The sequence below is a fragment of the Protopterus annectens genome, chromosome 2.part1 (assembly GCF_019279795.1).
Source record: "Protopterus annectens isolate FY-2018-M chromosome 2.part1, PAN1.0, whole genome shotgun sequence".
Lineage (NCBI taxonomy): Eukaryota > Metazoa > Chordata > Ceratodontiformes > Protopteridae > Protopterus > Protopterus annectens.
Window position 1 is genome coordinate 1,268,158,433 of NC_056729.1, and position 144,179 is coordinate 1,268,302,611.

A 144,179-nucleotide genomic window follows, 5' to 3' on the forward strand; every position below is an offset into this window, starting at 1 on the left:
TCAAACACAATTTCCCTCAAGAGCACACAGGAACATGCTCCAGACCTGGGACTGGACTCTGTGTCAGATCCCAAACAAGACTTACTTTGGAGCACTGTGTTACAGTTCCAAGTAGCTGACACACCCGCACCTGCACATTTGATTTTCATACATATATACTTCTGTGAAAGGCTGGTACAGATTTACTACACTGCACTCCTTCTGTCCAGACTATAAGGTAACTGCACTGCCACCAGTCAGCCACTCTAAGGAACTTACAAGGGTATCCAATTATACTGAGTAAAATCAGTATTAATATAAATGGTAGAGAGTAATCAAAGCAGCAAGGCTTTTCGGAGTGGCCATGGCATCACTGAAATAAGCACAAGTACTCTCAAGATTTTAAAAGTATTTTCTAAAAGACCAGCCACAATGAAAGGTATAAAAATATTTAATAATAAATAATAAAATATAAAACATGAGAATACTAAATATCTAAGTACAATAAACATCAGAGCTTCAGTCACAGGAGAAATAAAAATAACACAGTCAGACAGATTCAAACAGATGCAGAAAAGCAATACTCAACTAATCTCATTGTATTTGCTGACTATCTGAAGAATAACTGTTCCCTAACTAGCTTAATTAATACAGCAAGGCAAGATGAAATGGTAAGATGCTTACTTCCACAAGGCAAGGTGATGAGCTTCTAACAGACTGAACTAAACTAATTAAATGACTGTGATAACTATCATAGATATTTATATCAGGTTCCAAACAAAACAAAACAAGCTGCTGTGTGAGTTCAATCCTCTCAGTGCTGGTTATAGAATGACATCACATTTGATCACCTGACTCTGGTACAGTACACACTCAGAGCTTTTCTAAAATCTGTTACAGTATCTGAAAGCTATAGAATATTTTCAAAAAAATCTACTATTCCCTTCCAAAATTCTTTGTTTAAACATAAACATTAAATCAGTTATAATACCACTGTTGATACATTTTTAACACAAGCACCAGTACAAGTCAGTGTGATAGTCAAATGACACAACATTATTTACAAAACTCCAGCTAACTATGCTGGCATACATAACACATGCATTGCCCTATTCTCCCTATTACAGATGGCAATAACTCACATCATCACAGACATAATAGTAATATTCTCCTTAAGGGTTTGAATGAAAATTGGATTCTACCACCCTACTAGATAATATCTGGGGCATTTTTTTTTCAGCTTAATGGAGAACCATGGTAAGATATTCCTTCAAGATAGAAATATCACAGTGAGCCTTTCAAGATAAAGTTTGCTTCTTAGTCCCCTAGACTAGTTTACATCAAATTGGTAAACTCTCATATTATAGCAAAAATAAGTAAAACTGTCAGTAATAAACCAGAATTTACATTGCAAAACTAATGTTTTTCCAAGATCTTCTTATGGAATGTAAATTAGCAAGAAGAAAAATGTTGCCTTTTTTTATAATCTATGATTAAAAAGATGACTCATTTTCATATGGTATTTTCAGCTAAAATGAGTTTTCACTGAAGCAGTTGAAAATATCAAATAGCTCATTAGCAAGAAACAAATGTTAGTTTTGACAAGATTTTTTAATTCAGACTGGAGAAAACGGTTTACAAAAGCAAGTGTCTATTCTATTAGTAAAGCTGGTTGGGTATTCTCCATTTGCTCTCTCTCTCTCTCTCTCTCTCTCTATATATATATATATATATATATATATATATATATATACATATATTTGATGTTATTAAGCTTTTCATCAATTTATTTAAATTTCTTAATGATGTGACTTCCATCAACATGTCCTCTAAGTATGCTAACAGATTTAAATAACTATATTTTCCTCTTGCTGATGTTATTGAATGTTTTATAGAAGTCTTTCTTTATTTTATATCATTATTCTAGTATAGTAGTTAGAATAATTGTCTTGTTCTTTTTCTAGCTTGCCAGGCTATATTAATTTGTTGGAAGCAGTGCCTACAGGTTTGCATGTGCTGCATGTGTTTAACTATCAATTAACATGCATTCAATATTAGGACTGCTGTTTTCTTTTATACTTTTTTTTCTAAGTTCTCTATTTTAATGCTGCCTTTCCTGTTGGTTCTTTTTAGCACTGACAAAGTATAGGGTAAATGCTATTTTTTTTTACTTTTTGCAAATAAGCAGCTGTTTTGTTGCAAATTCATTTTATTTTGCTCTGTTCTTGCCCAAATGTTATTTTGTAAACTTTTTTTTGTGAATAGGTTACTTAGTTGCAAATTAATTTTATTTTCATCTCTCTTCTTCTCCAAATCCTATTTTGTAAACTCTTGTCTAAATAGGCTGTTTTATTGTAATTCCATTTGTCTTTGGTATCTCTTATTGTCTGAAATCTGTCTTAGTAGTTGCACATATATAGGTGCCTGCTACTCGCTTCACCAGTGTATCTGAATGTCACATGTGCACTAGGCATTGGATGAAACACACTTACTTCACTTTCAGAGTAATTAGAATAAGCAGAAAATAAGATTTATCAAAAATGCAGTGTACAATTTACTTATTTTATTTAGTCCTTTTTGACTGGAGTAGTGCCACTAGGCCAGTATCCTCTTTTCAGGTGAGACCTGAAGTGGTATTCATTTATGTATTATTTAATTGTACATTTTTGGTGTCTTGCATAATTAAAAGGTTTTAGCCTTATAATATTAAAGTAATGGCTTTTACTTCAGGTTAAATATGAAGCTGATATTTTTTGCGACACTGTTGAATTGGGAAATGTCTTGCAAGTTCTCTTTTAGCTTTTGTTTAAAAATAAATTAATCAGCATTCTTGCAATGTAAAGTATACACTCTTGTTTTGCATTGCTGTTTAATTAATCCAACCTGTTTTTCGCATTCTCTTTGTTTCACTAAGTGTAATTTTAAGCATACACTCCTTACAAGTTTTTATTTAGCATATTTATGCCTTTATTGTTTTGGTCTTGGCTACTTTTTAACTAAAACATTTTTTTATATTTCATCTCTATTTCTGTGCAGTTTCTGGTTCATGCAGATTTTCTTTGGTTCACTCTAACTGCTGTTAGTATAGTTCAGTTTCAGTTTACTCTGCTGCTTTGTAATCTGTGAATTATAATTTATGGTATAAAATGGCAACATCTCAGTTTTTCCTTCTATAAAGGATCATAAAGAAAGTCTGCACTCATATATATATATATTCTCTCTTTACAGTAATAACTACAAGAAAAAACATACCAAGCTAGAGTTTTCACTATATGATATCTTACTCCTCATGTAATAGGTATATGCAAATGAACTCTGAAGGATATCATGTGTTTCAGCTATATGGTTTATGAACATCAAATACTTTTTCGTTTTTAAGTCTTTATGCACACTTTCAGGTCAATAAAACCACACTCAATAGCTATAAACATGCATCTTTCATTCTTCTTATGACCTAGTCAGTACAGAATAAGTGGACGGTTTCTCTATATTTTAAAAATGCAGTGCCTTTATACCCAGCTGATGTCCATAACCATTAAGGTGTCTACAAAAATATCCCAACTAACAATTAAATCAAAGAATAGAAAGGTCACACAGGCAAACCAATTAGTAAAAAACCACAATAAAAACCTAGCCAAGCTAGAGTTTTCTCTAGTGATACCTTGAACCTCCTGTAACAGAGGCCCATAGGATATATGCAAATGACCCCATAAGGACATCAAGTGTTTCAACTAAATGGCTTCTGAATGTTCATTACTTTTTCCTTTTTCTATTTTAACTCTTTATGGACACATTCAGGGTTGGGAGGGTGGCCTAATGGTTAAGGTGTTTGCCTTACAAACACAAGGTGCAGGGTTTGAATCTCACAGGGGATAACTGGCTAGGCTTAAAATGGCTCACAAGGGCAGTTAGCCTAGTACTAACCTATGAACCTATTAATAAAGCCAAACCCCAGTAGCTGTGGACATGCATGTTTCGGCTTTCTTATAACCTTGTCAGCACAGCATAATTGGACTGTGTGTCTATACTCTAGAAACACAGGGTCTTTATACCCAGCTAATGTCCATAACAGAGTTCCTATAGTGGTACTAGAGATATTTCTTTCTTATTTTTTGCTGTTAATCTGCTTTAATTTTTATTATGTCTGTCTGAGTACAGCAGGCAATAAGGATAAACACTGTTTTAGAACAACCAACGTCACAAATTGAATGACAAATTCATACCTATTCGACATAATTCAGAAGATGCTACTTTATACTACTTCCTCTTCTGCCTCTTCTTTAAACTCTCCCTCATCTTCAGCTGTAGCATATTGATACTTTTAATACTGTAAAATTAGATTGTATATGTTACATTCTGCTTCAGTGAACTAGTTTACTGCATACATGGAATATAGGTGTAAATTGTTCCAAAATGCATTTGAGCAGCTACTAAATAGCTACACTATTGCAAGTGAACATAGCAGAAATTTTCAAGTTATGATATGGGTTATCACATATAGCCGTTTTCCATTTGTTTAGAGTCCATTGTACAAAGCAGCTGCTGTTTTTGTTTTGTTCATTGAATATCTGATCATTCACCTCTTTCATGGACATAGACCCCTAAAAATAGCAGCTACAGTGAGATAGAGGCCTCCATCATTTTCTTTGCATCAAACATTTATTGCGTAAGGTCAGGCACAGTTAGTACGCTGTTCTGCCAGCTGCCACAGCTTGTTGGGGGCCAAACCCAGGGAAGAAAAAATGTAATGAGGGAATGGAACCATATTTAATGATAATTTAAGCAGGTTAGCTTTCAGACATCTCACACTACCCCTCATTGCAGATAATAGATAGTTTAAGTTACCATATATAGGCACTGTCACTTTCAAGGTTTTAAAGCAAATATCATACAAAGCTTCATTACCTGTGAAATCGATCTTTTCAGTCTTTTCTAAAGTTGTTTACTGAACTCTGTAAAACTGAATAAAGCAGAGGAATATTAAAACAAAAAAGGCACAAACGGAAAAAGCCATGGAAGACTAAATTATGCAATGTAAGGAACTTTTGAATATGGTTTATTGTGTTGATCAGTAATGATCTGTAGACAAATTTGTTAGTACTGAACTATGAACCCCTGGACCTATGCCTTCTGTGATCCTACTTACATAATTTTGCTATTTATTATTTTTCTTTTCATTTTTTACTCCTTTGAATTTTTATTTTACATATTAGCATAGGTCTCTGAGTCACACAAAGTTTGTCTTCTTGCTTGACAAATTTTATTTATTTATCTGTTTTTGTTGACTGGGAAAAGTCTGAGTGGGCAAAACTCATTTTCAGTGGATGCCTGGGGAAAAAAGCTCCATATTTAAATTACACATGATCAAAAATAAATAAATAAATAAAACCTAAGCACTGAATACACAATAAATCCAAAAAAAAAACAGAATCCAGCAGTCAGTTCCAACACAAGGGCTCCAAAATTCCACGTTTATTTCCATTCAGTGTTATGTTGAATAGTTTATTTTTTTGAAAGTTTTACAAAATTCCACGTTTATTTCCATTCAATGTTATGTTAAATAGTTAAAACAAACTATTCAACATAAAACTGAACAGAAATAAACGTGGAATTTTGGAGCCTCTGTGTTGGAACTGACTGCTGGATTCTGTTTTTTCTTAAATTACACATGATGTACATTTATATTTGCAGGGTAAAGGCATCTTTAATGAGATTATATACACAATTTTTCATATTTTAAATATTTCTTACATGAGCATAACATTTTAACACACACACACACACACACACACACACACACACACACACACACACAGAAAAATTAACATACATTTGCCAATTATTAAAAAGAGAAATAACATAAGTAACAATTAATGAATTAATAGTATGATAGCTGCAAGGAAAAGATCAAACTGGGATGTTTTTCAGTTTAGTAATAATTTTTAGACAGACAAGTAGAATTTAGCTTAAAAATGATAAAATAAATGAAAGCAGAACTTATGGAAATGAGCAGGAACTTAAATGGACAGAGGAAGAGCAATAGTTAGTGGTGGGGTGTGACAGACGGAGGAAAAGTGAATGTTTGGCAATTAAATGCAATATGAGGAGGAGTGATAAAGTACACAAAACTGGAAAGCAAATTGGCTTTAAGAGATGGAGAAAAGTAATACGAGCACAGCTAGCCAGGTGAGCAGGAAGAATAGAGCCATCTTTGGCATAGATCCTGTTTAAGCAAAGTTTTGAAACTATTTAAGTTTTCTATATGCTTTAACTTTGTGGGGATTTTATTCTACAGTTGTGACACATAATGAGAGTAAAGCATGTCTCTAGCAGACTTCAATGACTTACTGATTCACAGTAAAGGCTCATTGCTCAAGATAAGGTCTGTAGTTGATGAATAGTACAGTAAATTATTTTGGAATGCTAGGCAATTGTCTGGAGAGTACAACAGATTATGGGCAATGATCAGTTGTGAGTATGTCAGCTGATTTGGGAGTTCAAGACAGTTTAATTGTTTTAATGCAAGGCAGTTGTGTGTTTTATAAGGTTGGCTGGTTGGTTGCAAATTTATCTATTTTGTAGTAGCAGGAGGGTAGTTTAGTTTTATACACTGTGTTGACATTTTAAAGAATAGGGGAAGCATCTAATAGAGAAGGAAGGAGGTATGCTGCTGCTCAGGTAATCCTTGCTTGATGTGTCAGGTAGTGTTGAGCCTTATAAAGGGATTTGAGTTTTTGGTGAGGTTTCTTGATGGAATGAAGTATATGATGATCACATTTCAGGTTGCCATCTATTATGACTCAGAGTAGTTTAATTTGGTTTATGGTTTCTATTTCTGTGTTATTACTTGAGATAATAAGAAATGTGTGCTCCTAGTTAAGGTTTCATTTTGGAATAAATACAATTTTATCTGCCCCTTTGACACACCTCACAGTACTGTGCACTTTTTCATGTGGATCACATTATCCATGTATACCTTACCATTATGGTAACTTGGGTACATAACAATTTTTCCTACCGTTTCTGAATACCACTCTGAACTACTTCCTCCATCTAGTTTATTCTCAGACTGAATGGCTCCTGCAGGATTAGAAAGTCTGACCTGTTTATACTGCTCTGCCCCCATCCACACACAGAAAGAAACTGTCTGACCTGTTTCATACAGCTCCACCCCCATCCCCGCCTCTCTATCCCACACCCAGTTTCATAGCTTCTAATCATTCAAATTCACCCTCTACCTCCAAATTAAGCATTTTATATATCTATCACACAATTCATGATGACTTTTTGCACACCTGCTTCCAAACAAATTTAGTCTTTGCTCCACTTTCTAGAAAACATACCTATATGCTTCACCTCCTTTCTGTTACCACTTATTCTGCATCAATTTACCTTCATCTAGAATTATAAGTGTACAGACTATAGTTGTACAATTAAATGAGGTCCCTCATCACTCTATGTCTCTGGCTTTTCAACCTGTTTACACTTTTACCATTTCTGTAGTTCTAATAATCCTGTTTATTCATTTACAATAAATAACCATGTTCTAAATCACTATAGAATGATGCCACAATACAGTGATAAGATGATCAGCTTTAATAATTGGCTTAAATTCTGGTGTCATTCAAAGGGGATCCAATGTCTGTCTGCCTGGAATGACATGCTGGACAAGCCACGCTGCTTCGCAAGGGACGGCTTGCACCTGTCACCCCTAGGCTTCCGGATATTGGCAAAGGCTCTTACCACCCCCATAGTGCCTTTTTTAGGCAAGGCTCAAATTCTAAACCTACCACCCTAGAACACAAAAAAGTAAAAAAACTAAGGGTAATGCTGCTCAATGCCAGAAGTCTCAATCTCAAGATGCACGCACTCAAGGCCCTTCTCAGTATGGAGAACATCGATGTCTGTGCTGTGACTGAAACCTGGTTCAAGGCTCCTCAGAGCACCCCAGCACTATCAGGTTTCACCTCATATCATGTGTTCCAGCCCAAAAATACGGACAACACCAAGAAAGGAGGGGGGTGTCCATATTCATAAAGGACACCCACACCTCAAGGTTGGTGGCAATGCACGATGCATCGGAGACCATTCAGGTGCAATTAACCATAGGCAAGACTGCTCTGCAATTTGTAGCATGTTACAGGCCACCCTCTCAAACTCAGGAACCTCACATGGCCTTCCTGAAAACAATGGAGGGGATAAATGTATCTCCAAACACCATCATACTAGGTGACTTCAACTACCCTAATATAGACTGGGAACACTACTCAAGCCCAAACACTCTAGCCCAAAGGTTCCTGGAGTTCATAAACTCAAATGCCATGGAACAACTAGTCACCATCCCACAAGAGGAGAAAACATACTTGATCTCATCATCACGAACATGGGATCACAATGTTCAACACTGGAAGTATACCCCTCACTGGTGAGATCAGATCATAAACTAATCTCGCTGGAGGTCCTCATCCTGCCCCCACCTGAAATAAAAAGACCACAGTGAAAAACTTCTCAAAAGCCGACTTCACACTTCTAAAACTAGTGTGTTCTCCTTTAAGGCCCCTGAGCCAGTGGTAAACATTACTCAAACCGCTGAATCACTTACAAATGCCTTCTACCAGCACCTACAGGACTGCATGGATCAGGCAATCCCAAACAAAACTAAGACTCTTTGTACCAAAGGCAAGCATCCAGTCTGGTGGACCCCAGCCATAAACAAGCTCTACAACAAAAGGAGGAAGCTACTACAAGATAGAGCAAAATCCTTGAAAGGTAAGACACCTTTGGTCATTATAAGTAAAAACTAAGAGCTCTCATAAAATCATCCAAGGCAAATTTTGAGAGAAAAATCGCCAAGGACTCAAAAGACAATCATAAGGCCTTCTTTAGCTATGTTAGAAACCTAGGAGGAAACTCCCAGATATGCTCAGAATTAGTTCAAAATGATGTGAAGATTACTGAACCTACACACATTGCCAACATACTGGCTGACAGGTTCAGTGCAAACTTCTCCACCCCAAAAGGAGAGATATCTATACCAGAGGATTGTAGCCCCCCAAACAACTCCAACGCCCAGGTGAGAACTGCTCTCTCCAAAGCAAAAAACACAGCATCCATGGAACCGGATGGTGTTCCCGGCTGTGTGCTCCACGAACTCAATGAGGAATTAAACCCGCAGTTAGGACAGCTGTTTAATCTTAGCCTCACCTCAGGATACGTACCCAAGGAGTGGCGCACGGCGACTGTGGTCCCACTTCACAAGGGCGGTGCCTCCACCGACCCTGGAAATTACCATCCCATTAGCTTGACAAGCCTTATCTGCAAAGCCATGGAGAGGATCATAATGGAACTCATAAATAAAGACATAGGGAACTTGCAGACTTTGGATCCAACCCAGTTTGGCTTTGTCAAAGGCAGATCATGCCTTTTAAACTTGGTTGAGCTTTTCGAGACAGTCACCAAGGCCATTGATGAGGGAAAGGCAGTTCATACAGCCTACCTTGACCTGGCAAAGGCCTTCGACACAATACCCCACTCAGGTATCATTGAAAAACTCATCAGCTTGAATGTAAACCCATACATCACAAGATGGGTTGCAAACTGGCTAAGTGACAGAACCCACAGGGTCAGAGTTGCTGGAGCCATGTCAGACTCAAAGCCTGTCACAAGTGGTGTCCCACAGGGCTCAGTCCTGGGTCCACTCTTGTTCGGCATCTACTTTTCTGAAGTACAAGCAAACACAGGAGGGTTATGGCTGACAAAGTTTGCAGATGACTGCAAACTGGGCCATAGTCGAAAACACATCTGACACAGATATCCTTCAGAAGGGCCTCACAGAAATGGATAACTGGTGCCAGAGCCATGGCCTAAAGTTAAATGCCAAGAAATGCATAGTCATACCCTTCGGGAAAAACAAGGTTACCCCTAGCTACCATATAGGTGGCAATCCACTGAGCACAGAAGAAGTCATCAGGGATCTGGGGACCCAGGTTGACAGTAGCCTTCGTTTGACACTCATGTTGCTAAAGTAGTTAGGAAAACCTTCTACATTGCCCACCTGATCATGAAGGGATTCACATCTAGATCAAGGGAGGTCATCGTCCCCCTGTACTCATCACTCATTAGACCTATGATTGAGTACAATGCCCCATTCGGAATGTATCTGACCCAACACCTGCAGCAGCTGGAAAGGCCCCAAAAGTTCCTCACCAAAAGGATAAAGGGTCTCAAAAATATGTCTTATGCTGCCCGACTGAAAGAACTCCAGCTCTATTCAGTCTCATACCGCTTGCTCAGAGGTGACCTGTGCCTGACATATAAGGCCATGTCAAACCCTGATTTGATGAATATGCTTCACCTCAAAGAATCTAGATCCCTCAGAACCACACGGGCGCGAGACTTAAACCTTGACACGGTTATTAATAGAACGTGCTGGAGGGACAGATTCATCACCCAGAGACTCCCTATGCTGTGGAACAAAATCCCGGTACATGTGAGGCAGAGCACCTCGCTGGCCTTGTTCAAGAGGAATCTTGACCAATGGATGGGGGATCGCAGATATACCCCAGGAATTACTTCAGTGTCACTGCTTGACAGAGGCACAGTAAAATAATAGGCATAGTTTTATTCAAACTAAAGGGGTGGCGAAAGCCAAATAACTATGGGCTAGGCTTATAAATGCCCTTGGGCAGATAGCCTAGTATGAACCTATGAACCTATGAACCTATAGTTATATTCTTCAGACTGCACACATCCTGGTTCCTAGTCCAGTAACTTCTTCCTATACAGCTGTATCCATTATCTACATAGGTTGCTATTTTAATATCATATTATTCTCTGAGGCAACATAGTAAAGTGTCCACACTCTGCATGTTAAACCTTAGCTATGCAATTCCAGATTTCAATCACAGTAATTTCTCTTGGATGATTGGCAGCCAACAACTGCTTTACTCTCACACACCATGTAATGTTCACATGAACACTCTGTTCCACCGAAAACCTTTCACAGTCAAACCAGTTAATACAGTATCATACTTTGTGCATTTTTACCTGCCACTAATGTAAAACAAATATATTATCACATTATCCCAACTTAGATTTACTAGATTTTTAGTTAGGCAAACTCCCATACTCTCATTACAAAGTCTCCAAGCCCATCTCTTCCAAAGACTTTAGACCCATCTCAAACATATGCAGGAAAACTGCTAGAAAAGTTAATGTACTCTCAGTTCAATAAATAAATTCAGAAGTACAGCCTTTTATCAAACCATCAGTATGGTTATGAACAGTAAAAAGATTTACCTTATTGATGCCGTCATTTTCATTATTTTAATAGAGCACTTGTTTTATTTAGTTACGACTTCTTTTTGTCTTGATATCTGCAGAGTTAAAATCAGGTCCACATTTTCTGACACTTCTCGTATGAAGTGAGGAATCCCACAAGGCTCCATTTTGTCCCACCACCTTTCCTCCATCTTCATAAATAAAATTCCTAAGTTCAGGCCACCCTCATATCCTTGTCATTCAGTATTCTGACAGCAGAGTTATTTGCAGATCTAACCTCTTTGTAATTAAAAAATATTTTAAAACAACTTGAAAATTGTCTCCTATAATTCTTCAAGTGACTAAATAATAGGCGTGTATTTTTGAACACACACACACACACACACACACACACACACACACACACACACACACACACACACACACACACACACACACACACACACACACACACACACACACACACACACACACACACACACACACACCAAAAACATTCCTGTATACCCAGTGCCTGACAAATAAGTCCTTTACAATTAATAACTCATTTAGGACTTTGATTAATTGAGAACTTTACATCCGTATGGTATTAACAGACCAGAATAAAAGTCAATGGACTCCACTTTGCCAAAAGTTTTCACACTCTGAGAGAATACTAGGGTGCTCAGCCAAGATGGCTGCATAAGCCCAATGGTCAGGGCAGGATAAGAATAATATTCCCAGGGAGAAAAAAAACGGGTCTATATTAGAACATCGAATTCAGTGTTCTAATACTGACCCCTATTCAGCGAAAGCTGAAAACATCGAACACAGACACCTAAAATCTTACACCTAACCCTACACTAAACTATACACACACACCACCAACTATCCACTTACTTTAACCCAAACCCTAACCCTAAGGTCCGTCACTATTGCACACTCACCTCACCCACGCCCTAACCCTAACTCACCTACCCTGCCCTAACCATCACATCCACACAATCACACACTTACCTGACCTGCGCCCTAATCCTAACTCACCTAACCCACCCTAACCCTCACATCCACACAATCGCACATATACCTAACCCGCGCCCTAACCCTAACTCACCTAACCCACCCTAACCTTCATGTCCACACAATCGCACACATACCTAACCTGCACCCTAACCCTAACTAACCTAACCCACACTCAGTCGCACACTTACCTGAACCTGACCTGTAACTTTCCACTACAGGGCTGAAAATACAGAAGCAACAGAAACGGACAACCAAATTCTTTCCCTAGGAAAAATTCGGTTTTCTGTTGCTTTGATATTTTCAGCTTTCGCTGAATAGGGGTCGATATTAGAACATTCAAAGTTTTGAAACTTCGATGTTCTAATATAGACCCGAAAAAACAACCCAGAAGGATCGATGAGTGAGTAGGAACAAGGAGGAACAGATGGCTGCCTTTAAAGCTGCAAATAAAGAGGAGTCACTGTGTATTTTGTTTGAAAAGGTTATAAAAGCCTGACAATATGTGAATTCCATGACAAAGGCAATAGGACAGTGACAAACAAAAGTGGAAAGGTCAGAAGGGAAGTTGAATGATCTGGAAGAAGACAAAACAGCAATTAAAGCTGATTTGCAGGAGAAGATTCACAGAATATAGGAACTAAAAGATATAGCAAAAAGATAAGCTGAAAGTGAATGACCTTTGAAATTTCTCAAAATGGAATAACATCAGTATATTTGGAATACAGGACAGAGTAAGAAATGGTGAACTGGAGAAATTTCTAATGCAACTATTTCATGAGAGATTTATGATACCAGAAAATCAAAAAAAAAATAATAATAGAGAGGATACATAGAGTAGGACAGCAGCATCAACTGTATCGGAAAGCAGAACCAGGCATGTTTTAGATGTTTCCAATCCTTTGCCATGAAAAATGAAATAATAAAGCAAGCAAAGTGACTTACAGGGGGATTCAGTAAAGCTTACATGATAATTTTTACAGTGTGTGCATTGCAGAGCAAGGTGCACATGGGCACAAAAACTTTTAGATTCATCACCCACAAGTGATACCGCTCCATCAGCTGCCAAGTCATGTATAATGCCCAGGGAATTATCTTGAATGTGTGTGCTGGCAACCCTGGTATCATGACTCCCGCATCTGGCACACATCACAACTGTACCAAATCTTTGCTAAGGGGAACATCCCACAGGGCCATTTACTGGGGATGCTGGCTATGCCCTGGAACCATGGCTGATGACACCCATCAAAAGTGCACACACACCAACTGAAGAACACCGTAATGAGGCACATGCTCATACTAGAAACATCATAGAGAACATGTTTGGGTTTCTGAAGTCATGGTTCCAGTGCCTAGATATATCTGGTGGAGCCCTGCAGTATAATCCATGCACATGTACACAAATATTCACAGTATGTGCTATACTCTACAATCTGATCCTGCAGAAACAGTTACAGCAATATCAGCAAGGGGAAGGGACACACATCCCCCTACCAGCACCTAGGTCACCATGGCCACAGTCAGAGGAGGACTCAGAGGAGGAACTGACAGGTGGTATCCATTTGGCAGATGTAGACATGCTCAGTATGCCCTTGCCTTGGTTAAGTGACAAGGCATAGCACATTCACTGACCACCTAGGGACCTAATACCTTTCTCCTACTCACATACATATAGTAAAATTGGTGCTAGGCATCTCACACAACCTATACCTTCCTATGCATTGGTTGTGTACTGCTTGATTCAGAGTCAGTCCTGAACTAAAGGTGTATCACCTGCTGCATTTGCATGGTAAATCCTGAACCTAGAATGTATTCTTTAATAATATTATGACACATCTTTGTATTTCCTAACTTGGTACAGTAAGCAAGTAAGTAGTGGGGGATTTGTACAGAAAGTACTGTAAAATGTGATCCCAGACACTTCTATTACTTCTATTTCACTATTAGTAATTAGTAGGCCTCAGACATGAAAAATTCACAGTCATACCTCTGAAGAATTCTGATGTTCCCTGCATGGCCTCAGTTTAACACAATACCTTTGTACTTCTAAATCACTGAAGACAGAAGTTAGAAAGTGATGATACACATTGCAATTTCAGACTTCAGACTTGTTTGTGTCATAACACTAACTGAGCTTTGTTTCTTCCCAAAAGAGGAGTGTACTCTTGTTCCTGCCGTAACAGTAACTCAGCTATGCTACCCTCAAAAGAACAGTATATGTGCATTTGTGTCATCCGACCTGGAATTCATTGGTTGGCTAATACATATCGTATTATTCCCAGTTAATATCCTCTCATGTGTTACGGCCAGTGATATAGAATGGCTTACACACTGCATGTGTTAAATAACTGATAAATAATCAAGAAATACAGAAAGGTAACACAGAGCTGTATATTTGGAAGCATAATTATAGCAGGTTGTATGATCGCTATCTGCTCTATGTCCAAATATAGTAAAGAGAATTAAATGTACAAATCGCAGCTGATGGTTTGATAACAGTGTACTGTCTGATGCAGTTGGTTGTGTGGAGAATGACTTTCCATTTTGTTGATGAAAAGCTGTTTGTGTGGCCAAAAGGACTAAGGTATCCTCTTGTTTTATGAAGCTGTATTGGTGTGAGGGTTCAAATCTTGACATATGTAGAAATTTGTGGTGTGTACTATCAAGTTTTACTGTGTTCTTACAGATTGTCCATATGTGCTCCTTAATTTTAATACCTTTTCCTATTTGTCTTCTTTTAATTCCAGTTTTGCATGATGCACCGCAGCCCAAAATAAACATTTGGCTAAATTTATCTTGTTTGCACTATGTGCAACACTGCAGAAACAGGGGAAAACCAGATTTCCTAGAAAGCAGTCACCCAAAAATAGAAAACTGATACATTGAATTAATGCTCCTAGCCATCAGGAAAAGCCAGCCTGGAGTACAGATGGGACCGGAGTATAGTTGCAAGCATTAGCAAAGCACCTTGGGTATAATATAACATAATATAATATAATATAATATAATATAATATAATATAATATAATATAATATAATATAATGTACTATAATAAAATATAATATAATAATAATTGCCCCAAAATACAAAAAAACACATCATACCATCTGAAACTCACATAGTTGTTTACTTGCCCTGGGATAAAGTACATTGTTCGGGATTCTCAGTTTCGTTATTGTCATCTCGTTTAAATAATGTTTGTCATTATGGGCTTTTGGTATATCAAAGCAGACCCATATAGATATATATATATATATATATATATATATATATATATATATATATATATATATATATATATACATATATTATGATGATAATAATAATATATTTTATTTATAGTACATTAATTTGTTTCCCACTCTCCCAACCACCCCAAACAAGCAATACAACCCTGAGGTCTCATTATCTTTTCCACACGTATATCAACCACAATACAAAGTGTTATACATAATGTTGTGTGCTTACTCATGAACAGGGCCACTTGGTGGTGCTCACAGCTTTGCTCTGCAAAACTCTAACATCCAAATATGTGCAGCAAGTGTACTTTTGTTGTTACACAACTAGGCTTCCAAACAGCCTACTACTATTAGGCTACTAGTCTCAGATGACACTATGCAGGCCTTCCAACCTCTTGTCTCAGACATGGCCTGTAGATGTCATATTTTATACTTTCACCTGCAATTCTAACAACATCAGATTTGTGTTGTTGTGTGTCTGATAATTACTGTGTTCTGTAGCATGTGTCCTTAGACAGGTAGGAGTTCTATTCTTACTGCAATAAAGTGTGTGTGTGTGTGTGTGTGTGTGTGTGTGTGTGTGTGTGTGTGTGTGTGTGTGTGTGTGTGTGTGTGTGTGTGTGTGTGTGTGTGTGTGTGTGTGTCTATACAGAACAGCATAAATGTATATTCCGTGGTTACTCAAGAATGGCATGGCTTGTCAGTTTATTGATACTTGCACAAGACTACACATCCATTTCATGCAGTTCTCCCAACCAGAGTAACCTGCAAATGGTTCATCTCCCATGCCCATGCTTACACTTATCAAGGGTATCCAGAACTCGTCAGAGATTTGGGATGTATGGCTAGGCTTTAAATGGCCCTTGTGGTAGTTAGCCTAGTAAACACCTATGAACCTATCCTTTCTTCCACATTGCCTGCCAGTGTCATCTAATTTAAGTTCACCTCCAGTCCAGACAAAATCCAACTTGTGCTGTGCTGTACCTGATAAATACTGTGTTCTGTAGTCTGTGTACCTAGATAGGTAGGGGTAAACTGTGTGTGTGTGTGTGTGTGTGTGTGTGTGTGTGTGTGTGTGTGTGTGTGTGTGTGTGTGTGTGTGTGTGTAAAACAGAAGAGAAGAAGTATGTATCCCACAGTTTCCTCTCCAATGGCATAGCTTACCAGCTTTTTGAGACATGTACAAGGCTACACATACATTTCATGTAGGCCTCCCAACCTCTTCTCTTCCACATGGCCTACCAGTGTCATCAACTATAAGTTCACCTGCAGTGCTGCTAAAATCAAATTTGTGCCATGGCACGTGTTATAAGTACTGTGTACTTATGTAGGTAGATGTTCTATTCTCACTGCAGTCAAACTGGGGGGGGGGTGGTTTGTGTATGTGATGTGTTGCTGGACTTTACAGTAAGATTTTACAGCAGCCTGCAGAACACTATCTTGTCCTCAGCGGACACTGATGGTATCATCATCTAAAAAGTGTTGTCTGACACACTCCAAGTCAGACTTGAGCCATGGTGCTAGTATTAAGTACTATGTGCTGTAGGGTGTGCACTTAAATAGGTAGGGATTCTATTCTCACTAGAGTCAAAAGGGGGGACTGGTTTGTGTGTCTGAGGTGTTGCTGGACATTACAGCATGCCTTTTACAGCAGCCTGTGGGACACTGTTACTTTGTCCTACACACACACATCTGCCATTACTAGGTTATAAAGTAAGCAAAAGTAGCTGCTGTCTACAAATACAAAAGTGAAAACCCAGAACTGGAAGAATGACCTCTTCAGTCTAAACAAGCAAATAATACAACTTGTGCAATCTCTAACCCCGACTCTTATTTTTTCTTTTGTTTTTTTTTTTTATTTTTGTTTTTGTTTTTTTTTTTCTTTACCCCACAGCACAGCAGGGTAAGCCTGGCCCATGGAATCCACCTGTCCACTCCACTGGCTATGGCATGAAGGCTCAGCCCATCTGAGTCACAACCTGGTAGCACCCGTTGAGCTGTATCTACACTACCTGGCCCCTCAAGTACTTCTGCCCTGGAAGACAGGCCTGTGTTTCCTTCCAGGAGGAGTGGCAGAGTGGGTGATTTTATCACCCAAAAACAACTGCCGGGGATGTTGCATAGGATTGTGTGCTGCACTGTGGCTACACACCTATGCCAGATGGAGACACTGCTCTTCATAACTGTACTGAATAACACAAGGAGATGCAAATGCCAGATACTGCAGCCATCAGTGCAGTGAAGTGACAGTGATGACATTCCAGTGGGTGAGGTCTCAATTTTCACTGTCTCCAAACTTGACATTCATGTGTTTGCAAGTTCCACACCTTTACCCCAACCATGGTGTTCACCCACCTCTTGTGTTCTTCACCATCCCTGTCTCTTGTCTTGTATGTCCTGTCTGCAAACAATTGATTTCTCACCTTGCCAAATTACCTGCTTCAGACATACCTGTGTCCCTTCCCAATATTTCTCTGTCTCTTCAAAAAAAAAAAAAATAGGGCACTTGCCCCCCCCCAAAAAAAAACATAGCTATCCATGTCACACACATGTCTACATGACATACTTGATTTGTTCCAATTGGCTATACACCATGATTACATTCTTGTCACTTTTCTTTCTCTCTGGAGGTGACAGTCCAAATTCAGATAATCTTCTGTACATATGATCAGTTTTTCAGGGCCCATTCTCAGTATACATCATATATTCACAGTACATGCACATGCTGTTCACCCCACCTAAACAATAAAACCCTGGAGGTTCAGTATTTTTTGCACACATATATCAAACATACTACAAAGTGTAAAAAATAGTGTTGTGTGCTCCCTCATGGATAGGGCCAGTCAGTGGTGCTGCTAACCTTGCTCTGTTAAACTCAAACATCCAATTATGCTCAATAAGGGTACTTATGTTTTTACACAGCTAGGCTTCTACACTCCTAGGACACACTGTACAGTTAGGCTACTGGCATCATATGAACCTATGAATCTTTGTGCCTATGCAGGCCTTATAACCTGTTGTCCCCCACATGGTCTATTTATATCATCTACCATAAGTTCACCTGCAGCCATGTAAAAGTCAGACTTGTGATGTAGTACTTGCATAATGTACTGAGTCTTACAGTCTGTATACTTAGTCAGGAGTTCTGTTCTTACTATAGTCCACTGTGTGTGTGTGTGTGTGTGTGTGTGTGTGTGTGTGTGTGTGTGTGTGTGTGTGTGTGTGTGTGTGTGCACGTGTGTGTGTCTCAAATCAGCAGTTAGAGTAACTACAGTTACTTCTCCAATGGCATGGCTTGCTAGCCTTTTCATACTTGCAGAAGCCTACACATCCATTTCATGCAGACCTCCTAACCTTTTGTCTCCCACATGGCCTGCTGATATCATCCACTAAGTTTACTTGCAGACATATAAAAGTCAGATATGTGTCTTAGCACTTCTGTATAGTATTGTGCTCTGTAGTCTCTGTACCTTAGATAGCTAGGGGTTATTTTCTCAGTGCAGTCAACTGTGTATGTGTGATAGATGTTACTTAACATTACAGAGATCCTTATATACCAATATGCAGGATACTGTTATCAAGATATGCTCAACAGACAATGCTGATGAAATCAGCTATATCAGCTTATTGCATATCCAACCATCCCACCAGGCCAGGATCAGACATTGGCCTGGAGTGCAGCCAGATGCCACCTTAGGTTCATAGGAAGTTAGTAGGTAGAGAACTGGTGACAGGTATGCTTTGGAGTATGTCTGGTGGGGATGGGGGGTGATGTTTTCCCCAAACTGTCTAGTAGCAGGTTGGTGATGTCCTCAAGGTCAGAATGAGGGGTACCATCCACTACTAGTTGATCATAAAGCTAGGCCTTCACTTTTAGATATCTGATGTATCTAAAGAATGCCTCCTGATTATCTTTAGTTAGGGATACTACTTTAGGTTTGTATGTGGCTTTAAAAGACTTTTCACGATAGCTAATGGATGGTGTCTTTCTCTGCTGATTCAGTTCCCTCTTGTTCTTAGACAGTACTTTCTTCCACTTATTGTATAACCTATGTATGCTTTATGCCCACTAGTATGGCTTGTTTCCTGTGAGGAACTTGTTTTGATCCATTCATGTTCAGCCAACTCTATACATTGGTAAAGCTGTTTACACAGGCCATTTGTGTGCACCTCTGTATAGCAGTCATTGTTGACAGTGATACCAGGGGGTTTCCAACTCTTTATGGCATTGGTTAGGAGCCTATCATTTGATTTGGATAAATGTTTCATCTTTTCTGCTCTTCAGGGGGTGTCAGGTATGGTTGTGAATGTGAACTGGACTGAATTGTGATCTGACAAGACCAGAGGGGCTAACACACAGGGGTTAGTGCAGAGAACCACTATGTTCTTCAGTACTAAGTCTAAGGCATTCAAGCCCTTTGTGGGGGTGCAGACTATCTGTTACACAGCATGTGTATTAATAAAGTCCAGGAACCCTAGGATGAGTGTGTGCATATATACAACTCCAAATTGATGGAAGGATAGTTGAAATCAAACATGACCAAGGTGCTTGGCTGACTACTGAGTGACTTGATTAGGTCGAAGTAGGCAGAGTGGTCCTTGAGGTTCAGGGTGGGGTACCTGTACCTATCAATGATACAGAAGGGGGTTTACCTACAGTTAGTTGGACTTGGAGTAGTGCTACAGAGCTGTACTCTTTGACTGGTCTTGTGGTGTATTTGTCTTTAGTGAAGATGTATACACCTTCACCTTTGATTCTTTCATGCTCATTTTGATGTGTGAATGTCTGGAAGGCATTGCGCCCCTGCATGGCCAGGGTGATCTTTGCAGCCTTAAACCATTCGGTGTGACTGCACAGACATGAGCATCTTCCAAGATAAGTAGTTCTTTCAGTGAGTGCAGTTTCTGATTTATACTCCATGCATTAAGCAGCATAAGCTGCAGTTTGTCTGTGGTGGAGTCTTTTACATTGGGACTTTATTTCTGATATTGCCTAAAAAGGACACTATGGGGAAAGCAAGCATGCTCATATGGTACAGTGAAGCATGTCTCCAGTCATTCAATGCAACATGGACAATGACAGAGTCATAACAGTGCTTGTTTTTGAGAGACTTGAGTAAGTGCATGATCTGATGGACCTTGGCACCTATCAGGCAGCAGACTGAGACCTTTTCCTTGACAACCTGATGTGGGGGATATTTGTGTATCTCACTATGGAGTCATTTATGAGCAAGACATTTGGTTTTGAGGTGTTTTACCTGAGGGACTTATTGGCTGAGACACTTGTCTGTGCATTATTATGTGTAGTGAATTCTGTTGTGTCTGCACTGTGTGCAGTAGGCTTGCACCTGAGAGGTCTCCAAAGTTTAGTTAGGTTTTTAGTGAGTACCTCCGTGTATATTGGTTTATTTGTTGCGAGCTTATATACAACAGGTGAATTGTGTGTGCTGACAACATGTTTGGTATCTGGTTTGTTCTTATATGAGAGAATTGATTCCAAATTCATAATACAGATAGTGCACTCACATGTTATATTAGTTTGTTTTAGCAGTAATTGGTTATCAGTATACATGAGACAATTGTTCAGATGTCTTCGGATGACCATGTCCATCAGGCTGCCTGGAGGCATGGTGGAAAACTGTCCATACATTATGGAAGGTATATACTATAGTAACTGGTGGGAGTGGGCTAGATGGATCAGATTTTGGTGTAAGACTAACAAAATGTGTCTATCCTATGGAGGGCTTGGGTTGCAAATATGTGTCAACATTTCACAATGCACATCTCAGTTGCTCACAGAGCAGCAGTGCAAAACACAATGCCAGAAAACAAGGAAAGTTAAAATATTTTAAACAAGTAAAATAAGGGAAAGGCCAGCAGTGAGCCTTATTCCACCAATCCCAAGTCAGATGGGTTCTTGGCTGTGCAGTTCTGCCACAAGGGTGCAGGGGGCCTTTTAATATAAGAGGGCTGGTTTTAGTGCTACAAGGATGCCAAACAGTCTAGATTCACCAAGCCTAAATTCAGCCTATGCTATAAATGCAGAAGTCCTAGAAATCTAAAGTGCAGAAAATCACACTCACAACAGAAGAACAAATATTTTAAATAAAGCAGCAATCTAGTAGAGTACTCCAACAAGAATGTAGACAACAAACCTTCCTAGTGTGAAATAAGTGGCCAAGAACACAAGTGCTTAAACCAGAACAAAGATACTTTCAGAATAACAGACACAATAAACCTTCAACCAGCAATCCCCAGCTTAGAAGGGTTTAGGCTGTCCTCCCCTGCCACAAGAGTCTACACCACAAACTTTCCTAATATAAAATAACTGGTTTGGTGACCAAGTGCTTAAACCATAACAAAGAGATTTAGGAACAACAGCCACAATAAGCATTCAACCAGCAAACCCCAGCTCAGTTGGGCAGAGGCTACCTACTATTCCCACCTACAAACCTTCATAATAAAAGGCAACTGGCCTGAGGCCCAAGTACTTAACTCATTACATCTGAGTGATGTCTCCAGGTGTATCTACAGTTAACTCCGATTGACGCTTCTAGGCGTCAAATACTGTTTGTTCATATTTGCATCAATAATTCTAAGACCATGCTATGTACGTGGTTTTAAAAGATTTCATCTTAAAGCTTATACAATGGCAAACTCAACTACATTAATGTTTGTCCTCTGTTTAATGTAGGTAAAGAGATATTAAATGTTGTTTTTATTATATTAATTTACTAAGTTTAATTTTCACATTTTTCTAAATATAGTAAACACAGATAGAGTTAAGCTCATGTGAAAGCTCTCAGCTAGGTGAATAAAATGCTGCTGACAGTATGTGTGTAACTTGAGTGGTTGCTGAGATATTGAAAGTTGTTTTCAAAGTATTACAAATGTAATAGTATGTTTACTGCGTATTATAAAATTCAGTTTAAGACCTAGAAACTAACGAATCCTACCACTATAAAAATAGTTTGTGTTGAAGGATTTGCCATATAAACTTCTTTCATAACCTGTATGGTTCCAGATATATGAACATTTGTTTGAAATGTGAGGACATAATTCATTTCAGTCAAAAGGCTTAGACTCCGCCCATTGGAACTTACAGTGCCAATTTCCAGAGCTCCAATGGAGTTAATGAGTTAAACGAAAAGTAATATGCTTAGAATCACAGTTGCAATGTAATGTCATACCAGACAGATGACAGTGACATGTCTGTTAATCTACTCACATACATCATGTCATGGTTAGTAGGCCCTGTGTTATCTTAATGAGAAAGTTTTGTGGTCTGTCCAGGTGCTGCATGTGTCTGGTCAGGTTCCTGCAAAAGAGAACATTACACTGTATTATGGTTCTGATGAGTTTGACTACAGTGCTGTCATACAATTCTGAGATCTGCATGTGATGGTGTGTCTTATGATGTGCACTATACATATGTACTGGAAAACAATAAAGAGAAAGGTTATAAAGTAATGACACACATTGCAGTTTCTGACTTCACACCCCTTACAAGAGAATACACTAGAAATTACTGTCATGATGATGCTATCCACTGTAACATTTGGCAAGTCAAATATAACTGACAAGTGCAATTATCAGTTCAGCAACACAAACACAAATATAATAGGCACTAATGTAGCTATGCACCCTGTGCATCAGACACAAAGCTTTTGTACCCTGACTCCAAAAGTGAGAAAACATGAATAGGGTGCAGTTATCATCACTTGCACAGGGTGCTGGTGGAAGGGCGTGAAGCAGACAGCCTGTGTGTGTGTGTGTCTGTAGGGGGCCCTCCATGTGAAAGTGGTGTGTGAGAGTCTGCATGAGCACAGCCAAGCTCAGTGCTAGCTTTACTGCTTGGTATGTTGGACAGGTGTGAGCCATGCATGGTAGAGGTGGCAGTTCATTGTTGTCACCCCCTGACCATGACAACTGACTATGCCAGGAGATGCACTGGCACTCCATACCCAAGGCCAGATGGAGTGCTGCTACCTGTGCATGACTGATGTCTGCTGCACATGCTGCCTTCATGGGAATGCCCAGGACCATAATCCCATAGCCTGCAATGTCTGAGTGTGGACAGCACACTTCCCGATGGATCAGAGGAAGTACTCCCTCTACAGGATCATGATCAAGAATGGCCAGGTTGGCTCTAAGCTAATGTTGTGGCTGCCCTACACTAATGAGAATGTCATTCCTCTCCCAGCAAATGTTCCATTACAGGCACTGCTGGTTCCATGACAGACACCCCTTGGTCCATCACAGATACCCCTCATTCCAATGTGGCTTTCATCCAATCCTGGAAATCGGCAATATAGTGGAGGCAGTCACGCATGTCAGATTGTGCCATATCTACAACCCTGAGGATTTGTCTGGAGTGCCTTTCTGAACATGCCTGTGCCTCCATGATGGCCCTAAATATATGTTGAGTGACACAGGAAGAGAAAACTGCAGCAGGTGGAAGAGAAACCTGCAGCAGGTGGAAGAGGAACAGCAGGCTCATCTCCAAGCACCCCTATGAACCTTCTTGTTTGGCACCTCACCAACAGTTTGGCTATGGCCAGACTCAACAGGCACTAAAGCTGCAGTAGCCACACTTTCCTGCTGAATGTCATCACCCTCCATTTGTGCTATATCTGTGGGCTCATTGGACTGGGTAGGCATAGGCCTACTTCTGTGTCTGGGGAAACAGAAGGTGGTGGCTGGATGTCAACCTCTGTGTCAGATTAAACCTGTGCACCCTATGACTCTGCCTCAGTTTCATCACTATCATCATCAGGGTCTGATGAGACACTGACATCAGGTGGCACAGGCTCCACATTCTCACTGTCATGTTTACCTGTGATAGAAATGGAGAAACACAAGCATACAATATCACCTGCATTATTATCATACAATATATGCTAAACAACTAACAATCCTACAACTATTACAGACAGTACAGCAATATACACAACAGGTGCAAAATGACACATTAGATTACTAGAAATTGATCTGCAGTACTGAAATAATCTGATCTGGCTTACCACCTGTAGGAGGTCTATGGTGCTGGATGCTTGATGGGCATGAAATAAGTTAGCAGCAAGTTAGGCCAACATCATCACATTTAACAGGGAGTGAAAGGTGATTCTGTAGCAGGTCCACCCCCAGTTACCCTCTGGTCTCTGGCAACAGCAGTTACATGCCTCCGTGCAGATGTGAGCTTGTCAGTGGGCCTGTGGCACAACTGCTCATAAGTATGACCATGGTTGCCCATTGCATTTATGTTATCAACAATTTGCTGCCATATCCTCAATCTCTCTGGCATATTGGATGACCCCTTCCCAGAAGGAAAGTGCAATGTTGACGTAGCGCTTCCACTGTTATGGTGTTTTCTGCCTCACTGAAGGGAGGTCTGTACCTCAATGACATTTTTGGTCCTAAAACACAACAGAATGAAAATGCACATAACTATCACAGAACTACAAAGCAACTGTTACCAGATAAAACAATTAAGGTAGACAGTCAGTAGTACATATGTGAAGTACTAACAACAGGCAGGATGCCAAACAAGGAAAGTAGCAAGGGCAACATATCCTTGTATGTGCCATAGCAGTAAGTTCATAGGTTCATAGGTTGGTACTAGGCTATCAGCCCTAGGGCCTATACAAGCCTAGCCATAACAATTCCCTGGCTATTTCTTCCCACACTATTTACTTCCCTGGACCCCTGTCTACTGTGTCACCCCCCCCAAAAGAACAGTCCATTCTAGTTTGTAGCATAACAGTAACTTGTCTTTGTTTCCCCCACCCACTAAAGAACAGGCACATGAACCATTTTGCTAATAAAACAATTGGAAATGCTAAACATGCATTCAAAGGACCTTGCCCTGAAACATTTGTATATGTACCACACAGCTTACTATTTTCATGTATTGTCAATCATTTGTACCTCTGAAATGACTTAACAAACACGGGCATCCCATTAGTACACTTCTAACTAATGCATATAGATAGTGTAAAAGGCTTTGCTTCACATTATTCATTAATATATTCTAGCATATGCATTATGTATGTAAAAAAATTACAGTATACCCACTGGAATTCAATACTCCTCTGTAAAGATAGCTTGAAAATAGTTTGCTTTGCTGAACATGTAGCAATCATTCTTACCATCAGTTTGGCTAGCTATACTTTTGCCTTTTTATAATGCAGTAGATTATGAATGAACTGTATCTCTCTAGGCTGTGTTTCAGAGTTTCTTATTACAGCATAAGCAGCCGAATTGCATGCTTATCAACCAATCTGGTGGAGCTATTCACAAAGTTCTAAAGCAAACATTTAGACTCCATGCTGTTTTTCCCTGTGGATTTCAGAATTAGTGGAGTACAGATATAGAAAGCCTACACAGGCAATGCTGCTGCTTCCAATAGGCCTAGGACAAGACAGAGAAGAGTTTTCATGCCACATTTAACTTATCACAACATACATGGCATGGACATTGTAGAGTGCTACAGAGTGGACAGGGACACAGTACAGGAACCCTGTGACCTCTGCTGTTCTCAACTCAGAGCCACAGACTTTACTTCCCCCTGTATTGGCTGTGTACTACTTGCATCACAGTCAGCTCTGAACTAACACTGTGTCAACTGCTGCATTTACAAGGTAAGTCCTGAACATGTACTGCATTGTATAACAATATTATTGATGTCTTGTATTTCATCACTTCGTACAATAAGCAACTACAAAATGGGAGATTTGTACAGAAATTGATGTCACATGTGACAACAGAGAGTTATTTGACTTGAATGTGTCCATTAGCAAGTAGTAGGTCTCAGGCCTCAAAAATTCATACAGTGATACCTCCCCAAAGTAATTATGATCACTGTATGCCCTCAGATTAGCAACATACACTTGCAATAGGAAATTATAACAGAGAAAGTTGAAAGTAATGAGACACATAGCAGTTTCCAGTTTCATCACCCTCACAAGATCAAACTGGCAGGATACAAAACAAGGAGAGTAACAAGAGCAACATAGCCTTGTTTGTGCCGTACATTGGCTCAGTCTGGCTCCACCTCCTTGAAAGAACATTATACCCTTTGTTCCATGACAAGAACCAACCTTTGCCCCTACCCCAAAAACAGCATTCTGGGCTTGTTTGTAACATTCATCCTTCCATTAATTTATTTGATGGCAACTGCATATCATATTGTCTGCAGAGAATATCCTCACACATTTTAAGGTAAATTATATAAGCTGGCTTACACACTGCACATCTCTGACTGAGTATTGGTCAGATAACTGATGAATGACCAAAAGACACAGAAAGATAGGACACAACTGTATAATTGCAAGGAATAATCATAGCAGGTTGTGTGACCAGTAAGTGCACCACATTCAGTTATATTACATAAAATACATTTACAAATATCAGGTCATGTCTTGATATCAGTGTACATTCAGTTGAACTTGGTTGTGTGAGGAATTATGTCATGTATTTGCTGCAAAGGTTTTTGTGGGGCAAAGATAGATAAGTTCCCCCCTCCTGTTTTGTGACAGTGCATTCCAGTGAGAGTTGAGATCCAGACCTATGCAGTCATATCTCAAGAGTACTAACAGTATTGACTATGTATTACATGGATTGAATTTCAGCATTTCAACTAATTCTCCATTTTTTTATCCTTGTTTTGTTTTTTTTGGGCCACTGTTTGTTTGATGTGCCGCTTAGCACAAATGGCTTTGGCTATGCATATTTTTTTATTTCGTTTATGTGTAGAGCGGCAGGGCACAAACTGGAGAAATAGGCCACCCACATAGCAGGCAGGACCCAGACAGCCACACACATACACCAAATGCATTCATTAAATACTAATGGCCATTGTGCAAACACATTTCTCGCCGGCTTGCACTGTCGCACAACATGTTTGCGCAATGGTAAGCAATGTGCTGCACTTTCCAATGTTGCAAATCTAGTAAGCACAATACCTGTAACTGGTGGGAAAACATCATTCTACATTGGTCTTGAATTGTGATAGGCATGGCTGGCATTCCTGGAGAGTTTTTGAGATTCTGTGCTCAAAGATGGGGTGTCCAGGAGTCCAAAGTGTTTGTTGGACCCCTACTTAATGAACATGGCCCCATGCTGTCGCAAGGGGACTACTGTGGCTTGGATTATAAGGTAGAGGCATGGACTAGTCTTACCCAGGCTCTGACCAGTGCAACTGGTATTCGCCACACTGGCTTGCAATATAGAAACTACTACAGAGAAATCAGAATGAGGAAAAGGGATACATTTGACCACTGGATTGAAGAATGTAGGACTGAGGGCACCCCACATATGTGTAAGTATCACTTTTAGAGACTACTTGTCAGAGTTAAAAGGTGGATACAGTCAGGATTGATATTCTTAATGGTATTCTGTTTTGTTCTGATTTTTCCACAGCTGTCACAGACCGGGCACTGAATGTGCAAACCCAGGCCACTAGACTGGCATGGATGTGAGATGCATGTGGTATGTATGCATCCCAACAGTGGTGTTATTTTAGCATTAACATTTATGACACATTTATTTGTTACTTATACAGTTGTATCAGATTGAACATTCATTTCTTAACTGTAATAGGGAAATATACATGCATTACTTTGAAGGGCAAAACAACAGTTCATTATTACAAGGTAGTCATAGGTTGTGGCTTCAAAAGCCGCACTTTCCAAATATATTATATATATATATATATATATATATATATATATATATATATATATATATATATATATATATATATATATATATATATATATATATATATATATATATATATATATGTTAAAGTTTCATCAATATTGCAATGTAACATCAGAGCTGTAAAGCAGTGTCACCACTGGCTTACTGTGAACTGTAATCAGTATATTTGGACCCCGCATGTGTGCAATGTATGAACACATCAAAGATTGCTTACCGCAGTCTTTAGTATATTGTGCATCTGTTAGAAGCTGGTTAGTGTGAACAGTAAACAATGGTACTTGTTTGGAGTTTGTAGTGTTAAAGGTAAAGGTAACAGACTAGTGTAAAATAATTGTATCAATGCTTTATATATCACATATGAAGTTACTATTGCTCTCCCTTTTTTCTCTCACCCCAAACCGTTTCTCTCTTTTTTCTCTTTTTTTTTGGTGGGGGGGGGGGTTAGTATTATTTTTTTGCATTTATTTTTTGTTTTTCCCACAGCTCAGCTGGGTAGGATTCTCCCACAGGATCCACCTGCCCCCACTCCATGGCTACAGCATCATTGCCAGCATGTCTGGTGCAGTACACAGTAGTATCCTATCTGCTACCTCTGCAGTACCCAGCCCCTCAGGTTGTTCTGCCTTGGAGGATAGGCCTATGGCTCACTACAGGTGCAGTGACAGAGGGGGTGAATTTATTACCCATGATAAAATGTCACGGATGGTGCACAAAATTGTGTGCCGCATTGTTGGTGCATGCCTACACTGGCTGAAAACACTACTTTCCATCATTGTATTAAATAACACAAGAATATACGGAGTCAGACACTGCAGCCTTTGGGACAGTGAGATGACAGTGATGACAGTCCAATGGGTGAGGGCTTGATTCCCACTGTCATCCAACTTGACGTCCATGGGTTCACTATATCTCCACCCTCACCCCATCCATGGTATTCACCCACCTCATTTTTCTTTCACCATCCTTGTCTCTTGTCTTGTCTGTCTGCAACTGCTTCCTTACCTGACAAACTTACCTCACCCAGACATTCCTACAGCTCTTCCCAACATTCCTCTTTCTCTCAAAAAAAAAAAAAAAAAAAATTGTCACTTGCCCCCCCCCCCCCAAAAAAAAAAAAAAAAAAATCTTCCCATACATAGGTCTCCATTTCACACACATCTTCATGAGACACATGATTCTGTCCAACTCTCTAAAAAACAGATTTTTGTTGTGGTCATCCCTCTTTCTGGAGGTGAAAGTAAATTCCGCCAAATTTATATGTTTTATTTTGGAAGAAATGGAAAGCTATGGTTCTTCCCTACATACTTCATGGACATTCCTGCCTTGTTTTCAGTTTGTGCATTCCCCTGCTTGCCCGCAGCACTTTCCTGTCTTCCCCATTTCTTTTCTTTAAAGAAATATTGCATAATGGTGTGTATTGTGCATTAATGTGCAGCTACATCAAAACCAGTTCTAAGTACTATGTAGTTTGATTGGAAACCAGTACCATCTAGCCATATTTTAGAAACTCCATAACAACTATCACACTTCATAATTTGGAATTACATGTGTAAAATTATGTGACACTGTTAACATACACCTGTATTCTAACCAAGTACCATCTAAATGAAAAAATATATGTATCATTGCATTAACAGGTGGCGCTACAGACTCAGTTGATTAGTAGTTGTATTTTAGAGACTGTAGAGCAAATGGCAGACTTAACTGCTGTTGTATTTACCTGCTAGTTAACTGAATCACTGGCTTAAAGAGTTAATTCACTTAATGCAGTGATAAGTTCTTTTTTGGGGCAAATGGTTTAGCTATAGGTAATGCATTATAGCATTTTGTTAGCAGCATTGCTTATCGATACTGTGCAATGAGCAGCATCAGGCAACATTGCACACTACTGCTGTACAAGACTAAAAGAGTATCATGCAATAATGCTTTATAAAACATAACAGGGGATCATGCAATGCTGCTACACAGAAATTTAATGAAGAAGATATGACATTAGTGATATGGGAGTTAGAACGGGGAAGTACAAAGGGAAATCTTTCCTAAACTGTGTCACTTACTATTGAATGAATGAAATACATCTGCTGTCTAGCTGACTCTGTCTTAGCAAGTGTTAATGCACTGTTGGAGGCAGATGATACTGGGTTCAAATAAAGGTTGAAGTAATAATTTTACAAGCAGGTATATTACTTTAAATATATTTACTTATACTGCTACCTTTTACCTTTGCTGTTGGTTCACATTGCATACCATAGTGCAATATTTCCTTAAAGAAAAAAAATGGGGAAAACAGAAAAGTGGTGAAATGGGCAGCAAGCAGGGGAATGCACAAAGTGAAAGCATGGCAGGAATGTGCAGGAAGGGTGTAGGAAAGATCATGGCTATTCATTTCTTTCTTAATAAAACATATACATTTGGTTGAATTTGGATGGTTGCCCCCAGAGAGAGGCTGCCCATTTTTTTTTTTTTTTTGCAAGAGAGAGGAATGTTGAGGAAGGGCTGTAGGAATGTCTGGTTGAGGTAAATTGGGCAGGTGAGGAAGCAATTGCAGACAGACAAGACAGACAAGACAGGAGATAGGGATGGAGAAGGACACATGAGGTGGGTGTACACCATGGATGGGGAGAGGGATGGGAAATCTCCATCACATGCATGTGATGACAGTGGGCTGTCACCTCACTGTGCCATTGGCTGCAGTTCCCAATGCCTAATTCTCCTATGGGTGCTCCGCACTAGGATGGAGAGCAGGTGCTTCATCCAGTGTAGGTGCACACCAACAGTGCAGTGCACAATCCTATGCACCATACCTGGCAGTTTGGCACAGGTGATAAACCCACTCCCTCTGCCACTGTGCCTCTAAGGGAGCAACAGGCCTGTCCTTTAAGGCAGAAGTACCTGAGGGCCCAGGTGTTACAGGGGTGGCAGAGGGGTTGCTATCAGTTACTGCACCAAATGTACTGGGCAGCGATGCTGTAACCGGTGGACTTTCGGGAGATGGATCCTGTGGGACAGTCCTACCCTGCTGTGCTGTATGAAAAACACAAAATAAAAAAGTAAACACAAAAAAAAGAAAACAATAAACACTGAAAGAGAGAGAGAGAGAGACAGACAGAAAGAGAGAAAATGGCCGGGTGAGAGAAAAAATGGGAGAACACTAGTAACTTCATATGTAACATACAAATCATTTATTTATTTGTTTACCGGGAAAGTCCAACTGAACATAAGTCCTTTTTCAGTGGAAGCCTTGGGAGATAAGCTCCAGAAAAAGTACAAATGTTAAATACAAGTATAAATATACATATAATTAGAAATGCATAAGTACAGTACCGAATAGAACTACATAAGCATGAAAGAACGAAGCAGAAAATTTTACATCAACATGTATGGAAGAAGCAACTTTGAAGATAAAGATTTTAATGAGATAAACAGAACTGTAGTATGTCAAAATATATATTAGTAAATTAGTAATACATGAGTGTATCTAGTTAGAAACTTTCACATGAGGATACAAGAAGCATACATCTTCTATGGTAAGGTACAGATTAGTGAAACTAAAGGTAGACAATTATTTTACTATATTCTGTTACCTTTACTTTTAACATTACAAACATCTCTAATAAGTTTCTTCCTTACTTTTAAGACTACTCAGTTTATAACAGAAGCACACTATAGCACAGATTGTTCCACCGATCCTTGATGTGTGCATATGTTGCAGATGTGCATGTTCCAATTATACTGATTACAGATTGCAGAACATCATTTGTGCCACTGGTAAAGAGGTATGAAGTTGCATTCCAATAACGATGAAAACATAACAGTATTGTTTATTTGGGAAGTGTAGTTTTTGAACCTACAACCGATGACTACTTTAAAATAGTGTACTGTTTTTTTTGTCCTACAGATTACTGCATGCATACTTTTCCTTTTGCAGTTTAGAGATACATGTCTACTGTTATTTGAGAATATGGCACCATTGCTTTGTACTGCAGCCTACGGCATGCATAGTTTCTTTTACTGTTGGACTATGCATGCTCAATTAAATAAAACTCTGTATTAAATACCAAATAAGCAGTCCCTAACTTTAAATGCTACAAAATTACTATACAAATTATTATTATTAAAATACTATTTAGACAGTACTGTTCTGATGCATACATACCACATGCTTCTCACATCCTTACCAGATGTGTGGCATGTGATCGAACATTAGAGACTGTCCTCAACAGTTGTGGAGAAAACAGAACAGAACACCATTATGAATACCAGTTTTGAATATATTCAGCTTTTAACTCTTACAATTATTCACTGAAATTGATACTTATTCATCTGTGGGGTGTTCCCTGCCTGACATTCCCCTATCCAAAGCATGAGGGTATCCTGCTTCCTCCTTCAGAAGTGATCAAAAATTATGTCTGCATTGCTTACCTGTGCAGGGGATACCTGTCACACTTGTTAAGGCCACGGGAACAGTATTCCAGGCTTCCAATCTATATTCTAAGCCAGAAAAGTCCTACTGCAGCAGACTAGGCCCATGCTTTTTAACTAGGAGTCCAACAAAAATCTTATACTCCTGGACACCTCAACATTGTGCCTGAAAGTGCACACCCTCTCCACCAACTCCAGACATGCATGCCATAGTTAAAGTTCAATGTCTAGTGAGCATTTCCTGCCAATTGCAGTATGGTGCTGTTTACCACCTATTCCACATCTCATTTTGGATTTGCAACATTTGAAAACATTGCATATCACTAACCATCACGCAAACATGGTAGGCGAGGGTGCACACTGCAGGGCACCATATTTGTTCGATAGTAAGAGATGTGCAGCAGTGGGGAACAATTTGATTTGTAGCTGATTAGGTGCCACTTGTATAAATGAGCTAGTCATATTTATCATATATATGGTTCTCCTACACCTGCAGCTATTACAAAAAAGAAGATTGAAAAACAATGTATCTTGTACTATTGCTATAATCTGCAATCTCACAACAATAAAACAAAACGTGCACACCCTATACCAGAACCTCCTACCATCTGCACTCCACCCCTACACTTAACACCTGCAGCCTTGAGATTAGTGAGATAGATGGCTTCTGTCTTAGTAGTTATTGTAAGGCTCTTGCTGTTAACTGTAATTCAACTCTGTTTAATGTGGTTGTGAGATGCACAGTATTATTAATTGAATGCATCAGGTTCATATGTGTGGCTGCTGGGGACCTGTCTACACCCTGGGTGGCCCATTTCTGCAGTTTGTGTGCTGATGCCCTTCGTGCAAACCAACTGAGCATAGCTAAACATGTTTATGCCAAGCTGTGTATCACGCATACACTGGCAATAAATAAATAAATAAATAAAATTTAAAAAAATGATAAAACAAATTAATTAAAATACAAAAGGTAGACTGTCCACAGTTTTGCAGAATGTCCAGATATTTGCATCATTTATTTGGTCTGTTCCTTGTAAATGGGTGGTTTATTGTGAAATCACTGAACACAGCAGTCAATGTATGATGGCATGTACATTTCTGTTCTGTACTTCATATCTTTCAGACTGCGGTGGTGGTGCTGCGGTAGCGTTGTCACTTCACGGTAAGACGTTGACCTGTTTGATTATCAGCTAGAGCATCTTCTGTGTGGAGACATGCGTGAATGGGTGTACCTTCATTGAAGGTTGTGCGTCAGGGCCGGCAACTTGGTACGTAAAAATCTACTGCCAATCATTAGCGGACCAGAGTTCCACTGTGGCGACCCCTAACTGGGAAAAGCTGAAAGACACAACAACTTCATATCTTTCAGAAAATGCATATTTGCCCTTTGCCCTCAAATGGTCCACATTCACTATATAGGTTTCATGGCCAGAAACGATGGGGCAAGCTGAAAAACCCTCCCTATGTGCGGCTCACATATTTAATATTCATGGTGTGAGATTGCTTGATGCCAAGTGATGCGCAGTATCGCATACATAAATACACTCCATGTAGGCTCTGTGCAGAACCTTCATGGAGTTTATTGAATCTCAGGGTTAGAGTTTCCCATTTGCAGCAATGCTCATACATCCTGCCAAAGATTACTTGGAAGATGTCTATAAGAGAAGGAAGGCTATGCCAGAGGTATTAAATGAGTTAAGATTGAATGGAAACAGCTGGATGGTTGAAATACCTGCAATTCTGAAAGTACAGTAGGTAGGGGATGGTTTAGGCTGCACAATATGTAGGATGCTCAAAAATATAAAAAAGTTATGAAAGACAGCCTAGTAGCTCAAGAAATTGAGATCTGAATCATTTACAGGCATGCATTGGGATGGCAATTTTAATCATAGCAGAGCTGACTCAGGGACACTGGAAGGACATGTAATTTCACATACTAGAATCCCAGAGAGAAGAAGGCAAGAACAGGAAACACAGATGGGTTACATGCCAGTAAATGAGATGAGCAGGAAGTAAATCACAACCACAACCACTATGAGATGAGAAAAGAGACAAACAGGGAAAGAGAATCAGATGGAATAGATATACCAAAGAGACAGAAGAACAAAAAGCCTTTCCCAATGGAGATTTAGGCACAAAAGCAGAGAAGGAAGCAGCAGAAGAGACAGACAAAAAAAACAAAAGCTGTAAGCAGATGGTAGGTTGGTTTGTTGGATGCTCCATATGACTCAAACGTGAATTGCTGAAGCAACAAATATCTAAACAAGCTTGATAGAAACATTTATTTATTATGGATGGCAGAGATGAACAGATGGAAGACAGGACTACAGAAAGGCTGAAAGTGGAGACAGAAAGAAAGAAAAAAACAATAAAATCTAAGGCTTGGACATCAAAAGCCAGGTGACTGTGGACTATTCAGGAAGGTTACATTAAAGTAAACAGATCCCTACCTTGAAAAACACACCCTAGGGAACACAACATGAAAACTTTACAAACAATCAAACTCATAAGAATCCATTTCTATTAGACCTGTATCTGTTATCCAACATGCACCTCAGAGTATAAACTAGAATTGCTAAAACTGGATAGCACAAAGAAATAATCTCCATGGCGAGCCTTGCTGCAAAACTTCCTTCAGGAGGAATAACAAGTGTATTTAGTTTCACAAATTATTTATTTTATTCTCCAATGGATGGACATCATTGTTTTACAAACAATGGAATGAAATGAACCGAATCCGAGGACACGATGGGTAATGCAGTCAAGGGGGACTGGGGCAAAATGGCAAACTTGAAAGTTAAGTAGTATTTTTTCATAACTACTTTACGAAGCACAATAAATGGAAGTAAACATAAGATTAATGGCTTAAGTGTTAGACAGAAATAAGTAATAATGGCTGATGCAACAAATCAGCAACTTGAAAAGGAATGTATGGGTGAAACAAAAAAATAAGAACCCAGAGGCAAATATGCAATAAAGGAACAATGTTGTATAACTAGCATAGAAAACAGCTGTAAAAGTACAGAAAATGCTGAAATATAACATAACTGAGGCTGGCACACCAGACTGCTGAGCAACAGTGGGGAAGTGAGACAAATAAATCGAAATGCTGTAATGTAAAAAGAGTGCAACATCAATAGTGGGTTAGCATGCAAAATATTAGTTTCAGGGAAACTAGAAGAGAGTAAAAGAATGTATTTAAAATCATGTGTCAATGGCATAGCCTTGCATAAGAGTGGTGGGGTTCAAGCATAGGCAGATGCCAAAGAACACAATGTCCAGCTTAAAGGATAGCCCCAGAGAAAGGACTAGACCAGATGGCACCAACTAGGAAAGCAGGGACAGGTGGGTAAAAACAACAAGGAAAACATAGTTAATTATGTAGAACACTGGAGGTTTGTCTTATCCTATCAGAAGAAGGAGAACACAGAAAAAGTTAAAAAGTATGAAGTAAGGCATTGTTCTATTACAAGAAATGAAACAAGACTGAAAATCAGAGGTGGAGAGAAGATACTGTGCTATGACTACACAAAGGGAGAAATGACAGCAACACAGGAGGACAAAAAAGTAGCAACTGTATTTTAAAGAGGGCTTCAGACAACACAGTGTAAGTGATGAAAATTGGGATAGGTAAATGGAACGTCTGGCAAGGAAGAGAAGAAGGTACACACTGGACAGTAGGAAACATATATGCACCAACCAGGAATAAAGATGAATTCTATGTGAAGTGTTTTGAAAACTGGGCACAGACCAGAAGAGATGGAATAAAAATAATTGGGGGGAGGCTCCAATGTCCACATAAAACCAGAAAAAGACATGCTGCATGGAAGGAGTGAATAAAAACAGGATATAAGAACTAGCCCAAGGAATGAAAGAGGAAGGGTTGCTGCACCTACAGTGATAAAGGCATCCAAATGAGAGGGAATTCACTTCAACAAGAAACATTTTGATAAGGGCAAGTTGGCTAGATGGTTCATAAGGAAGGAAAACCTAATGGACATAATGGAAGTGACCCAAATACAAGAGAGACACATATCAGATCATGCAGCAGTGAGACTTAAGAAAAGTGTGCAGGAAACGAAAACCGGGTGTGAAGGTGGGCTAGTTATAAATGGAAGGAGAGAGAGAGAGCACAAAGAAACACCTCAAGGACTGATAAAGGAGTTACTACACTAGTGTGATGTGATCAAGGAAACTGTCTGGAGAAAACTGAAGAGTGCAGATGAAATGAGGAAAACAGAAAAAAAGAAGAAAGGGTGATTGAGGTGCTGAAGAGAGAGAGATTGAGAGCACTAGCTGTAATACCGAAGGAAGCTGAAAGAAATGAAGTACTACAGATCAGGAAAAAAGCAATAACAACAGAATTACAGTCAAATTATTACAAAGTGTGAAATTCACAGTGAAGATTGGGGTAGGATAGAGGGAAATAACTAGCCAATAAATATAAGAAAAGGAAGAGAGAGATAAAGACATAGGGGAGCGGTACAGAGGATAAGGGAAGGAGATGGAGAATATTTAGAAAATAGACTCCCTCACCACGAAAGCAGAGTACCTCATTAAACTTTTTTAAGTCAACCTGCATATCTGGATGGGGAACAGAAAACACCCCTGGGATTCCACCTATGTCCTGTTTGACAGTGACATAGGGTACTGACTTGTTGGAACATGGGCTAAATTTTTGTCTAGGCTTGAAAGGGCCTCAGGGCCAATAGCCTAGTAACTTCCAATGATCCTATGAAAACCATGTGCTAATCATGGGAAAGATGCAATTGATATTGCAGGGAGATTTATAAACAATAGGAAGGGAATCTCAGAATGGAACTGGGGAAACAATTTACAGGGATGTGTACTGGAGAATGAACAAGGAGACAAACTAAATGCAGAGGTGATGAGGGATGAATAAAGGAAAGTCGTGTTCAAATTGAAAAAAGAGAAAGCTAAAGAGTCAGATTGGTTCTCCAAAAGTTCTACAAAAGGGGATGGAAGAAAATGTGGAAGGTGTTAGAGTGAAATGCAAAGGAATGCATGACACAAGCAAAATATGCAAAAGTATGAAGAGGACCAGGATAACCATAATACCAGAAGGAGGAGGAGAAAGGGAAGAAGCTGAAAATTATAGGCATATCTCTTTGATTAATCTCTTTGATTAATGTATATATCAAAAATATGGCAAAGGTATTTACTAGAAGCTTGGATGAAGTATTGCCAAAAACAATACAAGCAGGATAAAATGGCTTCATGAAGGGAAGGATGACAGAGAAAAGCTGGTGGGATGCACTGAACATTATGCACAGGGAGTAAATGAAACAGGAAAGAAAAGGTGGGACTATGCTCTTTGACCTGCAGAATGCCTTTGATATGGTGAGGTGGGAATTCCTATAGTCGGCACTGCAGCAAAAGGAGGTGGGAGAAAGGTTCATACATTGCCTACAGGCCATATACCAAGACCAAGGCACTGAAATGCTCATTAAAGGTGGAGTATCTGAGGAGACAGGGATAGACAAGGTGACCAGACAGCAGTGCCCATTCACCTCCAGGCCTATTAATGCTTGTGACTGAGGAGCTAGCAGTGAAAGTCAGACACAATTGAGTAATACTCGAAGAAAAGAAGGGGATAAAATATCAGTTTGTGCTATATGCAGATGACAGCATATTAATATCTAAGGATGTGGCTGCAGTAATGAGAACTTAAGAGACACACTCAAGATGCTCAAGGTAGTGGAAAGACTCCAGTACAACAATATAAACATAGTAGTAGTAAGATAAGGAAAAGAGAAGGGGAAAGGAAGAATAGATTAGATAAAAGAGCCAGAGTTTCCCAAGGGCTCTATGTTGGGAATATAGGTTTATAGGTTGGTACTAGGCTATCAGCCCTAGGGCCTATACAAGCATAGCCATAACAATTCCCTGGCTATTTCTTCCCACAGTATTTACTTCTCTGGACCCCTATCTAGCAGGGCAACTGACGTGATCCCCAGGGTGAATTTCCTATCTCCCATCCAATCATCAAGGTTCCTTTTGAAGAGGGCCAAAGAGACACTCTTCTTGACATGTATGGGCAGTCTATTCCAGAATCTGGAGAGTTTCTGGGTCAGGAACCTATCCTTCCAGCATGTTTTGTTCATTGTAATGACAAGGTTTAGATCCCTGGAGCATAATGAGAGAGACAATATTGCAAAACCCAGAAGACATTAAAAAAAGGGATATTCTCATGGTTGGGGGTAGAAGACTTATACATTGCTTGGGAGACTTAATTCAGCAAGGATTATAATACTACCTACCCCACAATATAAAAAAAGGCTACATAAAATTAAAAAAAAAAAGACTTATAAGACTGGGTCATTGAAGATAGTGGAAAAGCAGGGCAAAAATGCGAATGAATAGGGAAAGGGTGGGCTGGGGCCTTCTGCATATTCCAACATATGCACTGACATGTAACATCATTCGCTGGATAGAAAGTGATGAGAAGGAGGTTATAGCCAAAGAGAGTGCAGGAAAGGGAGACATGGAGAAGCTCTCTAAAGGAGATGAATGAAGGAGCACTAAAATAACTGGAATACATGATATGAGGTAAAAGGAACCTCAAACAACTATGGGGACAGTAGGGGAACACAGAGGGAAGAAAATGAAGAAATCCTGAGGAGAACTGTAATAGCTCAAGAAGAAGATTTTTTTATTCAGAGAAAATGATAGCGGAGAAAGATTTAAAACAATGCAGGAGTTAATACAGAAATGCAGAATACCAGGGACCCAGCAGTGGAACAATTTGGTACTCAGGGACACCTAGAAAAAGAATACAGAGAAAGAAAAAGGTGAAAGGAAAAGGCGGGAAAGGAGGGCAAAAGGAAGCGAGGATGATACCCTGGGAGAAACTGAAGAGGGTAGTGAGGACTAAGTTGAAGCATTAAGGGAAAGAAGTGACAAGGTCAGAGAAGAGAGAAAATGAGAAAGAACTGTGGACAGAATGAGGAATGGAAAGGAGTTGCAAGATACTGTCAGAGAAAAATTGTGCCAGTGAGGCACATGCAGAAAGTTCACAGAGCAGGAGATCTAAGCCTGATGCTACTGCACAGATGTTATCTAACCCCATGAGACTGGTAAAGGAAGGTAGAAAGGATGATAATAGATGCTGGTGGTGTCAGGAGGAGGAGAAAGGAAATAGCTACATAGTTTAGTACTGTGGGCGGGCACAAGACATCAAGAAGTAATCACAGAAGATTTGAGGAGACATATTTCAAAAGGGAACAGAGCATACTTGGGGAATCTGCATATGGGACATAAAGAAAGAGGACAGCATCTGTTAAGAAATAAGCATTATCAAACTGCTGAGTACCGACGCCAAAGCCTTCATCACTTAAAAGCTCTTTTCCATATGGGTTACTTCTAATTCTTTGCAATAAAAAGCTTTCATCAGCTTCCTAGGACCATGTATGCAGTGTTCGAGCCTTTGGTGAGAGGAGGAGTTTCCACATGACAGCTGCTTGTGCTTGGATTCAAGTGCAGGATTGAAGTGCTTGATTTTATTTGGCCAGTTTCCATGGGGGCCATTGGCTGCATTTTGATCTACATCCATTGAGTTTGACTACCCATTGCATTGTTCATTGTTTTTACTGGCTAGGTAAAAAACACATTAGTCTATTGAGTAAAGCTATTTGGTTACATTTGCCACTGTTACCTATTCCTTATTGATCCTACACAGTCTGTCACTTTTACATTTGGTTTTTGACTTGCAACTACTACAGTAGTCACAGCACACTCTTATAGCCTGTAGCAATATCGTAGTCTATCACCGTTTTGAAGATCATTCAGTCATTCTGTTCTGTATTATACCAGTTGTAAGTTATTAACATATTCTATACTCATGCATTTTCACTGGCCAGTGGTAAATCACAGTCATCTGTTTTCCCTTTTACAGCCAGACTAATAGTACTAAATATTTTTAGACAGTGTAGTAATTCCCTCATGCTTACCAAAAACTCTTTATTGTTACCGCACAGTGATTCAGTATGTGAGAGATGTAAGTATTTACTTAACTTGGAGGCAACCTTCTCACCTCCAAACACATTTAGTAAGCACAACACATATACTCATAAAGCACAGAGCATTGCCACTAAATCAATTTATACTGAGGTTGTTAAAATTACAATGCTTATGCCTCCCAAGCTACAGACTCAGAAACCTCAGACATTTCTTCACACAGCAACATAAAAACCTTCACACCCACACAGATAATGTGTACTGGTAAGAGTCAAAAGGGTGCAGACTCCAAGCCCTTATGGCCCACTGAGTCTGCATCAAACCATGCCTACTCAGAGGTGATATCTGCCTGACATACAAAATCATGTTCAACCCAGAATTGATGGACATGCTCCACCTAAAGAAAACCATATCCCCTCGAGCCACACGTTCCAGGGATCTAAACCTCACCACAACAATAAATAGGATGTGCTGGTGGGTTCGATTCCTGTCCCAGAGACTTCCCATACTCCGGAACAAGATTCCAATCTACATTAGGCAGAGCTCCTCACTAACCCTCTTCAAGAGAAACCTTGACGGGTGGATGGGAAACAGAAAGTTTACCCCAGGGATCACTTCAATGGATCTGCTGGACAGAGGCACAAGGAACTAATCTAAGGGGGCGGCGAAAGTCAACACATTCCGGCTAGGCTTATAAATGCCTTCGGGCAGATAGCCTAGTACCTACCTATGAACCTATGAACCTATGGTAATGTTTTAGAAATAGATGGCACTCTGTTGTAAGGCATATGGGACTACCTTCACCAGAATTGACAAGAAGAGGGTGGCGGTTAGATGGCTTTCTAAACCCAGGATCTGGAGTGTAGCAAGAGCAATTAGATCTCTCCATTTTGACAAATATGATTATGACCTAATATTGGCAGCATCCATTTTCTGAAGGGTATGAAGTCTGAAACTGAAATGTATTCATTATTTAATTAATTCAATCCTCAGTGGATTGCCAGAAAAACTAAATTTTCTGAGGAAAAATGAAAAATATGAAGCAAAAACATGAACATTCAGTGAAAATCTGGCTGTTGCTAGGCATAATACAGAAGTATATCACTGTTTGTTATACATGTCTCTGAGACATGTAAGGCACTGGTTTGAGTGGTATTTTGCCTTCACCCAGAATGATATTGAGATTCCAGCAACAGGTAATTGGCCTTAATAACTGGCAATCTAGTTGATGTCATTCTAGGGGGATCCAGTATGTGTCAACTTAGGATGAGATGCCTGACAAGCCTCCCTGCCTTGTCAGGGATGGTCTGCACCAATCCTATTAAGACATTCACATACTGGCTAAAGCCTTTGCTGACCCCATGGTGCCTTTTTAGGCAGAGTCTATCTGACTGGCATTCCAACCTAGTAATTAATGATAATCTACTCAATGGAAGAAGTCTTAACAAATCACCCACTCATTCAAGTTTATAGTCATCTCTATTGTAAAAGAAACATCGAGAGGAGGTGACTTGCAGAATAGACAAGAGGTAGAAGAATTCAGATGGATAATAGACTTAAGTGCAGATTGACATCCAGGCTTGAATGGAATGGTACAGTTGAAACCAATTCTGAAAGAACATGGTCTAAATGGGAGGAGGTAGTAGCAGCTACAACACCATTGACCCAAAATAAGGGAGTGTTCATTTGAGTGACAGCTGCTATGAGGAATGCTTCATAGCTACTATGAGGAAGTGATGTAAACTGAAGGAGTGGTCCTTTGAGAGACAATTACAGCATGAGGAAGTGATTGGTCTATCCAAGTTTTTAAACATTCAGTTTTAGGCCCAGTAAATAGGATCTGAAGAAGGCTATGGCCGAAAGCGCTTGTCCTGCTTGCTTATTTTATTGGAGTTGTTGCAATAAAGGTTTTATGTGAAATCTGTGCTCTGTTAATGGTGGTAAGTTCAACTGTCTGTTTTTCCTTTAAAACTGGTTTCTGCTTCCCCTGTAAATACCTATGTGCTTAGGAACTTCTCAAAATGCAAACCTTCATCAGTTGCTTAATGACTAAAATAAATTCTGTTGTAAAAGGCCTTTAAAGCATCATATTGCTACCTATGCCTCTCACTTTGATTCCCACTTAAATATCTGAAAAGATAAGGCAGCCCTTATCTGCACCAATGATAATGAGAAATTAAAACACTAACCCCTCTGATGGAATGCCCATATAAATAAATTATATAATACAAGAAAGAAACTGCTTAATGATTATAAGAGGTCTCATTCTACATACCCTAACAGCACACTTAAGCAAATTAAAAAAGAGCTTAAGGGCAGCATTAGGAAACTGAAAGCTGAATACAAACTTAAAATAGCAACTAAAAACTAACATTTCTGCAAACTTTTCTTTTAGCTATGTTGAGAAGTTAAGAACACCCAATAATGTTGGAAGCTTGTCCACAATAATACTAAAGTCTCTGATCCAAAGGAAATTGCTAATCCATCCATTTTTACACATGGGGTTGGGGTGTCACTTCAACAGTGACAATCACCTAGAGCAAAGGTTAACACCGCTGGACAGCTAGCCATGCCACGCCTATTTTTCCATATCACATATGCACATGCACAATCACATCTATGGTCAGTTTAGAACATCCAACCCACTTGCTGCATTGTCTTTGAAATGTGGGAGAAAACGAGAGCAAGAAGACAAACTGATGAAATAAACAACTGAATCAAATTACTTGCCAAAGAACCAGACTGAGTACTTCCTAAAAACTTTAATATGAAGCACTTTTCGTCTTACCTTTTAGCAAGACTTCTTCAGATAACAGATACTTTCAATACTACAAGTTATATACAGATTAAATTAGTCACATGACCAAATTAAAAGCAATAAAGCACACACCTTTTCACTACAATCCTCCCATAAAATTCCATCTGACATTTAACCCCTCAGCTCCCATTATACAAACTTTTTTACTCTCTACATGCAATGTAAAAAATTGTTATGATTTATATACGCATACTTATACTAGTTTATAACAAACTTACTTTCACACTTAATATACTTCATAATAAAATTATTTATAAATTAGCACAAATGAAACTTCATCTATTTAGGCTTCTCAACTTTAAAATACAGAAAATGGAACCCATTTTGTTCATACCAGGGTAATGATATGCATCAGTACGAAATTGCCACAACAGTTCCAGTCATTCTAGCAACAATGTTTCTGTGCCACCCCTTCCATCTGGTATGATGCAATCTATTGTTCAACATTTAAAATTATGTTGTGGGTGTTCTTTTATATGCCTTGCTAAGGCATTCTCCAGTTTTAATTTACAAATAGCATATTGATGTTTGAGGACTCGTTCTCTCAGTCTGTAGTGTATGCAGCACAAAGCTGCATACACTACTAGCTTAGATTGGCAATCTAGCTTGTGTTTTGTCGTATAATGTTGCCCCCTGATGTTAAATTCTGCCCTATATCTATATGTTTACAAAATTACACAAAAGGCATTTAGACATTCCTATCCTATGTGTAAGGAGATTTGCTTTCCTCTCCAAGATACTTTTCAGGTTGGGACCTCGCTTGAAGGTAATATGAGAGTGCTCTTGTAGTTTTTGTCTCACCATACAGTTATTTTGAACTATATCCCAATTTTTAATCAGGATAGAATACATTTCTTGGGCATTCATGCTATGCATCGTGACTAGATTGTGTATACCATGGAATGACCTTACTGAATTATTCATAGATTCAGTCAAATCACTATTAGGTGGAACCAATATTTCCCTCTGTGATAGAATGGGTTGATAGAAACCTGTCATTCTTTTATGTTGTACCTCCCACATCACTTCTGATACTAAATTCTGGGGGTATCCTCTTTTAGTAAATATGACATGTCAATTTTTACATTTATAATCAAAGTCAACCTCTAAAGATGTCATGTGTGCTGCCCTTACAAATTGACCCTTAATTACTGACTTTTTCTGGTGAAGTGGGTGACAGCTACTGAAATGTAGTAATGAGTTAGAGTAAGTTTTTTTCCTGAAGTTCTTAGCTATAAAGCATTTATTAATACTGTCTTTACTCAAATACGCCTCTACATAGGCAATCCTGTTGGCATCAAAATTGTAAGTAAATGTCATAAACTGGGTAGTAGAGTTAAAGTAAGTCATTAACTCTTCCGCTATAGATATATCACCTTTGAATAGAATAAAAATGTCATCCAAATATCGAGTATAATGACATATTTTTTCTTTTATTCCGGATATTTTAAGGCTAAATTCCTGCTCCCAATAAGCCATAACTAGATTGGCGAAGCTGGCCACACAAGAGGAGTCCATAGCCACGCCAATTTTTTTGCAGGAAAAATCTGTTGTTAACGGCATTGTAGTTACTGGACAAAATTAAGTCCAATAACTCTTCTACAAGATTCACCTCAGTTCTTGGGACCCCTCTATTCCATAGTAAACAACTTACCCACTCAATCCCCTCTAAATGAGGGATAGAACAGTACAAACCTTTGATGTCTACTGTCATAAAATTAAGATCGTTCTCATATGTCAAGTTGTTAATAACTTTCAGAAAGGACCACTAGTCTTTAGAAATATGTTTTTCCATCACTACATACTTTTGTAAAAATTGGGTCAACAACCTTAGCACAAGCATATGTAATGCTGTTCCTTGCATAAACAGGTGGCCTCATCGATGGATCAAAAACACATTTATGTATTTTAGCTTGGCCAAACAAAATAGAAATCTTGGAAGGAGGCATGGTTAAAAAAATTAAATAACTGTATATCGATTTTTGCTTCTACAAATAAAACATTAAACAATATTTTAGTTCTAGAATATGCTATGTTCAGTTAATTTCTTGAAACTTCCACATATGTATTACTATCTAAGATCACATTCATTCTTCTGATACAGTCCACAGTATACAAAATCACAAGGCCTCCCCCTTTATCGGGTTGCATGATTCTCACATTTGCTTGTTTTAGGAACTCAAGTGCTTGTCTTTCACTGTTAGTTATGTTAGAGATAATCCATTATTCTTTTTTGTAAATGACGGGCAGTTTCATATATCTAACTCACAAACTTATTCAAACTATAATAGTGTCAGATGTAGTAGAGGGTCATATGTGCTAGCACTTCTAAAAGTATGCATAGGAAGTTCATTTTGTCCCAACAGCACTTGTAAATTTAACTTCCTTACAAACAACTTTACGTCCAACAGAGTATTGGCTAACTCTGCTCTATATGCAGGCACAAATGTTTGTCCCTTTGCCAATAAATCAACAAGTTCAATACTAATGTCTAATTCAGAAAAATTATAGACGTTAAAGTAATTTGTTGAACTCAAAATGATTTTACAGTCACTACTTGCAGAATGGTCGACAGCTTTTACCTGCCCTTCCTGTTCTTTTTCAGTCCCTGGTTGTTCCTCTGCTATTTTATTTTCTGAGGACTGTGATTGAAGGACCTGTTTTGAAAATTTCCTACCCTCGCTGGGCCAGCTTGTTCTGTATAATCCATTCCCCTGTCTCTATTAGATGCCAGCTGCTCGCTTCTCTGTATTTGCTGGGCAGCATTCTCCTCCATGTTGTTTGCACACTGAGCGGGTGGATCTTGAGCGCCAGTTTCATGTGGGTGGTCTCCCATCTGTCCTGTCCAGTCACACTTGATGTTTGAGATCCAAGAGGTTTCTGATAGGCGGAACCTGCAGCATAGGCTAAACAATCTCTTTTAGCTTTTTTAGTTTAGTTTCTCTAAGCTTACTAATATAGGAGTCTACACTTGTAAACAGTCTATTATAATCAAAATAGTAATGCTGGAAATCATTGTCCATAATAATAGAGCTATCCAAAGCACTGGCTTCATGTATAATATAAAATAAACATACGGAAAAACTTGTAAAATAAAATAAACAAGGTGAACCATACAACTGGATACGAACACCTTTAATACAAAATTTAACATCCACGTTCACTGAGCGCTTTCACCCATAAGCATCATGGGTTTCATCAGAGTAATGTTACAAATGCAGCAGCTACTTTTATACCAATAATTGCCCAATCAAAATAGTGTAGTTTAATTGCTTAATTGATTATTCGATCAAAATAGATAATTAACTAACTATAATATATATTGTAATAAAAACATTGACATTAAAAAGTATATAATAGTTCTTATATAACTAGTCTCTTAATAAATTAGTATTGTAATGTAAAAACTCTAGTAAATATATAAATAACAATAAATACATTCAATAATTAATGATGAACAAATAATTTAAATTTTATATGATTTAAGCTTCAAATAAGAGGTAGTTGAGATATGCTCGTTAATACTTGGCTTGTTGCATGCATCTAGTCTCAACTGCCACAAACATTCTTTTAACTCTAATAATGTATTAACATCACCTTCATTATTGTTAATTTGAGGTATCCTATCAATCACAAAAAACAAAAACCTTTTAAAACTTGTACATTTTGTACTGTGCATATATAGTGAACTAGTATTCTTCTTATTTCTAATGTCCCTGTCATGTTCTGCAATTCTGTCCTTTATCTTTCTAATAGTTTTACCTATATAAAAGGCTGGACATGACAAACATGTTGCTATAAAAACAACTAGTTTGGTGTTGCAGTTAACATACCCTGGACATCCAATAGTTTGATTGTGGTCTTTAATGCTAACATAAGGTCCATCATTAATAAATCTACAACCTCGACAGAAACCACATTTCTTCATTTATGTGTGTTTATAAATAACCTCACTTTCAAAATATTCTTTAAGATTTTTTCCTCTGCTATATACAATAATTGGAACATTACCTATATATTGTGTAATCTCTGTTTGGTTACTAAAAACTGTTTTCCATACTTCATTAACACTATTTACCATCATATTTATGTTGTTGGTGTATGGCAACTGCAATACACTTATTTTCAGAAAATCATCTTTCTTCTCTTCTTGACAGCCAATAGTGCTGGTGTCAAACGGCCTTGAATAAAACACTTCAATGGTAACCACCAACAAAATTGTTTAGTGAAAGGAAACCCTTCACAGAGTCACTTCAACTAACCAGACTTCCAAAATCACCACGCTAATTCTAGCAATGTGGAGCATAAATCCTTTAATACACAGTGAGCGCTTTCGCCATGCGGCTTCTTCAGACTGTTATACAATAGTAAAAATTCTAGCAGTTACATATATAACATATACCCTCACCCCATTGGTTTAAAAACTCATCACATACATTCAAAATGTAAGGCAATTAATTTTGTCAACATAGCACTCATGCAGAGTTATCTGCTTCGTACTTGCAGAAAGATAATCCCTAAAAACATCCTATATGAACTTCTTGTAAAAACATCATTTCATCTTAGCAGCAGCAATACAAAAGGAGAAATGAATACAACAAATCATCAGTAAAAATGCGACAAACTATCCGTAAAAACATACAAATGAAACTGCAGCATTGTCCTCATAAAAGCAACAAACAAACAGTATGAAGGCACTTGATATACACATGTAACAAAAGTTAACCCCTAAATCGAATTAACCTACACTAAACAGTGTGTATGTAAGTATAAATGAATTAATCCTATACTTACTGATTCTTGACCATCCTACCCTTAAAAAACATTAAAAACTCCTAACGTTGTAAAGGAAGCTGCTTCTTCCTTTCAGCATCCACTGCACTACTAGCATGCTGTACTGCCTCGCTCAAGGGTATGACGTCAGCCTACCCTTAAAGGGAAATGTACTACAAATTCTCGCATGCTAAAAGCAGATTCTGAGGTTGTTACCTCAACTCCGATCAGATATTTATGAATATTAAAACGTACCTATTTAACACACATAACACACTAACATAATGAAAAGCGTTTCCTTAAAAGGGTTTTTCAAGAAGTGTATATACTTCCTATTAAAAGCTATCTAAAATACATATGGTTGGTTCATATAGTGTCAGCAAAACTAAGCATAAAAATCCAATTTCTTGACATCTATAAAGACTCGGCTAGTACCACCTGGAATCAGATCGGGAGGAAGGACGCATACGTTACCAACGATCCAGGCATAGCTTACACTCTTACCGTGTGTTAAATGTGGAGGTACGCGTGCGTTGCAGCTGACATGATCGCTTGCAATCGCATACCCACACATCTTACAAGCAAAACCAGTCGTGTGTTGACAAATGGTTAAATCACATTTGCTTGTTTTAGGAACTCAAGTGCTTGTCTTTCACTGTTAGTTATGTTAGAGATAATCCATTATTCTTTTTTGTAAATGACGGGCAGTTTCATATATCTAACTCACAAACTTATTCAAACTATAATAGTGTCAGATGTAGTAGAGGGTCATATGTGCTAGCACTTCTAAAAGTATGCATAGGAAGTTTATTTTGTCCCAACAGCACTTGTAAATTTAACTTCCTTACAAACAACTTTACGTCCAACAGAGTATTGGCTAACTCTGCTCTATATGCAGGCACAAATGTTTGTCCCTTTGCCAATAAATCAACAAGTTCAATACTAATGTCTAATTCAGAAAAATTATAGACGTTAAAGTAATTTGTTGAACTCAAAATGATTTTACAGTCACTACTTGCAGAATGGTCGACAGCTTTTACCTGCCCTTCCTGTTCTTTTTCAGTCCCTGGTTGTTCCTCTGCTATTTTATTTTCTGAGGACTGTGATTGAAGGACCTGTTTTGAAAATTTCCTACCCTCGCTGGGCCAGCTTGTTCTGTATAATCCATTCCCCTGTCTCTATTAGATGCCAGCTGCTCGCTTCTCTGTATTTGCTGGGCAGCATTCTCCTCCATGTTGTTTGCACACTGAGCGGGTGGATCTTGAGCGCCAGTTTCATGTGGGTGGTCTCCCATCTGTCCTGTCCAGTCACACTTGATGTTTGAGATCCAAGAGGTTTCTGATAGGCGGAACCTGCAGCATAGGCTAAACAATCTCTTTTAGCTTTTTTAGTTTAGTTTCTCTAAGCTTACTAATATAGGAGTCTACACTTGTAAACAGTCTATTATAATCAAAATAGTAATGCTGGAAATCATTGTCCATAATAATAGAGCTATCCAAAGCACTGGCTTCATGTATAATATAAAATAAACATACGGAAAAACTTGTAAAATAAAATAAACAAGGTGAACCATACAACTGGATACACGAACACCTTTAATACAAAATTTAACATCCACGTTCACTGAGCGCTTTCACCCATAAGCATCATGGGTTTCATCAGAGTAATGTTACAAATGCAGCAGCTACTTTTATACCAATAATTGCCCAATCAAAATAGTGTAGTTTAATTGCTTAATTGATTATTCGATCAAAATAGATAATTAAGTAACTATAATATATATTGTAATAAAAACATTGACATTAAAAAGTATATAATAGTTCTTATATAACTAGTCTCTTAATAAATTAGTATTGTAATGTAAAAACTCTAGTAAATATATAAATAACAATAAATACATTCAATAATTAATGATGAACAAATAATTTAAATTTTATATGATTTAAGCTTCAAATAAGAGGTAGTTGAGATATGCTCGTTAATACTTGGCTTGTTGCATGCATCTAGTCTCAACTGCCACAAACATTCTTTTAACTCTAATAATGTATTAACATCACCTTCATTATTGTTAATTTGAGGTATCCTATCAATCACAAAAAACAAAAACCTTTTAAAACTTGTACATTTTGTACTGTGCATATATAGTGAACTAGTATTCTTCTTATTTCTAATGTCCCTGTCATGTTCTGCAATTCTGTCCTTTATCTTTTTAATAGTTTTACCTATATAAAAGGCTGGACATGACAAACATGTTGCTATAAAAACAACTAGTTTGGTATTGCAGTTAACATACCCTGGACATCCAATAGTTTGATTGTGGTCTTTAATGCTAACATAAGGTCCATCATTAATAAATCTACAACCTCGACAGAAACCACATTTCTTCATTTATGTGTGTTTATAAATAACCTCACGTTCAAAATATTCTTTAAGATTTTTTCCTCTGCTATATACAATAATTGGAACATTACCTATATATTGTGTAATCTCTGTTTGGTTACTAAAAACTGTTTTCCATACTTCATTAACACTATTTACCATCATATTTATGTTGTTGGTGTATGGCAACTGCAATACACTTATTTTCAGAAAATCATCTTTCTTCTCTTCTTGCCTATCACTGGACATACCATATTTTATAATTGGCTTAAAAATAATACTTTTTTTGTGATATATTTCTTTTTTAATTTGGTCGAGCAATCTATTCGGATAACCTCTATCAACTAATAGTTGTATCAAAAAATCCATTTGTAAAATAAATTCCTTTTCCTCACTAATTATCCTAGATAGCCTCACCATCTGCCCTTTAACTAAATTGCGTTTTTGAAAGTAAGGATGGCAGCTATCAAAGTGAAGGTAAGAGTTAGAAAATGTCTTTTTCCTGTAAATGGTTGATTCTATTCCTTTTAGCGTTTTATATAATCTTATGTCCAAATATTCACATTCATTTTCTTTAAAGTTACTTGTAAACTTCAAAAAAGACGTAGTACTTTCTAAATAGTTTAAAAATTCCTTCATTTCCTCTTTTGTTCCTTTCCAAAATAGTAAGATGTCATCCAAAAATCTTAAGTATATACTAACTTTGGGCCAAAAGCTACTTGTAAAAATGTACATTTTTTCCCCACATAGCTAATACAAGGTTGGCGTAAATAGGGGCACACCTTGCCCCCATAGCCACCCCAGAACATTGTTTGTAATATTCACCACCAAATTGGAAGAAGTTATTGTCAAGTACAATCTCCATCAATTCAACCAATAATCTACGTTTAACAGTATGGAAGTTACTGTATGTTTCTAAACTTGCTTCAAAATATTTCAAGCCTTCCTCTAGTGGTATGACTGAAAATAGGTTTATAATATCTATCGTAACCATAGTAACATTCGTAAGATGTTCCTTGTCCAAATCTTTTAGTGTATCTAAACAGTGCCAGGAATCTTTTAATACATGTCTAATATTTTTCATTACTTCACCACAATGAACATCATAGTAGTGTGCTATCGCTTCTGTCTTAGAGTGCTTTGCTGGTATTTGTATTTGATAAAGTTTGGCATAGCCAAACGAAAGCGCTCATTTCAAGGAGTTTCTTTTTATTGAACTACGTTAAAATAAACATCACTTGCTATTTTGAATCCAGCTTCGTTTTTTGGAAGCAGCAACCAGTCTTATCGTGCTTTTGGATGTTTCAGTTGGTTTCGTTGTGTGATTATTTGGTTTTGGACATTAGAAATAAGAAGAATACTAGTTCACTATATAAGCACAGTACAAAATGTACAAGTTTTAAAAGGTTTTTCTTTTTTGTGATTGCTAGGATACCTCAAATTAACAGTAATGAAGGTGATGTTAATACATTATTAGAGTTAAAAGAATGTTTGTGGCAGTTGAGACTAGATGCATGTAACAAGCCAGGTATTAACGAGCATATCTCAACTACCTTTTATTTGAAGCTTAAATCATATAATATTTAAATTATTTGTTCATCATTAATTATTGAATGTATTTATTGTTATTTATATATTTACTAGAGTTTTTACATTACAATACTAATTTATTAAGAGACTAGTTATATAAGAACTATTATATACTTTTTAATGTCAATGTTTTTATTACAATATATATTATAGTTAGTTAATTATCTATTTTGATCGAATAATCAATTAAGCAATTAAATGACACTATTTTGATTGGGCAATTATTGGTATAAAAGTAGCTGCTGCATTTGTAACATTACTCTGATGAAACCCATGATGCTTATGGGTGAAAGCGCTCAGTGAACGTGGATGTTAAATTTTGTATTAAAGGTGTTCGTGTATCCAGTTGTATGGTTCACCTTGTTTATTTTATTTTTCATGTATAATATTGTCTACTTGAAGCTGATAGTTCTTACACATCTCTTAGGCACTATCTCTTTAGTAATACACTGTCAGAAGTATGAAACTTCCAATTGTAGTTTCTTACATTTCACCATCATACTGTCCAGTTGTTTTAAGCAATTTGTGAAGAGATAGTGCCTAAAGGACTCAGAGTGTGCCATTATCCAACAGGTTTAATGGAAGGCTTAGGTTTCCAAAACTAACTAACTGCTTTATTTAATAAACAAGGCTTGGAGTTATTAGAAGTGATGTACATACAATTTGACTATATAAAAATCTTACATTTACAATCAAATAAAATAGGCTTCCAATCAGGACAGGGATCTTATATGCTCAGAAAGAATATGGGAGTCCATGTATTGCAGCTATCTCCAAGAGATGCTTTGAAAAGATTGATTGCCCTTCAAAACATCAACAACAGAATATTGAGTTTTGTTACCCTTTCCCCTAAGACTGAACACAATTGTCATAACTTAAAGAGAGCCAAATATCTGCTAGTAAAAATCCACATTATTACTGGGATCCCTTTTCTATAGATACTTAATTTTATGTTATTTCTCTACTGTTTGAACTCAAACTTCATGTTCACTCCTGCTCTTCAAAGTCCAATAAGATCATTTACATAGTATCAAGCACAACTTCTTTCTTACATCCCACTAACTCTGGGAACCCCTACATACCTTTCTAAAAGAGCTACAATCATTCATTGTCACCTGTAACTTCTTTTTTTGCAAAGCTGTCACTTAATTAGACAAAGTTCCCTTAGAAAATGCTTACTGCTTTTTGTACACTAATACTAGTCTATTCAACCTTGTACTAATACATATCTCCAGAAACTTCTTCTGTCCAATGCATTTTCCCTTCTCCTCTGTTTCTATTTATTTATTTATTTATATTTGTTTACTAGGATATTGCACTGATCTTAATGGACCATTTGAATATGATCACATAAAAATAAACATATTTACAAATACAAAGATATTCTATAAAACATGCACATAATTAAAATACAAAAATATGCTACAACATTTAGTTCAATAAGTGGTTTACTAAGTCAAAATAGAGACATAAAAATGGATTTTCCATAGCATAGCTTTCTGGATAAGATGTAGCCATAATGTCTGAGATGGCTTGTTCTATGGGGATAGCAGCATATCATTATATAGAGAGGTATGAAGACATTAATAGGTGCAAGTGAAAATGACTGCAGAATACCTTGGGGAAAAACAGAGAAAAGGTGAGAGATGCATACATAGGGAAGAGGAGTGGAAAGGAGAGAAGTTTGAGAGGTGCAAAGAGAAGAGAGATGTAGGATGAATGGCAGGCAGTTATGGACAGGATGACAAGATGAGAAAAGGAAGGATGAAATAAGGATAAACAGGTATGAAAGAGTGGCAGGGTTCATATATCCAGACCTGAGTGAATGCAGCTGCACTTTGTCTGGGTGAAGAGGTGTTCCTTCAGCTGTTGCATGAAGTCAAAGGACATTTGGACATCTCTGATTGAAGGTGGAATTGAGTCCCAAAGTTTAGGGGCTAGGACACAGAATGCATGGTCAGTACAATGAAGTTTATTAATTTTTTTAATTTATTTTACTTCCCATCCATTTCTTCACTTTTCCCCAGCCCTATCCTTCATTTTTATGTCTAGTCCTTAACACAGTTCTTTACAACTTGCCATTCTGCATTACTTTCCAATCTAGTTCCTTCCCCTCCCTACCTCAAACTAGCAAAGCCAGTAACTTTTAGGATTAGGGATAGTTCACTACACCTTGGTCTTATTTGCAATTAGCTTTAGTCTAAGGCAGTGGTTGTTAATCTTTAACTCAGTTAAACATGCATGCTAGTATTTTTCATTCTGTCAATCATTATTTAAAATAGTTTTGTCCACTGAAATTTAATTACCTGCGTTAATCTTTTATTTCTGTTTTTCCGCAAACAGAGGGTAGGCCTGAAAAAGATCCATGATTGCCAATGTCCCATCCCAGGCAACATATGCAAGTTAGTAAGTAAATAAGTAAATACATTAAAAGACATGCGTATTTCACTATTGCACATGTAGCTTTGAGTTTTAATTTGCATAATGATTGTTGCTTTGCCAATAGAAGATATTTCTTAGGAAAACTGTATGTTTTTTTAATTTCATTATCAGTCAGTTTTAAATACAGCTTACTATACATCTGCATTTGGCTTACTCATGTCATCTTAAAAATGAAGTTTAAATATATTCATTACCAGCATATGCATCCTAAGCCTTGACCAGTCTCATATGTAATAAGTCTACCTTCTTTGCAAAAGCCACGTGTAAGGATGTTTGTCTGGAAAACCTGATTTCTCATAAACAGCACATGAAATTGACCACCATGAAGGGATTATAATTTTGTATTATCCGAATATAAACATCGGACTTATGCGGCTTTGATTTTTATACATTTCAGTAGAGTATCATGCTTTTCTTCCATGTTTAAGGGAAGCCTCAATATAATATGTGAGGACATGTATCATCCACCCACCCTTACAGGACACAAATCATCCCCCACCCTTACAAACAAGTTACAGTGTATTAAATCATGACTGTTCTACAAAAAAAGTGGAACAGGTGGTCACCCTAAGGCCACATACTAAGATAAATTAGTTATAGTACTGAATTTTGCTTTGGGATATAAAATGTTATAGCTCAATTTATTTTTTCCGAATTACAAAATGATTTCAAAGTTCTAATTAAAATGAATACAAAAAAGCTATTAAAGATTTTATTAGCAATCGTACATATCATTGAAGAGATGATCTGTGATAACATTCTGATATTATATTTTATGGTAATAAAATGTTTATTTTTTAAACAGTGAAATACATACCTGACATTATGTATTGCATGGATTAAAAAACAGAGAAACACTATGATCAGTGGACAAACTGCTGAACAATACTAGCAACAGCATATATAAGGAAACATTCTACAATGTCAGCTACACTCTCCTAATATAAACACTTAGGTTTGAATCACATAGCTGTATTTTGCATGCTTTATAAACAGTTACTCCTGTAAGCACATTCTACTTTATGGTATCTCATCTATATAAATCATTTTCTGAAGTGATACACAAAATCATTTGTTTTGAATGTATTTTTTAGTAATGCTAAACATATGACAATAGTTACATTTCTCATAATAGTGGAAATCAATTTGCTTCAATAAACACAATCATACACCAGTGCATTTAAAACCATCAGCAATATTATAATTCAGTGAAATGAAACAATTTTAATTTTAGTATAGAACAATATCATATTAAATGCTCTGAACCCATCAGATAAACATCTTTACTATTTGATTTATTCAAATTAACTATCAGAGAGAAATGACATCAGTGAATGAGCCTTTTTGTAAAAAAGCTGGCGATTAAGAAAAGAGATTAAAATGTAAACTCATTAGTTTTCACAGTACTGTTAACAGGCAGCTACAATGAAATTGTTCTACTTCTGGCTAAGTGAGGCTGTTTAGATAATAACTCAGATATTTATAGCTCATTTAGACAATTATAATGGGACAGGATACATTTTTGTTTATGACTGCATATCCAGTAGAATTTTCTTTAGTTTTAAATGCATTTTTTATTTCAACACAATGAATAGAATTATCAATATATGCTGGACATCAGAACCATATCTAAAATATATGCTTGACATCACAACCATATCTAAAGGAATACACTGCTGCTATAGCCTTGACCAATGGATGGGAAATTGAAATTTCAGCCTGGGTCTGGCCTCCATGACTCTAATAGACAGATGCAGAATGTAATGCCCAAACTAATATACCTCCAACTTTACCTCTAGAAAGTTCATCACTAGCATACCCTCTCCTAATAAACACCCATGATACATAGGGACACAATTGGGTTGAATTGAACAGCTAGGCTTATAAAAGTCCTGATGTTTGTTAGCCTAGTGTATACCTATGAATCTATGAACCGATGAACCTCATAATTGAGTTTTTCAAAAATGTAATGCATTCTTTTTAGAGCAATGGTAGATATCAGGTTACCAACTATAAGTCTAGAAAACTAAAAGCACATGCACTTATTTATTTATTTATTTATTTACATTTGTTTACCATGAAATTCCAACTGGACGCAGGTCCTTTTTTAGTTTAGGCCTATGGAGAAAAGCTCCACAGAAAGACATGGTAGATGGTAAACAATAACAATCGAGGTATGAATACAGTAGAGGTGATCATGACATGAAGAAATACAAGAGCAAATTTGGTGCAATTGAGTAGTAAGCTCCAGTGGCAGCTGGTGACTTCAAATTAAAGGGGGACTGCAGGAGACAGCTGAATGAGTGGGGCCAATGGGAAAGGGTGCGGCCAACTAGAAAGCGGAGGAGCTAGAGGTGCCAAACCATCATTACGAGAGTCCAATCAAGACAAAATTAAGTGTAGAAGAAAAAAAATAATTCAATGATTGGCTACATGACAGCTTACTTAATATCTAGATGGAAATGCAAAGGTTGTGAGGCACGAAAAAATAAATTACTTTTTAAATACATTACTGGAATGCCAGTCAAAATAAAGTATAAAAAAAAAAAACAAGCAACACTCAACTCAAACCACTTCTCCTTGCACTGCAGTTCTGATTATAATTTATATTCAGCTTTATAAAATTGCCAAGTAACATGCTGAAAGTAGCAATCTCTGTGATACCCCCACTTGTAAAAATGTTTCTTATCCAAAAAAGACCTGCTGCCTGACAACTATCTACTTGTTTCATGGGGAAGACATAATCAACGTAAAAAAATGAACAGCAAACAAGAAACAAGCTCAAGATAAATTGCTTAAGGGATTACTGCACAAGCTATGGAGCACACATGATAAACTGGCAGTTTAGTTTACGGGTAAAGCTTGCGAAGATGACTGTAAGTCTCCAACAAATGTAATGAGCTTCTGAAAATACTGTAATCCTGTCCTTTATTATCATATGCATTTCAAAACCTAAGGCTTATATGTAATCTAGTTATGTAAATATTCTCTGCATGGCAACAACAAAAAGGCTTTCAATGTTGGTAATTATTATTATGCTTATTAAAGCTTACTTGCATCTTACAATCTCTGACAAGCTTACCTGATGGTCATTAAAGCGTTGCTACTTAAACACAGAGCAACAGAGCACTGCAACAGCATGCATTTTCTGAATAATAAGAAGCAAAAATCAACAGTATAAAAATATGACAGAAAACCAGAACATTCTTCAAATCAAGGACAGATGAAAAGCCACTGTCGAACTTGTGTCTATCTTGGATGGGGGAATACTCTGCACACTTACACTGCATAACTGCTCCTTGCCTTGCTTGGACACATCCAGAGCCACTACAATGGGGAGTAGGGTGCAACAAGTATGTCACAATTTGAAATGTCTCTGGCTGACGGTGATGGCTCTGACACTCATACCTCTCAAACTCAGAGCAAGAATCTGGACAAAGCCATACATAGAAGCGGGACACAGGCCCAAAAATAAGAAAATGTTTTAAATATTGCTTTTATAAACTTTCTAATAGAATAGTAGGTCTTGCATTAGTATGACTTTTCTGAAGGGTATGAAATCTGAAACTCAAATATCCGCCATTATTTTCTAACTTTAGTCTTTAATGATTTGCCACTAATTTGCCAGAAAACCACAGTTTTATGAAAAACGGACCAAAAATGTGATGCAAAAATATAAAATTGCCATACAATATAGCTGGGAACCTGTCAAAGAAGGGACACCTTTTTAATATTAGTACTGTTAACTTGAGCAGCTGACAAAATAAGAGAATCTATATGCATTTCTGAAATAAACATAATCTATAACTCTGATTAGGTTTATAGGTTAGTACTAGGCTAAGTGCCCTTGTGAGCCATTTTAAGCCAAGCCAATTATCCCTTGTGAGACTCAAACCCTGCACCTTGTGTTTGTAAGGCAAACACCTTAACCATTAGGCCACCCTCCCAACCTCATTACAGTTATTTATAATTGTAAACCCTCCACATTTTCTTCCAAAATTGCCATTTAGTGGAGGGATTATTAGGGGAGAGAAACATTTTGAGCCAAAATTGAGGACAGTTGAGAGGTTTGGATATTTCTAATTCTATAAAGCAATTTATTTGCACATACCTCTTAACCTCTTAATGCAGGAAATCTGGACAAGGCCAAATATATTGAAGGAACATACAAACAGTACTCAAAATTGCTCTTGTATAAACTTAAAACAGTTGATAGAATAGTCTTGCTTTAGCATGCATTTTTCTGAAGGTTATGATGTCTGAATCTCAATGTCTTTCATTATTTAGTGACTTCATTCCTAAATGATTTGCCAGAAAACCACAAATTTTATGAGGAACAAACCAAAATGAAGAAGCAAAATCTATTCATTCTGCAAAAATCTGGACAGTTGAGAGGTATAGTTCACCCGGGGCTGTATTTGAGTTTGCTGCCCTTCCCCCCCACACAACATCATGGTCGAATGGAGTCTCCCCCCTGCAGCCATTCCAATGTCCCATTCCTTGGTTATTTGCCCCATTTACCATAAACACTGTAATGTGCATACTGCTTTACTTCTGCGATGATCTGGATTTCATTTGAAAGTTTTATTTTACATTTTACAGCACAAACACTAATAGATATCTGCTAAACAAAGCAATGCAGTCTCACAACGAAAATAGACTTAGCATTAAAACTTCTCTGCCCTTGAAACTCACATTCATTGAAACAGCATTGAAACCCACATTCAAAGAAAATACATTTTGCCAGTGGCAGATAAAGATTAACTTTGGGCTGTTTTCAAATCATAGGCCCCTTGCACATGAAACATACATGTGCTCTTTGATGCACCTTCCTGATTGTATTAAATTATATTCCTTGTACAAAACAATGAAACAAAATGCATGCACCAATAATCACAAATCTGCCCAATTCAGAACATTTTCATCATAAAAGTCTACTCAAACTTCTACAGTCCACCAGTATCAGTAAATATGCACAGTCTCTGCAGAAGTAAAAGTATCAAAATAATTAAACATTGAAGAGATCTGTAACTAATGAAGAGGTTGCTGCTAGCAAACACTTTATATTTCATTGTTTCATCTACAAATAAAGTGCCTGTTGCCCTTGAGGAATAAATTGCTAATGATATTGCAATAGAGAATGGATGGCAAACTGATAGGTTCATAGTTACTAGGTATCTTTGCCAAAAAGGGCTGCATCATCCACCCCATTTACAACACAGTACAGTATCAGTAATGCATCTATTTACTGTGAGAGTAGAACCAACAGCCTTCTGCATTAAAAGCAAGTACACTACCTGTTGTGCTAGTAACAATGCAAGTAGAATCTGCATATGCAGCACTAAACTTTTGCTCCCCTGAAGCTGTCAGCTCCTTGTAAAATCTACTCTACACTCAGCTGTATCTCTGAACTTTGCAGCACAAGAAATTTGGAAAAAGCCAAAATTTATTTGGGGGAAGCCCCAAAACCAGGGACATGTTTTAAGCAAATTGTCTGTATAATGTTGGAAGGTTGCTAGAATAAAATGCTGTGTCATCACCATACATTTCACTGCCAAGTCTAGAACCCAGGACCCTATGCAAAGCAGTCAGAACAATCTACCACTATGCCAAATAAGCTGCTTTGTGAAAGAGAGGAAGACTGAAACTTAAATGGCTTCCATTTAATGATTTCAGTTCTCACCATAGCTGCCAACCTCTTAGCGCAAAACACCTGAACAAAGCCAATAATGGGGAATACAGCCCACAAACATATTCAGTGAATTTAGTTCTCACCATAGCTCTCAACCTCTTAGCAAAAAACACCTGGACAAAGCCAGTAATGGAGGAATACAACCTCAAACATATTCAGTGAATTCAGTTCTCCCCGTAGCACTCAACCTTAGTACAAAAAACCTGGACAAAGCCAATAATGGGGAATACAGTCCCAAACATAGGGACAAATCTCAAATATCCATCTTACAAACTTAGAAAATTACTAGAATAAGGTTTTGTGTTACTGTGTACTTTCTGAAGAATATGAAGTCTGAAATTCAAATGCCTGTCATTTTTATTTATTTAACATTTGTTTACCAGGAAAGTCTGACGGAACAAAAGCAAACTTTCTGCAGAGGCCCCAGGAGAAACAGTCCAGACACATGCGTTTATAAGCTCAAAGGAAGACACCCCGGCCAAGAATCAAACCAGAACACTTTCAGCTGTCAGGCAACAATGCTACCACTGCACTACTAACTGTTTAAGGAAAAATAAAAGCATACAGAAACCACAGATTTTATGAGGAACAGAACAGAATAAATATGAGGGAAAAATCTGCAAATGTTTTACAAATGATGGTGGGTAGGGAATTCAGGCTTTTGCCACCTGCCTCCAAGTTACAGGGTTCAAGCCCACCACCATGTATCCTGAGTTCTCTGTAGCAACTGGGGCATTGTATACGCTAACACGGGTCTACTTTAAAAGACCGAACCGACGATTCCCCAACACGCAGAAAATGAAGACCAAACGACCGACAGGTAAGTTTATCGACAGGGTGATTTGCCGAGAGCGGAAAGACCGACAAGGGTAATGTGCGATCGCGACTCGGTAAGTGTGCGACAGTGACGGCGTTAGGAGCGGTGAGGTAAGTGTGCGATATTGTGGGATTTCGGGTTAGGCTGTGGGAAAGGTGAGTGTGTGTTAGTGTCGGAGTTAGGGTTCATGTAAGGTAAGTGTGTGATAGTGAGGGGCTGTAGTTTAGGGACGGGTTAAGTGAGTTAGGTTTAGGGTGCAGGTAGATGAAGTGTGCGATAGTGTCGGAGCTTGGGCTAGGGGTGGGTTAAGTGAGTTAGCGTTAGGGTGCAGGTAGGTGAAGTGTGCGATAGTGTTGGAGCTTGGGCTAGGGGTGGGTTAAGTGAGTTAGGGTTAGGGTGCAGGTAGGTGAAGTGTGCGATAGTGTCGGACCTTGGGGTTAGGGGTGGGTTAAGTGAGTTAGGGTTAGGGTGCAGTTAGGGTGAGTGTGCGATAGTGTCGGACCTTAGGGTTAGGGTTTGGGTTAGGGCTAGTGGGTATGCTATGTAGTGTGATGTGTTGTTTACGTTCGGTGTGTCGGTGTTATGGTGTTCGGTGTTTTGCGTTGTCGGTTTTGTGTGTTGTCGGTTATCTGGCGTCGGTGATTTTTGTGTCGGCGAAGTACCGTGTCGGTCTTTCAAAGTAGACCCGCTAACACACAGTACTTGACTTCAGTCTTCTGCAGTGTCTGTTTTGTTCATTTGTATTGATGCTACTCTTATTGATAGGTGAATTAATTCATATCAGGGAGATAAAGTATATCAGCACAATAATAAAGACTATATGAATGTTTAAGAATGCAATGTTTGGAGGAATCAGTAAATGCCAGCAATAACTAAGACTGAAAAGAGGAGGAGGAAACAGAAAAACATAGTAAATCAAAATGGGATAATGATAGGAAACAAAGATAACACAAAACACACACAAAAAAACTTTAAAAGTTTTAAACCACTGCGAAAACAATAAGTGAGTCCAACAGACCACAGCCACACGATAAATCCAAAAACCTTTACTTGTTAACGTTTTCGTGTACAAAGATGCATACACTTCTTCAGACAAGTATCACTGAAACCTCTTGTGAGTTTAAATATACTCACATACCAACAGTTGTATTCAATTTACTAACCAATTTATCAATTAAACAATTCATTTTCAATTTAACCTCTTTAAAAACCGCAACTTAATATGAAGTGCTCACTTAAAAAGACAAAAACTCTAAATTAAAAACTAATTATCTGTGAACGCTATACGCTTTAAAGTCAGCGTTTTTATTCAGTAATTTTATTGAATATGTATTCTTGAAGTACATTTATTATTATTTTTTATTTTATGTATTGTTTGAATTTTGTAAGGCTTTGTCTCTTAGTGAAACCATAGCAATGTTTTGAAATGTTACGTGATGTGTGTTCACATTGAATGAAAAGGAAAAATGCACACTGATTTTAAATTTAATTTGAATGTCATGATGAATTCAATCTGGTTAAGAGATAATTAAGGTTTAGTTTAATGAGCCCGCCAAAACTTGAGGTTTTTATTTACCCTGGAATTGTTTTATGTTATTGCATCTGATGAAGCATAGTTTAACTATGCGAAAGCGCTCATCCTATGTTCCAAATAAATGACTTTTTACATCTTTATCGTGGACATTATTGGTCTGAATTGTGATTACCTTGGGACCTGTCTACATAAGTGATTTGCTCGTGGTGACTGTTCTCATTTTTTGGTCTTCATCGTTCTTCCATTCTATGCGGACATCACAGCATAAACTTCTGGTCATCTGCAGGGCAGAGACGCCTTCCCCTATCTGGACTGCCGACACAGTAGTCTAGAGTTCTGTTCAGTTCCAGGAACTTCAAAGCACACAAGTGCGGAGTTCCGGGACTCATGATTATTTTGTTTTTGTTATTCTTCTACTTCTACCGTTCCGTTTTTGTTTTTTTCTTCTTTTTACAGGTGTGTGTGTGTAGGGGGGGGGGCTGCAGTCCTATAGCATGAGCCGCCCCTAAGTAAGCTCTAGTTACAAACATCGAGAAATAAGAAGTACAACACAGTGCTACAAATTTTCAAAACAGTAACTAGATAACAATAATGATAGACTAAATGATAACTAAATCCTGGAAGGATTAACAAGCAGTGAGTAATCTTCAGTTTTATAGTGATAGAGGGGACACGCTATCTAAATCTGGGAAAGAAGAGAAGGGTTGAAGGGGGGGTTAACTATTTTTAGAGGCAAAAGCAAGTGTCCCACATCGCAAGTCATTTCAATTTTCTCCACATCTTTCAGAAAATAGGCAAGTAATATCACAAGCACGTCATATACAAAATTATGTACATTACCATAAGCTATTATGCATTTTTTATAATTTCATTATTAGAGCTTCCTACCATTCATACGTGTTTGTGATAGACATTTTACACGATCAAACATGACCTGTTTATCCAATTTTATGATAGAAAGAGAGCAGTTTGTCACATATTCATTTCCTCTATTCCACTGTATGCACTCCACAATTATTGTCAGTCAAAGGTGTCACTGATATATGGCTCAAAATGAGTTACTCTAATTCTATTTAACAGAATGCTTTCTCAGCCAAAAAGACTCTGCATATATTAAAAACGGATTTATTTATTGACAAAAAAATCCAAGAGACTGTATGCAAATGCTGCACCATTGGACTTAATATTACCATGAAGTACTGAATGAAGATGTCTTCAGTGCTATGCAAGGACAGGATGTGCTATCTTTTTTGTGAAGTGAGCAGCATCTCTGCCTATGTTCTCTGAGTACAGTACTTTTGTGTCATGTTGCTAACATGTGTGGCACATTTCCCATAAATGACTGCTGTAACCTGGCACTTTATTCCTGCTCCTCCTTGTTTTCCCACTACTGTCCTCACTCCCTCCCAGCATGCTATGCTCAGCTCACTTTCTTTTGTCGACTCTGATAGCCAGTGTGCATGCAATGCTTCTGCTTTCTTTCTATCTTACACAAGACATTATTTTTTACTCCACAAACGAACCAGCAAGCAGGCAGGGAAACCAGCAGGAAGACGCCAACTGACTATAAGGAGAACAAACCCACGAGCAAAGCAACAAAGCCGTACTCCTTAAAATTCAAACTTTTTAATAATTTTTAAGTTTGAATTTTAAGGAGTACGGCTTTGTTGCTTTGCTCATGGGTTTGTTCTCCTTATAGTCAGTTGGAGTCTTCCTGCTGGTTTCCCTGCCTGCTTGCTGGTTCGTTTGTGGAGTTTTTTTTTTTGTGCTTGCAGCATTTCACATTATTTTTTACCCCATCAGCATGGTAGTCTCTTATTTCCTTCCTTTTCTGTTTTTACCTAAGAGGTCTTGGTTCCTTTCCATGGCCCCTTATCCTTAATCACCATTATCTTGTTTCTTTTCTGTCCTCATTTACTTTTTTGCCCTTCTACTCACCTTCTTATATAACGCCTGTTCAATTACCTCTTTTGATTCCCCAGTTTTTTTGTCCTAATCACTAGCTTTGCATTCCAATCTAACCACATTGCCACATCCATCTTCTATTTTTTAAGTGATCCTCAAATCCTTAACTATAGCATTGTGTTTTCAGTCCATCAGTCATTGTCATAGATTGTTTTCATCATCACTTTGCCTCTAGACAAACTAACTGATTTTCAGTCCTAGTCATGAGATACTCCCACAAAATCTGTCGCTATCACCTTTGTCTGCAGTATTTTCTTCTCCATCACTCTAGCCCTCACAATGACAAAGTCATTGTTGACTAATTGCTCTTTTACTTGAGCATCTCGGACTCCTTCCACTGTTACTAGGACTACATTCAGAAATCTTTCATGTTTGGAATAATCCAGCACCAGCTAGCTGAATCCATCATGCTGCACTAGTTTCATCTAATGCAACTCCCTACTGACCATGCAGCTTTAAATCTCCCACTCTGCTCCCGTCTGATTATCTTCCTTCAGGTATTACCCCTTTTCTTACTACCCCACTACTTTATAACTTCTGTAGTAGTTCATCCTCTTTCTCTCACTTTCCTTGCCTTAACTTACCGTTCCTGAGCTACTGATGTTTTCTGCGTACCCTTTCACCCAGGTGAATGATTTTCCTCCTCATGTTTCTCATGTCATGCCCTTATTTGTACAGAACACTGCTACACTTTCATCCATTCTCTTTATGTCATTCTTGAATAACCTATTCTAATCAGTTGCCATATGAAGATACTTTGGAGCCTTCATTAAGAAAACAGTACAAAAGCTCAGTTGGAGTTGCACAGCAAGGACAGGAGCAGGAAACTGTGGCAACTCTGATGCAGTCAATGTTGTGGAGTGATAGGTCAGTGAGTTCTTATATGAAAGAATAACATATGACACTGGATGAAGCGGAAGATAATATGGCACAGGAAGATGTTCTGGAATAGACTGCCCACAGAAAACAGAGAACAGGAATGTGCTCTTAGTTTAGAAGAAAATGATCTAAGAGAAGAATTGCTTGATTTAATAGAGATATATGGATAGACAGATTAAGATCAATGAAAGAAATAGACTACAGAAAGTCAATAAGATCCAAAATGTTAGAAGTCTGTTAAAACAAATGAACACAGTAGTCAAGACTGTTCATGGAAATTCATGTGATATAACAGAAGTAAATAAGATATATTACTGTACAGATAAACCCTGGGAGTCAATAAAGCCTACACTAAGTGCACACCAAGTGTACATACTTTTGAGTGAACAGATAATACAGGGATAATTCACATCTTCTTTCTCCTAATTTTAGTTTTCCTACTGATTTTCTTACAGCTTTAAATACTGACAGGGATTCATAAAGGTTACCAGAAACTGTATAGACTACATGTACACTTAGTGTAATCTTTCTGAGTGAATAGGAAGTACATAACAATGTGGTAGGGATGTTCTTGAATACATATCGTGTACACTTACTATACACTTGGTGTAGGTGTTATTGAATCTGGCCAAAAGTCTTACCACAAAAACACAGGGCAATAAGGGAATGCAATGGGAAAAATGAAATGCCATCATGGAAGTATTGAATAGACAAAACTGTAAAGCAATTAAGACAAAAGTCTACTCGGAAACACAACTGTGATAAAAGAAACTGCAGTAGCAGAACAGACCAGGATCTATTGTGCACTATTGCAAATAATAAACTAAAGATACCAGCACAGCCAGAAAAAAATAGAAGATATGCAGATAAATATAAAAGAAAAGTACAAAATAAGTAATTCAATGATAACCCAAAAAAGTTTTAGAGAGAATAGGGAAACAATTCAAAAGGAATAGAAACATAACCAAAACAACAAGAAATAGACACATTCTGGAAAAATATGTATGAAAATCCTGTGAAACATAACAAAGATGCTTAATGGATAGTAGTTCAAATGTACAGGATATGAAATAGGATGAAGTAATGACCAGAGAAATTGAAACACAATTAAGAAAAGCAACTAATTGAAAAACCCCAGTCCAGATGCAGTATGTAACTTCTTGTTAAGTATTAAAATCCTTACATGAAGATATAGCCACAAGTAAAAACGTTTTATATGTGCACCCCAAACAGATGGCAACCTGGTTAACAACAGGAAAAAACAGTACTCCTCCTTGAGAGTGAACCTGCAAGATATCCTAAAAATTATAGACCAGTAATTTGCCTTCTGATGATGTATAAACTGTACACTGGAATTGATGATGACAGAATTTATAGTCATTTAGAAAAAAAGGGTAATAAAAAAGTCATAAGGCTAATAAAAAAGTCTTGTGGAACAAATTATCATTTGTCATTAAATAAAGTCTTAGTGGAGAACTGTAAAAAGGGGAAGAATCTAAGTATGGCATGGAGACTACAAAAAAATCATTTGACAGCACTCCACATTCATGGATAAAAGAGTGCTTACCAATGTATACCCTACACTGATCAATTACATTACAGTGACCATGAAACAGTTGCAAACCACTTTGCAGTAAGCCATGATAAAGGACATACTATTATCCCAGGGTTAAAAATTCCATAGTGAATCTTTGTCACTGTTAAATAAAAACAAACTAGGACAACACAGGAGGCTCAGATGCAAAAAACTTTACTAGTGTACACCAGGAGGCAAAATACCATACAATACAAGTATAGAGTTTTGTCTGACATGATACAGGAAATGTGTTATATTTTATAGCCATACATTCAAGCTGTGCCCACCTCACTGACGTGGTCAGTCACAGGGCACCTACATCACTATGGTCTACAATATTCTATTCATAAGAAAAAGCTGATGTTATACTTTTTAAAAGTTTTCCCATGAGAATAATGCAGCCTTGCAAAGCACCTGGTCAGTTATAATGTCTTTCGGTAAATGTTATTCTTTCAAGGTTTCAGTCCTTCTCGAATACAATAGTCAGTTCAGTCTTGTAATACACTTCTTTGTTCTTCTCGCAACATTACTTTTAGCAGCTGTGCTTTATCTCTGATAATATTTGCAAGGCCAACCATCTCAGAGGAAGGAAGAAAGATTTTCAATGCTTTATACATTCATTTTCCTGACCCAGAAGATTATCATTAGTGAAAAACATAAGCTTGCTGAGCTGGCTACTGCCAGGGTCAGAGTTCAAGCACACTGCAGCTCCAAAGCTTCAAGCAATTACATGTAAGATCATTCTTACTGCCATATTGTAAACAGAATAAAATGCATTACATATTATTTGCTTCTAAACAAGCACTTTATATATGTTCAAAATACATATTTTTCTAACATTTTCCTCCCTTTTAATACTTTTTATTCTATTCAGAAACATAAACAATATCATATCATTCCCTAGCCTTCTCCTTTAAGGACTTTCAACTAGGCAAGTCATTTGGTTTACATTTCGGAAAGAATTTCATTTGGAACCAATAGGTCCAGTTCAATGTCTTGGTACAAAGTCTCAGTTACAGATATATCAACAAATTCTCTGACTAATCTTTTCATACAGGGAATCCCACAACAGACACATGCTCCTAATAAGAGCAGAACAACACAAATAGCAATCAGAATATTCATTAGGATTGAACCCCACCCGCCAAATAGACTCTGGAAAAAGTTTGTCAGTGGGTTTGGGCCTGGTTCAGTCATGGCTGATACCTGCTGTATTACCTCTAGGTGATCATTTATCTCATGTTGATTGTCTGGTATGAACGCACAACATTCTTCTTTGATAAGCGCGCATGTACCACCTCTCACCGCTAGGGTGAAGTCAAGAGCCATTCGATTTTGTAGCACAACAGTTCTCATTGCATTCAGTTCATCAGTCACAAGAGGTAAACGAGTGTAGAAGCACCACAAACCAAAAGATAGTATCCACGTAAACGTACTTTAATGCAACTCCGTTTTCGCCTCTACAAACGTAGAAGCTTCATCAGACAAATAAAAAAGCGCCAAATACACTCAATTTAAAACCTTTTAGCCAGGTGAGGTGATGTCATTTCCTTGGTAACATAAACAAATAATTAATGGTTTATAAAAACACAATTATTTGTATATTCGTACAAATTACTTACAACAAAATTAAAATCCAAAATACTAAGCCTAGTTTACCAAACATGTATATATATAAAATGTTTAGATTGCAACCCTAAAATAGAATATTAAAGCATTTAAAATAAATTGTTTGAGGACATCCTAGTACCCATACAATCCTAAAATGTGTTATTCAACCACCATACCTAATCACACAATACTAAAGGGGTAGAAATTTAATATCACACACTACTTACACATCTTTTTTGGATACTAGTTTTGTTTTCTGTTTTATTCACCGGTTCATCAGTCACAAGTTCTAGAGCGGGAAAAGTTGCATTACTCATTACTTCGAGAAGCTTTGACAATTTTCTCAGCTCCCAGATCGATTTGACTGCTCCATAGGCTGGGAATATTCCAGCCCAGGATATAACACAATCACTCAAGTCCATATGAGTCAATTTTCCTTTATCTTTCACGGATGGATGATCCTTCCAGCCAGCTTCGATTTTTCCCACTGGATTTGCAGGTTTTTCGACTGAATTCCCAGATTTTCGGGCTACATCTCTTACGTTTCGTATCTTACCTAGAGGTAATTCTGCAGTATGCCTTATAGCTGGAACCAGATAACCCAAAAAACAACTGCCGGACCAATTCTCAGGTAGCCATTTGTATGCTTTTTTTCCACAAACAAAATAACAGTTTTCTACTTTAGTACTGATGTGGGTTACCTCTGAATGAAACATTTTCTTGTCTATAACAGACAATTGTTTATGCAATTCAGGATTTCTCTGCACATCTTTTATTGTTGTTTTCATTAAGCTCAAATATGAATCATAATTTGTGCTACAACTAGTAGTTTTATCTTTAGCCTTAATATAGCATTTATAAGATACAGTTATGTTACAGTTACTCCAACCTACTTGGAGTGTGTCGTTTTTATAGAAACAAACAATTCCTCTCTGTGTAATAGGCAAATACAATGCAATCTTGTCCTGTGATCTCACAGAACCTGTATCGAAAAGTAAGTTTTCCCAAGTCTCATTTATCCCCAAGGGGACAGCGGACATCAACAGTCCTCCATATGCTGTTGGTATTGCAGTACAAACCCAGCAGTTTGAAACGTTCATAGTCTCTACATATACACGCTTCATAGCTAGGTATGTGTTAAAGTTTGGATGCCAGTCTATAGACAGTTCATCACATTTCTCCACTTTCATTTGTACGGTTATATGCAGGAAAAACCACAACAAAAGGAAAGTCACCACAATCATAGTCAATAGATGTATAGTTAGCAAGATGGTTAAACAATATCTTCGGGGTTGGTTTGTATCTTTACTCATTTTGCTCTTGGTCATCCTGCCTTTGTTGTGTATCAGTCACAAAATGTTTATCAAGATGAAAATTCTTTACCAGTTTACAGTGCGTCAGGTGGACCCAGGACGATCTCTCAGCAACTTTGACTGCAGTAGGCATCGCCAACAGTACCTGGTACAGACCTTCCCACTTCGGACTTGTCCAGTTCTTCTTCTTTATGACCTTCAGCCACACCCAGGACCCAGGGGTCAGCACCGCTTCTAATGGACTGGTCTGTTCCTTATCTGAAAAAGAGTTCAACTGCAAAACAGTTTTATTTGTTAACAATTTCCTCATGTAACTAGCTAATGAGCTGTCAGCCTCCAGCTCTGCAGGCATGAGAGCTTTCCACTGTGGTACATAATATGCCCTTCCAAATATCACTTCAAAGGGAGTCAGACCCTTTACATTTGGAACTGTTCTCATGCTCAGCAGTGCCAAAGGCAAACAGCAAATCCAATTCTTCTGTGTTTCATTTATTAACTTCCTCAACTTGCTCTTTAAAATTCCATTGTACCTTTCCACCAGTCCTGCAGACTGTGGGTGGTAAGCACAATGATTCTTCAAGGAGATCCCAAAGAATCTCCCAAGTTGTTGAATTGTCTGATTAACAAAGTGTGTCCCATTGTCACTATAGATTCTTTCCGGTATGCCAAATCTAGGAATTATTTCTTTTATTAGGGCTTTTGCCACTGTTGCTGCATCCGGATTTTTAGTAGGAAAAGCTTCTACCCACTTGGAAAACATGTCTATAATTACTAAACAGTATTTTTCCCTTCACACTTGCTCAGTTCTATGAAATCCATACAGATAGTGTGGAACGGATATGGTGGTATAGGAAAACTCCCTTGCTTGGGTTTGAATGCTCCTTGTGCATGATGTTTGTTACAAATATGACATGCTGCACAAAATTTTTGTGTAAAGTTCGTGAATCCATATGCTTGGAATATTCAATTTACTAACTGTATCATCCCCCCTGTTGAGACATGGCTCTGCCCATGGCTCAACAAAGCTGCATATCTAAACAAATTAGATGGCAATATTGGCTTTTTCTCTTTGGAGATGTACAGTCCATTTTCGAGGATTGCACCTCGTCTCTCCCATTTCTGTTTCTCAGCTTTTGTAGTCAATGTCTGCATTGTTTTCAACATTTCTAAATCTAAAATCTCAGAGGGTTGTAATTCCTCATTCAAAAGTAAGGTTTCTGAGTCTGAGGCTGCTTGCTTTGCAGCTGCATCAGCTCGTGCATTACCTTTTGAAATCGAATCCTGTTGTTTTGTATGAGCTACACATTTACAAATAGCTACTTTGGTAGGTAACTGAATAGAATCTAATAAGTTCAAAATAAGTTGCGCATGATTAATCGGTTTGCCAGTAGATGTTATCATTCCCCTATTTTTCCATTGCTGTGCAAAAACATGCACTGTAGAGAAAGCATACTGACTGTCAGTATATATGTTCACACATTTGTCTTTCGCTAGAGTGCAAGCCCGTGTCAAGGCTATCAATTCTGCTGCTTGAGCAGACAGGTTATGCTGTAAGGATTGGGCTTCTAAAATCTCTGTATCTGTGACTACTGCATACCCTACTAGATTTTTCCCCATAGGACCCTTTCTGCATGAACCGTCCACATAAAATGTCACCTCGGCATCATCCAAGGGCATATCAGTGAGGTCTTGTCTGGGCAAAGTTATTTGCTCAATTTCCTGCAGACAACTGTGTGGTGTGCCATCCACAGGAGTCGGAAGTAACGTTGATGGATTTAATGTTGTACAACGTTCAATTACCATATGAGGTTGGCTCAGCAGTATGGTCATACAAGAAAGATGTCTAGCAGGAGATAGATATGCTATTTTTTCTTGCAGTAAAATTATCGTGACTGCATGAGGCACTCTCAATGTGAGAGGGTGGAATAACACCACTGAGGCCGAAGCCTGTACTGCCATTGCAGCTGCGACCACTGCTTGCACACAGTGAGGTAATGATCGTGCCACTGGATCTAACTGTGAGGAATAATAAGCTATGGGGCGTTGCTTACTCCCATGCTGTTGCGTAAGAACTGACGTCATGTATCCCTGTTTACAATCTATGGTTTGAGAAAATCTCTTGTGGTAATTTGGAAGTCCTAAAACTAATGATGAAGCTATCAATTGTTTTAGTCTGCAGAAAGCTGTTTCTGCTTCAGGTGTCCATTGTAATACATCTTGTGCTGCCATTGGTGTTTTATATATTAAATCAGCCAATGGAGCAGATTCTAAAGCATAGTTTGATATCCAACTTCGAAAAAAATTAGTCGTTCCCAAGAAGGACATAATTTCCTTCTTGGTTGTTGGTTTAGGTGCCTGTAAAATCGCTGTTTTTCTATCTTCGTCTAGTATTCTACCTTCATTGGATATTACATATCCCAGGTATCTAACCTGTTTTCTCCAAAGTTGTAACTTACTTTTGTTTACTTTGTGTCCTTGTGCTGCTAAAAATTTCAATAATGCTATTGTATCTTTCCTGCATTGATGCTGGGTAGAGGCTGCTAGCAAAATGTCATCTACATAAAGTAGAATCTGACTACCTCCTGGTGGGGTAAATCCTGCCAGGTTGCTTGCCATTTCTTGTGCAAATATCATTGGACTTTCACAATATCCCTGCGGTAGCCGAGTATAGGTATATCTTTTACCCTGAAATGTAAATGCAAACCAATACTGGCTATCAGGATGTATAGGTATTGAAAAGAAAGCATTGCTTATATCCACCACAGTAAAATATTTTTGTTGTGGCTTCAAATCGTTCAACAAAGTGTGTGGATCTGGCACCGTAGGTGCTCTGGGTATTATCGCATTGTTTACGGCTTGTAAATCCTGTACCATCCGCCATTCCCCGTTTGCTTTTTTAACAGGAAATAGAGTGGTATTACATGGTGAATCTAGAGATTCTACCAGTACTCCTTCCTTGAGTAATGCTGCTACTATAGGCTTAATTCCTTGCTCTGCATCTTTCCTCAAGGGGTATTGTCTTTTTTGCAGTCTAAATGCTGATTTAGGTGTAATGGTTACTGGTCCTGCTGTTCGAATAAGTCCTACATCTGATTTGCCTGTTGACCAAAGAATGTTTGGTATATCGCACAGGGCTTTTTCTTCTTCTTCTAACAAGAATGCTAATCAGCTGTCTTCACTATTTTGTAAGTGTACAACTGGACGTGTCTGTGTTAGCCAATTCAATTTCTGTTTTTGTACTCCCAGTTCTGATAATTCTAAATCAGTTTGTTTTTCCCATTTTGTTACTTTTTCTCCTAAATCTGCCCACCTCACATCCTTGCTCTTTGTCAAGCTGACATGTGGCAGTCTATTGGATTTGTACAGTTTCATGAATTCCTGAGGTAGTGAACAGCTTACTACACTGTTTCCCACAGTATCCCAATATAAGGTTCGTAATACTAATCTGTTAGCAGGATTTTTTAACAATTCTTGCTCATATTCCTTATCAGGTCCTGGCGTACTACAGTAGTACAGAGTACAATGTAACAAATGCTGTTAGTCGGTGTCAAGGGAGGGGACCTTACTGATGGCTACATTCATCAGTTCCTCGGTTACTGCCCCTGGACCAGTCGTAACTAGGTCCTGGCTGTACCAGTAAAAAGTTTCACCCTACGATCTCACCACAAAAGTATCCATTTGTCTTTGTGCTTCCATACCCTGCATAGTAGGAACTACTGCTATGCCAAATATCTGCATAAGGTCTCTTCCCAGTAAGTTTACTGGACATTTTGCAGAAACTACAATTTTACTTTTCTGAGTCATGCCTGAAATAGGGTCAGTTATTGCTATATCATGGGAAAGTGGTTCCCTATATAGCTGTCCATTTGCTGCTTTCACTAATATATAGTCAGGTGATTCAGAGTGTTCTGGTAACTTTGAAGAGTGTATCAAAGTTCGTGACGCTCCTGAGTCACACAAGAATTTCACTTCCCTTCCTTCCACCAGAAGTGTAACTTCCGGTTTTGTGTCTGCCAAATAGAGCTCCAAGCTCACTAATGCTAAGTCTAAAACTTCACTTTCTTCATCCTCTATATCTACTTGTGCTTCCTCTGTTCCTTCCACTACATTTACATTTGTCCTTTGTCTGTTAACCTTTCCTGATGATTTTTGATTGTCATCACTATCATATAGTCAGTCCTCATCACCTTTATCTTTATCTTCTGTAGTCGCCTTTTTATTTAGCCTGCAATCCCTTGCTAAATGTCCTTTCTTACCGCACTTAAAGCACTCACCTTTCTTTTTTCTTTCTTCAAAATCTTCTGACCTTTTGTCAGATTGTTTATTTCCCTGGGTATTTCTTTTACCTTTTTTACCCCCTTGTACAATGAAGACCTCTGCTCCATCTTCTGCTGTGAAGACTTGTGTCTTCTTCTTCTTTTTACTATTAAAGTGTCTTTCAGCATGTCTAGCATACTCAAGTAAGGCTTGTAGCCTACTTGTTCGATGATCTATCATATGCTTTGTAATAAAGCTGCTGATAGGTGCAATGCAACCTTTCAAAAACACATTTTTCAGTTGCTGTTCATATGAGCTATCATTTGTCTGGCTTTCAGGAATAGCCATACCACTATGGTTATTGAAACATTCCAATAATCTACCATAGTACCCATCTACAGTTTCATTATCTTGTTGTATGCATTGGTTATGCAAGTCCAATCTGCTCTAGGTTTCCATTTTTCAGAATTTCGGTCTGTAAGACCTTTCACTCTGGTGTCTAATTCTGTGTCACTATGTAGGAGTGGTTTAAGTTGTGCGTCACGAGAGTTCCAGGCACCACAAATCATGTGCCAGTCTGGACCTACAATCTGTTTAACTACCTTTTCTACTTCTTCCCCATTTAAGTGGTAACTTAGTCTCATACCTCGTAAATCTTGTAAAAACTTTGTGTAATTAATTTTCGGATGAGGGATTCCCTCTGTAGCTTTCCGAATATCTTCCAATGTCCATGGTCTATACACTAGGAGAGTTGGGTCCTGCCCTTCCTGTCCTGCCTGAGGGTTTGGTACCTCGATTAGTGGACAGATTTCTTCACTCTCTTCTAGTGAGTCTCTCCCTATTTGATATAAATCTGCGTCCCTAAGTGTTTTACGTGTCTGGGATCTAGTTTCAATAGGTTCTCTAACAAACGGTTTTAATGCTCCTGCAACTTCAGGATAACGTGGAGGTGGACTAGCCTGTCCTCCTGCTTCATATCCTAAAAAAGGCATTGGAGGGGGCAGAGGGGGAGGGGCCGTCGCTATTACTGTATTAGTATCCTCTTTGTCTAAAAATTATGCTTTCGCATTTTTAATTTTCTGTTCCCTTCGGTTCACTTCCTCAATCCACCTACGTGCCTGAGGAATGCCTAATCGCCGTTGTTTTTTTGCCTGACCTTCTGCGTCAGATTTAAGTTGTTTTAAAAGTTTAACCAACAAAATTTTATTTAATTTTCCGTCAAATTCGTATTTATTAACCCATTTTGTATAATACCTTACATTATCTGCTCGTTGTAATTGCCTATATTTTGCGTCATCAGTTAGGGGCGGATCTCGCGATTTTTTAGTGCACTGATTTCCCATGTCAAAAGAAAAATGTTACGTAACCCTTTTTTACCACGTGGTATCTCTGTTCCTTACACAGTTTATCTAGAATAACTGCCTACCTTATTCTGTTTCCCTGATCTCTGACAAAATATACAGTCATTTCCCTTTTGTCCCTGATCTGCATAACAAATCTATGACAATAACATTTACTGTAACCTAGTCCCTGATCTAAAACAGAAAAAAGGCAAAAATCTTCCTACCTGAGCCTCTTGGGTCAACCAGTTCGAGACCGCTCTTCGGCTGCAGATCAGAAAAGTGGCCAGCCTCTCAAGACGACAATTCAGTCGGAGGTCTTTGTGCTTCAAGAAGAACCGTTTCGGTAGCTTCTCCTGTGCAGTATTCGACCACCGGTACACTCTGATCTGTAGCTGTCGAGGGTTTCCGGTCAAAGAAAGACCAAACTGTTAAATAAAAACAAATTAGGGCAACACAGGAGGCTCAGATGCAAAAAACTTTACTAGTGTACACCAGGAGGCAAAACACCATACAATACAAGTATAGAGTTTTGTCTGACATGATACAGGAAATGTGATATATTTTATAGCCATACATTCAAGCTGTGCCCACCTCACTGATGTGGTCAGTCACAGGGCACCTACATCACTATGGTCTACAATATTCTATTCATAAGAAAATGCTGATGTTATACTTTTTAAAAGTTTTCCCATGAGAATAATACAGCCTTGCAAAGCACCTGGTCAGTTATAATGTCTTTCTGTAAATGTTATTCTTTCAAGGTTTCAGCCCTGCTCGAATACAATAGTCAGTTCAGTCTTGTAATACACTTCTTTGTTCTTCTCGCAACATTACTTTTAGCAGCTGTGCTTTATCTCTGATAATATTTGCAAGGCCAACCATCTCAGAGGAAGGAAGAAAGATTTTCAATGTTTTATACATTCATTTTCCTGACCCAGCAGATTATCATTAGTGAAAAACATAAGCTTGCTGAGCTGGCTACTGCCAGGGTCAGAGTTCAAACACACTGCAGCTCCAAAGCTTCAAGCAATTACATGTAAGATCATTATTACTGCCATATTGTAAATAGAATAAAATGCATTACATATTATTTGCTTCTAAACTAGCACTTTATATATGTTCAAAATACATATTTTTCTAACAGTCACCACTGGTCTTTTGTTTTACTGTTAACTCATTAAGCTATCTAAGTAAATGATTAGGTCATGGCTACAATTTGGTTCCTAGAAAACAACAAAGTGTAAAGGCTTATCATCTTCTTTTTTGTTTAAAACTGTATAGTTCATTAGATGAAGAACTGAAAACACAACTGCAAGTGGTCAAAACTTTCTCACATGATGTAAGAATGTTATTTGGTCTTGATAAATGTACAAAAGCAACCTTTAAGTAGGGGAAGCTGCAGCACCAAGCAGAGGCTTAATAAAGGGGAGGGGGTGAAGGGTATAGTCTACCCAAAGTGCAAACAGTAAAGGGGTGCATCCATGCCTTTTAAAAGCTTTTTGTGTTTAAAACATGAAAAGCTTGAACTAAAACTAAAGCTAGATCCTTTAAGGTGTTCTTTAAGAATGTTCTGTCTGTGTGCCCCTGCATGTATTGATGCACACACCTGTTGCATACTCCTTTTCAGCATTCTGCCATCCTACCTTTCCCCCATTCCACACAGAATTTAGAAACAAGTTTGTGTGTGTGTGTGTGTGTGTGTTTGTGTGTGTGTGCGTGTGTGTGTGTGTGTGTGTGTGTGTGTGTGTGTGTGTGTGTGTGTGTGTGTATGTGTGTCTATGCACGCGGGGACCAAAACTGAAAAATAGGGACAGGTATTAAATATTGCACTTATAAACAGTCATGGTTTGAAATAGACCTGGTCTCTCCTTACCCCCACTACAGGAATGGACCGACAGGATACAGGAAGGGAGCCACAGGATGAAAAATGTGTGGAAGCAGGGATAAAAATAATAAAATAACAAAAATCCATGTTTTATAATAAAGAATAACATCTTCTATAATACTTGCCAAGGACTTATTTCTCTCAACATGTGTGCAGCTGATTTCCTGCTAGGACCTAATCTTCTCAAGATGTCTACAGCTAATTTCCTACTAAGCACTTTTACACATTGGTTGTTCTCTAGTCTGCACTTAATCATGCTTTCATTTTAATGCATTCTGTTTTGCAGCAGTCTGTCTTCTACTTTATGAAGTTTTGACGTTATTCTGAGTTTATTATTCTGGGTGACAGAAACTTCTTTTTGTTTGTGTGTTAACTTGTTTTCTAACTTTCAAAAGAAGATATCTATGCCTTTTATGTGAATACATTAGCATTATGTCCAAACAGTATGAAAATTGTCAATGTTTATTTTTGCAAATTGTAAATTTTGTTGGCTTTACTTCAATAACATACATACCTCTCAACCTCTTAGCCCAAGAAATTTAAGCAAAGCCTAAAATAATCAGGGGACAAAAATAGGAACAGATTTTAAATGTTGATCATAAACTTAAAAAGTTACTAGAATAGCAGAATTTCTGTTAGCATGCATTTTCTGAACAACATGGACTCAAATGTATGTTATTATTTAGAAACTTCACTCCTCAGTGACATACCAGAAAATAACACATTTTGTGAGGAACAGACCGAAAATTTGAGGGGAAATCTGGACAGTTGAGACCTATGCATGTTGGTAAATTTCTTCAGGCTCAAACCATGTATCTTGGTTACAGGAAACACAAACCTGAATCCCTTACACTAACCACCAGACTAGTAACCAATGAGTTTTGATGTATTTTCAGTGAACTGAGTTTCAATGCATTTGCAAGGAAATGTAAGCTTCATTGCATTCTTAAGGAGTTGTGACCTTTCAGGGAAGGCAGGTTTATTGTTGCTCCTTGTTTCTGATTATTTTCATTTACTTCTGAGCTGTACTTTCTTTTGGAATACAATTTTCAGTAACAATTGGTTACCAGAACTGCAGTTTGGACTGGCTCAGACCTCACTCTTGGAGGTTATTAGTTGTTTTATGCATGGTCTCTCTTCCACAAGTGTTTGGGTTAATGTCAATATAACCAAGTTTTTCTTTTGTATTTTTGGAAAAGGAGAGGGGGGATGTTAGGTAGGCTTGTGAGTGAGTGTGTGTGTGTGTGTGTGTGTGTGTGTGTGTGTGTGTGTGTGTGTGTGTGTGAGTGTGTGTTTGCATTTGTATGGATATTTTAAAATGTAGCTTTTGTGTGTGCGTGCACATTTGTTTAAATATTTTGAAACTGGATGTTTTCTTTTTTTCCCATTGTACTCTTCTGCCTTCTTTTTGTTTTGGTGTAGTGGGGTTAACTAGCTAGGCTGTGGGTTTCAGAATCTTGCCCTTTCATTTGCTCAGCTTAGATTGTGCCATTGAGGCTGGTAAGTGAATATTTGTGTTAATAAACTGAAATCATCTCTCCTTTTTTGTAGGTGGAGGGTTGGCCAGCTGTGCTGTGGTTGAATTTTACTTGTCCTTATCACTTAGTTGTTTTAAACTCCATACTTAAGGTATGTTTGTGTAAATAAATCTGAATATCTATGCTTTTTTGAGGAAGGTCAGCAGTAACTTTGCCCTTTTCATATCATTTTAAAAGCTGGTTGATGTGCATTTGTGTGAAGTCAATTACATGTTTTTGGGTGGGGGTGGCAGGTTGTAATACGTGAACTCATCCTCTTCATTTGCTCAACTTAAAGTCTGGTATTAAGGGCTGGCTAGTGCTCATTTGTGAGAAATACATTGGAAAACATGTTTTTTTTTTTCTTGGGAGGGGGTGGAAAACACATTTTTTTTTTTTGTTGGGAGGGGGTGGCTGGCTGTGTTATTGATTAAATAAATTGTGCTCTGTTTAAAGGTGGGCATTAATGGCTAGTGTGCATTTGCATGAAGTATGTTGCAGTCTTTACTCTCTCTCTGGGTGCTGTATTTGTAAAATCTAGCTGAAACTGTTTCAGACTTTGTAGAATGTTACTAGGTTTGCTTCATCTTCTCAGCATGTCCTCCCTGTGTTTGTGTGGGTTTCATCCAGGTGCTCCTGTTTCCTCCCACATTCCAAAGACATGCATCTGGAGCTTTTCTCCCTGGGCCTCCACTCAAAATGGGCTCTGTCCCAGTTGGATTTTCCCAGTAAACAAATGTTAAATAAGAAAATAAGTAAATAAAATCTGTTCCTAATAGGATTTGGGTCAGCTGTCCACATAATTTCACATAATTTACCAAATCCCGAACTACTGCATCTTAGGGGTGTATTATCAATATTGTAGTCAACTTTCCAAATGAGACAATAATGTATTTTTGACATTTAGGTTTAGTTTGTGATTCTGGCACTAGTTATGTGTTTGAGACAAGACTTTCTGTAGGATGATGGAGTCCTTGAGGGTTTGATCACTTCTCTCTGCTTGCTGGCAATTATTTTGTTTCATTTCATGATTATAACTAAAAGCCATTGTCACTGAGGAAGTAGTGTTAAAAAAAAAAAAATCTGCATGGGCGTTTGGGGGGGGTGTTGAAAATAATTCTGCACCAGATGTCAAATATGCAAGGTATGCTACTAGCTATCTCTTTTCTCATTATTGTCAGTATTCTTCACCAAATCAGTAATAGGCTGGTACTTTTCCCTCCTTCTTTTTACTACGACTTTTTATAAAGTTATTCAGAAGTCTCATAATATATCCCCAATTTAAAAAAAAAAAAACATATTTAAAAACTTTACCAGTGTTCAAAAACTCTTCATTTGGTGGGATTATTTTTAACACTCTTTCTAGGCTACTTTTTATCGCATTTGTTTTTGGTCAAATTTGGTGGGCACTATTAAAATGTAAGAAATTGTTACTTGGTGTCCTTTTTTTTCTAAATACCTTTGTTAATGCATTCCCTTCTAAATCGTTATAGAAATGTTCTATATCTAAAATTGTAAAATCTCAGTATCCGCCTTCATTTTGAACCTCAAAAAGTTAACAATGTAAAAATGTAAAAAAGTTCAGTTAACCCATTGTTCCTCTCAAAATAAAAACAGATTGTCAATAAACTAAAAATAACTGATCACATATTTCCTAAAGTCTGACTTCATTAAAACTATTTTCTCCCACTCAGCCATAACTAAATTTGACTAGCTTAGGGCCATTACAGCTCCCATGGCTACACGTTAATTATTTATGATACCTTCGGTCAAAAGTAAAATAGTTGTTCTCCAATACCAATTCCAGTAAAACGACCATGAAGTTCATCATTTCTCTCTTCCTTTTTTTTTCATGCTCTAGCTTCCATATTCTATGTCCAGTCCTTCCTCTAATGGAATTGCAGAATAAAATTATTTGACATAAGTTGTTAAAAATATGTCCTCTTTTTTTTTACCTTATATAGAAAGGCAAACAGAGCCTTGAAAAATAAAATAATTTCCTTAACTAGTAGTTTAAAAAAATGCTCCAACAATATTGCCAATCATTCCATTTTGGACAAAGGTGCAACAGTACGTGGCCTGAATGGTGAAAATGATAAATTAAAAAGTTACTGTCACAGGTTTTTAACTAACAAAGAATCACACCATTCTTCTATAATTCTTTCTGCAGCATAAAATTCTGCTATAACAATGTCGATAACAGAGTGTTTATTTTTCTTTTGTGATCAGTTGAGGTTTTACTATTTGATTCTTTGCAGTGAAGTGAATGGTGCGTTAAAAATGTCACCAGAATGAGAGTCATTAATTCTTAAATTCAAGATTTACTAATGCATACATTATGTGTGTGTGTGTGTGTGTGTGTGTGTGTGTGTGTGTGTGTGTGTGTGTGTGTGTGTGTGTGTGTGTGAATATATGTATTATATGTATGAGTATATGATACATGTGATATAATATGAATCATGTAGCTTTAAATGTTATTGAGTTAAATCAAAGATGCTAGATGTCATGCGGTATACTTTCATCAAGATAGGTTGCTCTGATTAAACACATCCTGGAAGGAAGATCACATCCTCCAGATCTTTGTGTTAATTATTCCCAATCCTGACAAACCCACAGACATGTTAATGTGATCACATCTACAATAAACTCGCTGTTTGTTGCTACCAGCAGTCACTTTTCTAAGTTGCCACCAGAACAAACAAATTGCATTTTCCTTTTTTTTTTCTTCTATTCCAAATCATTGAGATATGGTTTAATAAATAGACTTTAGGATTACACATTCACTCTCTCTCCCCCCACTTGTGGTACTTCTCTTAATCACAGATCTCCACAATGCCAAGCATCAGAAATACCAAAAAGGAAAATAATACTCAAAACACAGGACCATCAAAACATTAATTTACAGGGGCAAGCATCTCTGCAACCATGATGCTGGGAACAAGCCCTCCCTCCCAACCAACCAAACAAACATATATACTAACATACACTGACTCAAAGAAGGGAGAACTCTTCCTAAAATAAGTGAATCACACTTTGAAATTAGCCCAGCAAAGAATTCCTGTGGAAAACAGTGACTGACATTTTATTTTTCAGTATCTTTTTCCATTGGTCTACTGACACTCAAGAAATTTCAGCTTAACCACCTATAGAGGAGACCACTTTCTCTCTCTCCCTTTCGCTATCTCTCTCTCTGTCTCTTCCTCTCTCTCTCTATTTATTCCCACTGCTCTTGTATGAATGTATTGGACCATTTAGTCTTTGTTGAAACTGGTGAAGCTTTTTTTTAATGCATTTCCTCATTTTTCCTGAAATTAGATAACCATTTTTAGATGATTTTTTTTATTGATTTTTCCTCCTCTTTACTTCCCTGTCTGCATATAGAAATGAACATTTGCCATCATTATTTTGGAATACAAATATAATTGAGAAATCTTAACATGATGATATTGGTGTCTACTTCAAGAGTTTTTATATTAATTAAATAAATATAGAAATCTAATTCTCATGGAAAGAGCAGTGGCTGGTTAAATGATATACTTAAAGAATCAAAGTACCTTTCGCTATCTCTCTCTCTGTCTCTTCCTCTCTCTCTCTATTTATTCCCACTGCTTTTGTATGAATGTATTGGACCATTTAGTCTTTGTTGAAACTGGTGAAGCTTTTTTTTAGTACTAGTACTAGCCTATGAACCTAATATATATAATATGTAAGCAAATGGGGACTGAAAAATTCATATCTGGAGCTACAGTATGAAGCATGTTATTTATTTGTGAATTAGGTACATGAGCTGGTGGGAGAATGTATTCACTTCAAGCTATAGATAAATAAAAGACTCAGTTCAAATTACAATGATAGCTTAATTTATTAATTATTATTTTATAACATTAACGATCTTGGTCTTAATTCTCTGACCTGAAGTGCCACAGCTACTAATTTGATGTGCATACTGGTACACTAATATGGTATTCAGTGATCGATATCTGTCAAGAAACTGAATGATGGGGATGACGATGGAAGAGAGACTTTACTTTCCCCTTCATTTAATGTATAACAAAGTTCCTTGTGAGCAGCCTGTCATGACTTCTGTCCCTCATTTGAAATAAAATTAACAGTTGTTACAAATAAATGACTAATTCATTCTTTATTTCTCCTCTTGTCATGCGTTTCCTGTAATATTTGAGATGCGCAATGTGACAACTTGGGCTACTTACATTACAAGCTATTTCCTGGTACAGTCATTGCCATAACCACTGCTTTCTTGTTCAGCACAAGGTGCAAAAGTCCTCCCACCTACCTTCAGCCTTGTAAGACAATGTGCTTTGTGTACTGCATGCAGCCTCGTGGTGCAAATACTAGAATATTGGTTTCTTCTGAAACAATAACTGAATAGTATTGTTATAAACTATGGATAATTGATGCTGACTGTGGGAACCCTATATCCTACTCCAAGCCTAGATGCATGCAAAACACAGTTAAGGTATACACACAAGGATTGTTTTGCAAAGTGGTATAATTTGAACTGCAAGTTTCCATTTTAGCTTTCTATAAACACCCCTGTCCTAACGTAGTGATGTACCAGGTGCCAATAAAGACTATTGAGCTTCTTTACTTGTTATTAACAGAAGGAGATGAAGTGCAGTCAAAATTTGAAAGCATCTTTTAGTGGACTGACATGCCTCTTTCATTTTAACATCTGTTGACTGTCTTTCGTCTTTACTCTCACCTTTCCTTTCCACTTCTTGTGTTACACTAACATCAGTGTAGCTGTCTCTTTACTGTGTATCCTTTATATTTCTTATAAAACTATTATAGATATTAAGGATCTTTCTAGCCAAAATTATGAAATGCTAAAAGCTTTATGACAGCCTGTAGCTTTTTGCTATTATTTCTTTCTGGCAACCATGCTGAGCAAATAATTTTGTTTTATGTTATCTTAAGTAGTAGTAGCAGTTCTGCTGAGTAAAGATTTACTTCTGTTGCTCAGCTTTGCTTACACCATGAATAAAGCAATATTATTTTCATCAGCTAAGTGCCTATCATATATTAAGCCAGTCAGTTGTTTTAATAAAGATGCAATTATGTTTTTACTTTATGAATCAACATATCATTCAACATGGCCATAATTCTGATTAAACAATTCCACTGTTCCATTCATGCTAATCTCCATGTATGATTTGCTTTTTTTTAAAGTTTCAGAATATCAAATTATGAATGCTATTAGTTATAACTCTAATCAGTGCTCAGCAGGGCAGCTTGTTTCTTAAATCTCCCATTCATATCCTCATGGGCTAGGGTTCAGTTCTGATCTCTTGTCACTGACTGAATGGAGACTACATATTCTGTGTTCTGTTTACTCTAATCTGTTGATACACGTTTCATTTACCATTGCCTTTTGTCAAAAGTTGTTTCTGAGCAGATCTCATGGTAAGCCAATTCACTTACTTTGTTAACAAGAAAATAAAATGAAAATGAAAATTATGACTGCAAACTGGGAGCCATAATTGACTCTCCGGCTGACACAGACATCCTCCAAAAGGGCCTTACTGAAATGGACACCTGGTGTCAAAGTCATGGCCTCAAGCTAAATGCCAAAAAATGCATAGTCATCCCATCTGGGAAAAACAAAACACACACGAATTGCCACATAGGTGGCAGCCCCCTTAATACAGAAGAGGTAATAAGAGATCTGGGGACCCAGGTAGATAGTAATCTCTCCTTTGACAATCATATTGCCAGAGTAGTTAGAAAATCCTTCTATGTGGCCCATCTAATTACAAAAGGGTTCGCATCTAGAAATAAAGAGGTTATAGTGCCCTTCTACTTGTCAATCATTAGACCCATCATAGAGTACAATGCCCCATTTGGGATGTACTTCACAAGACACTTCCAACAGCTGGAAAGACCACAAAAGTACCTCACCAAAAGGATTACTCGTCTCAAACATATGTCCTATGCAGCCCGACTGAAAAAACTTTGGCTGTACTCAGTGGCATATCACTTACTCAGAGGTGATCTCTGCCTGACTTACAAAGCCATGTCCAACACAGAATTGATGGACATGCTCCACCTAAAAAAATCCAAGTCACTGCGAGCCAAGCGCTCTAGTGAGCTAAACCTCATCACAACAATAAATAGAACATGCTGGAAAGATAGATTTGTGTCGCAGGGACTCCCCATGCTTTGGAACAAAATTCCAAATTACATCAGGCAGAGCCCCTCACTAACACTCTTCAAGAGAAACCTTGACGAGTGGATGGGTAACAGAAAACACATCCCTGGCATCACTTCATTGGCTCTGCTTGACAGAGGATCAGTTAATTAATCAATGGGGCAGCGAAAGCCTGCACACTCTGGCTAGGCTTATAATTGTCCTCGGGCAGATAGCCTACTACCTACCTATGAACCTATATTTACATAAAGCTTAGTGTAACTACTGTTATGCATATGTAAAACATTAAAAAGATTTATGATTGCTAGTACCCTGAATTAAACTGTTGCTGTGTGCCAAAAGCATGACTCATCTTACTGATCTACTTTTACATCGATAGATTGGTATTCACAGACAAATGTTTCACACCTGTGCAGTGCTACATATCAATGACCCTGTAGCATGACTCAACCATTAACTGTGTAGGAGTGACTCATGGTCTGTATAGCACAGGTAGCTGGCAAAAAGAGGAGCATAGTACATTAGTCCAGTCCTGTGACATTATAGACAGGACCAGTGGAGGAGTAGTAAAATCAATGTTTATGTGGCTGGAGTGGTCACTGTCAGAGAAAGTGTGCTTAGTCCATTTTGTCATATAAATAGTAAGAAAAACGGAATATGGAACAGTTACAAAATGAAGAAAAGAAAGCAGAAAAGAATAATGCACAAGGATAACTGAGAGGTATAACAGGTAGAAGGAAGACAGCTGCCGGGATGCGCAAGCAAACATGAAAGGCCACAACAGAAATGGACAGTACTGATACAAAAGGTCAGTGCAGCAGTGGAAAGAAATCGACAGTAGGTATATAAGTGGTAATGGGGAGGAATGGGAGAAATAGACAACATACCTTCCAATTCTTCCTGATTTTACAGAATGTTCCTGATTTTGCTTATGTTTTCACTGTTCCTCACAAAAGTTTTGATTTTCTAGTAAATTGCTGAGGATTCATCAGTCAATATTGCCGTTAGCGTTTTGTACTCATATATTTCTCAGAAAATGTATGCTTCTGCAAAAAATGTTGTTCTATTAACTTTTAAGTGAATTAGAGTAATATTTAAAAGTTATCATTGATCTCCCCCCCTGTTATGTCAGCATTGTTCTTGATTCTTGAGCAAAAGAGTTAAGCGCTATACTGAACAACAACAAAGGTATGGTGAGTGACACAAGGTGAGGTAATATACTGATGAGGTATAGGACAGGGAACATGGTGGATGCCTTGCCAGCTCAGAGGTCTGCATAGCCAGGGGTTCCTATTAGAAGACCGAAGACGCATTCTTTCAAATGCATCTTAGCCAAACTTAAAAGACTGAAACAGCAAAATATTGAAATGTCTTTTAAGTGAATTTTTTCCCTGGGAAAGTGTTTTTTTTTTTTTTTTTTTTTTGTTGGAACAGCGATTTTTTTTTTCCCTTGGAAAAAAAATCATTGTTCTGACAGTTCGACATTGTAAGCTTTCACTTACATAGGGTCGATTAATCACCGTTCGCTTTTTCAAGCATTCAGTGATCTAATATAGTCCCCATACGCAGATATCAGTAATTAGGTGAGCAACCAACTAGCAGTGTGTCACAGATATCACCAACCCATTAAACTAATGCCAAGTGACCACAAGTGAACCTCCAGACAACAATCAAAAGACAATCAAGTGTTCCCTTCCCTTCCTGAGTAGTGGACACAGGGATTACCAGTTAGCATTCCAGGTTGCCTTTAGCAGGGTGACACGTATTCCATTGCTGAAAGACAGGTCTGGCAACCACTGCTGATCCAGTACCAGAGATGTTGATCATTACAGGCTGAAGAGACTGCAGATACTTTTCTTCCATGGCTACAACTTGCACATATAATAAAGCTCCACAATGCAGCAATCTACAGATGCCAGTTACATTGTTCACCATCATTGTAAGTTTATGCCAGGCATGAAGCCTGTATAGAAGGCCATCATACTGACCCAGGAGATGGTTCTGAAAGACCATGTGAAAAAAGAAAAGAAAATATTGCTCTCCCTTAAACATTACACAGGATACCTGTCACTGGCAGTAAATACAGGAACCATGGTCACTCAGACAGGTCCACTCAAGAAGAAAAATGTCAGTCTTTTGTGCATTCACGTATTCAGGCACCACATAATGTGCATTGTAGCACAGGAATTAGGTATTGCAAAATGTTGCTGTGCTTTAGACCACTGGCACTATGCACAAGAATATAGTGTTCCGCCCCATGATGGAAAGACATATGCTTGGTAAATAATGGTATAATAAGGTAATGACTCATAAAGAGGTGTAATAAACTTCCTCATTAACATGACCAGCTCTCTGTAAGGTCTAGAGTACCATGATAAAAAAGTAGCAACAGCATATTACCATGTGTTGCAATAATATGATCAGTTGTGGAAGCAGTAGTTTACTGCATTAAGACACTGGATGATGACATGAGTGATTGTGAATCTTGAGCTTACTGTATTAGGATATAGTCATTTGAAATACACATACTGAAGGAAGACAAGAGGTAGTAATATAACCCTGCACTGTAGCAAACAGCCATGATGGATGGAGCAAAAAAAAATAGACAATCCTGCATATGTTGGCATGGGGACAAAATGCAACACCATTGTACTGTCATGTCAGGCTGTGAGAGGGGGTCATCAGCGAAAATGCACACATAGGGCAGTGTGTGCTGTTCAGGACACAATGGTCCATGTGCATTGCATGAGGCATGGCAAAACATGTTGTAGAGGAAAAGAGTGTACAGTGCTTTACATGGGGTTGTGAAGGTGGCCTAATGGTTAAGGTGTTTGCCTTGTAAACACAAGGTGCAGGGTTTGAGTTCCACAAGAGATAATTGGCTAGGCTTAAAATGGCTCGCAAGGGCAGTTAGCTTAGTACTAACCTATGCTTATGCAGGAAGGTGTGACCAGATAAAATGCAGTTTTGCATATGAATGGGGAGGTATAACAGCACAACAGTGGAAAGGTAAGTAAGCACATTATGTAGTTTGGGGAAACAATGTGCAAAATGAGAAAAAATGTGGTACGCAGCAATGGCAGGGGGCAGAAAACTATGACTGACATTGTCTTATGTGTAGAAGTAAAGACAACTTTTAGGTAAACTGCCAGGAAATTGCTATTATGGCTTGCAGGCCATTTTAAGCCTAGCCCAGTTTCCCTTTTGGTGCATGAATTATGCTGTTCCATTTGCTGTTGGACTGGTCTTACCAATCCATTAACTGATAATTATATATCATACCTAGTAGGTTTTATTTGTTGTTGAAATAAAGGTTTATGTGCCCCCACACATTTCAGATTTAAGTGAAGTGTACTGGTAATTTTCTTCTGAGCAGAATACCACTGTGGAGGCGTTCTTGAACCAGAGGCAAGTCAGGAGAATAGATTTGCTTTTCTAGTAATATATGAGGATGAGGTAATGAGCAGGAGAGAACTATGGGAGAATTAGATGAAAATAATATCACTAAACTGAGATAGTTTAAAGTTATTTATTAGAAGGCGGATCATTTTTGCTTGGATATACACAAACAAAAAGTGTATATCTATCTGTTGAAAAATCTGATTGGAAGTGGAACAATAAAGACTTACTGAGTTTTGGGAGTAGACTGAGGTTTTTGTCCCTGTGAACTGACTATTTTTCAGGTATGCACCATCCCAGTGCCATCTCTTGATCTGGCACCCCCCCCTAACTTTACGCAGAGCAGCAAAAAAAAAGAGCTCTTATTCTTTCAACTGCAGTCACGGAGACCAAAGCCCTCATTTGACCTACTTTCCCCTCTTTTCTTCTTAACTGCTCTTCCCTATTAACTCATTCCCTCCTCGTGCTTGTTCTAGCAGACTGTATTCCTGCCTTTCCTCTCACTTCTTCAGTATATATCTATACTGAAAAATGTTGTAATCCTTGTTTAATATTTGCTTGTTGTGTCTTTCGGCTTTTCCCGGTTAGGGGTCGCCACAGTGGAACCCCGGTCCGCTAATGATTGGCAGTCGATTTTTACATGCCGAGTTGCCAGCTCTGATGCACAGCCTTCAACAAAGATATGCCCATTCACGCATGTCTCCACACAGGAGACGCTCTAGCTGAGAATCGAACAGGACAACATCTTAGTGTGAAGTGACAATGCTACCGCGGCACCACCACCGCAGTCTCTTGTTTAATATTCTCTAAACCTGTTAATTGTTATTTTGACCTCTGCTATGTAACAATGTACTCACATTTTAGACTTGTACTATTACTATGTTTCTGTTGATTCTATTTTAATAATTTGTAACTATCATATTAACTTGTACTATTTCTGGAGCTTTTCTTCTTGGGTCTGCACTGAAAATGGACCCCTGCCCAAGCTGGACTAACCTGGTTAACAAATGTCAATAAATAAATAACATTAAGGAAAAGTTCAGGATTCATAAGGCTGAAACTTATAATATCCATAACGTGTCCTCAGTATGTTTCTCAAATACCCTTCTAGCTATCATAGTTAAAGCTACACATACCTTGGTAGTCATAACAATTGACATATCACACAGCTACCTTGATTCTGCTTGTAGGTTTATTTGGAGACTTGATCATGAAAAATTAATAATCAAGAGTTTAATGGGATATATAAGGTACCAGAGGAAAGACATTTTTCTGATGAGTTAAAAGATTATTTGAGATATGTTTATAACTTGTTCTACTCCCCACATATTTCTATTTTATCATGTTGTCCATCTTGTACCACATCTGCAAGATGAGGTAATTTTGTATTCAATAGTTAGTGAAAGCAGAGAGAGGAACTGAATACACAAGACACAAAGGTACTTTTATCTTAAAATTTTACTTCAAACCTTATACAGAGTCCTGATCACATAACTCATACTCTAAACATATGGCTGTCTTATCTAGGCAGTACTCTCAAATTAAATGTATATTCTTCCTTTTATTGAAGATATCCAGACTACTAAATATACATATATATATATATATATATATATATATATATATATATATATATATATATATATATATAGGCATATATTTGTGTGTGTGTGTGTGTGTGTGTGTGTGTGTGTGTGTGTGTGTGTGTGTGTGTATTACATTTTTATATAAATTATAATACGTCTGTTATGTGTCGTGATAAATTGGTGTTTAAATGAATTAAATAGAGGCTTTTTTGGAGAAAGTAGTGTAGCAATCATATCTCCAAGGTTGTATTACACAATAAGCTTAATCAATTAATGACATCTGCTTTTTGTTGTATAAAAGTAGACATTATAGTCCTACAGATTTAGACAAGTCGGCCTATTAAGGGGGGAGGGGCTTTGACTGGAATAAGTATTCTGTGTGGAGACCAGGACATAATCTCGAAAAGGGAATCCTGTGGAGCTCAAGAAGAAAAAAATTGGATAGCACAAATATAAATACATTACTGTCTATGGTTTTCTTCTTATTTTTTCTTCAGTGACACATCTGTGGTGCATGCAGTCAATAATGTTGCTATATTTGCTAGCCACAGGTATTACTTGTACCTGCAAATCACTGACTCTGCTGTCATTTTAAGGTTAAACAGTCACTAGTTTGGCTTTGCAGGACTAGTTTGCATTCATGCAAAGCAGTTTGGAAAACTTACTGCAGTCATTTTTTAACACAAGCAGATATGCAGGGTGTTTACAAAGTCTCACTGTTGACTGCAGACATTGGTTGAATATAATGTTAACAGTTCAAGTAGACTTTCATGGTTGAAATGTTCTGAAGTGGGTAGTTTTGTTATTATTGTTTAATAAATTTTAATTTCTTGCTAGAAAAAATTTTCAAAAACTGCAAATGCAAAACAAACAAAAAATGCTGTGTTAGACAATAAACTATGCATTAAACAAGTATACATAGTTTAAAACAATCTGGTAGATTAGTATATATTTAAAACCATGAGACAGATTAATCCAAGATAACACATGCATGTATACATGGTCCTAAGAAATGTGTGAGAGACCTGTGTTTTTTAAACTCCCTTGTCACTCAAGGAACTTAGTCTGCCACGGTCTAATCACACTGATACGGAGTGAAAGGAATCCAAACAATGAAAGGAAAAGAACAGAGTACTGTATGCTGAGACTCATAATAAATTTGAGCATAGTATTCCTGTTGAGATAAAGTACAGGAACCATAAGCAGAGAAGGATGGTTCTGTACACCAACTTCATAAAAAGGAACAATGAAAATAAATAAGTAGAATATGGCAAAAGACAGAAAAGAGAATTAGTATGAGCTGGCTTTCTTAGAAGACAAGTTAGATACCAATTTGCAGTGTGTTTATTGGTAGGAGAGGACACAGTAGTTTGTATGTCATGGCAGGCTGACATTTTGGAATCTCCACAGTTGGCCAACCTTCAGGCAAGCCAAATAAACTTCATAAAAATCATAGTAGGATTACATACATTAAGCAGTTAAAAGTTGTAAGAGAAGAAGCTAAATCAAATGTTCCTGTGTCCTACTTGTATTTTAAATTTACAAAATGATTTACTGTACAGACTAAGCATATGAGTGTGTGTGTGTGTGTGTGTGTGTGTGTGTGTGTGTGTGTGTGTGTGTGTGTGTGTGTGTGTGTGTGTGTGCTTATGTGTTTGTCAGTGTATTGGGAGGGAAAAAACTAGTATGTCAACTGTTTCCAGGTTCGTTCTGAAAAAAAAAAACAGTTATGCTGAGTGGGCTTTCATAGTTAACAAATGTACACAATAAGATAAAAAATAAAGATATGCAGGCCAAAACATTTTACAAGTCTAGTAATAAGGTTATCACACAGTCACATACTTGGGGGCAACACTAGAAAGGGAAAAAACAAAAACAAATGTCCCAGCAAGGTTTTACTAACCTGAGATAATGAAAGAATTTGAGAATTTCTGTGTTGCTTGCCAAGAATTTCAGAAAAAAAGCCCCTTGCCCAGGATTCAAAACTCTATTGTTTCCTATGCCTAATACTGATGTCCCATTTGAAAGAATAGCTGTTTATATTGTTGTAAAATCCAGGAATGAGTTTTAATGCATTTTGGTTACTGTGTACTATGCTAATGAGTATGCTGAACTATTATTTATTTATTTTATTTATTTATTGCATTGTTTGCAAAGATAGTCCAGCTGGATAGAAAGCTAACCCTTTTCAGTGGAGTCCCAGGAAGAAAAGCTACTGAAAAAATGCAATATTTCATAACGAACATAGTAGACAGAGGTATACATATATACAATTTAAACAGTGTATCATTAATTTATAAGAGCAAATGTAAAGAGCTATGAAACATATTTGAAGAGAACATTTGAATAATGAAAGAAAGAAGAGGAAATCGAGGATAAGTACTGAGGTAAGGTGAGACAGCATTTTTAGGATAGGTAGAAGGAAGAAGAGGGAGAAGTAAAGGAAAATGAGAAGATATTTGACCAAAATTCACCCCCTTCTCACCCCCTAAAGGGCCCATAACCTTACCAGAAGAAAGTAGAGCCCTGGTAATCACTGGCACACAGCTTAAAACAGCCCAATCCAAAGCCAAAAAACACAGCTTCAATTGGACTGAATGGTGCCCAGGCTGTGTCTTACACAAACTGCAAAATTAACTAACCCCTCACCTAAACACACTGTTCAAACTCAGCCTCTCTACAGGCTATGTACCCATACAGTGGCACACAGCAACAGTTATTACGCTCCAAAAAGGTGGAGCCACAATGAACCCAAGGAACTATCGCCCTATAAGCCTGACTAGCCTGGTCTGCAAGGCTATGGAGTGCATCATCATGGAACTCATTAACAGAGACATTGGGAACCTCCAAACATTGGACCCTACCCAGTTTGGCTTTGTTAAGGGCAGATCATGCCTCCTAAACCTGGTGGACTTCTTTGAGACAGTTACCAAGGCTTTAGACAAGGGAAAGGAGGTCCACACAGCCTTCCTAGACCTCACAAAGGCTTTCAACATCATTCCCCATTCTGGTATTATACACAGGCTGACCAGCCTGAACATAAACCCCTACATCATGAGATGGGTTGCCATTTGGCTCACGGATAGAACCCACACAGTGAGAGTTGCAGACTCTAGGTCCGACTCTAAACCGGTTACAAGTGGTGTCCCCCAGGGCTCAGTCCTGGGACCCCTCCTGTTCAGTATATACTTCTCAGAGATACAGGCAAGCACAGGAGGACTACGGCTGACCAAGTTCACAGACGACTGCAAACTGGGGGCCATAATTGACTCATTGGCTGATACAGACATCCTCCAGAAGGGTCTCACTGAAAAGGATACCTGGTCTCAAAATCATGGCCTCAAGCTAAATGCCAAAAAGTGCATAGTCATCCCCTTTGGAAAAAACAGTGGTAGTCCCCTAAATACAGAAAATGTAATAAGGGATCTTGGGACCCAAGTAGATAGTAATCTCTCCTCTGATAATCATATTGCCAAGGTGGCTAGATAATCCTTCTATGTGGCCCACCCAATCACAAAAGGGTTTGCATCTAGAACAAAAGAGGTTATTGTGTCCCTCTACTCATCAATCATCAGATCCATCATAGAGTACAATGCCCCATTTGAGATGTGCCAAAGAAGACACTTGAAAAAGCTGGAAAGACCACAGAAGTACCTCACCAAGAGGATTACTGGCCTCAAACAGATGCCCTGATCTGATCTCTGCCTAACATACAAGGTCATGTCCAATGCAGAATTGATGGACATGCTCCAACTAAAAAAAAAAAACAAATCCTGAGAGCCACACACTCTAGAGATCTAAACCTCACCATAACAATAAATAGGACTTGCTGAAGGGATAAATTCCTGTTCCAAAGACTCCCTGTGCTTTGGAACAGGATTCCTATTTACGTTAGACAGAGTCCCTCACTAACACTCTTCAAGAGAGACCTTGACGAGTGGATGGGAAGCAGAAAATTTACCCCGGGGATCACTGCAGTAGCTCTGCCGAACAGAGGCACAGGGAACTAATGGCTCTGCTGGAGAGAGGCACAGGGAACTAATCTAAGAGGGTGATGAAAGCCAACACATTCTGGCTAGGCTTACAGATGCCCTCGGGCAGATAGCCTAATACTTACCTATGAACCTAATAGCTGAGGATACAGTGCTTGTAATGAATAACAGAAAGTAAGGGACAGGACTTTTATCATCCAGGAGTTGTACATGTCAGTAGCCTAGAATATATATCTGCAGAGAGATATGTGTTTTTTAAGTATTTTCTTGTTTGTGTTTTAAAAGAGTTGGTACTTAACATTGTTTCCTAGAATGAATGGAAGTTTCAAATTTTACCTAGGAAAAATGAGTAAAATCTGTCATCAGCTGAGTTGTTAGCTTTTGTAGCAGTTAATAACATTTTCCATGCATCTGAGATGTTTGGTTATAAAGCTGGTGTATATTACTAGAACATTTATCTGGATAATAAATTAGTTTGTAAGAAGTGACTAGTTGTGAATGTGTAAGACAATGCCTTAGTTCTACCCACTGAAGATCTTTTAGGACAGACAGTGATGTTTTCTATAATGATGATTGGTGGCAAATTTCTCCACCTTATTATAGGATTGTTCCAAGAATAAGAGTTCAATGGATTTGTAGGTTAATTAAGATGGGAGTAGTGTAATGTACTGTGGAGATAAAAGGGATTGAGCAATGCTTTTTCTGGTATTATCTGTGAGGTATTGTTTGAATCTATAGGGAGCACCTAGTTTTTCATGGGTGTTTTTTACTGCTTGCTTTATGTGATGATCACATTTTTAGTTCTAAGTTGGTGTTGTTAGAGGAAGAGATTTTTAAATTATTTTTGTAGTCAGTTGAATGATGATTCAGGGGTAAATAGGATTGTTTTTTTTTAGGGTGATGGAGCAGCACTGTATCACACAGCTAGGTCTCTATTGGGGAGAAAGACTCTTGTGTGAGTTGCTTTAATTATTTTTTTATCAGAAAAGTTGATTGTTTGGTCATTTGCATACTGTATGATAATAGCTTCTTTAAATGCTAAGTGGAGATCATTAATGAATATACTAAATAATTGAGATCTAAAATGGATCTTTGAGGGACAACCACTCTAATGGGAAAGAGAAGAGGAGATGTCATTTTGTCATTTTACTAATTGTTGCCTATTTGAAAGGTAGCTGGAGAACCAAAATAATGAAGTTTCATATATTCATAGACAAGCTAGTTTTTGAAACAATTTCTGATGATATAGCATTTTCCTAAATAAGACTAATGATAAATCTATAAATAAGAAGTTAGTGTTATTATTTCCCACAGTAGGGATACCTGTGGAAAAGCTTGCCAACCAGTGGCCTCCATTTATGTCAAACATAATGCACCAACTGTAGCAATGCTTTTACGTTAAGAAGTATAAGCTTCAATGTATCATCCCTAAGCAGAAGTACTGCTTGAAAATTTTAACCTAGCACTAAAATCCATGTGTAGAGAAAAGGAATTGAGGAAAATGGTAAACACTGGGACCTCATGTTTGCCATTAGAGAAACCCTACAAGTTTTGACAAAGCTCAAACCTTTTGAACTATTATATAGCAACCACTCTCATGGACTGCTACAATTGTTAGTGAAACTTAAAAAGAACAGACCATTTAACCATGTCCTAGATCACAATGCTAATTTACAAGATAGGCTGAGAGTAGTACTGACCATTATACTGGACTGCATAGAACTCATGCCGTAGAACATGGACTATATAATATAAATGCAGGGGCCAGGGATTTCAAAGTTGGAGACAAGATGTTAGCTTTGGTCCCTTAGCAAAAAACACATTTTGTCTCAGTGTCAGTCTATTTAAAATAGAAGAAAAAGCTAATTACATTGATTGCAAGGTTAAACAGACTGGTAACAGAAACCCAGAAAAGATATACCAGCTCAACATCTTGAAACCATGGAAGCAGATACATTCCACTGTAGCATTTGTGATATCAGAAACTGTTATGTGGTCTTCTTCTTTCAGCTGCTCCTGTTAGGGGTCGCCACAGCGGATCATCTGTTTCCATTCCTTCCTGTCCTCTGCATCTTGCTCTGTCACACCAACCACCTGCATGTCCTCTCTCACCACATCCACAAACCTTATCTTAGGCCTTCCTCTTTTCCTGTTACCTGGCAGCTTCATCCTTAGCATCTTTTTCCCAATATACTCTGCATCCCTCCTCAGCACATGTCCAAACCAATGTAATCTTGCCTCTCTGGCTTTATAGGTTCATAGGTTCATAGGTTCATACTAGGCTATCTGCCCTAGGGCATTTATAAGCCTAGCCAGAGTGTGTTTGGCTTTCGCCACCCATTTTAAATTAATTTTGCTATGCCTTTTTTTGAGGTTAGTATACTGTGCCTCTGTCTAACAGTGACACAGAAGTGATAGCCGGGGTAAACCTACGATCTCACATCCACTCATCAAGATTCCTCTTGAAGAATGTCAATGTGGGGCTCTGCCTAACCTGGACTGGGATTTTATTCCAGAGTGAAGGGAGCCTCTGGGTTATGAATCTGTCCCTCCAGCATGTCCTATTTATTTCAGTGCTGAGGTTCAAGTCTCTCGAGCGCGTAGCTCGATGGGATTTGGATTTTCTGAGGTGCAGCATGTCCATTAATTCAGGGTTGGACATGGCTTTATACGTCAGGCACAGATCGCCTCTGAACAGGCAGTATGCCACTGAGTAGAGCTGGAGTTTCTTTAACCGGGCAGCATATGGCATCTGTTTGAGCCCTTTGATCCTCTTGGTGAGGTACTTTTGGGGTCTTTCCAGTTGCTGCAGGTGTCTGGTAAGGTACATCCCAAAAGGGGCATTGTACTCAATTATGGGCCTGATGAGGGATGAGTAAAGAGGTACGATGACCTCCCCTGATCTAGATGTGAATCCCTTCATGATTAGGTGGGCTATATAAAATGTTTTTCTAACCACTTTGGCCACGTGGTTGTCAAATGAGAGATTGCTATCAACTTGGGTCCCCAGTTCCCTAATGACTTCTTCTGTACTTAATGGATTACCACCTATGTGGTAATTTGTGAGCACTTTGTTTTTGCAAAAGGGGATGACTATACACTTTTTGGCATTTAGCTTGAGGCCATGGCTCTGGCACCAGTTGTCTGTTTCTATGAGGCCCTTTTGGAGGATGCTTGTGTCGGCTGGAGAGTTGATTATGGTGCCCAGTTTGCAGTCATCTGCGAACTTGGTCAGCCACAGTCCTTCCGTGTTGGCCTGTACCGCCGAGAAATATATACCGAACAAGAGAGGTCCCAGGACTGAGCCTTGTGGGATGCCACTTGTAACTGGTTTGGAGTCTGACATGGCTCCAGCAATTCTAACCATGTGGGTTCTGTCCTTGAGCCAGTTTGCAAACCATCTAGTGACATAGGGGTTTATATTTAAGCTGGTGAGCTTAGCTATAATGCCCGAGTGGGGTATTGTATCGAAGGCATTTGCGAGGTCCAGGTAGGCTATGTGGACCACCTTCCCTTCGTCAATGGCCTTGTTGACTGTTTCAAAGAAATTGACCAGGTTTAAGAGGCAGGATCTGCCCTTAACAAAGCCAAACTGGGTAGGACCCAGTGTCTGTAGGTCCCCAATATCTTTATTTATGAAGTCCATGATGATCCTTTCCATAGCTCTGCAGACCAAGCTAGTCAGGCTTATGGGGCGATAGTTTCCAGGATCCGTTGAGGCACCACCTTTGTGGAGAGGGACCACTGTTGCTGTACGCCACTCTTTGGGTACATATCCTGTAGTAAGGCTAAGACTGAACAGTAGTTTTATGTTTGGGTTTAGCTCTTCTTGGAGTTCATGTAGGACGCAGCCCGGGACACCATCTGGTCCCATTGATGCTGTGTTTTTTGCTTTGGAGAGGGCGGCTCTTACCTGAGCATCTGAGATGTCAGGGGGGCAGCACTCTGTTGGGATAGATATTTGCCCTTTTGGTGGAGAGAGGGGAGAAGTTTGCACTGAACCTGTCAGCTAGGATGTTGGCAATGTCTGTGGGCTTGGTGTATTTTTGTCATTTTGGACTAATTCTGAGCATATCTGGGAATTCCCACCCAGGTTCCTAACATAACTAAAGAAAGCCTTGTGATTATCCTTAGTGTCCTGTGCAATTTTTCTCTCGAAGCTGGCCTTAGACGATTTTATGAGTGCCCATAGTTTTTTGCTAATACTGATCAGAGATGCCTTCCCTTTTTGGGATTTTGCTCTATCATGTAGTAGCTTCTTCCTTCTATTGTATAGTTTGTTTATGGCTGGGGTCCACCAGACAGGACGTTTGCCTTTGGAGGACTGGGTCTTGGTTTTATTTGGGATTGCATGATCCATGCATTCCTGAAGGTGTTCATAGAATGCGTTTATAAAGGATTCTGCGGTCTGGGCCGTATTTTCCACAGGCTCGGGGGCTTTGAAGGATTTCACCTCGGTTTTGAGGCGTGTGAAATTTGCTTTAGAGAAGCTTTTCACTGTGGTTTTCTGGGCAGGGGGTGGGGTCGGGATGTGAATATCCAGTGAGATTAGTTTATGGTCTGATCTTACCAGTGAGGGATACACTTCTGGTCTGGAGCATAGTGTCCCCATGTTGGTGATGATCAGGTCCAGTATGTTTTCCTCTCTTGTGGGAGTGATAACAAGTTGTTCCATAGCATTTGAGTTTATAAATTCTAGGAACCTTTGGGCTAGGGTGTTGGAGCTAGAGTAATGCTCCCAGTCTATGTTTGGGTAGTTGAAGTCGCCCAAAATAATGGTGTTTGGAGAGACCTTCATATTTTCCAGTATTCTCAGGAAGGCCAAGTGGGGTTCCTGTGTTTGGTAGGGTGGTCTGTAGCAGGCTATAAACTGGAAGGCAGTTTTACCCACAGTTAGTTGCACATGGATAGTCTCTGATGCTTTGTGCTGTGCCACCAACCTGGAGGTGTGGGTATCTTTGACGAATATTGATACTCCCCCTCCTTTTGTGGTTCAGTCCAAGTTTTGGGGCTGAAAAGCATGGTATGAGGTATAACCTGGTAGTGCTGGGGTGCTCTCGGGAGCCTTGAACCAGGTTTCTGTTACTGCACAGATATCAATGTTCTCCATGCTAAGGAGAGTTTCGAGTGCATGCATCTCGAGGTTTAGACTTCTGGCGTTGAGTAGCATTACTCTTAGTTTCTTATCCCTTGTGATACCTATGGAGGTGGGTTTGTCTTTTGAGCCTTGCCTAAAAAAGGCACTATGGGGGTAGCAAGAGCCTTTGCCAATATCCGAAAGCCCAGGGGTGACAGGTGCAAGCCATCCCTAGCGAAGCATCATGGCTTGTCGAGCATGTCATCCCAGGCTGACAGGCATTGGATCCCCTTTGAATGACACCAACACTTAAGCCAATTGTTGAAACCAAACCTTCCAACCTGGGCTGAACCTCTAATATAGGTATTCCTAATCCTGTCCACCCTCGTCACACCCATTGCAAATCTTAACATCTTTAACTCTGCACGTCTAGCTCTGACTTCTGCCTTTTTGTCAATGCCACTGTCTCCAACCCATATAACATAGCTGGTCTCACTACCCTCTTGTAGTCCTTCACTTTCACTCTTACTGGTACTCGTCTGTCACAAATCACTCCTGACACTCTTCTCCACCCACTCCATCCTGTCTGTACTCTCTTCTTCACCTCTCTTCCACACTCACCATTACTCTGAGCTGTTGATCCCAAGTATTTAAACTTATCCACCTTCGCCACCTCTACTCTCTGCATCCTCACAATTCCTCATTCCTCCCTCTCATTCACGCACATATATTCTCTCTTAGTCCTGCTGACCTTCATTCCTCTTCTCACTAGAGCATATCTCCACCTCTGCAGGATCTCCTCCATCTGTTCCTACTCTCACTACAGATCACAATGTCGTCTGCAAACATCATAGTCCACGGGAACTCCTGTCTGATCTCATCTGTCAACCTGTCCATCACCACTACAAATAAGAAAGGGCTCAGAGCTGATCCATGATCTAATCCCACCTCCACCTTAAACGCATCCGTCACTCCCAATGCAGACCTCACCTCTGTCACACTACCCTCGTACATATCCTGTGCCACTCTTACATACTTCTCTGACACTCCCAACTTCCTCATACAATAACACAACTCCTCTCTAGGCACCCTGTCATATGCTTTCTCTAAGTCCACAAAGACACAATGCAACTCCTTCTGACCTTCTCTGTACTTCTCCATCAACACTCTCGGAACAAACATCACATCTGTTGTGCTCTTTCCTGGCATGAAACCATACTGCTGATTATTAATCATCACCTCCCTTCTTAACCTAGCTTCCACTACTCTTTCCCATAACTTCATGCTGTGACTGATCAGTTTAATCCCTCTGTAGTTACTACAGCTCTGCACATCACCCTTATTCTTAAAAATCGATACCAAAACACTATATGTTTTATATATATATATATATATATATATATATATATATATATAAACTGATATGTGGTAAGGAAAAAAAACTGAATGTTACTTCAGGTATGTGACACAATATCTAAACAACAGAAAAAAGAAATAAAAAAAGTTTATAGCTATATGGTAGTACAGCCCTGATCCCGCAACATAATGAGAACATTCTAGGGAAAACTAAAACCTACAGAATACCAAAATCAAAGAGAAAAGTTATGCAGAAATGAGGTGCTGATCATGCCTAAGATAGGAGTAATAGAGAACTCAAAAAGGCAAATGGAATGTTTCATATTAGACCCTAATCCTGATGAAACAATAATGTTTTCTAAAGGAAGCAGAACAGAATTAAAAAATTTGACAGCTACCTAATTCCTGTGATTGACTTACACTGTGGTCTGCACTCTTGTGACATTACTATCTAGACAGATTTTTTTTAACTACCAGAACATCTGGTTTGCTCATAGCTGAGTGTTGCTCATCAAGCAGCTTGTGTTTTTGACTTGTTCAATACATATGTTTCCCTCACTCCTTCCTAGTAAATCAGTGTCCATGGATATGCGCTTCCTGACTCTCTGTGGCCAGTCTGGCTGAAATGGGAATTCTGAGGCATTGTAGCAATTGCCTCATGTACACTGACCATGCACTTATTCTTAATAAAGCAACTAATGTATGGCAGAGCTATATATACACTTTAATGATGGAGGCAAAACTCTTTCATACAATCAAAACTAATCCTATATAAGTTGTCAGTGACCCTTGGACCACACCTACTGCACAGAGTAAAGACTCTACACATAAAACTAAATTCTGAGGCACTTAGAGTTAATGTTCCTAAAACACTAAGACCTCCTGCACAGTGCAGTCAAAGAAAGGGTCTTTAACCATCACATAAACATTCTGTTAAAACACCACCCACAGCTACATATAGTAACATTATAATCAATGCCGTCACTGCTAAGCCCTTAAGGCAAATTGGCACACAGCTAAATTTATGGTCATTGGTGATTCTATAGTGAGACATGCCAATGTCCCCCTCACCAGACTGAGTAAGAATAGAGTCACTGGTTAAAGTCTGTGACCCACTGGAACTCATACATGTTGAACTCACCATAAACAGGGTGCCATAGCCTCCATGTCACAGAATACCCACATACTTAGCTCAGTGTTCTAGAGTCCCTCACCATTCAACCCAATATAATATTCATGAGGGATCTAAACTATCCCTCAGTAGATTGGAAATCTTACAACACTTCTAATGCACACACCCAGTGATTCCTACACTTTGTTAATGCCAACATCCTGGAAGAGTTGGTCTCTTGTCCTAAAAGGGGAAAAACATCCTTGATCTTGTACTCACGAAAATGGGGGGAGAGGGCAGTGTTCCACACCCAATGTAATATCTTCACTCATCAGATCTGACCATAATATTACTTGAAATAATAATTACATCTGGGGATCAAGCAAAACCAAAAACCTTTAGGAACTATTCCAAGGCTAACTTCTCTCTACTAAGCAACACCATGACTAAATTTCAAGCACCCCCAAACCCTGTAAACACCATAGAATACTCTGAGCCCTTTACAAAATCTCTGTACAGGCATATTAAAAGGTGTAGAGACTGAGCTGTGCCCACTTGTATTAAGAATTAGACAAACTCAAAAGACAAGCTACCCTGGTGGAATCACGCTATCATTCAGTTACACAACAAAAGAAAAAAAAATCTTGGCCAAACGTAGGAGAAACAGAGCAATTCATACTAAAAGCCCCCTGACTAATCTAAACAGGTAGCTAAGAGAGTTAATTAATACTTCAAAGGCTAAACTTAAAGAAAAAATAGCTTTTTCAGGTAAAGGACAACTGCAAAGCTTTCTACAGCTCTATCTGTAACCTCACAGGAAATACACAACAATGTGCAGAATGTAATGTAAATGGCATCACACACACTGAACTGAAGGCCATTGCCAATGTTGTGGCTGACAGGTTCCACCCTGACAGTCCAAAGGAAATACCGCATAACACAATCCCTCCAACCATTACTAGAAAACAGGTCATTAATGCACTTTCCAAGGCCAGAAACACTGCATCAATGAGCCCCAATAGCATCCCAGGATCTTTAATAAATAGCATGAAACATGACCTCTCTTGAATAATTTTTCAACTGGAGCCTACAGTCAGGTTTTGTGCCCAAGGAATGGAAGGTGGCTACAGTCATTCCCTGCACAAAGGATGTCCAGCCACTGAGCTGGGTAACTACAGGCCCATAAGTCTTTCCAGCCTCTTATGTAAAGCCATGGAAAGAATCATCATGGACATGATAAATGAGGAAATAGGTAACCTGCAAATGTTGGACCAATCGCAGTTCGGCTTTGTTAAAGCAAGGTTATGCTTATTAAATCTGGTGGTTTGTTTTTACAGGGTCACCAAAGCATTGGATAAAGGCAAGACTGCTGTGCACACATCTTATTTTGACCTGGCCAAGGCTTTTGATATAATTTCCATCTCAGGTATTATAGACAAGCTCACTAATTTAGGTATAAACCCTTTAATCACCCACTGGATATCCAGCTGCCACACTGATAGGTCCTCTGAGGTCACAATAGGTGAGGCCACCTCCACCAAGAGGCCAATCTCTAGTGGAGTCCCTCAGGGCTCAGTATTGAGCTTTCTCCTTTTTGGCATCTATTTCTTTGAAATGGAAGCAAATGCTGAAGGTTTATGGCTGAATAAGTTTGAAGAAGATTGCAAGCTGGGGGTTATCATCGACTCCCCCGCAGACAATAGCATTTTTCAAGAAGGTCTATCTCTGACTATCAGATGGTGCCAATGCTATGGTCTTACACTCAATGCTAAGAAAAGCATAATTGTACCCTTTGGGAAGTCAACCACCCCGGCTAATTACCATGTTGATAATACACCCCTAACCAAGTGGTCAGGGATCTGGATATTAACAGAGACAGTAGCTTTAACTTTGACTACCATGCGGCCTCAGTGGTCAGTGGTAAGGAAATCCTTTTATGTTGCACAACTTATCTAGGTCCAAAGAGGTCATTATCCTACTGTACTCCATCCTTATCAGACCAGTCAAAGAGTACAATGCTCTCTTTGGTATGTACCTGACCAGGCATAAGCAGCAACTAGAATGAACTCAAAGGTTCCTTACAAAATTAATACAAGGCATACCAAAACTGCATTATGATTGCTGAGGGGTGATCTATGCCTGGCTTATAAGGCATCTGCAAACCCCACACTTATGAATCTCCTGCATATTCATAACTCAGAAAGTACCAGAAAGTCAAGGTCTAAGGACTTTGAATTTTGTCTGCTGACTTAAACAGAACATGGTGGAGAGATAGATATGTGTCCCAGAAACTGGCCCTCCTAATGAACAGGCTTCCCATCCATGTGAAACTGAGTTAGTCTATTACTTAGTTTAAGCACAACCTAGACAAATGGCTGGGGAATAGGAAATTTACACTGGTACTGGCATCATGTCCCTTATGGACAGAGTTAGCTTATAAATGCTTGGCCTTCAATGTCCTACTTGGATATAGGGCATCATTATTCTTTAGGGAAAACCTGACTAGGCATAGAAAGGACCCTTGGGTCATTAGCCTTATTAATAGTCTATGAATCTTTGAATCTATGAATCTATGAAGAGACCTCCCTTTCATATTAAACAAAGCAGCTTCCTAGCCTGCATACAATACTGTCTGAATAACTGGAAGGGAAACCATAAACACAACCAAAGTCTGTCCTCATAATCCATTATGGGCAGTGGCTGAAATTAGTGGAAATTTTATTGGCTAGACTCATTAAACTGAAGCCATATTGGCCTGAGTTGGATGTAGCACTGGTGAATGTAGAAAATCTCACAGCACTTACCAAAAAAAAATGTAGAAAAAAGTTTCAGTGTCCTAGCAAAATTTCCTATAGTCATTATGAATAACACTTTTGGACTCTACTAAGGAAAGGACATTGGCCACATGGGACTAACCTGGTCGACAGCTAAATATATAAATTTTAATTAAGCAAATCTCTTTGGCACAGTGTACTGCTGGAGGGGATCTGGATGGAATAAGGGCTACACCTGAAGTTGTTCACGATAACCAAAGATGTCATGAAAGCACAAAAACTTCCAGCACCCGCATGAATCCTGGTGCCCGTTCTAAGAGAACAAAGGAGAAAACGAAAGACTTTGATTTTTCAAACTGGGCGAACCAGCCTTTCAATTTTACCAAAGGTACTGTTTCTCATGTTAATTCCGTGGCTATTGATACGGAGTTTACTGCTTTTAAAAACAAATTGTATTCGTTAAAAAGTAATCAATGTGAAATTGATTATTTGACGGAATGTGTTAGAACCAAGCGTATGCCTAAGGGGCTACGATTTTTTAAGTTCCCGAACTTTGTCAAGCATGGCTCCGTACAATACAAACAACTATGCAGTATTTTTGATCGGGCAGGCCTTGAGGTGATAGGGGTTATGCTTGAAGAATATGAGAGGAAGGCCAAAACACTAATTGGGGAACTAAACAACCTACACAACACTGTTACCTCAGATTCAGACTTTGGCATGGTCAAACATGACTATGACAAAGTCTTTGAGGAGGTTGATTTATTTTGTTCCAAAATCATCACCAGAAAGATTAAGAAGCTTGAGAGGGATGTTCATGAGTATAGGGAAGAGAAGGCATATCCCTGTTATAACAAATCAGTTAACAACAACAGATATAACAGTATAGTTGACAATGGTACTGATGAAGTGTTTCAGGGTAATTACAACGAGGGTCCACGTAGAAGTGAACGCCTTTTATTCTGGGAACACGCAGTATTCTAACTTGACCAAACAAGAACTTGAATTTATTTCTTTACTTTCAAAGGAACACGTTAGGGTCATGAAACCTGACAAGGGTGGTGGCGTGGTCCTTATGTATGACCACACTTATGAAGAAATCATACACAACATGCTACATAATGACCAGCAGTATTGTCTTATATCTCGTAACGAATACAATATAGCATTAGCTAAGATAAAATATACATTATATGACCACCTATTACAAGGTGTCATTAATGAGCAATTATACAACTTTCTTCTAGTTAACAAACCTAGGGTTCCTATTATATTTGGAATCCCCAAAACTCACAAAAATATTAACCCGTTGCCGTTCAGACCAATTGTCTCGGGCGCGGGGGGGATTACGGAACCCATTTCTAAATTTATAGATTTTGTTACAAAAAAGCACACCCGTGCCATGACCCACGTAATAAAGGATTCCTGGGAGTTTCTTAAACTTTTCCCAAAAGAAAAATGTCTCACTTCCTCATTGATGATCACTGTGGATATTAAAGACCTATTTCCCAGTATACCCCACACTGTTGGGGTCGAATGGTTCAATGATTTTCTTAGGTCTGAAACTAGTCTCAGTAGTAACATCGTTAATTTAATTTCTGACATGCTTAATATTGTTCTAAACAACAGCTATGTGTTTTTCAATGGGGAACTATTTAAACAAACAAAAGGAGTGGCCATGGGTGCCTCCTGTGCCACCGTGTATGCCAACACGGTGCTGCACAGATGGGAGCAAGAGTTCATATTTCGTTCCAACTGGGCACAACACATCACCTTTTACTGCCATTATTTGGATGATATATGTATCATCTGGGATGGAACTAGGGAACAAGTGGCAGGGTTTCTTGAGCACATTAACTCCTCTACTGATTTTTTATCCTTTACGCATGAAATTAATGAGAACGAACTGCATTATCTAGATGTAGCAATTTTGAGAGATGTTCAAACAGGTGAACTGTATTCTAAGGTTTACAGAAAACCCTCATTTTCTAATTCCCTATTACATTTCAACAGCCAGCACCCCTCAAAGAAGGAAACAAAGGTTCCCAGAATTTGGTGCAATTTCTGAAATTTCCCCAAAAAAAACCACAACCAAATTATTTGGGAAAAAGGGGGTTTACCCCAATTATTTTAACCCCCCACTATAAAAAACAAAGGGATTCATTTTTTTCCTATTTGGGAAAACAAGGAGTGAAAAACCAACTAATTTGGGTTTTTACAAACCCAAAAGAATTAAGAATTATTTCCAAGAAAATTAAGGGGAGAAAACATTTTTTGGGAAATTTTTGGACAAACCCCTATAACCCTTGGGCCAAACCAAAAAAAATTTTTTTCAAAAGGGCCAAAAAAAGGGTTTTTAAAAAAACACCCTTTTATTGGACCACCCAAAAAAAATGGACTTCAAATGTAATACAAAAGGGGTTTATAATGGGTTTTTTGGGGCCCTAATGGAAAAATAAAAGGAAAACTTTATAAAAATTTTTTACATGGGTGTCGCCTTCTAAAAAAACTAAAGGGAATTTAAAAAACTTTATTTGAACAATTTACCCCAGCAAAAGAAGGGGGAGATTAAACCCCCCCTTGAATTTAAGGGTTAACTATAGGTTTTAACGGTCACCTGGGAAAAAGGGGGGTTAAAATGGATCTTCCTTGGTAGGAGAATTAATTTGCATTTTTTGAGTTTTCAATGCTTTGGGATTTAAAACAAATATTATGTGTTTTCAAAGTTTTTTTTATTCATTAAATGGTTTTTCTTTTTCAGCAAATTTTTAAAATTTTTGTTTACAATGTTTTTACATTTTGTGTTTTCTTTATACACCAGGTTTTTGGTGTTTTTAAAAAACCGGGTATTTACCCTTTGTCAAATTCTCCTCTTTTATATTTTTAATTTTTTCCCGTTTTTACAAAAGGGGCTATAAGGGTTTTTGAAAATTGTAAAGATTTTAGTTTAAAAAATTTTTACATTTAAACAATTTTAATTTTTTTAAATTTGGGTTTTGAAAATTTTTTGATGTGATAGTTTTAAAAATTTTTTATCATTCTTTTTCTTTGTTAAAAACCAATTAAAAAGCTTTTTCCAAATTTTTTTAAGGATTGGGTTTATTAAACCTGTTTTTAAAATGAAGTTGAATTATTTTGTCCTCCACCAAGAGGCCAATCTCTAGTGGAGTCCCCCAGGGCTCAGTATTGAGCTTTCTCCTTTTTGGCATCTATTTCTTTGAAATGGAAGCAAATGCTGAAGGTTTATGGCTGAATAAGTTTGAAGAAGATTGCAAGCTGGGGGTTATCATCGACTCCCCCGCAGACAATAGCATTTTTCAAGAAGGTCTATCTCTGACTATCAGATGGTGCCAATGCTATGGTCTTACACTCAATGCTAAGAAAAGCATAATTGTACCTTTGGTAAGTCAACCACCCCGGCTAATTACCATGTTGATAATACACCCCTAACCAAGTGGTCAGGGATCTGGATATGAACAGAGACAGGAGCTTTAACTTTGACTACCATGCGGCCTCAGTGGTCAGTGGTAAGGAAATCCTTTTATGTTGCACAACTTATCTAGGTCCAAAGAGGTCATTATCCTACTGTACTCCATCCTTATCAGACCAGTCAAAGAGTACAATGCTCTCTTTGGTATGTACCTGACCAGGCATAAGCAGCAACTAGAATGAACTCAAAGATTCCTTACAAAATTAATACAAGGCATAACAAAACTGCATTATGATTGCTGAGGGGTGATTTATGCCTGGCTTATAAGGCATCTGCAAACCCCACACTTATGAATCTCCTGCATATTCATAACTCAGAAAGTACCAGAAAGTCAAGGTCTAAGGACTTTCAATTTTGTCTGCTGACTTAAACAGAACACGGTGGAGAGATAGATATGTGTCCCAGAAACTGGCCCTCCTAATGAACAGGCTTCCCATCCATGTGAAACTGAGTTAGTCTATTACTTAGTTTAAGCACAACCTAGACAAATGGCTGGGGAATAGGAAATTTACACTGGTACTGGCATCATGTCCCTTATGGACAGAGTTAGCTTATAAATGCTTGGCCTTCAATGTCCTACTTGGATATAGGGCATCATTATTCTTTAGGGAAAACCTGACTAGGCATAGAAAGGCCCCTTGGGTCATTAGCCTTAGTAATAGTCTATGAATCTTTGAATCTATGAATCTATGAAGAGACCTCCCTTTCATATTAAACAAAGCAGCTTCCTAGCCTGCATACAATACTGTCTGAATAACTGGAAGGGAAACCATAAACACAACCAAAGTCTGTCCTCATAATCCATTATGGGCAGTGGCTGAAATTAGTGGAAATTTTATTGGCTAGACTCATTAAACTGAAGCCATATTGGCCTGAGTTGGAGGTAGCACTGGTGAATGTAGAAAATCTCACAGCACTTACCAAAAAAAAATGTAGAAAAAAGTTTCAGTGTCCCAGCAAAATTTCCTATAGTCATTATGAATAACACTTTTGGACTCTACTAAGGAAAGGACATTGGCCACATGGGACTAACCTGGTCGACAGCTAAATAAATAAATTTTAATTAAGCAAATCTAACTGATTAACTGTTAAAAATAACATATGAAACTAAGAAATTATAGAAAAGCTAGGAAAGCAAGATTCTTGACCATATTAGATTTAATACAGGGATACCAGCAAATTCTTTAAATAGCGGAAGTCCAGGAAAAAGCAATCATTTGGACACAAGTACTTATTCCAGTATATTGTCCTTCCTTTCTGGCCTATTGGTACCCTTATGACCTTAAAGAGACTTATGGATAGAATTCTGATTACACATATCAGGCATACTGGCATTTACTTAGACAATATCATGCTGCATTCAAAATACTATTGGCCAGATTCAATAAAGCCTACACTAAGTGTACTTTAAGTGGGGGATTCCAAGATGGTGGATATCCAGTAAACACCCTTTCTATGTGGCTCACTGTAACTGCTTATAAAACTCGGCTTAAGCCATTTATAAAGAAAAAAATATATACCGAAAAACTCTATTTTATATCTATAAAACCATTTCATTACTTGATGAAAGAAACTTTCTTCATTCACCGGATTAGAAGCTGCCAATTAAAATCTTAACTAAACCAGGATCTTCTCATTACATGTGGCCGGGCCTGCTACTCTGGTGGAAATTGAGAAATAGAAAAGTCATTCATCTGACTAAAATGTCCAACAAACTGGAAGTAATGGATGCTCAAACTATAAAATCTAAATTATCATTGATTGTTTCGCCAGAGAAGGAAACTGTGGTTAAAAGAAATGGATGACCAAGCAGCAACAAGAAAACTTGAAATCCAACAAAAATGGACCAATCATTTATTATGGATGAATTAAAAATATCTCTTCTACCTTTGCAAATGGTTATCCCCAACTTTTCAAAACAATTATCTGGGTTTGGAAGCACTTTGAACCAAATAGTTTCATGCCTTGACCAAACAGAAGCTATAACACACACAAAGTCAAAACTGATAAACTTCAAAAGGAGTTAGAAATAAATTACAGTGATTACAGAAATCCAACAAAAAATAACTGAGCTAGAAGCTAGAAGCAGGTGAAACAATATCTTAATAAGGGGCATGCATAAAAAATATGAACAGCAACAATTAATTCATACCCTCAAACAGATCTTCACTTGTCTGCTACAGAATGACACTGTTGCATCAGAAATAATAATTGAAAGAGCTCATTGGGCACTTCATAATAACCATGACCCTGCCAAACTTAGAAAAAATATATGCTAAACTTCTTAATTTTCAGGACATTCAAAAAATCTTGCTGGCAGTCATGATCAAAAATTTTAACCTGGAATAACAATAAAATTACCTTCACCCAAGATCTTCCTATGCAGATCAAGCAAAAGAGGCAACTCTTGTCCCTGTACTGTGCATATTTGCTTAATCACAAGATTAAATTCCACATTCAAAGGTATTGGATGAGAGAAAGTCAGTAGACACAGATTACCTTGACTTGGCCAAAGCCTTTTAAACAATCCCCCACTTGGGCATTATCAAAAAGCTAACAAAACTTGGTATAAATCCGTATCTTAGGTGGGTGGCCAACTGGCTCACTGATAGGACCCACAAGGTCAGAATAGGTGCCACTACCTCCGTTAGCAGACCTGTAACTAGTAGTGTCTCCCAGGGATCTGTCCTGGGACCCCTATTGTTTGGCATCTACTTCTCAGAGGTCCAGGCAAAGACAAAAGGCCTGGGCTGACCAAGTTTGCAGATGACTGTAAGTTGGGTGCTGTCATTGACTCCCCAAATGATGTTAATATACTTCAAGAGGGTCTCACAGCAACAAATGACTGGTGCCAAAGTCATGGCATTAAGTTAAATGCTAAAAATTTATTATCATACCATTCAGCGAAAACATGGCCCCTACTGACTACCACATTAGCAGCAACCCCCCTAAGCACACAACCTGTGGTGAGAGACCTGGGTACACAAGTTGACAACAATCTCACATTTGACCATCATGTAGCAGCAGTGGTCAGAAAAGCCTTTTACTTGGTTCATTTCATAATAAAAGGATTGCATCCAGAAAAAAGGAGGTTATTACCTCTCTGTATTCCACCATCATTAGGCCAATAAATGAGTACAATGTCCCATTTGGTATGTACCTCTCCAAACACCTGCACCAATGGGAAAGGCCACAGAAATGCCTCACAAAGAAAATTTATGGCCTCCAGCATCTGTCCTATGTAGACAGGCTCAAATCCCTATCACTCCACTCTGTATTATACAGATTGCTCAGAGGTGACCTGTGTCTCGCCTACAAGGCAATCTCAGACCCTGCTCAACTAGAGATGCTCCATATACATAAGTCTAACTCCTCATGTAGTACCCAATCAAAAGGCTTAAATCTAATATGTGACATTAACAAAACTTGTTGGAGAGACAGGTTTGTCTCCCTGAGGCTGCCCATCTCTGGAATAGACTCCCCTTACACGTGAAACAAAGTACGTCACTGGCCCTCTTCAAGGGCAACCTTGATAAGGGGATGGGGAACCACAAATTTGTCCCAGGGGTTCCACCTGTGTTGCTCATTGACAGGGGTGGCAGGTGTTGATTGTGGTTTCTTTTCTTGGGGATAAACTCTTGGCTAGGCTTGTAAGGGCCCCAGAGCCATCAGCCTAGTAATCTTCTATGATCTCTTATGATCCTATGAAACACCCAAGTACACCAGTATTTATTTTATATTTTTATTTTATTTTATTTATTTAACACAAAGATTGAAAATACATATTCGACTCACCTAGAGAGGCAAAGGCAGCATTTTTACAGGCTTTTGGCAAGACCCCAGAGTCCTGAGAGATTGAGGAGATGCAAGTTTAATATGCATCCTATTGCATATTAATATATGCATATTAATTCCATGCTGGAAAACTCGGTTTATTGATAGAGGATCTATCATTTTCCGGATGCTCTGTTCTAACTGGAAGTAACCTTTTAGAACTCAGATTTAAAGGAAGTATGTTTCTTTAAGCTCTAGTGCTAGAGGAACCCAATTAGCAGTAACACCTTCCTCTTTATCCTCTTAAAGAGGCCATGTTTACCTCCATCAAAGAAAGGATCCATGACACTCTGTAGCTGTTCTAGCTTGTTAACTAAATTATTTTAATTGTGCGATAAATGTAATCTGTGCACTGCAGTCTCGAAAAATTTAATCTATTAAAGTTATATTGTGTTCCCATCTGGCAAATGGACTGATTTCAAGCAAACTCTTTAGAGTTAGCATTTTTCTTTTTTATTTTGAAACCTGCTTTAGAAGATGAGAATGGAAATTCCCTTTTAACCAGCAGTGCAACACTGTAAGATTTAAAGTTCTAAAAGCTAAACTGTGGAGGCTGAGACTTACCTAAGTATGTTTTACTTGATGAGCTACTTGTTTAACCATTATAGCATTTCTTCTTTCACTTGTTAGATTTATATTTAAAAGGGAAAGCAAAAGAGGTTGAGGTAAGTAAACTGGTAATCTTAAAGTAAAATCTGTAAATCCGAGCAGTTGTAATTTGCTGAGCTGTCAGTCCCAATCATCCTACCAAATTATTAAATAAAAATGGCTTATTAATCAAATACTATAAGTAATATATAGTTTTTCAGATAAAATGGTAAGCCTATAAATATGCATCTATAAAGTGAGAATAGAGTAGAGTAAAACATGACCAGGTTATTAGAATACGCTGCCTTATAAAAGCTGTTTGATAGACAAGCATTTTTGACCTACTTGCTATGATGTGAATGGTTCAGATTATAACTCTTTTGTGTCTATAGTTTTTTTTTAATATTAGGTCAGTTGACATGCAATATACATTCATGATATTATTATATTCAACTAAATACTGATTTTCATATTAATTAAACTGTGCTTTTATTTTAAGCAAAGTTTTCCTGATCTCCTTCTGATACATAAACATGAGACAAATAAGAAAAAATGTTAGGAAATATTCTCTATAAATGTTTGTTTATAGTTGAGGAAATCTTATTGTGGTGCATGTATTGCTTCATCAATATTTTATATACAAATGACTTCTCATTAGTAGTTTAAGTAAATATTCTGAGAACAATAACTATAACTTCTTGTTTAAGTTTAGTCACTGATTATACTATTCTTAGTCATAAATGGGTGATATTAATCTCTATCTTCAAATTCATTTCATTACATTTTATTATAAAACGTTATATATGGCCTTTAAAATTTAGTTTGATAGATATTTTTCCTGGCAAAAACAGTCACAGTCCTAATGCTATAAATATAGATATCTTTCTATCTTGATATCTGGTATAGAAAACAATTAGAATTATTGTTTCTGTTGATATTTAAATGCTTGAATTTCTTTTAATTTAATGGAAATATGATCTTTCTGGCAATACCTTATCTTCAGGAGCTGAAGGGTTAATGGTGTATTGCTGAAGTAGAACAAATCTAGGAATACTTAAGTTTTTGTGCAATGATCTTTCAAAAACTATGAAGAATTTATTCATGAGGAGCTTAAGGGTTAACATTGTTTTACTTATCAAGTTTGTCTTATTTACCCTTATCACTGTATGTTACCCTCTTTCAGAAAGGATGGTTAGGTGGTTAGGTATTGGGGCAGTTCTGAAAGGGTTAAGTGCTACAATCTTAAACTTAATTCCTAATTTGGTGCATCTAACCTACTATGTTATGGAAAAGAATATCATTAAATTAAGATCTAATCTGGAGGAAATAGAAGAGAAAGAATGTTGATAACTGATTCTTGGAATGTGAATGGTTTACACAATAAGTAAAAAAAAAAAAAAAACTACTCATGCATTTAGCATTCAAATCTAAAGTCAATGTGCTCTTTTTCATGAAATGCATTTGTTAAAAAATGATTGGGACAAAGACATGTAGAAAAAAATGGATAAAATCTATTAGTGCTTCAGGGTGTAACACTAATTCCAAGGATGTGGCAATTCTACTTAAAACATCTTTTCATGAGACAATTGTTGCTCAGGAATCAGATGTTAATGGTAGGTGGTGCCTTTTTGTATCCCGACTTTCACATCTCCCAAAGCCCATCCTGTTTCTAAATTTATATGGCCCGTGTACAAAACAGCAGGACTTTATTCTTGAAATCTGCAATTTACTAAATAGATTTTCTGATTATTATTATATCATGGGTGGTGATTGAAATGCAGTAATAGACCCACTACTACATAGAACCAGCAGATGTAACTCATATAACAATCAATATTCACTTGATCTGGCTGAATGAATGTCTGACTTTAATCTTATAGACCCTTTTTCTTTAGGCGGCAATATCCCATTGAAAGACAGATTTACATATTATTCAAAGTGCTATGAATCCCGGTCAAGAATTTACTTTTTTTATGGTCTCAGAAACCTTCCTGAAAGGAGAAATTAGATACTTACTAGACCCAAGATTTTTTTCAGACCTTTCCAAAATTACATTAAAACTTGAGTGGTTTAATAAAGTTAATTCAAACATTTTAGGCTGGAATTGGTCTTTGAATTCTAACTTATTGAGCAAAGATGACATGGTTCAAGAGATAAATATTTGGAAGAATTAGAGAGTAATTAGTAAATGTTAATATCCCTTATGATGTCCAATGGGTAGCATGTAAAGTGAATATAAGAGGGGTCCTACCTCAAAAAGCAACACATTATAAGAAATTATGTAAAGAGAGGGAAGATAAATTAATAGCTGAAATTAATGGGATTGCAAAGAGGATTTAAATTACTCAGGATTCAAAGTTAGAGGCTCAACTACATAAATTACAGAACGAACTAAACCTAGTGCACCAACAGCAATATACGTTCCACGAAATCAAATTCTTGGCTAAATACTCTGAATGGGTGCAACTCCCCTAAAAAAACTTTAGCTAGAATTATTAATATTAAGCAAGTAATCCTCAGAATATCCTTAATAATTTATGAAGGCAAGTCATTTAATACTAACCAGGAAATTTTGAATATCTTTGACTTGATTTACATGAAGATCTAGGGCCCATCTAACAACCAAGTTTCAATTCCTGATTGTGAAGAGTTCTTAACTACCTTAATTTCCAAAATATTAGTGAATTACTAAAAGATTGTCTTAAAGCCCCCTTCATGCAACAGGAAATTCTATATACTATAAATAAACTGAAACCAGGCAAAGCTCCTGGTCTAAATGGATACACAGAGGAATTTTACAAGACCTTCATCCCAATGTTATCAAACATTCTTCTGAAAGATTTCAGTTACATAAGTCAGCATGGGATTACTGACCTCTATTTAAATAAGTCAAAAACAATTTTCATTCTAAAACATAACTCTGACAATTCTAATCCACTCAATTACATGCCAATTACATTGATAAATGTAGGCATAAAAATTATGTCCACATTGTTAGCAGAAAGAATTAAGAAGGTCTTGCCTTAGAGTATATCATCTGAACAATCTGGATTTATGAATAATAGGCAGACATGGAACAACACTTTGACACTAGACTCAGTGATTCAACTCCTTAAGCATGACAGAAATCTGAGGTACACCCTTGTACTGGATGCATGTAAAGCATTTTATTAATCTGACTTAAATTTTTTGTTTACAGCACTATCTTTTTTTAACATTCCAAGGGAATTTATTGAGATGATAAAGGTACTCTGCAGTAATTCATATACATCTTTATATATATAAATGAAATAGCTTCAAATCCTATTAGGATTTTAAATGGGACCAGGCAGGACTGCCCCCTATCCCCTTACCTTACTTTTTTAACATATATTCATAGGTTCATAGGTTCATAGGTTCATACTAGGCTATCTGCCCGAGGGCATTTACAAGCCTAGCCCATAGTTTTGTGGCTTAAGCCACCCCTTTAGTATGGGGAACTATACCCATTATTTTGCTGTGCCTCTGTTGAGCAGTGACACTGAGGTAATCCCTGGGGTATATCTGCGATCTCCCATCCATTGGTCAAGATTTCTCTTGAACAAGGCCAGCGAGGTGCTCTGCCTCACATATACCGGGATTTTATTCCACAGCATAGGGAGTCTTTGGGTGATGAATCTATCCCTCCAGCACGTCCTATTAATAGCATGTCGAGGTTTAAGTCTCTTGTGGCTCTGACGGATCTAGATTTTTGAGGTGAAGCATATTCATCAAATCTGGGTTTGACATGGCCTTGTATGTTAGGCAAAGGTCACCTCTGAGCAAGCGGTGGCGACTGAATAGAGCTGGAGTTCTTTCAGTCGGGCAGCATAGGACAGATGTTTGAGACCCTTTATCCTTTTGGTGAGGAACTTTTGTGGCCTCTCCAGCTGCTGCAAGTGTCGGGTCAGATACATTCCGAATGGGGCATTGTATTCAATCATTGGTCTGATGAGTGATGAGTATAGGGAGACTATGACCTCCCTTGATCTAGATGAGAATCCCTTCATGATAAGGTGGGCAATGTAGAAGGTCTTCCTAACTACTTTAGCTACATGGGTGTCGAATGACAGACTACTATCAACCTGGGTCCCCAGGTCCCTGATAACTTCTTCTGTACTCAGTGGATTGCCACCTATTTGGTAGCTAGGGGTAACCTTGTTTAAGGGTATGACTATGCATTTTGGCATTTAACTTTAGGCCATGGCTCTGGCACCAGTTATCCATTTCTGTGAGACCCTTCTGAAGGATATCTGTGTCAGATGTGTTTTCTACTATGGCCCAGTTTGCAGTCATCTGCAAACTTTGTCAGCCATAACCCTCCTGTGTTTGCTTGTACTTGGAAAAGTAGATGCCAAACAAGAGTGGGCCCAGGACTGAGCCCTGTGGTACACCACTTGTGACAGGCTTTGAGTCTGACATGGCGCCAGCAACTCTGACCCTGTGGGTTCTGTCACTCAGCCAGTTTGCAACCCATCTTGTGATGTATGGGTTAACATTTAAGCTGATGAGTTTTTCAATGATACCCGAGTGGGGTATTGTATCAAAGGCCTTAGCCAGATCGAGGTAGGCTGTATGGACTGCCTTTCCTCATCAATGGCTTTGGTGACTGTTTCAAAAAGTCAACCAAGTTTAGAAGGCATGATCTGCCTTTGACAAAGCCAAACTGGGATGGATCCAAAGTCTGCAAATTCCCTATGTCTTTATTTATGAGGTCCATTATGATCCTCTCCATGGCTTTGCAGATAAGGCTTGTCAAGCTAATGGGACGGTAATTTCCAGGGTCGGTGGAGGCACTTTGTGAAGTGGGACCACAGTTGCAGTCGCCACTCCTGGGTACATATCCAGAGGTAAGACTATGATTAAACAGCTGTCCTAGCTGTGGGTTTAATTCCTCGTTGAGTTAAGTGGAGCACACAGCCGGGGACACCATCAGGTCCCATGGATGCTGTGTTTTTGCTTTGGAGAGAGCAGTTCTCACTTGGAGATGTTTGGGGCTGCAATCGCTTGGTATAGATATCTCTCCTTTTGGGGAGCCCTTATTCTTACATATATATATATATATATATATATATATATATATATATATATATATATATATATATATATATATATATATATCCCAAAAAACATACCATCATATCCCTAAAATTCTGAATAATAAAGTAATCTTATCAGCATTTGCTGATGATCTGAACATATATTTTGAATTTTCAAATACAGACTTAAATAAAATCTTATCCTCAGTTGAAAAATTCTAGCTATGAAATAAACCAATCTAAATATTTTATTTTTTCAATAAACCCTTCAAGTCATAAAGAAACATATTCCTCGAAATCTGCTATTGGAATAGAATATGCATTTAAATATTTAGGAATACATTTTGAACATAACAATCAACCTATGAGGCACAGTAACCTATATAAAACTTGGGTCAGTATACTAGAAGACACACATAGATGGAGGCAAATTAAACTATCACACCTGTCTAAGGCTGCAATAATTAAAAATAACATTCTACCTGAACTACTATATCATTTTAATGCATCAAATATAATTGTGTCCAAAGAGTTTTTTTCCATAAAATGAATGTAGAATTTGTTAAATTCCTCTGGCATCCCAAACTGGCTCGAATTAGATATTCATATCTCATTTACCCCAAAAAGAAGGGGAGCTTGGCTTACCAGATTTCCAATTGTATTATGACATAATCTGTTCAAATAGAATTATACAAATTTTGTAATTCAACCCCCAGTAACAATGAATGGTCCCTCATCTGAGTTAAAATTTGATATGAACATGCTAAAGGGACTAACTAATCCAAAAGCTCTTGCCTTTCTTAACTTAGAGAACTGGAATGCTGAAACTACATCCCTTTCTAACACATAAAATCAGAATATTTCAAAACCTCTGAAAAACTTTAAGCTTAAACAAGACTCTTATGTTGCTGCAGCCTAATATCCTGAACCCAAATATTAAATTAAACAAGTGTATGATAAAATACCTGATTATTCAAAACTGTCGCTTATGGGATATTCATAAGTATAAGTATATTCAATACTTTTAATTCAAATATCACTTCTCATTGCCCACATTGCCCATTTCCCAAACCTGATTTGCAACATATTCTATGGAACTGTAAATACATGTATAAATGCTGGTGTTTTCTGATGGTTGTTGTTGTTGTTGTTGTTGTTGTGTCTTTCGGCTTTTCCTGGTTAGGGGTCGCCACAGCGGAACTCCAGTCCGCTAATGATTGGCAGTAGATTTTTACGTGCCAAGTTGCCAGCTCTGATGCACAACCTTCAATGAAGGTATGCCCATTCACGCATGTCTCCACACAGAAGACGCTCTAGCTGAGAATTGAACAGGGCAACGTCTTACTGTGAGGCGACAATGCTACCGCAGCACCATCACGTAAGACTAGAAAAAAATGAGATATGAAAAATCAGTGCTGTCTTGGGAGTTTGCAATCCTTAATATCACTAACCATAAATTATCAAAGCAAAAACTGCATATCTTAATTACTCTTTTTGAATTAGCCAAACTCTATATCACTCAGAATTGGTTGGACCCCTCTAAACTTTCTTGTTTAGGCTTTATAAACATGACTGTTAAATATGTATCTTCACATAAACGTATAACAAACAATATGAATAAATGTTCCTCTTATCAGCAATATTGGAATCTTCTCCTTGACATATATTAAAATATTAAATGAAGCTGTTAAGTTATTCTGCTCCATCTAGTATAAGTAGTTAGAAAGTTCAATTTGATCTCCAATGGTGATAATATGCAGATGTCTGTGATAAGTTTAAATTACCTTATTTTAGTAGCACTTGTTTTATATAGTTTTATTAGAGTATTTTATATCCTTAATGATTAGTGTATGTTTCTAAAGACTATTTTATTGTTTACTCCTTCAATTAACACTGTCATTTTTATCTGTCAAATAAATATGTATACACTCTGTCATTTAGTTAAGGTCCAGGTTGTTACTCAACTCTAAAACAAATTGCGTTAACTACCAATGCCTCAAATAGCAAGTTAGTAAGTAAATATTTGCAAGTAAATACCTGTGCATTTTCAGTTGGGAAATTGTTAAGCTCATGAAGGAAAAAAATTGAAACTATCAAAATTGGTACATTTCTGGTGTTAAAAAATCAAGTAATGAGCATTCCAGGGTTTAACTGATTACAAGTGGAAAATTTTACTCCACTTTGTCTTGATATTATGCCCCCTTACAGAGTTAATGAAAGGGTATGCCATGGTGGTACGGCGGTAGCACTGTTACCTCACAGCAAGAGGTTCTCCCGTTCGATTCTCGGCTTGGCTTGGGAGTGCCTTCTGTGTGGGGTCTGCATGTCCTCCCCACAGTTGGGTAGCGTTCGAAAGACATGCGTGTGTAAATGGGCATGCCTTCATTAAAGGTTGGGCATTGAGCTGGCACCTCAGCGTTTCGTGAAAATCTCCTCCCAATCATTAGCAGACCGGAGTTCCACTGTGGCAACCCCTTACCGGAAAAAAGCCGAAAGACAAACAACAACAACAGAGTTAATGAAAGGGCAAATATCATTTAAAGGGAAAAGGACATATGGTGCAGATAATATCTTTAGTAGAAGCCACTTCAGAGTGTCTTTTAGCCTCTCACAGTTCCACCAGATCTTTTACAGTTTATACTGATTTATCAAAAGTAGGCCTATGGACATTATTGCCACTGGCCTCTAATGCAGAAGAGAATACCATATGCTTTTTGAACAGGAATTTAAGCATAGCCTCCAGCATTGTGAAGAATGCTTGGCAAATAAGTGGGAATTATATTCCATGAAATGTTTACCTTTTTAGTAATGAATGCATGCTTGTCACAGACCATTCCCCACTTTCATGCTTATGCAAACCATAAGATGGATATACAAAGTTGAGCAGATGGGTACTCTTCCTATTACAAACCTTCTTTCATATTTACAGTGGTACACTGACTGGACTTCACCTACTGTTGTGTAAGTGGTCTGTCTGGGCTTCACAGCCCATCTTCTTTGCATGGAAATGAGGGTTTAAATTGGTGGGATCACTGTAACAGAGTGAGAGATCTTGACAAAATGGTGATTAGATTATGTAGTTTAGGGCTATTGCTTTAAGGAAATAGTGTAATCATAAATATATTTTTATATTAGCCAATTACATTCAATTAATGACATCTGCTCTGTGATGTACAAAAGAAGGTATTTTAACCATACTGATTCAGACAAGTTGGCCTCTTACTTGAATTGATTGTTTGCCTGGATAGTCTGGGTGTTGAACAGAAATTAAAAAGAACACTCATGGAGAATTTATGGATAGACAAAGCCACCTTCTTGAAAAGGGAATCCAGTGAAGCTTGAGAAAAGATTTTTTTTTTGACAGCAATGGTATGCTGTGAATATAATTCCCTCTTTTTGCTTAAGTAGAAGGGAAACATTGGTCTTTTACCCTGAGAGTGACTTTGTCTTTATTTTATGCGGACTCTTGGAGTCTGATTCAAAATGTACTATATAACAAACAAGTAGCTTCTATGGCATTCAGTTTCATTTCTGAAAGTTAATTTAGCCAATACAAACATTGTTGACAAGATTTCAGTAAAATATGTTGGAAAGTTTCTACAGCACTACCTTTTGTCTTTAGTTCTACAATATTTCTATGGGACTGTAGTCTTCAGTACATTGAAAAAAACATAATATAAAATATGTGCATGTAAATGGGCATCAGAGGCAGACACCCCCCCCTCCCACACACACACACACACACACACACACACACACACACACACACACACACACACACACACACACACACACACACACACACACACACACACACACACACACACACACACACACACACACATCATCCCTCCATCTACAACCCCTTTTTCACATTGTTGCACATGGGTTTGGTGTGCCACTTCAACAGTATATATTAGGACACATATATATGTACGGAAGCACTTTACATAATCAACAACTCCTTCATTTGTGGCCAGTACCACTGCCTGGAAAACTGGAATTGTGATAAAGGTCTGAGTGCATGAAGTACCCCAGCCTTTACATTGTGTGTCCTGTCATTGAGCTAGCAATATATCTAGTGGGCAATGTAAGGATTCATATTAAGCTGTGAGCAACTGTGGATAATATCTACATGGGGAATTGTACTGGAAACCTTAGCTACTGGTAGACGAGAAGTAAGGATGGCATGCCTCACATTTATGACTTCTGTGTCATTGTCGAAAGGTTTGATTAGACTGAGCATATAGGAACTACTTTCCTTTAACAAAACCAGATTGGTTTGGCTTGAGGGACTGAAGGTTCCCTACACCATCATTTATAAGATCTGTTATGATACATTCCATGACCCTACCCTACAAATGATAATAATGAGACCTATGAGTCTGTAATTTCCTGGATCTATGGTGGGGTCACACTCGTGCAGTAGAACCACAATGCCAGTTCACCAAGCAACAGGAACATAACCAGTGGTGAGACTGAGGTGTAACGGGTTAGGAACAGATTGAACAAAACTATATTTAGTACTTACCGGATAGTAACCAGGTACGTTGTTCAGACTGATGGAACTGCCATTTTTGATCTTGGGTCGAAAAGATAGGTTCATAGGTTCATAGGATGATTATTTATTTTATTATTTATTTATTTACATTTGTTTACTGGGAAATTCCGACTGGACACAAGTCCTTTTTCAGTGGAGGCCTGGGGAGAAAAGCTCCACAGAAAGACATGGTAGATGGTAAACAGTAACAATCAAGGTATGAATACAGTAGAGGTGATCATGAAATGGAGAAATACAGGAGCAAATTTGGTACAATTGAGTAGTAAGCTCTAAATTACGAACACCTCTAATTAACATTGAGAAATAAGAAGTACAACACAGTGCTACAAATTTTCTAAACAGTAACTAGATAACAATAATAGACTAAATGATAACTAAATCCTGGAATGATTAACAAGCAGTGAGTAATCTTCAGTTCAGTTTTATAGTGATAGAGGGGACACTCTATCTAAAACTGGGAAAGGACAGAAGGATTGAAGGGGGAGTTTATTAGATGGGGTTTGGACAAGGACAACGCCATCAAGAACTTAGGTGAGATTTAAGTGCTGTCTTGAAAAGACTGCAGGAAGGAAAGGTAGTTATGGTAGTGGGAAGGTTGTTCAAAGCTTGGATATAGTGCAGGAAAATAGTGCTTCACCTGCTGAGGTTTTGGCTTTGGTGACCTGGAGTAGATTTTTGTTGCAGGAGTGTAGTGGTCTGGAAGAGTGGTAGGGTTGGAGAATTGTATGGAGCGATGGGATTCGGAGAGAGTGGTTTACTAGTTTATAAGCAAAGGTGAGTTGGGTTTGGTGTAGGAGTTGAGGGAGTTCCAGCCAGTCAAGGTCTCTAAGGGAGAGACAGTGGTGGCTGCAGTAAGAGGCACCAGTGGCAAATTTTGCGATTTTATTGTAGCAGGCTTTGAGTTGGTGTAGGTATGACTGTCTAAGATTTGTAAGTATTGGTGATGCATAGAGTAGGGTGGATATTAGTTGGTAATTGGCAATAGAGATTATTGCTGGTTTGGTGAGGTATTAGCAGCTGCTATACAAGGCACCCAGTTTTTTGTGAACTTTTTTTATTGTTAATGATATGTGGGTGTCAAATTTGAGATTATTGTTGATCTGTACACCAAGTACTTTTCTGTGAACTGTTGGTGAAATGGAGGTATTATCCTTGGCTTGAGTAGTGAAGTGTGGGATGCTTGTGGTAGATTTGGAGGATTGGAAGATGAGGAGTTTGGTTTTATTTGGACTGAGGAGAATCTGGGCATTAGATAGCCATCTTTCAACTGAAGAGAAAGATTCCTGGGTGATCTGTTGGAGTTCTGTTAGAGTTGGGGCTGAGCAGATGAGGGTGGAATCATCTGCATACTGTATGAGGGAGGCATGTTTGGTGGCAGTGTGCAGATTACTGGTGAAAAGTGAGAAAAGGAGGGGGCCAAGGATGGAGCCTCGGGGAACCTCAAGAGTAACAGAGAGATGAGTGGATAGATTGTTGTCACAGATGACTGATTGCTGGCGGCCTTGTAGATAGCTGTGGAACCAGTTTGTGGCTGGTGTGGAGAAAGAGAGGTCAGATAGAGCAGAGAGTAGAAGATTGTGTGACACAATGTCAAAGGCTTTAGATAGATCCAGAAATACAGCAGAGGAGAGGAGAGGAGGCCATTGTTTTTGTGATGGAGGGTAGTGTTGGTGAAGGAGAGGAGAGCAGTTGTAGTGCTGTAGTGTGGTCTGAAACCATGCTGGGTATTGGAGAGGAGGTTATTGTTAAGGAGGAATTTGGAGACCTGTGAGTTGATGCATTTTTCAAGTACCTTGTAGAGGGGGGAGAGGATGGAAATGGGGTGGTAGTTGGAGAGGTCATTGGAGGGGCCACCTTCGTGGAGGGGAATGATGTGTGATATTTTCCATAGTGTAGGTACATAGGATTCAGATATGGAGCGGTTGATTAATATGGAAATAGGATAAGCTAGGACGTCGGCTGCTATCTTTAGGTATTCCATGGGCAGGTAGTCGGCTGCAAGTTTTGTGGGTTTGAGTTTTGTCAAGAGTCTTTTTATGTAGGAGGTGAGTACTGTGGAGAGAAAGAAGGTAGGGTGGGGTGGTTTTGGGTTGGGTGAGGGGAGAATTAGTGTAGGAAAGTGTTTTTTTGTTAAGGATAGAACGGATTCTGTGAAGTGTTTATTGAAGGAATCAGCAATGATACTGGTGGAGAGAGGGGTGGTTGGTAGGGGGGTGCTTACTTTTCCTGGGCAGAGTATAGAGTTAATTGTAGACCAGAATTGCTTGGGGTTGTTTTGGGAGTAGTTTAGGGATGTCTGATAGAAAAGGGCTTTGTCTGTTTTTACTTGCTTTTTGACCTTGTTACATAGTTTAAGGAAAAGTTGGCTATCTGAGGGTTTTTAGTAATGCGCCAGCATTCCCATGTTTTATCCCTGGTTTTCATAAGGCCCCTAGTGGTTTTTTGTAGCCAGGGGGAGCTCTTATTTCTGATTCTGGTGTTTCTCAAGGGGGCATGGAAGTTAAGGATGTTGAGGAAGGTACTGTTAAAGAAATGGATTGCTTCATCTAGGTTGCGGTACTTTAGAGCTGACCAGTTTACATTCTAGATGGAGGAGGTGAAGGAGTTAATGTTAAAATTAGTTTTGTTGCAAATAAGTCTATGGGTAATGGGTTTGCAATCATTAATATGATTTTTTAGTAGGAAGGTTGGAGAATGGTCACTGAGGGAGTCAGGGAAACAGCCTGCTAGGTAGGTGTGAAGGGCTTTGTTAACTAAGACCCAGTCAAGAATGATGTGCTTATTGTTTTTTTTTTTTATTGATCCTAGTGGGGGGTTGTATTAGCTGAGAGAAACCATGGAGATTTAGGTGGAGGGCTGGGTGGTTGCTGTTGCAGGATAGTCAATTGATGTTATAATCCCCGAGGATGATAGTTTCTTGAGGTAGGGAAAGATTTGCCCAGTCTAGTAGGTTTTCAAGGGGAGGTATATTTTGGCCTGGCAGGAAATAGCACCCTATAATGTTGATTGATTTTTTTTTTAGAGTTTAATTTGAGGGTGGTGTAAAGTATTTCTTCCTTTTCAAACTGGGGATCTAATTTGGTGAGAAGTTGGATATTGAGGTGGTGTTTGTACAACAGTACCACATCTCCTCCTTTTCTGGATAGTCTGTCCTTAAGGAGGATGTTGTATCCAGGTGGGAGTATTTCCTCACTTTTGATGTGAGGTTTGAGCTACAATTCAGTTAGGATAAGGATGTCAGGGGAGTAGAGGCTTATGTAGGCATGGAGGTCTTGGATTTTATTACAGATGCTTCTGATGTTAAGAGACATAATGAGGAGGTCATTTGGGTTTTTGTTGATTGTGATTTGGGTGATAGGGGAGTTGGTTGGAAAAGGGTTTGAGGAGATGTTGGTGAATGTGGGGTCAGGGTTGGGTGCACATCTCCACTGACAGCAAGTTTAGAGAGAGTGTTGAGAATATGTTTTATATATGCAGTAAAAAAATGTTGTTTTTATGGATATTTTGTGTTCAAATATGGTGGGGTTTGTTAATTGAGTAGTTCTACTGGGAGGAGGTAGTTTGTGGTTTGGGTAATGAAATTATGTAGTGGGTAATTGAGGGGAGTTGATGTGAGAGTGCAGTGGAAATGGTTGGGTGTTATGACTGTTGCTGTTTGGTAGGATGTAATGTAGGCTAGAATAGTGCAGGTGAGGATTACAACAGTATTACCTAGTGACATGGTTGCTTTCAGTTAGGATGTGAAATTAATCAGGTAGGTGGGATAGGTGGGTAATAACCAAGTAATTATATACACAAATTACAGTGCAACCAAAAATTGTAATATTAATACCACATTATATCAAAAAGCATGTAAATCATTTCTATCAAGGCTATTGGCCTGGAGGCCCTTATAAGCCTAGCCAAGAATTTCACCCATGTTCCCTCAAAGTCAGCACCTGTTTCCCCTGTCCAACAGGGACACAGGTGGGATCCCAGGGATATATTTTCTTTTTTCCATCCAGTTGTCCAGGTTCCTCTTAAATCAGGCTGGAGAGCTACTCTGCTTAACATGGAGAGGGAGTCTATTCCACAGACGGGGAATTCTTTGGGACACAAATCTATCCTGCCAACAAGTTCTATTAATGTCACAGACCAGGTTAAGGCCTTGCGTGTGGGTTGCATGAGTGAAGTTTGTCTTATGGATATGCAGCAACTTCATTAAGACTGGGTCTGAAATGGCCTTGTATGCCAGACACAGGTCACCTCTGAGCAGTCCATATGAGACTGAGTAGAGGGACAAGGCTTTTAGCCTATCTGTATAGGATAGGTGTTTGAGACCCTGGATTTTCCTAGTCAGGATGTTTTGTGGTGTCTCTGGCTGCTGCATGTGGAGGAAGCCTTCCCTACTCGATAACATGTCTGATAACAGAGGAGTACAGGGATCTTATGACCTCCTTGTTCCTGGAGGAAATACCCTTATTTATAAGGTGGGTTATGTAGAAAGCCTTCTGTGCAACGGGGGGAACCTGGTGGTCAAAAGTCAGGTTGCTATCAACCTGGGTTTCCAAGTCCCTCATGACTGATTGCATGCTTAGTACATTGCTATTAATGTGATAATTAGTGGGGATGACATTTTCCCAAACGGGATAATGATGCATTTCTTGGCATTCAGTTTGAGGCCATGTTTCCAGCACAAGTCATTAATTTGGTTAACTCCTTCTTGTTCCACAATTAGCTAATTGTTGAAGAAAATGTTTTGGATGACTATGACAGAAGTGGACATTTTAATGCATAAGTAGCCTTACTTTTATAATACAGTACTTGATTGTTTTTGAAGGTACCCATAGTGGTATGGAGAGAAAGGCATATCCCAGGTGACTGGATAAAAAGCATTCCTGTGTCAGAGTATAAAAGCTAAGGAGCCATTCACAACTGTGAGCAGTACAGTGGTATCAAATTCATGTCACACTGCATGAATGTGCTGAGGAGAGTGACTAATTAATGAGTTTGCAATTAGCAGAAAGTCATATGATAGATGAGCAGTTTGGATTCAGAATAGGATGCAGTACAATCAACTCAATGTCTGCAATAAAACAGATAGTGGAGCAGAAGCTGGAGTCGAGGAAAGAGTCCAACTGGTCATTTCTGGACTTGAAAAAAGTATACAGCAAGGTCCCAAGAAGTGTGAATTTAGCAGTCTCATGATGGTTCAAACTCCAAAACATACAAACAAAAAACAGTGGAACAAGTTAACTGCTTCAAGTATCACGGATAGGTGGTTGAAATGAAGTAAAGCCCGACTTGAGGCTGTGAATGCTAGAAGCAGAGAGGGTATAATCAACTGACGAAGAATGTTAGGGGTAGCTTATGAGAAAAAGAATGCCAATGAAGCTAAAAAGTAAAGTGCACAAAACAGTAGTGTGACCATAATTTCTGTATGGTACAGAACCCTGGCAGTGAAGGCAGATTGGTTGAAGAAAACAGATGGAGATGAAGTGTCTCAGATGGGTGGTAAGATAGACACTGTAAAGTAGAAGAACAAATCATAACAGAGCAGAAGTCAAAGTAGCTCCAATAGTAGAAAAGGTCAAAAAGAATGTATTGTGGTGGTACAAGCACATAGGCAGCAATGCAGAGGACAAGTTGTTGAACAAGATTTGGGAGAGACAGGAAGAAAGCAAGAGGAAATGATGAGTAAAAGATGTTGATGAATTATATTACAGAAGACTTGTGGCAGTCAGGCATGAGTGTCAAAGAAGGTAGAATAGTGGCACTGAATCAAGAAAGCTGGCAACACCTGAAAGAACACCCTGACCTTGTGTATAGAACTGGGAAAAGGGACGGCCATGAACATTGACGATGACTGAGATTTTTGCTAAGCAATTTTTAATCTCTATTATGGTGAAGTGAAAAGGATAGCTTATATAAAGCCTGCGGTTTTCTTTTTTGTTACACAATTTAATTATGTGTCAGTTCTTCCACAAGGGTTTATGCCTACATTTCCCATTGTATTTGAGGCGTGAAGGGATGAATGCTTTAGTGCATCTATTTGGAGGGGAGGAGTATTTGGAGTTGAATGCAACAAGAGGCTCAGCATATGGGTTCACTAAATATTGTAAAGATTAGTGGTTGAATGGTGTTGGTTCTGAAGGTGAAAATGTCAGTCTGGTGATTAGACTTGACCAGAGCGGGGGTGTAAAACAAGGTAGGATACAAGCATGGGCACTATTGATGATGACAAAATCAAGAAGAAGTGTGGTACACCTAGTGGGAAGGTGTACAATTTGGTCTAGGTAGTCAGTGATCCCTTGTTTGTACATATTATTGTTTGTATAGCTATTCTATCTAATGGAAGAGTAGTTGAACTCACCTAAAAAGAGTGTATAGGGTTTGATAGATATTTTTTCCAAGCAATTCATGTATGAATCATATTCAGCAGGAGTCATTAATGAGGGAGTTATAATTTGCAAGGATATGGTGTCTAGTTTTGTTAAGTGTGAGTATGACCTCAAGAATCTTGAGGTTGGTGTCATCTTATTTATTTATTATAGTTTTTTGTACTGGGAAAGTCCAGCTTGAAACAAAGCCAATTTTCAGTGGAGGCCCAGGGAGAAACACTCCATACGCATGTCTTTGTAATGTGAGAGGAAACCTGAGCACCCAGAGGAAACCCACATGGACACAGGGAGGACATGCAGACTCCACACAAAAGGCACCCCAGCTGAGAATCAAACCAGAAAACCTCTTGCTGTTTGACAACAATGCAACTGCGGCACCAAAATGGCATCCATATGTGGAATTTGGTATGAGATGAAGGTGTCATGGATAAAAGTGGAGACATCCCCACAGTTCCTGGCAGAACTGAATGAATGACAGAGCTGAACTCAGTTATAGATGAAGTGCTATCAGTGCATTGAACTACATTTCAGTACTGATGTGCTTGAGGGTTAGCATGGTCTCAAATTGTGATATTTTGTTACTTAACCCTTTAGCATAAAGTAGTACCAAGTAAAAGTAAGACAAACTGCAGAAACCATGCAGAAACAATCCAGCTATGAAAAAAAAATGTTTGCTGTCAGTCATCTCATTCTATGTTGATGCCTTCTTGATATCCCTATAACAACATCAGTTACACAGCCAATCGTTAAAGCTAATTAGCTGCCTTTATGTTTGACATCATACTTGGTGATGACAGATTACCTCTTAAGACAAAAACTTTGCTTTCTTCATAGGTTCATAGGTAGCTACTAGGCTATCAGCCCAAAGGCCTAAGTAAGCCTAGCCAACAAGGTTCCCTGGCTTATGTAACCCAAGAAAGTTATTTTCCTGTGCCTCTGTGGAGCAGAGCCACAAAAGTGATCCCCAGGGTTTATTTTCTATTTCCCATCCACTTATCAAGATTTGTCTTGAAGAGTGCTAATGAGGAACTTTGCTTGACATAGATAGGTAGTTTGTTCCAGAGTATGGGAAATCTCTGGGACAGGAATCTATCCCTCCAGCATGTCATGTCTATTGTGGTGACAAAGTTTAGGTCCCTAGAGCAAGTAGCTCAGAGGGATTGAGATTTATTTAGGTGTAGCATGTCCAACAGCTCTGGGTTTGACATAGCTTTATATGTTAGGCAAAGATCACCTAGGAGTAGGTGATATGCTACGGAGTAAAGCTGTAGTTTTTTGAGATGGTCAGTGTAGGGCATCTGTTTGAGGCCAGTAATCCTCTTTGTGGGGTACTTCTGTGGCTTTTCCAGCTGCTGCAGATGTCTTGTGAGGTACACTCCAAAAGGGGCATTGTACTCTATAATAGGTCTAATGAGTGTCGAGTAGAGGGGAACAATAACCTCTTTTTTCCTAAATGAGAACCCTTTTGTGATGAGGTGTGCCACGTAGAAGGATTTCCTGACTACTGTGGTGATGTGATTATCAAAGGAGAGACTACTGTCCACCTGGGTTCCCAGGTCTCTTTTATCACACATTTAGCGTTAATTAGACTGCCACCTATGTGGTAGCTGATGTTGGGGGTTGGGGGTGGCTTAATGGCTAAGGTGTTTGCCTTACAAACACAAGGTGCATGGTTTGAGCCTCACAAGAGATAACTGACTTTGCTTAAAATGGCTCGCAAGGGCAGTTAGCTTAGTACTAAACTATGAGGCTATGTGTACAGAGTTTTTACCAAAGGGGATGACAGTGCACTTTTTGGCATTGAGCTTGAGGCCATGGCTCTGACACCAGGCATCTGTCTCAGTGAGGACCTTCTGTAGGATGTCCACATCATTTGGGGACTCAGCTATGGCTCCTAGTTTGCAGTCATCTGCAAACTTTGTTCGCCAAAGGCCTTCTGTGTTAGCCTGTACTTCAGAAATGTAGATACCAAACAGGAGAGGTCCCAGGACTGAACCTTGTGATTCTCCACTTGTCACTGGTTTGAAGTCAGATTTGGAGTCTGCAACTTTTACAGTGTGGGTTCTGTCAGTGAGCCAATTGGCAACCCATCTTGTTATGTAGGGATTTATACCTAGTTTAGTGAGTTTAGCTATAATTCCAGAATAGAGGATGGTGTCAAAAGGATTGGTGAGGTCAAGATAGGCTGTGTGAACCACCTTTCCCTCATCTACAGCTTTGGTGACTGCCTCAAAGAAATCAATCAAGTTCAGGAGGCATGATCTGCCTTTCACAAACCCAAACTGGGTGGGGTCCAGAGTTTGAAGGTTACCAATATCTTTGTTTATGAGTTCCATGATGATATGTTCCATGGCCTTACAGACCAGGCTCATCGGGCTAATAGGGCGATAGTTCCCAGGATCAGCGGTGGCTCCCCATTTGTGGCATGAGATAACTGTTGCTGTGCGCCATTCAGTGGGCACAAAGCCTGATGTGAGACTATGATTGAACATGGCGGTTAGGTGAGGAGCCAGTTAATTCTGAAGTTTGTGTAAAACGCAGCCTGGGATGTTGTCCGGTCCCATGGATGCTGTGTTTTTGGCTTTAGAGAGTGCAGTTTTTACCTGCATAGTTGTGATTACAGGGACTCTGCATTCTTCCTGTATAGTTATGAGCCCTTTAGGGGGTGAGAGATGGCTAAAGTTAGCACTGAACCTATCTGCCAGGACATTGGCAATATCAGTTGGTTCTGTAATTTTCATGCTGTTCTGCTGTAACTCAGAGGAGATCTAGGTGTTGCCATTGAGATCCTTGACATAGCTATAAAATGCTTTGTGGTTGTCCCTAAAATCAGTGGTGATTTTGCTTTTGTAGCTAGCTTTGGAGGATCTTATAAAGGATCTCAGCTATTTACTGAGGCTGAACAGGGAACTTGTCCACTCATGGGATTTTACTCTCTTTTGCAACAGTTTCTTCCTTCTGTTGTAGAGTTTGTTTATGGAAGGGGACCACCAGACTGGCTTCCTTTTTTTGGAGGATAGCGTCTTGGTTCTGTTTGGGATAGCACAATCTATGCACTCATGTTAGTGCTTATAGAGTGCATCTGTGTAGGATTCAGCAGTCATAACTGTATTGTCCATCTGCATGGGTGTCATGAAGTTTGCCACTTCTGTCTTAAGAAGCATGAAGTTGTCTTTGGACAAACCTTTTACAGTGATTTCCTTAATGGGGGATGGGGGTGGGATGTGGATATCTAGGGTGATTAGGATCTTATGGTCGGATCTAACCAACTAGGAGTTGACTTCAGGTGTGGAACACCGGTCACTGATGTTGGTAATGACTAGGTCTAGGATATTGTTGCCCCTGGTGGGGATGTGGATAAGTTGATCTGGGGCATTGGAATTTATGAATTCCAGAAAGTATTGAGCATAGAGAGATCCATCATGTCTCCTTGAAGGCTTACTGTTGCTGAGGCACTAGAGGAATAAATTATTTTTTCAGTGGCTGTTGCTGTGTGGTTCGTTTTTGTGGTGAAGCAATTTCCTGGTTGGTGTTGTTAGATCCATCATGTCTGTCTTCATCTTCCTTAATGAAGAGCACTTAAGATAATTCAGTTCCATGTGGGCAACGTCAAGGCCATATTCTAACTTAGGATGGAGGAAATTAAAGGCTTTAGTAATGTAATGTATTCTGAAACCTGAGAGGTGCCATATTGTTACTAAGATGACAGTTTAAAACTAAATGCCAAAAAATGCAGCATTGTATCATTAGACAAAACTAGTCACCCATGCACCTGCCACATAGGTGACACCCCTTTGAAAGCTGATATTAGGCACTTGGACACTTTTCTTGACAATGAACTATCCATTGATTACCATACCTCCAGTATTGTTAGAAAATCCTTTTAACTTTCCAAACAAATCACCAGACATATTTTGTTCAGATCTAAGGAAGTTATGAAACCTTACAGCTCTTTGCTTAATCAGACCCATAATGGAGTGTAATGGCTCATTTGGTATGTACATAGTGAAACATATATTCTAGCTTTAGATACTGTAATGTCTTCTCACTAAGATTATTAAGGGCATGAGCTACCCTGATTAACTTAAAGCATTCTCTCTCAGTTCTGTTTCCTACAGACTCTTGAGAGATGACCTTTGTCTAGGCTACTAATTTGAGAAAGATACAGTCATATGCAACCACCTGCACATTCATATAACTAATAATACCCTCAGCAACTGCTCAAATAAGCTTAACTTCCACCAAAAGATTAATAGGACCTCATGGCAATGTAGATTTATGTCCAGAGAATCTCTCTTTTATGGAAGTGACTTCCTTTGGATCCAAAGCAAAGTGGTTCTATGACCCTCTTTAAATATAACCTTGACAAATGGATGGGCAGTTGTAAATACACCCCAAGTCTGGCCCCTCTAGCTCTCATTGAAAGGGCACAAACTTGCTATAAATTAGTCATGTGAATAGGTGCCAATGATCTGGTTACCTCAAGAAGAGGAGGAACTAGGTGGAATTGAAGAAGAATGGCAGTGCCTCAAAACAGCATGTGTGAAGACTACAGAACTGATATGTGGCTGAGTCAGGTATGAAAATAAGGTACATAAGGAAAGCTGGTGATGGAATGCAGAAGTCCAGGAAGTCATCAAAGAAGGAGTGCAGGAAAGAGTAGGAGATTGAAAAGACCAACCAGGCTAGGAAGGGGTACTGGTTGGCTAACAAAGAATCTAAGAAAATAGTTGTCATAGCAAAGAATAGAACATCAGAGGCACTCTACCAGCTTCTGAAAAGTGAATCAGCAGGTGGCATGAAGAAACTGATTAAGGTTATAAGGCAAAAACAGAAAAGTAAAGAAGATAGGCAGATTCCCTTCAGAAGGGATGCCAGCAACAACCTACTCACCAGGACATCAAAGGCAGATGGAAGGAGTATTTCCAGTAGCTTCTGAATGAAGAAAACCCCAAGGAAGCTTTACTGCTTCAGAAACAGCCTATGATAAAAGAAGAAGAGGAGCCCACCCTAGAAGAAGTAAGAACAACACTAAGGAAAATGAAGTCAGAGAAAGCAGCAGGCTCAGCTGAGGTCACAGCAGATATGATAAAGATGCTGGGTGAGATAGAGGAGAAATGGCTCCTGAGGGTACTCATAGCAGTGTGGAGAGAAAGGTGTATCCCAGATGACTGGAGAATAAGCATACTCATGCCAGTGTACAAAAACAAAGGGAACATCCACAACTGAGGACAGTACAAAGGCATCAAACTCCTGTCACATTGCATGAAAGTTCTGAAGTGGGTGACTGATAAATGGATATGCAGAGAAGTAGAATGTAAGATAGGAGATGAGCAGTTCAGATTCAGATCAGGATGCAGCAGAACTGAGTTGATGTATGTAGTACAGCAGAGATGAGGTAATAGTCAAACTGGGCATTCCTAGACTTGGAAAAAGCATATGTCAAGGTCCCAAGCAAGCTGATTTGGGCTTTACTATAGTGGTTTGAAGTCCTAGAAGCATTGATAGAATTAGTGCAGGCTATGTACAAGGACCCAGTGACTCAAATATGAACAGTATTTGGTCTCACAGAAGGGTTCCATTGGGAGTGGGTGGGCACCAGGGTTCTTCTCTGAGTCTGAGTCCACTGCTGTTCATATTGTTGATGGACTACATTAGCAAACAGGTCAGAGGGAATACATCAACAAAGTTGCTGCATGCAGATGATATGGCATTACAGGCAGACTCTGAGCAAGAGCATCAGCAAAGGATAGGGGAATGGAATGCAAAACTGAAGGTACATGGGAAGAAACTAAGCACAGATAAGACAGTGGTACTGGCATCAAATTGGAGAAATAAGAAGCTGAGAATTGAGATAGAAGAGAAGATAGCAGAACTGGATAATAGCTTCAAGTATCTGGGAGGGATGTTTGAGGAGAAAGGAAGTCTGAATGAAGAGGCCAAAGCTAGACTAAGAAGGGCTGCAGTCAAATGGCATAGGATCTCGGGTAGGGTCTATGACAGAAGAATGCCAAAGAAAATTAAATGTAAGGTGTACAAGACAATGGTGCGGAAAGTATTACTGTATGGTACAGAAACCTGGGCAGTAAAAGCAAAACAGATGAGATAGCTAGAGGTGATGGAAATGAAGTGCCTGAGAAGGGTGGTAGAATGCACACTGTGGGACAAATGAAATGAGAGCATTAGGTCAGAAGCCAAAGTAGCTCCAATTGCATAAAAGATTAATGAGATTAGATTACGGTGATTTGTATACATGTACAGAAAAGCAGAAGACAATCTGGTGAAGAAGATTTGGGACAGATAGGAAGAAGGTAATAAGAAACATGGATGTCCAGCAAAGAGGTGTATGGATCGTATGAGAAAAGATCTGTGACAGTCAGGCATGAGTGCCAAAAAAAAGCAGGAGTGTGGCATTGAATCAAGAGATAGATAGTGACAGTTAACACAATACCCTGACCCCATGTAGAAAATGGGGAAAAGTAGGTTCATAATGATGATTTGGTTAATGTGGCTAGGCCACTAATAGCACTCTGGATCAAAAGCCTAGTATAAACCTGCAAACGTATGAAGCTATGAATATTTCATGACTGTGTACAGGGATTTGCTAGTAATAAGTTCTTCCTATTTTGCAATTTTGCATGACTTTCTACAAGTGTTTTAGGGAGCATAATACTTCCTCTTTAGTTTGCTCAACTTGCACGTAGTGGGACAGCATCTTTAACTATTAAAAACAGCTGAAGTCATCTCTCCATGGCACATGAATTGTATATAACATATACAAATGTCTGCTGCTCCTACTTGGTTGTGACATGAGACACACTATAACTTAAGCCAGATGCTCAACATTGAGAAATGTCTCTTAATTAAAAATGACAGAGCTGCAAAATTTTAAAATAAACGGGCTTACTCTATTAACAGGATCTGTAAAATCCTCCTTTACATGCACATCTGAAGTACCAATTAAACTGTCACTAATTGTGTGTGCTCAGCTGATTCTGTTAACCTGACACATGGTGATCTTATTGTTGACCTACTGGCACAATATATTTAGTAATGTCTGAAGATACATTTTGTTACAGTACATTTATGTCTCTATTATTACAGTAAATGCCTCATATAAAGGACACTAGATGTTTAATTTACAAAGAGTATAGTATCTTTTGTAAAAACTATAGGAATGGATAATATGCACTGATATTTTATTACTCCATGTGCTTTCTTTCTGCTATCACAGAACTATGAGATGCATATTCCTCAGAATGGTTTTACACAGTAGAGTTTATGTGGACAGTGCAAATGTATTATTAGTGCTGGCAGCATTTATTATGTAGAAGGTGCATGCTATTATCATATATATCTAGCATATTTAGCAAATGAAATTTCAAATAGTTTGAATATTTTGCTATTATCAGCACATAAATCCATTTTTATGTCATTGAGTGCATTTCAGAATGATTTTTACTAAGTGCTGCATCCTCATTTTTATTGAGATAAAGTTCATCAAGAAAATCTACTGAATTATTTGCAAAATGTAGTCTTTTTAACAATAGTCTCATCCTTCCATAATAAATAGAATGTGCATTGTTGATTATGCTGCAGTGAATTCAGTCTCTGTATATACCCTTATAATATTAACATAGCAGGCATAACAGTATCATAATCTCTGTGATGAATCTGTTTTCCAGCAACAGTAAGTTAGACTAAATGTGCTTCTTTCGGGTCTATTTTATATAATTGTAGTTTTATAACTTCAAATACCATATGGTCAATCCCATATTCTCAAACTTATAAAACTTCGAACATGTACAAAAAAAAAAAGGAACCTGACAGTTTAGACCCCCTGCACCCCACCCCTGCTCTTTAAATATACCAACTCCGAGATCGCACTACAGTGCAGTAAAGGGAAATCTTGCTTACAACCCTTAGTTTCGTGTTTGCTGTTTTTATTTTTTTATATATATATTCAAAGTTTTATAACTATATGGTATTCGCAGTTATAAAACTTTGGTTATATAGACCCCTTCTTTCTGCCTTTGTTGACCTGTAGCATTCATGTCCATAAACAGAGCATACCCCATATTTCATATTTCATTTTCTACATATATGGACAGGCTAGGGGGTCTGACATAAAAATCATAGTGAATTAAGGACCCCATTTAGACCTAAATGACAACCCCCTTACAAATACTTATTTGTTAACTGTTAAATTACCTTGACACGATGAACCTAAAACCAGCTGTACTCATTGTGCATCTATGAGTTCCACCAAGTCAGATCCATTTAAAAGGTGGGTTTATATTACTGTCCGGAGGGTGGCCTAATTATTAAAGTGTTTGCCTTATAAGCACACAATGCAGGGTTTGAGTCTCATAAGGGGTAATTGGCTAGGCTTAAAATGGCTCAGAAGGGCAGTTAGCCTAGTACTAACCTATGAATGAAAGTTCAAAATGTTGATCGCTGTAAACAGCGGAAGTGCCGATAATTGATGTCTGTTTTGTGAGATCGCAGTACAGTGAAGATTGGGAAATTTGCCCTTTCCTCACTGTAGTGTGATCTCGGAGTTGGTATAAATAATTAGCGGCGGGTGTGGGGGGGCACAGTCCCCCACAATAAAAGATTCAATTATCATCATTTTCACTGTTTACAGTGATCGACATTTTGAACTTTCATTCAAATAATATAGACCCTTAAAAGGTTACATCTATATTAAAAAGTAAGCACAAGGAAGGGAATAAAAGGGACAACAAAAATGTATGCCAATGGAATGTATTTTTTATTTATTCTTTGTTCACCAGGTTAGTCTCACTAGGCTATTTGCCTTTTTTCAGGAGAGGACCAATGTGGTATTTATATTGCTAGGAGAAATTTGGAGACGGCATCAATGAACTTCCCTTAATCTTTGCGTACAGGGGCTCAATTCACTGTTATGCTTCCTGTCTTCCAGTCTGGGTGCTTAGAAAACTCAGAGAAGCAAAAATTGAACATGCAGGAGGAAGAAGGTGTTCTTCAGGTTTTGGATGTGAGTGAACAAACACAAACAGCAAACATCAAACAGCTGAAAAACTGAATATGTGAAATAATGAATTGGAGGTTAAGTAGAGTGAAAAGAATGGAGAAGGGAAAAAAAAAGAGAAGGAGAGTTGGTTAAAATGTAAAAAGAAGTAGTCAAAGTAGGCATTATGGATTCAGAGGAGCTATTTCAACAAAATTTGTTTGCAACAGATTCTACAGCATCACATCCCTCCAGTCAGGGAGGTTGTTGTAGGTTTATTTGAAAGAATTGAGCACAGTAAACCAGAACGTTAAAAAGCAGTGTTGCGGGCTGAAATAAAGGACAGAATAGAAAAGAAGAAGTTGAAGAAATAAGGAAGGAAGTGAAAACTGTATGCACAAACAGTAAGAGAATGTGAAACGAGTAGAGCAGAAAACAGAAATTAGAAAAAAATGATCAAGTAAGGATAAGTAGCAAAACAGAAAAGGAACTGGACAGGTTTGAAATATGGGGCAGCATCATTTCACGACTGGGAAATGAACTCAGACAGGTAAAAGCATTTATTTGTATTAATAAGGATACTTTTTGTGACATTTTATTGAGGAGGTGCAGTATATGGACAAATTCTTAGAACAATATGAGAAAAGAAAGAATAAAAATCTATGTAACTTATATGCTGTGCAAGCATTTAATAAAGAAGGGGAAAAAAAGAAAAAAAGAATATTCATACAATCTTGTACTGAAGTTGAAATAGACAATTTACAACACTATTTAAAAACTGTGTGTAGAGATATATTGGACATTACAAAGATTTATGACAACAGAAGATTATGGACAAGGGGTGTGAATGTGGTGTTATATTGAAAATGCAAATTGATAAAATAATACATTTGCCTAGTATAATTGATGTAAAGGAGAGTAAGGGATTTGTTAAATACTGATATCAACCAACACATTTTTTTCTTGGTGAAAATGACCATTTAATTAATAATTGTGACAAAAGGAAATGTTTCATTTGTGATAAATCTGCTCATGAAGCAAAAAAAAAATGTGAGCAAAAATGTATAGGGTGTGAAAATATAGGGCATTCATGGATAGACTGTAATGTTAAAGAGAATCATACACTGGACACAGTGGTAGACCAAGAACGAGAGATTGTTTTAGTAGCTAACATGGAAACGACACAAAAAGATAACATAAATGAGGAAGATATAAAAATGGTGATTAATATGTGAGGAAAAGTGAAAGAAAAATAAGGAGAGATAGAAGAATTAAATAATTCAAGCGATGAAGGGGAAGATAAATGGATAAGATTTAAAAGTAAAATAAACTCTATTGGGAAGAGAATGAAAGACAGAATGCACATTTTAAAGATATAAGAATATGAGGAAACAAAAAAAGGAAAAGGATAAAAACAATATAAACTTCTCTAGAAAGTGAGAATCCTATCCATACATTTGAATTGTATAAAGAATGTTCAGCGAAGGTTTGGAGAATTAGAATGGTGTAGATTGTTAGATATGGATATCATAATATTTATAGATGTAAGAATAACAACAGAGGAAGAATGAATACAAGTAAATGGGTTATGGGAAGGCAAGTTTATATGGAACATAGGAAAAAAGTATGCTCAGAAATAGCAATTTTATGTAAAGAATGTATAGAAATTCTTGACTACACATTAGTATTACTAGGAAGAATATTAATATTAGATATAAGATGGAAGAACCAAATGTATAGGGTGATTACACTTTATGCATACACTTTACAAAAAAGAGAGAGATTATATTTAGAAAAATACTTGATTATGTTAGTGTGAATATGCAAGTAATAGTAGAGAAGGCTTCAATTGTGATTTAAGACATAGGAGAAAAGAAGGGATAGATGTAAATGTAATATCAGATAAGTTCAAAAGTGGTAAAATGGACTTACGGAAAAACAAACATTGGACATACAAAAGGAGTAGTTTGAGAACTGAAATTGATTATTTTGTAGTACCAGAGAGAATAATGAAGAGTTTAAAGAAGAGTTTCTAGAAAAATAAAAAAATGTTATCTGAAATGAACCAAGAGAAATTAAAAAAAATGTTATTCAACAAATATATTTTTACAAGGAAGAAGAGTAGTATCATACCTAAGAAAAATGGTTAAAGAAAAGATAAGAATAGTCACATAATAATAAGAGAGTTGAGGAAACAATGAAGGAAGTGTAGTGAATACACAAAAATAAATAATGCAGACAATAAAAAGACATATTTTGAAAACTTTTCCATATACAAACTTATAAGAAGGCATAAATGCAATTGAAAAAAATAACTGAAGAAGATAATAAGAGAATGGAAGAAAAATTACAATGATAGAATTAGAAATGTGATGAAAACAGTAAATGTAGAATCAGCTACGGGTTTAGACAGACTTGAATATCTAATGCATAAGGATATGCAAGAATGACAAAAAGAATACTTTTTGGAAATACTGAATGAATGGTTTGAAAAAGGGGTAAATTATGAAAAAATATGTATGGGTGCAATGACAATTATATGGAAAAAGTGAGAAAGAACAGAGATAAAAAAAGGAATACCACTAGTATTAAACAATGTTGATTATAAGAATTTTATGAACATAGTAAAAAATTAATAGTAAGTAAGGCTAATAAACTACTGAATGAAACAATTTTTTGGAATAAAAGAAAAGGAAGTCAAGAACTTTTAATGATAGTAAGAGAATTGGTAGATGATAAAATAAATATGAAAACAAAATTGAAAATATAGTAGGAGATGTAAGTAAAGCATTTGGTAAGACGCAACATAAAGCATTATGGGAAATTTTGTAAGAATATAATATAAGAAATAAAGTAATCAATGTTTTGTAATCAGTATATTACAAAAATAAAGTGAAAATAGTGGTTAATGGATGGTTAAGTGAGACAATAGAAGTAAAAGGTGGTATTAAACAAGAATGCCCAGCAAGTAGTATTCTATTTGCATTAACTATGAATGAAGGCATTACCAAGATAAATTTAATAATGCAAGAAGCTAAATATTGCACACCAGAGGGAATTTAGATTCCATTTTTTTAAATGCAGATGATCTATTAGTAGTTGTGAAAAATAAAGAATCAATGAGTATAGCTATTAAGACACTTGACAAAGAATTAAGATTATTAGGTTTCAGCATTAATGAGGGAAAGAGAAAATGACTGGGATTCTTAGAAAAAATAAAAGGTATTCAGTTTAATAAAGAAGAAATAACGATTTTTGGGAATAAGGTTTGGTAACGAGCAACAGAGAGTGACATAATGGAAGGACGTGATACATATGATAAGGAATATTTCTATATTTTGGAGAACATTTAAAGTTATGTATAAGAAAAAAAGCATGTTTAGTTAACTCAGTAATATTAGGTAAGATGGCACATCTAGCAAGTGCATTTATGGTACCACTGGAATGTAAAAAAATAATTATTGACTGTTATTTACATTTGTATAGGTATCTATTTTAAAACCTAGTAAAAGAGGAATCCTTTATGTTATGAAAAAGGAAGGAGATTTGGGTTTAATAAATCTAATTGTATATACAGCTTAATTGAATTTATATAAAATATTAACAGGAATAAAGGAAAAAGGAAAATTATTAATACAAATAATACAAGTAAAATATAAAGGAATATGGGAAAAATGTAAATGTTTAAAAAGAAGTAAAGAAATTACTTGTACAGAAATGAAAATATATCAAGAGAAAATATTATTATGGAAGACTGATTTAAGTAATATAGTAAAGAGTAGGAAAAATGGTATGAAAATATAATGGGACATTTTTTACTATATTTACCCTTGGAGACACATAGGAGAAAAAAGTAAAAGCAAGGATGAAAAGATGTGAAAAATATGTGGAATATATAGATTTTTTTGTGGGGGTTTCTGGTAAAAGCAAATATTCCATATAAAAAACAAAAGATAGAATCTGTATATAATGTGTGGAATTAGACACTACAAAACATGTTTTTTTAATATAAAAGAATAAATTAATTGTGGAAAGAAGTATGTGGTAAAGAATGTTTAAAAGGATTGAAAAGTATTGAATGTGTAAATATGGACATGATAGAATATGGATGCTATGAAAATATGAAACAAACTTATGTAGATAGATTATGTATAATGTGGATTGTCTGGAATGAAAGAATGAATGAGATAAAATTTAATGGGAAATGGATATTGTCAAAAATTTTGAAGAAAATAAGATTTTGGTTGTGGAAAAAAGAGTGGGGGTAATTGAAAGTTTAAAAAAAATCTGAAAATATGTACATTAATTGTAAATAATTGCAAATGAGTTGTAAAATTTGTATATAGAATGCATACATCGCATATTGTGAATTGTAATAAAGGGCTCTTTTGAGCAGGGATGCTATTCATTGCTGTACGTCCTGCTTCCAGTGTAGGTACAGTGGCAGCTCAAAGAAGCAGGGAGGAATATGGCAGATGCAAAAATTTCAGAGGAGTTATCTTTTCATAGTGAGGAGGTTGGAGAGGAAAGGGGAGGACAGAGAAAGAGCAATCTGAGGTTCTGTCTGGAGGAAGGCAATTGAGCCTTCCCAGAAGGAAGATGTATATAATGGGGAGGCATTCAAGCTTGTAAAGAAGGTGCCTGTATGCAGTGAGAAGGAAGATGTGTAATGTAAAGGTGGTTGAAACTTCACAAGATTCGGAATTACTTTTCCATGAGCATTTATTTAAAGTGGAGAGTGAGACACAGAAAGCATGCATCATTACAACTCTCCAATCAGGAGGGTTGCAGGATGTTTATTTATAGAATTTAATCAACCAAAATGAGATGGAAAATAAGAAGGCAATTTTCTGGGGGATATTATGGATAGAATTCAAGAAGCAGAGGAAGTGATAAGACAAGAAAAAGTATTCTGTGGAGATGGTAAAATGGGGAGAAAGAATAAAAGAAGAAAAGACCGATTTAAGAAGAAAGAAAGATTTAGCAAGAATAAGTTGTAAAGAAGAAAGTTGTAAGTTGTAAAGAAGAAAAATAGTTGGACAGGTATGCTGTTTGGGATAATGTAATAGCATCTTTGTGTATTTCACAAAAAGAGGTAAGAACATTTATTCATATTAATAATGATACTTTTTGTGACATTATATTTGAATTAGGACAGTATATGGAGAATTTTTGTAGGACAATATGAGGTAAACCACAATATATCTCTATAGATCTGATGAAGTCCACTATTAAACAGGCAAAGGTGCTTATCTTTTTATGTTTTAATAAATTAATCTAGTTCTATGGTGGCATGACATCATTTTTATTTTAATATATCAATATGAGTTAAAAATGTAACTTGTATGTTTTCCAGTCATTTAATAGCCAAAAAAAAAAAAGAAAATGTATACTCAGTTTCAAACTGAAGTAGAAAAAGAATCACAAATGACTATTTAAAGACTGCAAGTAAAGATGTTATAGAAAAATGTATGACAACAGAGGTTTATGGGCAGGGGACTGGGAACGTAGTGTTATTTTAAAAATGGAAAATGCAAAAAGTCTCATATTTCAAGTATGATAAATGTAGATGGAAACAAAGGCGACATGAAATATTAGGGGCAGCAAAAAAGTGATCATTTAATTAACAGTTTGGACAAAAGTAAATGCTATATTTATGGCAAAGTGGGTCAGGATGCAAAAAAAAAACAGATGAAGGAAAATACAGAAGAATTTAAGAAGAAAATAGGCAGAAAGCAATATCTTGAGAAAGCGATAGATCATCAGGAAGAAATATAAAGAGATCAGGGAAAAGAGCAAGAGGAGCAGATGATAGATAATGAGCAGGAAAGGGTAGAAAAGTAAGAGATACAAAGGTAGAAAAGAACAACATGAACTAATAGTAGAAGTAAGTGATGAAGAAGTAATTAGTTGTATAAAATTCTATTGGGAAAAGGGTAAATGATAGGAAGAGAGAATTTAAAGATTTAGGTATGAAAGAAATAAAAAAGACAAAGAGTAATACAAAAGGGAAAAATAAGTATGAATCAATAAAAGAAGGCCTGAAAATTTTAGCAAAAAATGTTAATAGTATAAAGACTGTATTAAGAAGACTGTGTTATTAGAATGGTGCATAATACTTGGTATGGATATTATTATGATGATGATGATGATTGTTATTATTATTATTATTATTATATTAGTAGGTATAAGAATTGTAACAGAAGTGGAGAGATTACAAGCAGAAGTAGTTATGGGGAGGTGAGACTCTTTGGAATATAGAAAAAGAAATATGTTCAGATGTAGGAATATTATGTAAAAGTTCAGTAGGAATTTTGAAATTTTCCTTGTTAATATTGGATAGGGTAACAGATGTAGATGTGAGTTGGAAAAAGCAGGATGATAGAATTAAAGTGGTTTATGCATATGTGATGAAGAAATAAAGAGAGGGAATGTTCAAAAAATCCTAGATTATGCAAGTGTGAGCATGGAACTGATATTAATGGTGGATTTTAATTGTCACCTGAGAAAAATGAAAAAAAAGGGTAGTGATGTTAAAATAATTTCAGAAATATGCAAAAGTGGAAACTGGAAACTTATATATATAAGACAATAAACAGTCTATTTAATGGAAGAAATAATTTAAGAACAGAGATAGATTGCTTTATTATTTCTGAAACTTTGAAAATTATACAAGAAGGTATACAAGTTACAAGATGTTCAGATCATTTGTCAATTTGGATAGATATTCAAGAAAGAAATGAATATATAAAAATAGGTAAAAGTATTAAAAGAATAAATGAAAAAAAATATTTAGATAAAG

At 37.9% G+C, this 144,179-nt stretch overlaps 1 pseudogene; it reads right to left on the bottom strand.

The window, feature by feature from the left end:
* Positions 1–4,231: 4,231 nt before the first annotated feature.
* On the bottom strand, positions 4,232–104,560 carry LOC122794962 (annotated as a pseudogene).
* Between the last annotated feature and the right edge of the window lie 39,619 nt (positions 104,561–144,179).